Here is a 142,597-nt window from a genome sequence, read left to right as displayed (position 1 = left end):
TATGTAAAAAGGATAATTCATAATAACAAAGTTGCATTTTTCAAGAAATTCAAGGTTGGTAATTTAATATATTAATAGAATAAAGGAGAAAAGGCAAAAATCATCTCAATTGATGTTTCTAGGGAAGCATTTATTGCAAGTCAACACCACTCATGGAAAAAATCTGAGGCCAACTCAGAGGGAAAGGGATGGCTTCACTTGGTGACAGGCATCTGCAGCCCTAAGACAACACTATGGAAAACATGGAAACACAGGGAATGCTTTCCCTGTGGCCGGAAAAAGACAGGGTGCCAGCTCCCACCTCTCCCACCCAACAGGTCCTGCCCAGTCCTGTGGTAAGCAAAAGAGGTCAAATAAGATAAAACTGCCCAGCACAGAAGACTGGACTCTGACATCAGAAAATTATCCCAATGAATTGTTATTAGAATGAGTAACTGCATTTAGGGAGGTTATTTGGTACATGTCAATATGAAGGTTACAATTCTATGTCCTAGGAGAAAAGAGAACCGTTTTCCAAACAATGCGCCTCCAGCAGTGCACTTGCTCTGTGAAATCTGACTAACCCTGTGTACTCAGCCTCCACACAGAAAATCGCAAGCCTAAAAAAATGCAGGCTTTGGGAAAACACAAGCGCCTTTTTGGGCCTTCCTGAGGTTCTGAGGGGTGGCTCCTGGGGTTTCAGGATCTCTCCCAGAAAGGGATGAAGATCCCAGCAGGTGGGAAGGTGGCACGGATGGTGAAAGGGACCATGAGGAAGAGCCAGGAGAAACCAGGGCCGGGCCCCCAGCTCAAGCCCGCTGTGGACTGCAGCTGTGGTCATCTGACTTTACTGTTTCCTTAGGAAGGTCGCCTGGCCCCTGCAGGAACTCGAGATAGGCTGTGGGACCCAGAAGGAAGAGGGGAGGAATGTGGCTCCCAACCTAGCAGGGAAACACCAGCAGTGTGTCGAGGGCCGGTTTCTGCTTTTTCTCCAGTCCATGAGGCACATTGTAAGGTGCGGTTTCATCAGTCCCCACTCCCATTTCTAGATATGAAGACAAGAGCTAACAAAACACATGACGTGAGCCCTCATGCCCATCCCACTGTGCCTGAAGAGTCTTTGTGACACTGATGGGTCTGCAGGGACTAGGGCTCAGGTGCCCTTAACACAGACAACAGCTTTGTGGCCCCTCCTGCAAGCCTGTGTAAATGATAATAAAAAGGAGCGACTTTAAAATAGAGTGAGAGCTGCTATCCCAGAGGAACCACATTGAATGTCTTACACCTCAAACCTTGGAATGTTAAAAACAGGGCAAAAAAACCTTTGGACTGGGCCTATAGCAACACTGTATCCCAAAGATCTGTTTGAAAGATAACAAGAAAGCAGATATTATGACTAAGGGACTGAAGATTAAAAATATTGTTTAGAGTTTGTGATATACTATGTTATCTGCACCAATAGCAATGCCTGCCTTCTGCTGCTGTAATTATTTCCCTTCCCTTTCTCATAAATACCCCTTGCCTTTGTCTCCTAATCTGAACACTATTTGGGCCTCTGCTATTCTTATTGATCTCAATAAATGTGTGTTGCCTCTCACTTTGAAAGGCTTTTTATTTGTAGGTTAGCACTGGTGAGTGCCGATTCGCCCTCCCGGGCAGTCCCCAGCCTGTGGCATGGTGAGAGGCCCCGGGCTGCGTGAGAAACAGCCACGCCAGTGGTACCTCTTGCTGGGCCGCTGTAACAGGTTTTACTTTGTTTGTGGTGGTTTGGCCAGTGTAACTCAGGGCCTAAAGCTTGGCCTTCTGAGGACCCAGCCCCGGAGCTGTCACTGCTGAGGAGACGTTGGGGTGCTGCCCTCACCTTGAGCACTCCCTCCCTTGGGACCAGGATATGGTGACAGCTCTGGGGATCCAGGGCCCTGAGCAGGGTCATGTTCCTGAATCTCCACAGGTTCTCCTGCATGTCCTTCTGCCATCAACACTAAGGACAGCCTTCTTGCTAAAGCTTCACGGCTGCATGGGCTAAACAGGAGCTCTAGGGTAAGCTCATGTGGCTGAAGAGGACCCAGGACCTAGGACTGGGTAAGAGGAGCAATTCCTCCCATGAAGGTCCAGGAGAGCCAGGGGCATCACAGGCCTCTGCGGTATCTAGACTCCAGCTATGGAAAACTGCCTGCACCCCAGGGCCCCACAGCCACACCTGCCTGAAGTTCACTAGGAGATTGTGCACACACCCGCTCACACATATACACACTCACACACACACATATGCACACACTCATGCACACACACACGCACCCACACTCACACACATGCACATATGCACACACTCACACATTCACACACACACTCACACACATGCACACAAGAACTTAGCCTTCAAACATCTACACGTAGTTAGTTATCTTCCTCTAGTCAAATATCACGGGTCCTCACTGGAGTCATCATGAAGGAAAAGCCAAGTGGCTGAAATAATAGCAGATGCACAGCCCACTGTCGTGAGGATCACATTCCCTCACGTGCACACACAACTTAATCTTTGCTTTCTATTTTGTCAGAAGAGAGCCAGATGGGCAGCCATGAATCCCTAAGCCCTTTGGGCCCCCCAACGTGTTGGTGCAGCTGCACAGCTGTGCGCATCTGGTTACACGCCACCTTCTCCAGAGAGCCAGGGCTCCAGCCTCGGAGTCTGCGGCTCCCTCCAGGTGTGCGCTGGGGAAGAGGACCCTGCTTCAGCTCTTTCAAGCCAAGATTCCTTTTGGGTTGGGAGGCACTAACTGATTTGCATCTAAATCTTGTTTTTATGACTCAGATCAAGGCCAGAGGAGTGCTGGATCCTACCAAGTTGGTGGTGAGCTGGGCTCCAGGCAGCTCTGGCCCCAGGCCTCGCTGGAACAAGGGCTCCAGAGAATGACAAAAACCCCAACATCCACACTACACCCAGCAAAGATGGTGGGCTGTAAGAAACCCCTTCCTCTCAGCTTCCAGGTCTTTTAAAAGTAGGAACGGTCATTCTTGATGTCCCCATGTCCACTCCAGTGCCTGGCACACAGTAGGCACTTAATAAACTGATGGATGATCAGTCTGGAAGAGGAATGGAGGGGAGATTCGGAGCCTTGCCGAGCTCTCCCAGCCACAGCTAGCACAGTGTGTACCTGGCCCGGTGGGGGGACCCACTGCTCACACTCCTTTCCTCAGGAGTCGAGGGGCAGATGAGGGCTGGGCCTGACTCACCTGGGCAGGTGATGTCATTTGTTTCTGTACCCAGGCCAGGGGTGATGAGACCATGAGTGAGTCCATTTCCTCAAAGACACAGAGAAGCCTGTCACTCTGTGGGTTGGCTCAAGGAGGTTTCTAGGAGCAAAATGTAATCAACATGGAAAAGAAACACTGGTCTACATTGTATCAAAGGAATGCTTGTTGAGACACAAAGTCTGGGTTACAGTGATGTCAAAACCTCCTGTCAACTCAGTCCCCCATTGTTGAGCCCCATTTAGACAAAACATGTGGGTGAGTGACTCAATTTCAGCCCTAATTGACTTAATGTACTGGTGTCATGGAGACGCAGACAAGGAATAACTTCCTGACAGGGGCTTAAACATAAGAACAGATTTCCAAGAAAGACTGCATCATTCTCCTCTCTGGAGGCTCATGGGAGGGTGTTTGGGTCAATTCTGGGCAGAGGAAGACTTGGGAGGACGTCATGAGGGCCTTTGAAGTTGGATGACTTTGACCCTTTTGGGCCACCAGAGTCACTGGAAGAAAGGCCACAGTGCTCACATTTATACACACACTTTAAGTGATCTTTGTGTGCTTTCCAGAGCAGTGGTGAGTTGTAAAACAAGGCGTGCAGTCTCATAATGGAACCCGCTGTTCATTCTTAAATAGTTCTAAATGATGCACACTCAAAACTCTTCATTCATTTAGCACAGAGCTCACGAACTAACGCTCCTTTTCTTAACACTAACATTTAGTTAAGACTCATTTTGTTTTCAGTTTCCAAAGGCATTTAAGAGAGGCACATTTGTCAGTAGCAAAGCCCTGAGCTGAAGTTTACTAGAAAACGCCCAAAGTAGAGACGCTGGTTGCTTTTTAAAAAGTAAAGGTCAGTTAAAGCAAGAGTTTAAACACCATTTTGCTAACCTTTGGGACATGTCTTGGGGTTTAGCTTTGTCTGCTCACTTGGTGAAGCATTCTCTCTCGACTGCATTAGAAACAGTTCAGTTCTTCTCTGGGAAGCGCAGGCTGCACACAGGACCACGTCTCACTGTCGCAAGGAGAGGGCAGGGAGCAGGCGCACATCCTCGGTCCAGAGGATTTCGCAAGCCTTCCCGCAAGATTAAATGCTGGGCTGCTGGGAGGGTTTCAGATCTGAACTGGAAACATACTTGTTTTTTCTGCTTTGATGAGGTTCTGCTGTCTTGCAGGGCTTTGAAGTTTACTCATTGATATTAAATCGCGTTAATTATTTTTGAATTTATACTTTTGTGCATGACTTTAAGCCTTTGAGAAAAGGGCCTAACAAGCGCATAGACTCAAATAATTCAAAGGAACGGATCCCACAGTTACTTCTAATTGGCAGCAGAAAGTGGCCTCCAGTTTATTACAAACTTACATGCTCTGGTTTAGAGCTAATCTCAACTTCCCCTTGAAGTTGGAATTCAAAACCTCACTCGCGGCTTGACATGGTATTATCCGAGGAGAATGTTTGTTTCATAATTTGAAACAAGAACCTGGATCTTTTATGAGGCCCAATATTATTTCCATATGAGGAACAGAGCTGGAAAGAACATGTCTAGGATGGAGTGGCAAGTCCTGACCGTGCCCCTGCGGCCCAGCTGAGGGCTGTGACAACGCGCTGACTCTCCGCTTATGTGTCTCTTCAGCTGAGGCCCCACCAGGGGGATGTGCAGAGCACACCTCACCCTGGGTCCCTATGGGGTGCAATAATAAAGGCAAACCCCACGGATGGAGGGAGCTGCACTTTCCATCGCACTCTCTGTCACAGCAGATGCCTCCTGTGCTTATGCAGAACACCCAGCGCTCCTTCACTCAATCGTCTCTCTCTTCTCTCTTTCTTTGTTCCCTTTGCCAGAAATTCCTGGAGCACCTGCTATGGCAGAGGGGTCTTCCAGGCGCTGGGTTCAGCAGTGAGACCTGATCTCCCTGGGGCACTGCAAATACACAGATGTGACAGCAGAGGCCCATGTGTGCAGGGAAGGGAAGCTGGGGCTGCCACTTTATGTAGAACCCAAGGGAGTGTCCCACCAAGCAGACCTCAGGATGGGGACTGAGATACATGATCATAGTGGGAGCTGGTGCCAGGAAGCAGAAGTGGTCTGTATTGTCCCAACAATAGACTGCAGCAGAGCAGGGATGTTCTCCACTCACCTCTGCCCTGGGAGCACTTAACTCCCACACTGTGGGGCTGCTTTGCCCTAGGGCTTGGGATAAAGCCATCTGGCGATGGGTGGAAAGCTGTGAGTGTGTCCACATGCCCAGTGGCCAGTGAAAGCCAAGGCCCAGGAGACAGGGTTGGGCATGACAGTGCAGCCTTTGTGGGGACAGAGAGACTGGGCCTGTGGACATCTTGGGCTGAGAGCTCCATGTCTTTGGGGGCAGAACTGAGCTACTTGAGTCCTGTGTGCTGAAGGAGGCAGAGGTGAGGCAGGTGATGATCTGGGGTTACAGCAATTTGAGGACTCCAGCTCCTACTGGAGAGATGGGGAGGCATGGGGGTTTGGTTACGGGGTGACTATGCCTGACCTTTAGTCTTAAGGATGCCTTTGGTGATCCCTACCATGTAGGGCATAGGACTGAGACCAGCTAGGAGGCTGTGGCCAGCTCTTGGGGAGCTAGTGAGAGTGACTAGGTTCCAGGTGGGTTTGAAGGCAGAGCTGAGAACCTCTACTGATAGGTCAGACTGAGGTGAGGGAAAGGCCAGGAGGCTGCTGCTGGTTCCTGTGTGTGTGTGTGTGGTTTTTTCCTTTGGTCTTATTTTTTTTCTTTAGACAACAACAAACTTTGTAAAGGTATAGCTTTAATCTTTCTTTTTTCTTCTCATATCTCTTGTAGCTATCCCTGGGTTTGTTACTCTTTTTATTTTAAGGTTTACTCCAAAAATATTTTCATTGTGGGTTTTGTTGGCAAATTTTTTAAACCTTTTGAGAATATTTTTATTATGTCTTCAATATAGTCTGTTCTTTCAACTAGTATATTTTATACTTACTATATCTCTTTTTTGTTTTTTTCTAAATATTATTTCTTTTTCATATTGCTAATTTCTTCCTTTACAAATTTTTAAATGTAATTGTCTTACTTATTTTAAATAATTTGTCTGTCCTAATACTCCTGCTTTAAATGTTATAAACTTGGAGTTTTTTCTTTTGTGATTTTTAAATTTCTCAAGTGTTTTGTTGTCTTGACTCAGAGTTCACCTTCCCCTAGAAGTGAGTTAAATGGCCTCTGGAAGGAAACACCTCATCCAAAACCTTTACTTCGACGCATGGCATCCCAAATACGCTCACAATTTCCAGCCAAAGCAAGAGCCAAATGGCCAAATACCAAAAGAAAAAATACAGTACAAAAAAGAATTAAACGTGATTCAAAAGAAATAGAGGAGAGAGAAACAAGATGGCGGCGTAGGTAACAGCTGCACCCGCCGCCTCCCACAACCACATTAAAATCACAACTAAAATACAGAACCACCGTCACTCAGAGCCTCCTGACATCTGGCTGAACAGAAGCCCCACAACCAGGAAGCTGAAACAGCACCGAGACCGGGAGGAGGGGCGGAAACGCGGGCGGATCGGGGCTGAATCTGTAGACAAGGCAGCGGGCGCACACCTGGTTCCACCATTTAAACCTGGGAGGGAATCTCGGCGGCGGAGGTTTCCCGGAGGAGTGAGGAGTCCCAGCCCCATAGGAGGCCTCCAGCCCAGGGCTCCAGGGCAGGGAAGAGACGTCCCCACAACTCCGGGCTGTGAAACCAGCGGGGACTGTCCCTGAGGGTCGCGGAGGCTGCGGGAGCCCCAGCAGCTCCTCTAAAGGGCCCGGCACGGACTCACTCGGACGCTCCCTCTGAGCCCAGCACCGGGCAGCAGCCTGAAAGGACCTGGGACCCTCGGGGGGAACTAACCTGCCTGAAGTCCAGGCGAGAGGTGGAGGGGCGGCTTCCTCCCAGGCAGAAGAGCTGGCGGAGGCCACGGCTCCTTTGATGAGTCCTCCCCGCAAGGAGTCAGCAGGCAGGCGCCATGTTTGAGTCGCCAGCACCTGACTCACCTTTGGCCCCGCCCCGTGATTCCCGGAGGCCCCGCCCCTCCCCACCTGCAGCTCATCCAGGCTATTTCCAGGGGCTTTTCTATGCAAGTGGCCTCTCGAGCCTCAGGCTTAGGATTTTCCTAAAATCTCTCAAACAAGTAGCAGCATGCCCCATATGGCTTGATACGTGGCCCTAGGCCTGGCACTAGCGGCAGCCTGCACTGGCTCATAGCTTGGCCTCTCCTGGACACCTCCAAGCCCAGCACAAGTAGCAGCCAACTACGGTTTGCTGTGTAGCTCATGCTGGGTGGCCCTGGGCAAGGCACTGGCACAGGCTGACTTTGCACCTCCAAGGAGACAGTACACCTGGTGGTCAGACTCAACCATGCTGGATTACAACCCTCCCACATCCACAAGTGACACACTCAAGGAGCTCACTTGGTGAACACCAAAGCCCCACTGAAGTAAATCCTGATCCATAGGGGTGTCCCCAGCACAGCAGCTCTTTGGTTGTAGTTGCAGCTGGTCCTCACAGCTGATTGGCCTGGGGGTCAATTCCTCCCAGTGATGCCAACAGCAAGCAAGGCTCAATTACAACAGGACAGTGCACACAGCCCACATAGGGGAGCACCTAGAAGGCCCAGCTTAGGTGAATGGGAAGGCTGAGCCACTGAACCCTACAGGACACCTACTACACAAAGCCACTCTACAAATTCCAGGAAACATAGCAGCTCTACCCAATACATAGAAACAAACACCTGGAAGCAGCCAAAATGCGGAGGCAAAGAAACATGTCACAAAGCAAAGAACAGAAGAAATCTCTAGAAGAGGAACTAAATGAAATAGATCCAAGCAAACTAACAGATACAGAGTTCAGAATTTTGTTTATAAGGATGTTTAAGCAGATTATTAGGGTAATAACTGAGAAAATCAATAATATAATAAAGTACCAATTTGAAATGAAGGCTACATGAACTGAAATGAAGAATAATTTACAGAGAATCAAGAGTAGAGTAGAGGATGCTGAGAATCAAATCAGCAATTTGGAACATGAGGAAACAAAAACACCCAACTAGAAGAGCAAAAAGAAAAAAGAATCCAGAAATATGAAAATAGTATAAGGAGCCTCTGGGACAACTTCAAGAGGCCCAATATTTGTATTATTGGGGTACCAGAAGGACAAGAAAGAGAGCAAGAAATTGAAAACCTATTTGAAAAAATAATTACAGAAAACTTCCCCTACCTGGGGAAAGAAATAGACTTACAAGTCCAGGAAGCACAGAGAGTCCCAAACAAGAGGAACCCAAAGAGGCCCACAGTAAGATACATCATAATTAAAATGCCAAAGGTTAAAGACAAAGAGAGACTCTTAAAAGCAGCAAGAGAAAAGCTGTTAGATACCTACAAGGGAGCACCCGTATGACTGTCAGCTGATTTCTCAACAGAAGGGAGTGGCAAGAAATATTCAAAGTGATGAAAAACATGGAATTACAGCCAAGAGTGCTCTACCCAGCAAAGCAATCATTTAGAATTAAAGGTCAGACAAAGAGCTTCACAGATAAGAAAAAGCTAAAGGAGTTCATCACCACCAGACCAGCACTACAGGAAAAGTTGAAGGGTTTTCTTTAAGAAGAAGCTAATGAACAAAACAATCTGATGAACTAAATAGATCCAGAGACACTGACACATGCAACAGACGATCATATTTCAGAGGGAAGAGGGAATGGGGGTGGAGGGTGGGAAGAGATTAACCAAAGAAGTTATATGCATATATGCATAGCCCATGGACACAGTCAATAATGGGGTGAAGGCCTGGGGAGGGGGTGGGAGCGAGGTGGAGGGGGTCAATTGGGGGGGAAATGGGATACCTGTAATACTCTCAACAATAAAGACAAATAAATAAAACTTTAAAAAGAATTAAACGTGATCAAATATTGAACTTACCAAGTATGGGTTTTATTTTTATTTTTTATTTTTTAAATTTTGGGTTTTAAGTTAACTGTTGTTAATATATACAGAAATATGACAAAATTGACAATCTCACAAGAGAGCTAATTTTTTTTTTTAAGTCATATGAAAATACTAGAACTAAAAACTACATTAACTGAAATTAAGTACTTGAAAAGCGGATTTAGCAATGGGTTAGCAGCAGATTAAAGGTCCATAAAATGAAAGACAGGTCAATAGAGAATATTAAGAACAAAGCAATAAAAGCTAGAAAGATTTAAATAGAAAAGAAGAGCATAAAACATGCAGTGAAAAGGTATACTATCCATGGATTGGGGCCCCAGAAGGAGAGGGGAGAAAATGAGGAAGAAGAAATATTTGAAGAAATGCTGGTCAAGAAATTTCCAAAAGCAATGAAAGAAATCAAACTGTATGCATTTGTGAAGCTCTGCAAACATGAAGCAAAATGAGTACCAAAAACACCACATCTGGGCACATCACAGTCAAACTGTCAGAAATAAAATCAAAGAGGAAAATTGTAAAAGCAAACAGATCGACAGACAGCTGACTTCTCAACAAAAATGATGGAAGCTGGAAGACAATTGAATAATGTATTTTAAATCCTGGGCGAGAGGGGAATAACAGCTCAGCTAGATTTCTATATCCAGTTAAAATACTTTTTGAAAATAAACAGGAAGTTAAGATAAATTCAAATGAATGAAAACTGAGAGAGCTTACCAGCAGTGATTTCCACTGAAATAAATAATAAAGATTTCAGGCAGAAGGGGAATTATCCCCGCCCCCAAATCTTGTTGCTGCTTGTTTAAAAAAACAAAAACAAAAAACAAACAAACAAATGAGAAAATAGATAAACTTGTGGAAAACAATAGAAAAGGTCAATGTCTAGCAAAACCCAGGTGACTATTGACTGAATGCAACAGTAACAATAATTTCTTGTAGAATTTAAATATATGTAAAATTAGGGTACAGAATAATAGCATGAAGGCTGGGATAGGTAAATGGTCTAAAGGACTGTAATGAGCTTGCATTGTCCAGGAAGGCCAAAAGTGTTAACTCTAATATCAAGGACCCATGTGGGCTACATCGAACGAAAAAGCTTTGCACGGCAAAGGAAACCATCAACAAATGAAAAGACAACCCCCTAAATGGGAGAACATATTTGCCAATGATGCATCTGATAAGGGGTTAATATCCAAAATTTATTTTTTTAAAAACTTATAAAACTCAACACCAAAAAAACAAACAATCCAATTAAAAAATGGGCACAGGGCCTCAGTAGACCCTTCTCCAAAGACATACACATGGCCAATACAATAGTCATGTGAAAAGATGCTCAAAGTCTCTAGTCATCAAAGAAATGCAAATTAAAACCACAATGAGATATCACCTCACATCTATCAGAATGGCTTTCATCAATAAATCAACAAAAAACAAGTGTTGGCGAGGGTGTGGAGAAAAAGGAACCCTTGTGCACTGTTGGTGGGAATGCAAATTGGTGCAGCCACTGTGGAAAAAAGTATGGAGTTACCTCAAAAAATTAAAACTGGAACTGCCTTCTGACCCAGTGATTCCACTTCTGGAATATATCCAAAGAAACCCAAAACACTGATTTGAAAGAATATATACACCCCTAAAATCACTGCAGCATTTTTTACAATAGTCAAGATTTGGAAGCAGCCAAAGTGTTTATCAGTAGGTGAGTGGATAAAAGAGCTGTGGGACATTTACACAATGGAATACTACTTGGCCATAAAAAAGAAGGAAATCATATCTTTTGCGACAGCATGGATGGACCTGGAGAGTATTATGATAAGTGAAATAGGCCTGTTAGAGAAAGACAAGCACCGTATGATCTCATTTATATGTTGATCTATGAACAAAACAAACAAACAATAGAAACAGATGCATAGATACAGAGAACAGACTGACAGCTCTCAGAAGGTTGACAGGCTGAGTGAAAAAGGCGAAGGGGTTAAGCAAAGAAAAAAACTCATAGACACAGACACCAGTACAAGGATTACCAGAGGGAAAGGGGGTGGGGGAGGTAGAGGAGGGGAAAGGGGAATAAATGGTGATGGAAGGAGACTGGACTTGGGGTGGTGAACACAATACAATATACAGATGATGTATATAGAAGTGTACACCTGAAACCCATATAATTTTATTAACCAATGTCACCCCAATAAATTTAATAAAAATTTTTTTAAAGAAAAGGGTGCATGTGGGAAATCATTAAAAGAATAATAAAAATCTAATATGAGGGTAATAAAAAGACATTTGATTAGTCAGAAACTGGCAGAGAAGGTTGAAAAAGGAACAGAGAAGAAAGGACAAAGCAGACTGTCGTGTGGTAAAAAATAGACACAAATGTACCATCGGTTACACTAAAACAGTGTGATCAGTATTTCATCACATCATTAGATTATGTTAACACTCCAATTAAAAGGCAAAGATGGTCAGGCTGGATTACAAAAATAAACCAAAACCAACTTCATTCCTTCAGATGACACGTAAATCTAAGTACACAAACACATAAGGATGGGAGAGGCACACCAGGCAAAGAGACACAAATCAGTAGAAATACTGAAGATTTGAAAAAAAGAAAAGAAAAAGAAATACTGAAGATTTGAAAAGTATGATGAACAAATTTGACCTGGTTGACACGCACAGAACCCTGCATCTAACAGATGACTGCAGTATTCACTTTTTCTTCAAGTGCATAAGGATCATAAACTCAAAGTGATGATATCTTGTCCCAGTAAAAAGCCTCAACCAATTGTTAGGGGTTGAGAGCATAAGAGAATAGTCTATGGCCACAGTGAAATCAATAAGAACAAGATACATGATAAACTGAAAGCAACAGGTGAACAAACAAGCCCTGGCCGGTGTGCACAGTGGTTAGGGTGTCAGCCCTCGCACCAGAGGGTCATGGTCAAGGGCACATACCTGGGTTGCAAGTTCCGTCCCCAGTCCCAGTCAGGGCGGGTGCATGTGGGAGGCAACCAGTGGATGTATCTCTCTCACATTGATGTCTCTCTCTTTCTCTCTCTGTCCCCCTACCTTCCTCCCTCACACTCTCTCTAAAAACCAATGTTAAATAATAAAAAAGTATGCAGAACAATTCATGCCAATAATTTTGACAATTTAGATAAATTCTGAACAACACAACTTGACAAAACTGATACAAGAAAAATTTTAAAGTTTGAATAGTCCTGTTAAAAACATGGACACTAAAAATTATCAAATCACAGTCAAGAGAATATCAATGTAGCACAGCTAACTGAGGTACAATGCAGACATGCAAGAATGGTAAAACATTAAAAAATAAATCAATATATATCACACATAACCAAGTAAATGAAAAACAATCCTCTCAACGGAGGCAGGAAAAAAGCTCTAAGCCTAAAAACTCAACACCCATTCATTACAACTGTAAGAAATGAGAGAAAAGCAAGTACACCCCTTTATGTGAAGTCTCTACAAACATCCTGCAGGATGCTGAGATGCTGAGAGCTTTCACATGAAGGGCGGCGTATACCAAGTTTTACACTTTAGTTAAACATTTTACTAGAGGCTCCTCCCAGTGCAACAAAACACGTAAAAGAAACAGGAAGAAAAAAAAATGGAGGAAACAATACTATCTTTATTGATGAGAACACATAAAAAATATAAAGGAATCTGCAAACAAGTATTAATTGATACATGATTTCAGCAAGATCATGATTTCTAGTCCATGAGATCCACCCAGAGGTTGGCCTGGATCTGCTGCTGGTCACCCCTCACCCTCCTGACAACAACAGATTCAGCTAACAAGACCTGTGACCCAGATGGCCCAGGCCCCGCTGCGTGTGGCCCATTTATGGGGGCGTTTCGGGGGTGTACAGTGGACAGCTCCTCTTATTGCTCTGTGGCTGCTCCCAGGGACCCAATTTTCTTTCAGGTACTTTCTTTTGACCTTTTTTACTTTTCATGCATTTATCAAAAACTGCCAAGACACCTCTCACCTATGACAAGTATGACAAAAGCAGTTTTCAAACCACCTTCCACTCCCCCCACCCTCCGAAGGCCATTCACTGAGAAGTCACAGTTTCATGGTCTGCACATCAAATGTCTGCTTTGTTTTTGTGGGCACTGCCTTTTAAAACAGGAGCAAGTCAAAAACGTTCTGGTTTACTTGATATGTTTTCTTTTCCTCTTGACTTTGGTAGAAATCGTTTCTTATTACTGCAATCGATATTTAATAAACACCATGGTCAAAGGGAAATACCAGGCTGCTCACCGTGAGAGCTGAAGAGGCGTGAGGCAAACGGGGAGCTGGGCAGGAAAAGCATGCCAGAGCGTAGTCTGTAAAAACAGTGGAGCCGGGAATGTTGTAGAATAAAGGATCCAATTGTCCCTTATTTATTTCTCTTATACTGTCTTGGCTGGTGGGTCTTGTTAAATGCTCTCCTGGAAAACAATGCATTCTTCTTTCTGCCCGCACTGTGGACATCCCCATGGCTCATAAGGGGCCCTCTGTGGAGGCCGGTGCCCAGCCAGGGGAGGGGGCACTGGAGCTGCCATCCCTCGCCGGGTGAGGTGGACAGGCAGAGCAGCCTCTTGAGGACCCCAGCACCGTTGCTCATGGTCCTGCTCGGGGTGGAACAGAGGAAGTGGTGCTGGCCCTCTCCTACTGGCTCCAGGAGAGTGTGGCATTGGTGCAGGGAAGGCAAAGGCAGTGAGACAGAACAGAGTTGCTGTGACAAAGACACCACTGCAAATAAGTGGAGCAGAAAGGACTTTGCAATAACTGGTACCGGGTGGACTCAATATCTGCATGGGAGGGAGGAATGCGCCGTGACCCATACTTCACATCAAAAACAAAAATAAACTTAAAATGGATCATAGACCTTAATGGGAATGTGAAAAACATAAAACTTCTGAAAGTAAACAGGAAAATATGCTCATGACCCGGGGGGCAGATTTCTCAAACAGGACAGAGAAAGCACTAATCATAAAAGAAAATTGGGCTAAATGGGATTTTATTAAAATTAAGAACATCTGTTCATCTGAAAGCATCATTGGAGGGAGGAGTCCAGCCCGGTCTGGGGAGATGTTAGAACTGACAGGAGACGTCCGGAGCCTGGACCAAGGAGAGAGACAGCCAACTTAAAAGCAGTCAGAGGCCTGACCTGCCCATCCCAAGGGAGGACTTCCAAGTGACCATTAAGGGTGTGGGAAGGTGCTTGTCAATAATGCTAATGATGAGGGAAACACAAACTAAAACCACAATAAGCCAACTCCGCAGATGCTGTATAGCTGATGTGAGGAGGCTGGGGGCAGGGGGGATGCCAAGAACAGGGGCCAAGGACAGGGTAGGGGCTGAGGAGAGGACAGGGTCAAAGACATGATGTCGAGGATGGGGTGATCTGCTGGGCATATCTACCCAAGCTGGATGCATGCTGATCCCTGGGCCCATCCATATCCACCCCAGGTTGATACCCAGAGTAAGTGTGTGAGAGGCCAACAGGCCAGCACACATGACCTGGACGCTGCATCAACCACAGCACCAAGTGGAGATGCCCGCAGGTCGATGAGCCACAGGATGGAGAATGTCCCATCACAGGAGGCAGCCTGCCCGAGTCTTGAGGGTGGCAGGAGGCTGGCCAGCGGCCACTGCAGCTCTGCTCTGGAAGCTGAGGAAGAGTGGGCACTGGCCCAGGAGACAGAAATGGGGATGGTGGGATGTCTGAGGCAGGCACTGACCGGGGGGGCCTCCTGGGGTGCGGGCACCTCTGTCTGTCCTGATTTGGGGAGATGAATATTATATACACAGGGTGGAGCAAAAGTAGGTTTACAGTTATTTATATGGAAAAGAATACAATAATTAATAAATAATAATATAAGAACAAACTCACATTCTCACAACTGTAAACCTACTTTTGCCCCACCCTATGTGTGTGCATGTGTGTGTGTGTGTATTAGTCAAATCCTGCAGTTAGGAGCTGCATGCACTCCTGGATGTGGGCTACCTCAGTTTAAAGGATACACAAGTGCACAGTGTTTGCTGGTCTTGCTCCCTAGTGACTGCACATACATTCCTGGCAAACCACAGGTGTGTCTGGGTGTGTCCAGCGCCCCTGGGGTGAGGGGGAGGGTTCTGGCAGGCACCCCACCAGAGAGCCCTGACTCCGGTTTCTTCCCTCTGGTTAAAGTGATTGAGAAATAAAAACACAAAGTGAAAACTTTCTCAGGGAACATTTGATCAAGCGCCGGTTTTCAAATGTGATGACAGCAGTCGACCTGGGCTTCCAAGGCCACAGGTAACTGCCTGCTCTGCTGGGGCCACAGCCCAGGTGCCCCAGAGCCTCACCTGAGCCTGTGTGGGAAAGAGCGTTCTGCCAGGAAGAGGGCTCATCCCACACGCCGGCCCTGGAGGCAGCAGACGCTGACTCTCCCTGGCTGTCCCTCTCTGTCCCTGTCTCTTTGTGTCTCTGTTTATCTCTGTCTCTCCGTCTCTGTCCCCCTCTCAGGTCTGTCTCTCTGTCTCCCCCTGCCTCTCTCTGTCTCTCTGTCTCTATATCTCCCCCTCTCTGGGCCCCACCTGACCCCAACTGTCTCACCCACTCACATACCCTTTCTGGAGAAGCTGGCAGGAGAGAGTCAGCTGCAGGAGCTACAGTGACAGGTGTGGGCGAGAAAGGGCATGAGTTTCGGCAGGAGGGGAAAACCCATGATTTTCAGAATCTTCTCAGAGTACTGAGTGCAGAGGGAATGCGAGGCAGAACACCGGCCCTCAAACATGCAAGCAGGCCAAGTGTCCATTATTTGATGAACAAGCAAACACAATGTGGCCCCTCCGTGCAGCGGCATACTATGCAGCCGGAAAAAGTTCTGACACATGCGACATCATGCACGAACCTGGAGAACGTCATGCTGAGTGAAAGAGGCCAGATGCCGCATTCCATTTACCAGAAATGACCAAGAATAGGCAAATCCACAGACTAAGTACATCAGTGGTTTCCAAGGCCTGGAGGAGGGAGAGGGAGAGTGATGGGGTTTCTTTTGGGGGGTGATAAAAATTCCCTGTTACCTGGGGGGAGGGAGGGGCAAAAAGATAGAGGAAACAGCCAGTGCTAGGCCCTGAGACAAGCCTTTTCCACAAGGTTGGGAACCATGCAGCAGTCAGGGGCACAGGGAGAGTCCCCGTGAGGCAGGGGTCTGCAGGTGCAGGACAGAGGTGAATGATTCTGGAGGCCTGGGCAGGTATGGAGGTGGGATGTGCTGGGGCTGTCACATCACGGGAGGAAGGGAGGAAGGGATGAACTGGGCACAGGGAGGGGCAGGGAGGAGGGACCGCGGTCCTGGGGAGCAGCTGATGTGGAGGGAGGGGACACAGTTCCTCTAGTTGAAAACCCAGTGGGGAGCTCCCCAGGAAGGCCCTACAGGATGGCCTGGAGGAAAGGGTGCTGCAGGGTTTTTCTTCAGCAGCTCAACCGTATTTTGGACAAAACAGCCCAGTGAATAGTCTCCCTGGACATACCTCCTTCTCTCATAACTGAGGATAGCTGGCTGCCTTCTTGGGCAAATAGGAAATTTTGTGGAAACTACGTTAGAGCATAAACTCCTTCCAGCAGTAGATGCAAATACCCTGGGGCCTGTCCTACCCTGTGGTCCTGCAGTCAGGAGGAGATGCAGACCTCCCCGTGCCCACCACACATCACAGGTGGTCACAACTCTCTTCCTGTTAAATTTGGGTTCGCCATGTTCTGAAACTGTGGGGTCCCCTCTCTGTCCACCCAGGCCCATCTTACTCTGTGTCACCAAGATGAAGTGTCACCTCTCTTCCTTCTCCGTCTTTCATGGATTTCAGGTCTTTATCCAGAGATGCTGACCAGCAATTTCCAAATGATGCCACCGCTTGCCCTTCCCCCTTTACTCCACCAGGGAGGGCAGGGAACCCCTCAACAGACCCAGCTCCTGGAAACCTTCGCCAGCCAGTCCCTCCTGGCCTTTTTTCCCCTTCCAGATGTCCCCTTCACCTGCAACTACTGGGTTCAGCCCACGTGCCTTGCTCAGCCTCCACTCCCAGTGACAGTGGGCTGACCGGGCTGCACCATGTCCTGCAGAAGAGGGTGAACACAGTTAGTGCCATCCTCCTGGGACATCTTGGGGAGGTCGGAAATAAGTGTCTGGACACATTATAAAAAGAACCTTCCTTCCACTATGGCTGAATAAGATTCATTTCCAGTCTGGAGAGGAGGTTTGCAGTAAAGCATCCAGCAGCTCTTCCTGCAGGCTGGAGGACATGGGAACATAAAAGAGAAGCCCACCAGGCACCTGCTCGGCAGATGGGGCCCCGACTGCCCTGGGCTCCCCTGTGTCCTCCAAGCCAAAAGTAGCCATTCACAGCTCCTCCAAAGGGGAAATCACCCCAGGAAGACAAAAATGACGTCTAGTTGCTGGTCTTTTGCAAGCCGACTTCTTTACCCTGCCAACTTTGCAGAGAAGAAAGCTGCCTTTTCTCTGGAGGCTGGCGGGAGCTGTGGGGAACTGAAACATGAACCTCCCCCCCATAAATAAAGTCCCCTCAAAGCAAAGTGGGACCATGTGGTGTGTGGGGCCTGGTCCTCTGGCTCAGGCTTCCGGTGGTGACCCCTCCATTTACCTGCTGTCTCTAAGCAGTCATGCACCTCAGGGAAGGTTGGGGTAAAAGAACATAAGAATAATATATATTCCTCTCCTTTAACTTGTCTTGAGTCTGAGCCATTCCTATCTTCAGAGGCAGAGAGAGGCTCTGTTTCTCCTCTTCTTATGGAAAGAAGACGTAACACTTTCACAGCAAGCCTTTCCTGGAAAAGCGGCTGTCTTTATGCAGCTGATATATAAAACCACCTCGAAAGCAGAAGATCAGCTCCAGATCGGCCCCCAGCCAGCCCCTCTCCCCGTTCCACATTCATTGCCGGGAAGCAGCAGTAGGGGTCAGGGTTCCAGCCCCTGACAGTTAAGAGAAGCAGCCAGTTCCTTTTGGTACCAATCTCCAGACAGGAACAGTTGGCCTGAAACCCAACTGCTTGGATCAGACATGCTCCCTGTTTTCTAATACAACCCCTCTTGTATCGAGACATACTGATCAGTTTTCAACACAGACTTTGGACTATTATTTCTTCAAAGCAAAACAAATGATAAAACAATACCAACCCAAGATATTAAAGCTAGTCAGTCCCCATGGACAAGTCTCTAAAGAAAGCAAAACTAGATGCCCAGTCTCTGAGTGATCACTAACAGGGCTCCATAAACCAGAAGCATCCTAATCCTTAAAGTTCTCTCTCTCTAATTTCCACTTTTCTCAGACCTCCCTGGTGGAGCCTGCCGGCCTAGAACTGCAGGAGTTAGTCAGTTACCTTAGAACCAGAGGAGATTGTTTGAGGACTAGTTAATCAGTTAACCAGTCCTTGGAGTGAAGGCTGAAGAAGGATTCTTGCTCAGAATCAAGTCCATGTACGTTTCTCAGCACGAGTGCTTCCAGGTTGGAGGGATGCACTCTGCCATCTGTCTTTCCTTACACTTGTAATTTTTTAAAATTTTCCCCATCTATTAAAAAACATGTGTTTATTGTAAAAAAGGAAAGTTCGGAACTGAAACAAAGGTCTCCCATCCTCCTTCTAATAGAAGCCACTTCTGTTAGCAATTTAATGTGCATTGTGCAGACATTTCCCACGCGTCTACAGATAGGGCTGTTTTTGTACAAGTGGAATCATAGCAAAAATATGCTCTGAGAATGTCTCTGTTTTTCATTTAACAATAAGTCCTGGACATTGTCCCACTTGAGTCTGCTCAGAGCTTGCCATTTTTAAAGGCTGCGTAGTACTCCGTCACGCAGATGTAATCATTACACTCATGTTGCTGTTGGTGGATGTTTAGGGTGTTTCCAATTATTTCATCTTTTTGCAATCAGGGCTGCAATGGGGCGCGCGCGCACACACACACACACACACACACACAAGCTGTCTGTAGGAAAATTTCCCATGGCTGGGGCCCTGACCCAGAGACAAGCATAGGTTTCTCAGTGCGGAACTCCTAGCATGACTAAGTTACCACACCACATTCTCGTCTCAAATGTCCCACCCAGAACAAGTGTGCCCAGAGACAAGTGGTCACTGAGTCCAAAGGCCCCTTCCTCCTACTTCACAATTTCACCCAGGGTCAGCCCGAGATGTGAGTCCTTATGACAGATGCTAGCTCATGCCATGATCAACAAAACACCTCAAGGGGCTGTGCACAGTCATCGAGGGCCAGCTGTTATCTGTCTTCAATAGGACCAGGGCTGAGCTGAGGACACTGGGTTTCTGAGAGGCCCTGGATGCCCAGTCTCCGTGTGGTCACTAACAGGGCTCTGTGAAACAGAACTGAACTTATGTCACCACTCCAGTCGTCCCACATCAATCAACATTACAAACAAAATCAAACTCAGTCTAGCTTCATTCCTGAAGCGGCTCCCACGTCACACAGGCCGTGACCCAGGGGCTGTCAGCAGGCCTGAGGTGTTCTTCAAGCTGCCTGCAGGGTCAGGAGACCTTTTAAAAAAGGGACTCTCAGTTCTGTCAGGGGGACCCCAGGCATTGGGAAGGCAAAGTGCCAGGTCGATTCTGAAGGGCAGCTGGGCTGAGAAGGCCTCACTCCTGGGGGCTTCATGACAGGCTGGTCCCCCCACTGCCAGGACTATTCTGGCCTCAGAAGCTCCAAGTCCCCTGGAACCAACAGAGCCCCTTCCCCAGGGGAAAAGCTGGGAGCCTGGCAGCTCACGTGGACTTTGACCTGAGTGTCATTTTGGTTCCCCACTGTCAGCAGGAAGGAGGGACAATCACCCTGGCGTCTCTGTCAAGCTGTTTTGGCCACAGAGGAATGGCCCCACCAGCGCCAGCCCTATGGTCATATTTCAGTCTCTTTTCTCCTTTATTTGCAAATTCTAGGGAGGCGCTTGATCAGTGGTTCCCAGAAACTGGTCCCCAGGCCAGTGAGCTCCCATAATGAACTTTTCCTCTGTCTGTGGTAAAAACAAGAAAAACGGAGCCAGAGGACTTTTCTTTTGGTAAGGCTACAGGAGTTCATGGAGAAGGCGGCCTTCGTTCCAGAAGGTTCTTACCACTCTTTCCAGAAGGAAGGGCCGTGACCTGCCTGTGTGCCTCTCACATGGAGGGTGGGCTCCAAGGGATTCACTCTGCATACCAAGGGGGACCCAGCCCCTGCCTGGGACCTGAAAGGGGGAGGGTGCTTCTGAGGCCTGAAAGAGCTGAGCACAGCAGGAGGGGCCCTGCCTGATGGGGGCTGGGTTAGAAGAGGCCCCACCTTCTCCTGGGACGTGAGCTGAGAGGCTTGGACATCCCTGGCTGGAGACTTGAGCAGTGTCAGTCCCCTCTTGGACCACCTCCCTGTGCCCCCATCTCCCCAGGGAGAGCCTGAGCCAGCGCCCTCGCGCAGGTGTGAGTGACATGAAAGACGGGCGCTCTCAGGGGCCAGATAAGCTCCAGAGAAGCAGCGTCTGGCTTCTTTTGCCCTGCTTGCTGATGGTTATCTTGCTTTATCCTCAGTTCATCTTTTGGCTGAAGACCGTCATAATTACACCCACTATGAGGACGAAAAGGTAGGGGGGCCCACCCAGCGTCACACAACTAAACAAGGTGCTAGCACCAGGTCTTCACAGGGGCACCCAAGGGGCTGAGAAACATGAATGTGTGGGACCCTCACACGCCCATGACTCAGAGTTCTGGGAATCCAGCCAGGGGCCTCACTGGTAGCCAAGGGAGGGAAGACCTCAGGGAAGGTGAGGGCAGACTCCCACCCCCACCCTCACCTGATAGCCCAGGCCCTGCCCCCACCGGTCTGAGGAGGGAGCAGGTGCACATTGGCCTCAGGGCAGGCGTCCTGGCAGCATCAGGGAAGCCTGCCCTGGCTGGTGCTGTCCCAGGGCTGGCAGGCATTTCCCTACCTAATGTCATATTGATACAATATTTAAGGTGAAACTTGGGAAGGCTGGAATTCTTGCCCCAGCTTCCTGATCCCCAAAGGTACACTTTAGGAGGCAAGAGATCCTCTATGGCCCCCAGGAACCTAGGACCCCCAAAACCTTCAGGAGCAGGGCTGACCATGCCTCTAGAGCCCCTGGGCCACCCAGCAGTACTCCCCTACCTCCACCCCATGCTCAGGGCCACTAGACAATTGGGCTTTCTCACCAGAGCTGAGTCACTGGCCCCTGTCCCTTCCCTGGCCAGGCCTGCCTCCCCCATGGTCATCAGAGCAGCTGTTAACACCCGGACCAGCATAGGGTCCTTGTCTGCATCCCAGCCCAGCCCTTCTGTTCCTGCAGGAACAACTTGTGGGAGGAGCGCTGAGTGGGCACTGGGGAAGACGACTAAATTTGTGGCTATTTCCTAACAATCCTGTGCAAGCAAGAAGCAACCAGATAGAGGTGGCCATAGTCTCAAATCCATTTCATTCCCTTTGGGTTTATTTAACTTAGAGATGGGAGCCCTGGGGGCCATGCTAACCCCAGCCCATTTCTCCTGTTGCTGAGCTTGGAGGGACAAGGGGCTGAGGTTAGAGGGGGCTGATGGCCTGATCTGGGGCTGGTCCATGATGTGGACTCGCGCACATCTCCATCAAGTGTACACTTCTCAGGAAGCACCTTACATCTCAATAAACAGAAGACGGTTGTTGTGTGGGTGGGGGCTGCATTCCTAAGGCCACACACAGGGCTTTGAATAACCACCTGGGATCCGAAGGGCCCCAGGTTGTGCCCGACAAAACAGTGTTTTCAGTGTGTGGCCACGGTTTCAGATAGGACACCCCTGGTCCACAGTGCGGGCTTTGAGCTGGGCAGACCACAAAGCACAGCATCATCTGCTTCTCCTTAAAAGGGAGCAGATGGTGACAGTAACAACCACAGAAATAGGATGAGCCCCTGCTCTGGACACCATGTGTTCCAGTGACACACAGTGGGCCAGTGGCCCCTTTCAGGTGATACCCCCATATTTGACACATTTTGTCCCAATTTAATAAAGAACACAGATGTGCTTCATTTCCAAAGACTTCATGAATGCAAAGGTGTCCCGCTGGGCATTCATCTCCAATTGCCTGGCCCAGCGTTTACTCTGCCTACTGCGAGTACCAGGCCACAGGAGAAGCACTCAAGCCCCTGGGGCAGGGTCACCACAGTCATGTCCCTGTTTAGATTAAGAGGTCCTGGACCATCCCAACCTGAGGCTGCACCAGGGACACAGCACACGTGGCTCAGAGAGTGCAGCTGTGGGCACAGATGTGGGAGTCAGTCAATTCACCTCACAGGTATGTCCTTTAGGCTGAGGGTCGGGGTGGGGAGGACCGGGCTCTCTGGCCTCCAGGAAGCATCTCCTTCTCTTAGAGACAAGGTACCCCATCTTGCCCACCCCCCACCTATGGGCTTTTGGGAGCACTGATGTGATAATGAGAAAGCTTTGAAAACCCGCAAGGATGCTGATTAGTGACTGAAGATATGGCTGCAGCATAGCCCTTCTCTTTGAAAGTACTGAGAACTGATTTTTATCAACAGGTGAAACTATCCTGGAGGCTCCATGATGCAGAAGAGAGAATGCAGGGCACAGGCAAAGACTTTATCCTGCTCTGCCTTCCCAAGGGCTGCCCGGAGACCTGGAAGATGCAGGCACAGGGAATAGATGGCTGACCCACAGACATGCCTCGGTGAGGACATGCTGGTCAGTGTCATGAAAGGGGGGGAGGGTGGCCTGCAAACAGCGCTGGGCCAGAGACTTTGGGAAAGTGGACAGCACCTGTAGGGGTCATGTCGTCACGGCCCCACCACTGCAAACATGATGCCACTGAACTGGGAAGATGACAAGGAGAGTCACAGCTCTAAGATAGAGTTTTTATATTTTTATGGAGACAGGAGCCTCAGAAAGCCAAAGTGCCTGGGGCCTACGGGTCCCCCAGGGTCCTGCAGACCCCTGTTCTGGGCCAGAAAGCAGGACAGCTAGACGATGTCTTCCAAGGGGAGACCCTGCTCAATGGACAAGTGCACATGTCATTTTCCAAGCTGGCATTCCAGCCCCTCCTTCCTGAGCTCCCTAAAATCCAAGAGTCTAGAGCCCACAGTGAGGGCCCCACCCCCAAGCTCCTCTCACCTCCCCAGCCTACAGGGAGCTAGAGATGTAGGGCAGCCTGTTGTTGCTGCCCTGGAGGTTGGCAGGACACTTGGGATACCCTGAGACCCTATATGAATGAAGTTCATAGACCCACATGGGCTGAACAGAGGGATGTTTGCATCGTGGCAGAGCCGAATTCTTTATGCTTTGGCGAGGCACACAGTGAGAAGACGCTAAGTGGTCAGGTCTGGAGGCCTGAATTGAGAGGGAGGTCTGGAGGCCCCTTGTGCTCTTCGAGGCACCAAGATGCCCACTGTGAGCTCCTCTCAGTCAGAGCTAGGGAGCGGAGCGGAGCAGGGACTGGTGTCTCACTGAGCAGGTGGACGCACTGTGTGCCCAATGAGCAGGGACACAGCCACACCTATGCTCAGTGGAGAGGCCTGGTGTCCCGGTCAGGTGAGCCCTCCTGGGATCTCTGAAGTCTGAGCTCCACTCATTGCCCTCCAGATAAAGGCCTCCTCTGAAGGAAATATATGGAGGAATCTGTGATTTCCAGCATTGGGGCATGTGGGTAGGCTTTTCATAGACACTCCTGATCAGGGCACCCAGATGAGGAACAAAGACTGTGTTCTTTCCTAAAAGTAAGCATGAGGCTCCGGAGGAACCTGGGCACTGGTCAGATGGAGCAGCTTTGACCATGGGAACAAGGAACAGACCCCTTGGAGGCCTGAAGGCCTTTCCAAGGAGCAGATGGGGATCGCTGGCTGAGGTGATAACATCGCCAGACAGAGAGTGACCAGGGTGCAGGAGCAATAAACAAAGCAGGTGGGCTGGGCCCACCCTGTTAGTTGCCTTCAAGCCTTACTGGGAAGTGTCTACACCAGTCCAGCAACCCCTTCTGCCATCACCCCCCCGGGCACAGGCGTGGACATTGACCAGGAGAGCTACTTCTGCCCCATCTTCCTGCCCTGCACATAGGCCCTTCCACAGGACCCCCCCAGCAAGAGCTGGTGGGCCACCCTTGACTCTTCTCCAGCTTCTGAGTGTGAATGGGGCTTTCCTGGAGCTGCCATGATCAAGTCTATTCCTAATGAGGAGGTCCACAGTCATCTGTCTGTGAGACTCCAAAGTGTCCTGGGGGTGGGTCCCCTGCCCAGTGGCCCCAGGTTAGTACCACCTCCACTCACCTGTGGCTCTATTACACCTTTTAGGGGTTATTGAGTGAACTGGGTTTCTTGTAGTCAAGAAATTCCCAACACTCGGAAAGTTCCCAGAATGACTGGCTATGTCCTGCCTCCTGGCTACAGCCATGTGGCCAGAAAGTCAAAATTTAAGACTCAAAGAATTCAGAGGTATGCCACCTAAAGCAGGAACAACAAAAGATGAAACAGAGAAATTGAACTTCAAAATCTAAAACTGTGCTTCAAAGGACACCATCAGAAAGTGAAAAGACGACCCATGAAATGAGAAGAGATATTTGCAAATCATATATGTGATGAGGAACTTGTGCCCATAATATATAAACAAAGAACTTTACATGTCAACAAAGGTTTGAACAGACATTTCTCCAAGGAAGATATGCAAATGGCTAGTAAGCACCTGAAAAGATGCCTGACATCATTAGCCATTAGGGAAATGCAAATCAAACCAATGAGACATCATGTCCCACCCACCAGAATGGCCAAAATAAAAAAGTCAGATAGTAGCAAGTGCCTGACAGGATGTGGAGAATAGAGCCCTGCCACGTGGCTGGTGGGACTGTGAAGTAAGGCCACTGCTGTGGAAAACACTTGGACCCACAGAGATGTGGTTCCCTACATAGTTAAACAGGGAGCTAACATGTGACCCAGCAAGTCCCCTCCCAAGTCACACTAGAAAGAAATGGAATTGTGTCCATACAAGGCTTGTGCAGCTCTGTTCACAGGAGCCAAAAAATGGAAGTAACCCAAATGCCCATCAGCAGATGGATGGATAAGTAAAGCATGGTCTGCCCATACACTGGATTTTATGCCCATGAAAAGGAATGGCATTCTGCCACGTGCTACATTAGTAAGCTGGAGAGGCCCAGCTCCATGAAGGAGGAGGTTGGCCAGGCCTGGGGAGGTGAGCAATCACCATGGCAGTCTACCTCTAGGGTTTAGAGCTGGCACCAGGCCATGGTGAGGTCATGCATGGAAACTGGAGACATGGGAGTGACCACAGGGTTGTGGCACCTGTTGAGTTGAAACCATTGTGGGAGATATAGGTGCTTTGTGGGCAAGGGAGTTTCAGGAGAGGCAAGGGGAGAAGTTGAGCAGGCAACCTGGGGTCCAGGGAGGAGGTGAGAAAGGGTGATTTCTCTAAAGGAAAATACAGAAGAGAGCAAGGGTAGGGGTCCCACAGGGTGAGGGATGCAAGAGAAGGAACAGAGAGGGTGCTAAGGCAAGGGCTGCCAGGGCAGCTAGATGGGCTGGGGAGGAACGCAGAGGGAAGCAAAAGTGTGCTGGCAGCCCTGTTCCTCATGTAGAGGGGGTTGAGTGCAGGTGGCCAGGCCCAGAACTCTGAGAGGTGGCTAACACACTCTCCCATTGCCCAGGAAAGGCCCCTGCCCCAGTCAAAGTTAAGGGGGTCGGAGGGACACGGTGCACCCAGCCCACAGCCCAGTGCTGGTCCTTTCCTGTCTAGGATTACTGTGGGGGCAGAAAGAGGTTGGAGCTGGATCTCTGGAAAGAAGTCAGCTGGTCCTTACCAGCCAGGCCAAGGCTGGGAGTTGGTCCTGTGGAGAGAACCCCCCTCCTGGGCTCCCTCTCCAAGGTCCCTCCCCCATGGGTCTCCTATCTTCTGAATCTCCTACCCCCAAGCTTATTCCCCCACCCATCACACCATCAGCCACAAGGATGCAGGTTGTGTTTCCAAAGTCCTGGGGCAGTGGCCCAGGGTCCTCTCCTGCAAAAGGAGGGACTTTCAGTTCCTTTAGGGTGGGGGACCCCATGACTTAGCATGGTCTGGTCAGGAGCTTTCCCCCAAAAGACCAGCACAGAACCAAAGGGTCCACTGCAGCCCCTGACCACTCTCATAGGCGGTTCATCCAGCTCGTCGCTGACCGGTGCCTTTCCACCACGTCCGGGAACTGGCACATGCCCCAGGAGGGCCAGGCCCAGACCAGGCCGAGCAGGGCCTAGAGGTGGGTGGGGGTCGGGATACAGGGGGCGGTGCGCTGCGGGCGGTGGCCGAGGGGGGCGCTGCGGGGGCCGGCGTTAAAGCCCGAGCGCGGGAGCGCGCGCTCAGAGAGAGCCGGGCCGCTTCTGTCGCTCCTGTCGCTGCTGTCGCCACGCCCGCCCGTCCGCTCGCTCCAGCGTCCCGGCTGCACCGGACTCCGGAACCCCACTCCCCCCGACTTGGCGCAGAGGCCTGGCGCCCGGTCCATGCGGCCCCTCCACACGCCCAGCCCCGGCACCGGACCCCAGACCCGCACCTGAGCGCGCGCCCGGAGCGCGGGCGGCCGCCGGGGGCTGGGGCAAGATGGGGAAATTTCAGTCCAAGCACGGTGAGGCTCGGGCCCCGGGGCGGGCGGGCGGGCGGGCTGGCGGGGCGGGCGCCGGCCACTCACTGACCCTTCCCTCTCCCGCGCCCTCCCTCTGGCGCGCCGCAGCCGCCGCAGCCTTCAAGCGGAGAGAGAGCCCAGAAGGTGAGCGGGCCGGGTGGGGCGGCGACCGGGCCGGGACCCAGAGCCCAGAGCCCGACGTGCGTTCTGCCCTCGTGCCCTCGGGTGGGGGAGCCTTGCCGCGGGGTCTCCGGGAGCGCGTAGGCCCCCACCCCACCCCGCCCCGCCCCTGCCCCCGGCCCCGGCTCCCCAGCTGGAGCCCTGCGCCCCAGGCCGCACGGAAATGGGGTGGGCGCGCCGGGCGGCGGGGCATCTTTAAGGCACAGCGCCCGCGCGGCTCACCGCGCATCTCCTTCCCTCCTTGGTGCCCGCTTCCCGCGCTTCCTCTCGCCGGGCCGCAGGGGACAGCTTCGTGGTGTCTGCGTACGCGAGTGGCCGCAAAGGCACGGTGGAGGCAGAGCGGCGCGGCGGCGTGGAGCACCGCGCGCGGGACAAGCAGGTAGGCGTGGCGGGGTCGCCCCTGGGAGCCCGGGGACGCCAGTGCCAGAGTTGTGCCCCCTCGCCCGGACCCAGACGTAGAAGGCGCAGGCTGAGATGGCGGGGCGGGGAGTGATGCCAACTGGGATGAGAGAACCTGTGCCTCTCAGCCTCCACAGGCCAGGCCGGGTGGGGCTCCTGAGGGTGAGCCCTGAATTTCCCAAGCTGGAGGCTTGGTGAGGGAGAGAGCATGATTTGCTTTAGGATCAATTGTTTGCACAGCAAAGATGGCCAGAATTAGAGGCCTCCCATCTGCAGGGTGAGGGACCACTGGCTTACAGAGAGGTTCATGGGAAAGCCAGGCTCCAGATGGACTTGGGAAGGGGGGGTGTACCTAGACTGCAGGTGCTGCCAGGGCCATCCAGAGCAGAGACCTGCTAGATTGGGGGGGGGGGGGGGGCGCACCAGGGGAGCCTTGGGTAAACTAGACCTGCAAATGTTTGCCAAGCAGGAAAAAGTGGACATTGGATGGGCATTAGTGTGAACTGGATCTGTGTGGATGGCCACTCCAGATGGCTGAGACCCCTACTTGCCCACTGCGTGCCCCTCAACCCCCCTTTTCACTGTTCATGGAAAGTCATCTCTGTTTTTGGAATTACATTCTTCTGGCCATTTGATAAATGAAAAGTTCTGAGTGTATTTGTAAACACTGCACCTCACCCTGGGAAGGGCCCAGATTTGCCCTGAAATCAAACCCATACTGGAGTTAGAGTTCCTGCTTTCTGGGAATGAAGGTTTAATGCCATGCCTGTGAAGGTAGGAAATACATTTTAAGGTAATTTCTGGGTATGTTATAGTAACGTTGGATGGTAACATTAGGTGGACTTATGCTTCTTGGTACCGAGGGCTGAGGGCTGAGGACGGGTACCCAGGGAGCAGCCCAGGTCTGTCTTTCTCCCTCCGAGAGAGGTGAGGGTGTTGATAAAGGGATGGTACCTCTTAGCTTGGTTCTCCTGTGTGTGGCATGTAAATGGGGGCAGGCAGGAAGATGCGTGGGCATTAGCTTCATGGTCAAGGGTTTAGGCTGGGCCTGTTTCCACTGGCTGTACTGCCTGGGGGCTTTCTCCCTGGGGACATGGGCAGGCTGGACCTTGAAGTGTTCACTCAGTCCTTAGGACTCCCCGGGCACTTGCTCTCATTTGTTCAGAATGTGGTGGCACTAAAGAGGGTGGCTCCAGCAGCACCAGGCAGTGCTTCTCCTGGGCTGAGAGGCATGCTCTGGTGTCACTATGAGGTTGTCAGAGCTAGGGCTGGAGCAGTCTTTTAGGCTGATGGACTCCACACTCCTGGGACATTTTTTGAGAGAATGGTGTGGGAGTTGGCTTAAGTTGTTCTCTTTTCATTTTGCCCTCTGTTATGGTCTGAATATTTGTGTGTCCCCAAAATTCATATGTTGAAATCTAACCACCAAGGTGATGGTGTTAGAAGGTGAAGCAATAAGGAGGTGAATAGGTCCTGAGGGTGGAACCCTGATGGTGGGATTACTGCCCTTATGAGAGACTCCAGAGAGCTCCCTGTCCGTCTGCCATGTGAGGACACAGCAGGAAGGTGCTGCCTATGAATCAGAATAGGGCTCTCAGCAGACACTGAATCTGCCGGCTCCTTGATCTTGGACACCCAGCCTCCAGGACTGTGAGAAATAAATTTCTGCTGTTTATAAGCCACTCAGTCTGTGGTCTTTGTTGTAGAAGCCAGAATGGACTAAGGCACCCTCATTTCGTGAAAGAAAGGTCTTTTTAACACAAAGATGTAGAAAGAGCAAAATCTCAGAATAAAGGTTGGTCCTTTAGGTTAAATAGTTTTTAGCTTTAAGACAATAGCACTGCTTTTTTTTGTGTTTTCCTCATTTGGCCATGGGGGCTGTGAGCCCCTGGCCAAGCACTGGCCTGGAGTTTAGACCTCCTGGACCAGGCATACTTCACCCTGCCACAGATGCACAGGTATCCTCACCACCACTACGTCACTGCTCCCTTGCTTGCCAGGCACCACTGGGCATACACTGGGATGGCTCTGGCCCAGGCTCAGTGTGAACCATGCCTCACCACCCCTGCTCCTGGTTCTTCCCCTGGAAGTTGCTCAATCGGGGGATGTTTGGGTGTCAAGTCCTACAAATCTCCTGTTTCCACCCAGGGTCCTGTGCCCTTCTCTTTGTGTGGTGCCCAGAGCTCCATCCGTCATCTGTGCCTTCCCAGGTCGATGGCCCTGAGGAAGGCCAGCCTGGATCAGGCAATGCACCCGCTGAGTCTGACTGGGGTCAGCAAGGGGACATGCTCCTCCTTTCCCTGAAGTTCATTCACCCTGCGTGTTGCCCAAGAACTGTGGCAAATGACCATGTGGAAATAAAGTGCATCTAACTGTCACCTGCCCTCCCTGACCCCCAAAATAAAGGAAATGAAGTTGGTTTTGCCCGTTAATTGTCAATGAGTTATGTTGTGCACGTCTAAAAAATTTCTTATAAATAGTAGCATTTTCCAGGCAAGTGCACTCCCTGCTTCACAGTCTAGAATGGTGTTCCTTGTTGATTCTGAGAAATGCTGCAGTCTGGTTGTGGCAGGACCTTCATGGATTCATTGCTGAGTACCCCCTGAAGGGCCAGGGCTGTGCCAAGGCAATGTGGGATGTTGGCAAATACAGCGTAGAGGATCTAAGAAGTGGAGTAACTGAGGTCATACATGTGTTAAAATTATGAGAAGTGACAAGTGGTAGCACCAGCAGCACTTGGCAGTGCTATTTCTAAAGGTGGATTCAGCCATGGAGCAGCAGGGGTCATGGTTACAGGTGGGGCCAGCCATGGAGCAGCAGGGGTCACGGTGAGGCTCTGTAGAGACACAGTTTTCCCTATTCTGGAAACACAGCCTTCCCTGCACACAGTCACTCACAATCTGTCCGCCTTTCTGTAATTTCTCCAACACTCCCTGAGGCTGGCAGGCGAAAGCTCAGAAGATAAGAATCACTGCCAACAATTGAAATTTTGTTGTGGATAAAACACAGATTTCCATTTGTAAGCCTGAGAAAGGGATGTTTTGGCAACTTCGGAGGTGACATTTTAACTGAGACTTGAGACAGAAGTGCATGAGTGGAGGAGGCCACTGGGGCCTGGCTGAGGCCTTCTGCCTGGTAGGACTCTCAGCTGTCCTTGAAGGATGTAGATTCTCAGCCTCTAAGGCTTTGTGACAGACAGCTGGGCAGGACTCTGCCCATACTGCCTTGGGCAGCTCTTAGCTACAAGGATCTATACACCAGTTCCACACATATGCACACGACAGTTTTGTGTGCGCTGACATTTTCCATGTTCTCCTGATGGAGGCTGCCTTGCAGGGAGTCTAGATGGTGAGCCCTGAAACCCCACCAAGAGACTCACCCCTGGATAGGCCTCTGGCTTCCAGCAAACTCCATCTGCCCTCCATGTGGTCTTGTCCACAGGTGACCTTGCACTACTTTTGGAATCTGGGGGCTCAGCCCCATGGCATGGTTTGACGCCTTCCACCTGGTTAGAGTTCCCTGGAGCCAGTCACCAGGACCTTGGACCCCTCTTGTCTCTGCAGCAGGCTTTCGTCCCACTGTGGTGGGGCAGGGCTGCTCCTCCCACTCACCTGGCAGCCCAGGAGCCAGCTCTCACCTGCCTACCTACTCACTATACCACCAGAGTACATGGCAGCAGCAGGATTTACATATTTCAGTTAAGAGTTGTTGAGACGTTAACTCTGTGGCTTCTTGTCTGGGAAATTCCCTTGGCTTTGCATGAAGCCTGGACACCACCCCATCTGCAGTCAACAGAGAGCAATCAAAGTGTGTTCTAAGACGAGGTGTGGATGCCACAGCTCCTCCTCGGCTATCTGGCCACAGGCCTCGTAAAAGGAGAGGCATCCCCCTTGTGACTTTCAGTGAGACAGGTGGCAGGTCCTCTGGCCACAGTGCAACTCCTTGGGATGACCTTCATTCCTCTGTGACCTGTGCTTTGGGATACTAACCTCATGGAGTCCCAGCCTTTGTGGGGTGTCTGGACATCAGGGCTGGGAGCTCTTTCTTTCAACACCCACTGTGGGAACCTTGGACACAGACAGCTGTGTCTCTGCCCTCAGACATGGCCCTGCCGTGTGAGGCTGGCACAAATGGGCACAGAGGCCTGAAGGCTTACATGGATGTGGGGGCACTGACAACAGTCCTGGGGGTCTAGGCCTTGTGGAGCACCAGGGGCCTCTCCCTAAAGTCAGCTGTATCAGCCCCTTACCCCCACCCCTGTTCCTGAAATTGCAAATGGCCCTCCTGGACACCTCTCTACCTAAGGGTGAGCCAAGTGATCCCAACTAATTCACATCTGAGGAGCCACCTGGCCACTTTGTGGGAAACGCCTCCTGGAAAGGGGTGATAGGACCAACCTAAGGACCCTGTGAGGGAGCTTGCTGCTCTGAGTGTGTTTCTGGAGTGAGTAGCTGAAGTTCGCCTCCTCTCCTCACCTGCAGACAGGACTCTTGGAAGGGAAGGGGATCCGCATACTCACCTGTCTGTCCCCCGTGTCAGTGGGGATTGCAGGAGTTGCTGGGATCATCTGTGGGCATGCAGCCAACAGTATCAGACATTCAGGAGGGGCTGAGGGCTGTATGGACCGGCTGGATGCTGTGCACCTGCACCTGCCCCAACCAGGTGCCCATGGAGGAGCTGCTGTGGGGGGTAGCTCAGCCACCAAGGGGCAATGTGTGTGCCTGCCTCTCATTAGCTCAGGTGCAGGCACCCTCATGTTGTGTGTCAAGGAATCTGATGTCCACCAGGCAACGCTGAGCTGAGACCCTGGCCTTGTGGCTAAGCCAGAAGATCTGTGTTGGGCACAGTGGGGCCACAGGCTGGCTGCAGAGCCTCTCCCCCATGCCAGGACAGTGGTCAGTAGAGGCACTTCCCTTGAGATGCTTGTCTGGAGAGAAGCTCCCAGGAAGCTGTTGGAGACGCAGCATGTGCTGCTGGCCTGCCGAGGGACATGGCACATGTGGAGATGTGTTCTCATGGGGCAGCAGCTTCAAAGAATATTGACCCTCCATGTCCACAGGTACACTGGGGCCCCACACGCAGACAAGGTGCAGGCTGCTCCAGGGATACAGTTCTGAGCTGGGGGATTTCACAGACAGTGAAGGAGCCCACATACTGCAGGAGATCTCTTGACAACTTCCTCGGGCACTGACAGCCCCGGTGGCTGCTGAACGAGCTGAAATTTCAGCTGCGCAAAAGGAAAAGACAGACCGGAAGTCGCCCTGCCCTCATCAGGGAGGGGATTGGCTGCTGTGGGAAAACACCATGCTGCATCCAAGTCATGCCTGTCACTTCTCCTACATTTTTACTGTGGCTAAGTTGTTTGAGTAACTTTGAGGGTGTTGGTTGTTGAAGAGCTTACATCTTATTTTTTCTTTAAAAATTCATGCTATTTTGCAGTCTTCAGAAATCAGCGCTCAGCCCTGGTAGCCATCTGGCCAAACTGCCAACTTTCTTGATCTGTGAGAGCACAGATCAAGACGAAGGTGTAAACTCCTGAGTGTGGGTGGAGAGCTGCTGCTGGTGAGGGCCAACACGGTGCAGGGAAGCCACAGAGCCATGGGGCTGACCAGATGTCAGCTCCAGGCCCAGAATTCCTGTGTGAGCTGGACAGAGCCCTGGTGAGGAGTGAGCCTGGTCCTTCTGACTCTAACACTGCAGGATCTGAGGTGAGCTCAGAACGATGAACACAGGCCATCAGCAAGTGCTCTGTCCTGGGCACCGTGACCCCACCATGCACATAGGACACCTAGCCTCCTGAATGATCTTCCTGGGTACCGTGACCCCACCGTGCTTGCAAGGAACAGACTAATCTCTCATTTATTTGAGCAGCAAAGTGATCGATGAAATCTGTATTTTAGATTCATCTCTCTTTTAAGCAGTACCTGGTTCTCCGTCACCCACTGTCACCTTGTGGCCAGCACTTGTCCCAACCTGGCTGGACCAGGGCAGCACATCCCTAGCTGTGCCAGGCCAGACCTTCCCTGGGTGTGGGAATTGGACAGCATTGTCCTACCACTCCATCCTGTCTCTAAGTTGGGTCAGGGGTTTGGTCATTTTTTTTCCTCAGGCGGTAAGAGGTCAAGGCTCATGTCTCCTGTTCTCCAGCCCTCGTTGTATGGCCAGGGGGCACCCACCCCGCCAGCCCCAGCTGAGGCTGTCAAAGAAATTCTGCTCACAGATAACAACTGGGAACCCCGTGACATGGCCATTTAAAAATGTGGCAGGCTAGTCCCTCCCAAGGATTCCCTTACAGGATTGTTAGTGAGAGGTGGCCTGTGTGGTGACTCAGAGCCACCCAGACCTGGCTCCAGCCTGGTGCTACTGCTCACCTTTGTGTCTGTAGGTCACAGCTTGGCCTCCAGGGCTCATAGGCCATGTGCTTCTGTTTGGAGTCCTATGAGGAAAGATGAAGTGACAGGGTGAAGAGTCAGGAATAGGAGCTGGCTCTGGCATTGCTGGGTTGTGAGCATGTCCTGCTATACAGCAGGCCACATGTGGTCAGTAAATACCAATGTCAGGCTCCATTCCTGACCTTCTTGAGCTCTGACACCAAGTGCTCCTGAGCTGGAGGGCACGAGGCCATGCATTTGTACCAGGATCAGTGAGCTATACCCACAGGGTCATCTCCTTACGAAGGAGTATCATGCTGCGTGGGCAGGTGCACTGAGCAGGCATGGGGGACATGGGGTCATGTGGCCCTGCCTCTCCTCTCCCCAAGAAAGGAAGTCTGTGCTACCGTGTCCAGGCTAGCAGAGGCTTGGTTTATGGAAGCAGCAGTTCGGGCCTGAGCTGGGCACAGTTCATCTCCTGAACTGAGTTGTCCAATAGGTGGGATTTGAGGAAAGCCACTAGCTGAGCCACTGTGATGTCATCACCCTCAGCTGGTCCTGCAGGTGTGAAGTGGAGCCTCTCCTAGGTTGACACCTGCCTCAGAAAGTGTCTGGGTTTGGAAGGAAAGGCCTGTGTTGTCCCTGGAAGTTCTCAGGACAGCCTCTAAGACTGGGGGCAGCCTGTGGGCAGGCCCAGCTGGTTCCCAGCTGCTCTCTGTGGGGAATCACAGGCAAAGGGCCATTCAGGGGGCAGCCTGCTACACCCTTTGCCCCAGGTCCCTTTCCTGGGCCATGCCAGTCCCCATCACAGCTTCACTGGGTTGTCCTGGCCACCTGGCCTGCACCCACTATAGTTTCGTCCCCTTCACTTGTGAGGAGACCTTGGAGGTGGGACAGGTAAAACAACCCTTCATGCTGTTGGGTTAATGCTGAGCTTCCAGGAGAGCAGAGAGAAGTGTGCAGGCAAGGTCTGCTTTCTGCCTCACATGGGGACATCCTCCTAGTGCCTGGTGTCCTACCTAGCAAGATGCTCTTTTGATGATGCCACACATGTGGAGTGAGGAGCTGACACAACGTTAGAGCAGAAAACCCACCTGGTATGAGAAGAGAAGGTGCTCCCAGCCCTGCATAGGGAGAGGGTAGGAGGGTAGGCCTTGGCAGCTAACTGCGTATGGATTTCCTGGGGCAGCCACAACCAGCACCGCAAACGGGTGGCTTAGCAACAGGAATTTAGTCTCACTGACCTGGAGGCTGGAATTCTGAGGTTAAGGTGGTTTCTCCTGAGGTCTTTCTTCTGGGCCTGTAGACTGTCCCCTCCCCATGTCCTCACATGGTCATCTCTCTGTGCATCTTCATCTTTATGTGATGTTCCTTCTGCCAGAACACAGGTCATATTGGATTAGGCTCCACCCTAATGTTACAAAAAGTTTACACCCAGAGGCACCGGGGACAAGATTTCAACATATGAAGGGTGAGGGGCACAATTCAGTCCCTAACAGGCCACAAGGTTTCCTCAGCTCCCTTCCCCCACCCTGTCCTCCCTCCATGTCCACCCCTGTGCTCTCCTTGCTGCTTCTGCCGGTTGCTGGACTGTCCGTTTTGATGATCGGAAGGAAGCAATCAGTCCCAGCTGAAGGACCTGGGGGATGCAGCCCACTCTCAGCCTTGGCTACTGGGCACCTTTTCCTGTCATTTTATTTTCTAAACCATGTCTTTTCACTGTACGCCAACTCTGCATCCCTGTCTTCAGCATCCTCCGTGGCCCCCTCATATTTTTCTGAGCCCCCCAGGTACTTAGGGGTGGAGATGCTGCTTGTCTCTCCTGAGATGGTCTCTCCGCATTACTCATCCCAATGTCAGAGTGCTTTCTTGGCTTTGCTGTCCCCTCACCTGGGACCTGTCATTTGGGAGAGCAGGGCCAAAGGATCTCTGGTCTTCAAGTGATGGAGGCTCCTACAGCCTTGTCCTCCAACCTGTAACAGCCCAGAGCTCCTCAGGTCCCAGCCAGGTGGTCGGTCTCCTGCACCCTGGCTTTTTGGTCTCTGGGCATTACTGTTCCTCCATGAGCGACCCCTGCTGCCACCCGTAGGTCCCCCAGAAGGGTTCCAGGGGAGGTGGGTCTGGGGAGGGGAGCTGTGAGTTGCATTTTCTATTTCCTGTTTCTAGAGCCAATTCTTGTAACTCCTTTGGGTTGTTTTGTTTGGAAGAAGGAAGGGTGGATATTTTTCTGTGGTTCAACTATCCCTGTTTTAACTCATAAGAAAGTGTTTCCCTGTTCTCATCTGGAGAAGAAAATGCATTGAAACGCCCCTCCCTCTCCAAGCACTCATTTCCTTTCCCTGCGACATACGTGAAGAGCCTCTGCGAGGGCTGGGCTGGGGCTCCTCACACAGGCCACACCACTAAGCCCGCCCTGGTGGGGTTGGTCTGCCTGCTGGACATAGTTCATGGTGAGGCAGAGGCCGGCCTCACCCCTGCCCCACTGTCCTCTCAGGGATGGGCACACTCTCCTCTCTTCCTTTCCCATCCTCCCCCTCCCCCTCCCTTCCTCCTCCCCCTCCCCTTCCCCTTCACTCCTGGCACCTCCTCCCCCTCATCTCCTTCTCCAACTCCTGCTCCTCCTTCCCTGTCTCTCCTCTTTTCTTCCTGTCCAGAAGCCCAGCAGACCCTGGTAATCTGGGGCGTCCTGCTGGTCTGGAGGGATATCTGCTTCTCTGAGATCCTGCTCCTTGAGGAGGACAGGCATCCCCAGCCTGCGGGGTTACAGAGGTCCACATGTGTGTCCTAAACTCAAGGGGGCTGGCCCACGGCCATAGGATCCCTGGATCCTCAGGAGAAGTTGGGGGCAGCCATATCCCACCAGGATCTGAGTAATTCTTCTTAAAGGAAGCCGGCCATGTGGTCTTGTCACGTGGTCAGCAGAGACGTCTGATGGTAGATCATTCAGGAATTATTGGACTTTGATAGCTAATCAATATAAGCATGTGCTGGGAAGGCCTTAGGGTTAAGTTATTTTAAATAAAGATAAAGCAGCCTGAACCTACCCATGTTGGTATCATGGGGCTGCTGTGACCATTTCACAAACAGTGGCCTAAACCAACAGACATTGATTTTTCTCACGGTTCTAGAGGCCAGAAGTCCGAAACCAAGCTTTTGGCAAGGCTGTGCTCTCTGCAGGCTCTCGAGGAGGGTCCTTTCTTGTGTCTTCCAACTTCGGGGTGCTCCAGGTGCCCTTGGGCTTCTGACTGAATGGCTCTAGTCTCTGCTTCTGTTTTCATCCAGCCTCTCACCTATGTCTGTGTCCTCTCTTACAAGGACACTAGTCATTGGATCAGGGCTGACCCTAACTCCAGCATGACCTCATCTTAACTAATCATATCTGCAAATACTTTTAAATACAGTCACATTCTGAGATTCCAGGTGGACGTGGACTCTGCGGGTACTGTTCAGCCCAGTATATTACCCACAAAAACATAAAGTTAGAATGCTCACCATTTTCTACTTTGTTTGGCACAAAAGGGACTTAGCAACAAATGCTGTCCGCAAAGCTCTTCTGTCCAGATTGGTGTGGTCTTCACATTAATGTTTCAATCTTTAATCCTTATCTTGAGGTCACCCCTTCAGTGTCCACATTGAGGGGCAATTAATGCTGCTCCATTTTTAGCATTTGTTGATTTAATAATGTTCCCAAGTTTGAGCTCTATGCTCAGGAAAACTAGTTGCTAAACCATGAATGCCAACAAACCTCTGATGTAATGACGAGCTCTTTTTCAGCCACATGGAACTCGAGGGCTATGCTCCCAGATCACCATTTGGTACCCATCTGGGTCAGCTCTATGACTCTTGGGTAGCCCGGCCTGGAAGGGAGGGCGGCCGGCAGGGTGGGCCGGTCACAGCAGTCCAACTCAGCCCCACATCTGGACCTGCTGGAAGCAGGATTGTGGATGTGGTTGTCTCTACAATTGGAACAATTTTAATTAGCTTAGGGCCAATTTAAGCATATTGAATTATCTAGCTTGAGAAGAAACACTTCTGGAGTCCACTTTAGACTGAGGCAGCCCCCTTGACCAGGCAGATGGTGACACGTCACTCCATGCACAGTAGTGTCCCCAAATGTTAAGGAGACTTTCCGCTTTGCAATTTCCCTCTTCACAGTGCAGTTGAGGTAGGAGGAAGCTGCCTGCACCCTGTGGGAAGAAGGCAGGACACAATACAACTGGCCAGCTCCTCTGTCTCAGCAAAGTGGTCCTTCATCCTCTGTCTGTCACACCAGGTCCCATTCCTCAGGAAACCCGTCAACTTGGTCTCTCATAATAGGCTATTTCCACCACCTCCCCTTCCGCTGTGCCCCGTTTCCAACACCCTCCCCTCTAACCAAACCTCCGCTTCTCTTTTCCGCCTCTGTTAGCCAAGTGGGTGTTTGGAACATAAGGCCGGCCAATACTAGCACCTCCTTGGAGTGAAAGCCCAGTAGGCTGACAACCCTTACCCTATATCTTGCCCCTGAATCTCCTCAGAGAGTACTCATTCCACCCCGGCCTCCGTGCTGGTCCTGCCCCAGGGTCTTTGCACATGCTGCCCCTCTGCCAGAAGGCCCATCCCCCACAGCTTGGTTTGCTGCCTCCTGCCTTCAGGTGTCTGTTCACACATCCCTCTCCAGAGGCCTTTTATTGACCCCTGCCTGGCACCCCCCACTGCCTACCCTCTTTCTCTTCATAGTGCTGGGCTGATACCTGCAGATCAGGTGGTCAGCTGCTCCCTAGAGAGGCCTTTGCAGGCTCAGTTCTGCCTAATTCGTCCACCTGGATGCCAGGCAAAGCTTCCACAATGCCTGGCGCTTCGGGTCACTCTTTTAAATAAGAGGGACAGCCATTGTTTAATTTCCACATGAGGTGAGAGCGATCCCACCCACAAACTGGATGTCTCACCAACTGTAACAGTCACCCATTTGGGTAGAGTTCACCATGCAGTCCCGGAAACAAAACAACAAAATGCAGTGTTGGCTTGGGTCAGGGCTGCCTCTTGGGGGGGCTGCCAGCTTTGCTGGGCTGACCACTTCTCTGGACTGCCCATCTCTCTGGGCTGACCACCTCTCTGAGTTGGCTGCCTCTCCACTGAGAAGCCTGAGTGCAATGGACTCGGGGCCTTGCAGGGACACTGTCCGCCTCACCATGAACTACACCCACTGCCGGCCTGGGAGCTCCTCACCCGCTTTCATGTTGATGGATACGTGGCAGGGACACTGGTAGCCTTTTTCGTGCCAGAATGAAACAAATTGGGTCTGTTCGATCCTGTTCACTGTGCCAGCTGGAAGTTTGCTCACAGTGATGGCCAGGCCTCTGCAGCCACAGGAGAAGGACTTCCTTTTGTTCTGCAATGTCTCCCAAGGAATTGTAACAAGTTTTGAGCTCTGAAATCAGAGAAACAAAAACAACAACAAAACCCCAGCATATTTTAATATAAAAATTTAAACGAGATTATTTTAACACAACCCTGCAGTGTCTTGGTGGGTTTGATTTTGGAGTGTTGCTGTGGCGGAGCCCTCGGTGGGCCAGGGCTGAGTGGTTCATTATAGTGGGAGGCCCCTCCTGCCATCAGTGCTCGCTAGCATGAGGCTGCCAGCCATGGTCCTGGGAAGTCAGTCAGCAGTAGCAGGACCCTCCCTGGGCTGTGTCCTGCCAGTAACCCTGTGTGTCTCAGGTCTTAAGTGGACGACCCTCTGGAACGCAGCCTCTCACATAAGTTCAGGGGCAAGTGAGGCCCAGATACAGTTTGTCTTCTGAAATAAAAAAACAAACCTACCTTATCCTAGCATTCAAGAAGGACCTCCCTAGAGGTGGTGCACCAATCCTGGTGGCCTTTGGCAATCCTTCCCTCTTGCCCAGGGACCTGGATGGTCCAACTCTCCACGGTCAGTGCCCAGGCCTCTCTGCATTCCCCCGCATCCACCCCTTGAAGCTCCGTGCCTGGCGTACCTGAGGTGACACCCACAGGCCTTCACTCATTAACTCAGGAGTGTGATGGGTTCATAGCACTTGGCGCAATTACTGGTTACCCTCACAGTGGTCATTTCCCCTTTCACAGAGAGGAAACCAAGGCACAGCAGAGTTAGGCAGTTTGCCCAAAGGCACACTGCATGGAGTCATGCAGCTGGGACCCCTACCCAGGGAGACCCCCACGGCCTGTGCTCTGACCAGCAGGCTTCCTTGCCTGTTCCAGGCACCGTGCTGCTCACAGGCTATGGGGGAGCCAGACAGCGAGTGACCAGAGCAGGTGCCTCCTGGTGCCATTGGTGCCTGGAGAACTGAAGTAAGGGTGCACAAGAAGCCAAGTGGGGTGGAGGCTGCCACAGATATGGGGACATGAGCACAGTTGGCTGTGACATGGCATTGACGAAAGGTCTGACAGAAGTGGGAGTAGCCACCCTTGCATCTCTAGGCTCGGAGAGCGGGTAGGACAGGGAGGGGGAGGGAGGTGTCTGGGCTTTGCCACGTTTGCCACTGAGGCCACGTGTGCAGAGGACTTGAAAATAGGGAAGTGGAGAGAATAACCATGGCCTACACCCTGTTCCCACCTCCGAGGAGCAGCTACATTAAATGTCAACATGGTTGCCTCCCAGACTCTTCTGTAGCTCTGGGAGGCTGGACACTTTGTCTATGACAAGTGCCGCCTGCTGGGAGAAGGGCCAGGCGGCCCTTGGGCCCCACACCCACCAAGTCGGCATTCTCGGGGTTCCCAGATGCCATCTTCCCAGCTTTGTTAAAAGGGGCTGGAGCTGAGAAGGGGACATCTTGCCCGTTCACACTTTCCATTGATAAGCTTAAAGTGGTTTAGGTTTTCTTTCAAACAAAACTGTCTCTAACCCTTGGGAAATGCGTGCGTATGGCCGTTCCATGAGGTTTCCCCAGAGGCCTTTTTAAGCAGAGGTACATTTTAAGCAGAGGCCAGCTCTAGTTTCTTCAGGAGCTCAGGGAGTGTTTGGGGGATGAGTCAACCACATCTGCGGTCCTTGTGCGGAGGTGGTAACACTGTGGCTCCCCTAGTCCCTGAGGTGAGCAGAGGAAGGTTGCAGGAGCTGGCAGCTGCCCAGTAGAAAGGCTGTCGGCTGCAGTGGGATAACTGTCCTACTGCTTCCAGCCTGTGGTCAGGAGGACCCGCACCAGCCTGACTCAGGCTCAGGCCCCTCGGTTGGGGCTGTGCATTGCTGTACAGTGTACTGTTGGAGTGGCCAGGGAGCTCAGGGTGGTGCCAACCTCCTGGAAGCTGCCTGGAAGGTCCTGGGCCTGGAAGGTTCCGGGAGCCCCCTCCTTAGTTTCACTTCCTTTTGGCTTGTCATGGAGAGAACGTGGCCCAGATGAAGAAGGAATGTGCTCGTCCTCTGGATGCAAGGAAAGAGGGAACAAAGTTGCTGCTTTTAGGTTTTTAAGGGTCAGTAGGCAGGGGCAGTGGACATTGACCACATCAGTCATGGCTTGTCTGGGGGTCTCAGAACCCCAGCAAGGCAAGTATTGGGGCAATCTAAGAGCTGTGTGACCAGGCTGCTGCCCTGAGTGGCCAGACAATGGGTCCTTGGCTGGCCAGTCAGCTTCACACATCACTGTACCAGATCTGTCTTCATCTCAAGAACCCTGCACTGGACCTTCTTCCAGCTCTGTGGTGTTGGGAACAACCTGCAGAAGGGCTGCAGGGCTGGGTATCCCTCACTTGGGCTTGTGCCCTGCCCCCAGTTTCCCAAACCATGCAGCGCCTGGCTTCAGGACAAGATTGTCGCTTAACAAACGTGTGCAGGTTTCCTCTGAACCCTTTTTATCTTTCACATGTGGGGTCTCAACTAAATTCCTTTAAGGGTGGATTTTGGCTGGCGTTTGTAAAAGTAGCTTGGGTTTCGCCTCTGCTCCTTTAAGATTCCGTTGCTGTAGCTGCCAGATACCAGAGCTGAGGGAGGGGTGCGCCTCTGGCCTCAGCCTCCTTCCTTTGATCTCAGGAGCCTCCGCCAACAACAACAGAGCTGGGCTGAGGTTATTACATCGTCATCGTCCTGTGCAGGGTGTGTTTCCACATGACGCTACAGAGGTGCTTTCTAAAGAAGAAAACAGGCTCATTACTTCTCTCAGAGTAGCTCAGCCCGGGGGTCCTGGTGCTGTAATCAGATAATAGCCCTTCCAAGTTTCCAGTCTGTTCATCTCTGCAAAAGTCACTGACAATGTGCGGTAGGTAGTGCAGGCTGCCTTCTACAGACTTTAAGGGTATATTGTTCCTCTCCAGCTTTGTAATAATCATCCTTCGAAATAGGAAGCATGAGGCTTTAACACTAATGAAAGAAAAGGAATAGTCCGGCTGGTTTTCCCGTGGAAGGATCCAGGTTTGGGGAAGACTAATTCAGCATTCGAAACCCAGGGGCATGGACCTCGTCTGAATAGGGGTGGCAGAGGGTGCAAAGGGGTCAGGAGTTTGGAGATGTGGGTCTTGTTTTCATTGCGTGTGTTTGTGACCTGTAGCCAGCATGCTCAGAGGACAGCGGCATTTGGAAGATCGATCGCCCTTGATTGTCCTTCTGTGAAACTCTGAATCATTAGCTCTGAAGACAAAAACAGTAGCAGCACAACTGGGAGGAGAAAACAAGGTTTGCTGAGTGGCTGCAAAGTGATTCTATAACATTTGGTGTTGAACTGAAAACAAAATTCCAGGATGCTGAGGATGGAAATCCCTGAGGGTTGTGGCATATTTTATGGTCGCTTCTCAATTGAGGGTAAAAAAGGTGTATGTGTGTGTACATACGTATTGTGTATATATAGTGTGTGTTACACCCGTATGTACATATGTATTCACAGACTAGATACACACACATGTGTGTACGTTCACATACATTTAGCATCCGTGCTGAAACTTTTCATCCCCCACTCGGGGGTCTGCTCACCCTCAGCCACACCTGATTCAAGTGGAGAGTCTGGGAGGACATGGATTCTGGTCCTAGTGACAAGCCTGGGGTTTGGGGTCAGGGGCTCTTACGGCTTCCTTCCCAATCGTGTGAGTTAATGTAGGTAACATGAGTTACCTGTCGCCGGTGTCCTCAGTGGATGTGTCCCCATGGCGTGTGCTTTCAGTCATCCTTAGCACAGACTTGGCTGAAATTCTCCAGCAGGGTCCAAGTGTGGGGCTCTTGGGAACTCTCCAGGGTCAGGGTGCTTTTTGGGGTGGGTGAGTGCCAACAAATAAATCTCCATAGACCAGGGTGAGCGGGGTGTGTAATACATTTCATGTCTTATTAAAATGAGCAGAATTATGAGAAGCTGGGACAGGGATAAGAAGAGAGAGACCTCATACAGGACGTAAGTTACCACTGTCATGTGAAGAGACACATACACTTATTTTAGGAGACCCTTTGATCCCAAATGACTGGGTTTCTACATGTAAATTCCAAATTTGGTTATTACAAAGCCCGATTAAATACAGTAGTCCTAACACAGAAGTACTGACGGGCAAAAGCTAGAAACACCCCTCTTGGGTCTTGAAGCTCTGTTTTAATTTTGAAAGTAAGAAACTAAAACCATCTGCAGCTCGTTGGGAAGCCTGTTTGCACGGCCCCCTGCCCGTGAATGCTTGGTTTCATCGTCCCTAATCTTTCGCTTTAAAATCAGAGGTTCAGAATAACAGTTACAGCGGCCCCTTGAATGGGACCCTCCGTGGGCCTCAGCCGCACATGTGTCGGAATTATTAAGCCCATAAAACTACATTGTCACATCTGAAACTGTTTAGCCGTTGAAACCGAGACTTCCACTTCAAAGCTGCCGTGGTGTTTCCAGACAGACGCTGGCGGATCACCTTGAAGTCAAATTCCATCCACTGGCAACCAGCAGAAAGCGGCCTCCACCCCCTCACAGAGCGTTTCTTACAAACAGCCAACTCTGAAAGAAGCCCGATTCCCTCAGCCACTCGGGGGCAGATGTGTTCCCACACAGCCTTCAGTCTGGTGGCCTCTGGAAACCCGCCTTGAATTCCTGGCCCTGACGATGGGGCTCTTTTATTTAAACAGCCTTGGAAGCAGCTGCTCCCCCTCCCCCTTCCAGATAACCCCTGTGACCGAGAGTGTGGGCCCTGCAGGCCCATGATCCCAAACGTTCACCCAGCATTTAAGGCCCTCCTCTCCTGAGGCACCCACTGAGTCACTGAGGGGGCATCCAGTGACTGCTCTCTTAAGAACAGTTAGTTCTGGAAAAATGCCACCAACAGGCCTACTCAGTTTTCCTCCTCCCTGCCCCCATCTTTCTGTTTCTCCCCCCACACCTCTTTCTCACCTACTCGGACTCTGGTCTACACGGAGCCCCCTCCTGCCCCCCTCCTGCACCCCTCCTACACCTGGGAGGAGGAGACAGAACTTAGGAACTCACCCAGGACTCTGAGGAGCAGCCCTGTCCTCATACTCAGGAGGGCAGTATTTCCAGAAGCCCAGATGTGCTAGGGCTTTAGGTCGTGGTCCATCACAGCTGTGAACTCCACTGAGTGCGTCACCTGAGTTTGTTTTCATGGAAAAGAAGGGGCAGTTCTGAGAGCAGCAGTGGAACCGGAGCAGCTCCTGCGTGGGGGGTGAGGTGTGCGCAGGTGCCAGGTCCCCACTCTCCTGACAGTCACACTGGATTCTCATCACAAATATCCTGGACCCTTTCACAGAAAGGGGGCCTGCTCCTGGGCCTCAGCACACAGAGCTGTTTTCAGGACAGCATAAATATTTGTCCCTGAGGAACACCACATTCTCAGGAACACAAGCCAGACAGGCCTCTTGGAGTCTGCAGAGAATTTCCTTTGAGAAGCAAACGAGTTTCCGGCAGTATGTTCATCTCAACCCTCACTCGAAGCAGGAGCTGTGTCTCCTCTGCCCCCAGCCTGTCACAGCCAGTGGTGTCACCTTGTCCTCACAGCACAGGTCTCCCCGTCGGGGTGAAGGTCCTACAATGCAGTGTGTGGATGCTCCTGGCACACGGTGGGCACCTGGAGAGCCCCAGCCCCCTCCTCGGAATCCCTTCCTTGTTTCACCGAAAGGAAACCGAGGCCCAAGTGATTAGGCAACTGATTCAGGATTGCCGGCCAGTCGTAGCAGAATGGAGACTGGGTCCAGCTTTGGACAGTGGGAGCAGAGCACTGGCCCCAAATATCCTGTCCTCCTCCCTGGGACCTATGGCTGTGACCTGATGTGGAAAATTGGGGCCATGTGTTGCGGCTGCCCTAGAACACGATCACACTGTCCCCCAGGTCCTGCTATCCTCGACAGACCCTGCTTATTGAAGCGCAACACTCCAAGACCTCTGCTGTAACCTCCTTTAAAGAGGTTGAGCTAACACGGATCTTTCAAGGAAATCACGTGCAGGTTTTATCTGTTTGGAAAAGAGACACCTGCCCTTCCTGGAACAAAACAACTGAATTAACCCCAAGGGCTGCTAGTTGGAAATGAAGCAGTTCTTACAAGGTCCTCCTTTCATGATTCTGCCTGGATCCATCGCCACATGAAGAAGTAGTAACTCTGTCACACAGGTTTCCTCAAAGATCTTTCCCAGAGGCAGGAATGGGAAGCCTTTTTTTAATGCAAGTGTTGGAGTCTAAGGAAAACAGAGGCCCCTGAAAACTGGGAATGTGTTTGCTAAGATCCCAGATGCAACAAATTTTGAAGGAATAGGTGAACATTGAAATCTGAAAAGCAGAGGCTCAGGTGTGGTTATTTGCATCACAAAAGGTTTCTCCTCTCCTACGTCACCTTCACTGCCTTAAATAGGAGCCTGTCTCCTGTCCCTCCCTCAGCCAGGTGTGGGAGATCTCCCAGACCTGGGTGGGGGTGAGGACTCTGGCGTGGCCGCTGGGCTCCACCAAGTGCTGTCCCAAGGAAAATGTGGTCGGACCTTCTGGCTTTTCAAGGGAGGCCAGGAGTTGAGATTTTAGGTGAATCTCCCAACACCCTGCACTGGTAGACAGCTGTGGGGAACATCTCACAGTCTCACCTGAGCAGATGTGCAGTCCTGGGCCTTTCTCTGGGACCCGTCCAGGACAGGGCTGCTTGCTGGGAGGACAAGAAGCTTAGTCTTGTGCTGTGGCTTGTGGAGCAGAATTCCTCCAGAGTCTGAGCTCAGGACAGAGTTAGGCAGGAGATGTGGACGGTACCTTGGGACAGTTGACCCACAGGCCTGGGTCGGCTCTCCTGAGAGCCGCTGCAGGGTGAGAGGGGTAGGGATCAGACCATGGGAACCCCACAGCAAAGATCGCAGCCACCAAACGTTGTGCAAAAGAAGGACCTGGGTGCTTAAAAAGTATTAGGATGCATCGGGCAGAGATCCTGTGCCCAGTGGCAGCAGATGCTGGGAGAATGAATGGACAATGTACCAGGGCAGCTGGAGGTGGGAGCAGGAAGCAGGAGAGAATGCCTGAGTGGATCAGTAGGTCAGTAATGCTGGATGGGCGGAGTTGCCAGGAGCCCTGCTGGCTTGGTAAGGGAGCCCCAGGGATGGGGGGGGGGGGGGAGGTGGCAGGAACAGAGCTCTGTCAGCCAGGGGACTAAGGAGAATAATGTTGAGCACCCTCTACAGAAACCTGGCCAGGCAGAAGGTGGGGCCAGATGGGGATGAGAGGCGGAGTTGGGGACTTTTATAGGCCTGAGGCTGGGACTCCTTTGGGGGTGGCAAAGGGAGTGAGAGCAGAAATTGGTGCTTCAGGAGGGGGCTCTCCACCACAGGGTCCTCAGATCAGGGAAGGAGGGTGAGGCGCATCCCAGGAGGGCATAGGGCTGGGCCCACCTTGGGTAGGGCTCTGGGAGGTCGGCACTTGCTGGACTTTAGTAGATGGGGTGTCTGCTTGCCCCTCATCTCACTTGAGGGCCCCAATTATCTGCGATTCGGCCACCTAGGAGGTCACCCCAGCGGGGAGGGGTTGCACATCTGGCCAGCATCCCTGTGGTAGGTTTATCCGTTGCAATTAAAGCTTTTGGCCCTTCTGTTTAGCCAAAGCAGCACAGATTAAAGGGCCTTTTTATGTAACCAGGACGAATTTGACTGAAACCACCAGTCACAGGGACAAGAATTGTTACTTTTCTCCCAACTGCTGTTTTTTTCTTCCCCTTATTTGAGCCTCTGCATCTCAGAGGTAGTTGCTGATTTAGCTCGTAGATAAACACTGTGGATTCCAGCTTTGGGATATATGTGGATGAACATTTTTTCAAAAGGAACTTCAGGGCACTTTAGGGCACTAGTCACAGGCTGGCTGTTGTAGGGTTCCTGTTCTCATGGTTGGCTGTTGTATCCACCCTCCTTCCAGGCTCCAGCCAGCAGCATAGACAGTGACCTTAGAGCCTACAGCCCCAGCCTGGATGTCAACTGATCCTGACTACCCTTTAAAACATAATTTCTGTTTCTGTTGACCTTAGACCTTCAGCACCCTGTTTTTTCCCCACATCCAGGAAGTCTGGGTACTTGCCCCTGGTCCCCTCAAATGCCTGGGACCTCAGCTTCATGGCTTTAGTTTTGCAAAAATATGTAAACAAAAATCTGGTTTTTAGAAGTGATGATTGGGCTTTATCTTAATGTTAGTCTGGGTAGAGCTCGGCCCTGCCCACAGGTTAGGAAAGTGCTTGGGGCTCTCAAGGGCCCGTGCTGCTTGGTGCATTGAGTATGAAAGGGCGTTCATAGGACTCTGAGTGGGGCCTAAGCACTGCAGCAAAATCAAGATCTTCAAATGTCAGCAGGTTGTACAAAAAGGAAAAGAAATAGTATCTTTTAATAATTAGGTGTTATTTCTTGTTAAAACAAGCTCAAGCATATTCCCCAACTGGCATCCTAAAAACGAACTATGGAAGTAGCCTGGTTCTGAGGGTATGACATGGGGCAGGGGGCAGATGAGAAGAGAAGCCGACACTGGGCAGAGAGCAGGGGTCTTCCTCCTACTTGCCCATCCACAGCCCTTCCTGAGCACGGGCCATGTCCCCTCAACATTCCATCTTCCTCAAGGCACAGTCTCCGCAGCAATGGCTTCTGAACTGTCCTGGGCGCTCTGTGGTGGTGCCCATGCCCTGCTCGAACTCCGGGAAGGCTTCCCTTCATGTGCCCGGGGCCGCTGCCCACTCTGCCCATTCCAGAGCTCGCCTGCTTAGCCAGCTCATCTGAGGCCGAACACATCTTCCAAAACCCCCAAAGAACTGGTGCTCCATCCCTCAGGTCACCCCTGTTGTATTCCCAGGAGGTCCTGGGGAGACCCCAGGGCCTGCCAGGGTTCCATTCTCCATGCAGAGGGGATGTTCTCAGGCTCGTCCTCACCAAATTTGGGGAGCAAGTGCCCAGAATCGTGGATCTCCTCTGTCCCATGCACAGGGTATGTAGGGCATTTTATGTTCCTCCTCAATGCCTCCTGAGAAAAAATCAGTTTGTATTTTTGGGTGAAAGTGTTTAGGTTTGTGTTTTATTTTGTTTGCCATTGAGCCTCTCCAAAAGAATGAGCTGGAGACGCTGTGCTTTCTTAAACACTTCGCTTGCTCTGTGTTGGAGGAAGGCAGGTGTCCCTTTTCCTACAGCTGATGGCCATGGGCTGCCCCGGAGATCACTCGCAGGGCCTGGCAGGAGGGTCTGGCTGTTGGCACCAGGCCCCTTGGATGAGGAACCTGAGAGCACATGACAGGCATAGTGGCCATGTGGCCCGTGGCTGGTGTAGTGGCAAGTGGCTGGTGTAGGCATATGTCTCTCTGCCAGGTAGGGTCTTCTGGTTCAAGGTGTTTCTCTGATCACCCTGTTCATGTTTTCCTTCCTTGTGGGCTCTCTACAAGGACCATGGGAGCCTTTGTTCTGTAGAGTTTCTATTGGGAGTCTCCCATTTTTCTGTGACTGTTTCAGGGATTAGCTCTAGAAGCTGAGGAGCTTCTCTGAGCTTACCCCTCAGCCCCACCTGGCTTCCCTGGGGGAGGCACCTTCCCCCCAGCAGCTGGGAGCCCAGTCACCTGGGTTCTTGGGCAGCTATGGGGGCAGCGCTCTTCCAGTTCTTGCGTCTGGCAGCTGCATCTTGTCCTGGAGATGGTTCTAATGGAACCAGACGACACTGTAGGATGTGCGTGTTTTACTTTCTAAGAATCTGAGGCTTAGTGAGGTGTGCACAGGTTGGTGTCTCTGCAGCGACACCCCAGAAGGCTGATGTCTATGACCTGCCACACTGAGCCACGTGGTCACACACTCCCTGTTCTCTCTGCAGGAGCTTCTCAGTGGGGACCCCAAGGAGGGACCTTTCCGGGAAGACCAGTGTCCTCTAGAGGGTAAGTCCTGCTCCTCAAACCTCATAGACTCTACCCTGTATCCCAGGCGTATGGCTGAAACCTACCGTCAGGACACCTGGACAAGCTGAGGCCCTGATGACATAGACCCCCGCCCCATACTCCACACTTCTTAACTTCCGCACCAAACCCAGACCAACCCAGGGCAGCCTCCTCCCCGCCTTGATCTCTGAAGCCACTGCTGGCTGGGTGGGCAGAGCCAGGAGGACACACCTGGCTATGGCCATCCCAGGCGAGGGCTGAGGGCACACCTGACCATGGCTAACCGAGGTGAGGGCTGCCCTGCCCTCTGCACAGATCTCCTGATGCCTCCTTGTTCTGGGAGGATGGGCTCTCAGCTCAGGCACATCTGGAAAGGATCACAGGCTCCCTAGCTGCACCTTCCTGCATCCCCACTGCCCTGAGTCACCTACTTGGGCTGCTTCAAGGGGAAACAGCTCTTCCTCACTCCTTCTACCTCCAGTGGCACTCCCCCCGGAGAAGGCTGAGGGTCGAGAAGGTACTGGACAGCTCTTCAGTGCAGATGATGTTGAAAGAGCTGCAAACCGTGAGGGCCCACGAGGCCTGAGCAAGAAGCGCCTGAACATCGACGTAGGTCTTTGCTCCACCTCATGGTGCAAGAGGGTTCTGGGATAGGTGCACATCTGCCCTAAAGCAGGGTCCTGCCTGGACAGTTTACCTGAGGTTCAGCTGATTGGGGGAGCTTCAGCAAAGCCTGCATGTGCTTCCAGAGTCCACAAGCTTTGGGAAAGGGGGTGGGGGTGCACAAAGAAGGTGTCCCCATGAATCCAGCCCAAACTGGCCAATATGGCACCAAATAATCCAGGGACTTTCCCAGGTGTTGCTCCAGCACCACAGGAATGACACAAAGGTCCACTATTGGTCTTCCAGCCCACACAGGGCATGAGCTCAAGGGAGCAATAGAAGGACCCCTGTTTTCCAGAGAGATGAGGGAGACTCAGGGCCCCAGTCCAGGGTGATGGCCCCACCTGCCTCTGTCCCCACCTGCCTTGCAGGCACTCCAATGCGATGTCTCGGTGGAGGAGGACAACCGCCAGGAGTGGACCTTCACCCTCTATGGCTTCGACAACAGTGGGAAGGCCACCAGGGAGGTGATGCGCTTGTGTCTTCAGAAGATGGTCCATAGGGCAGGGGGCTGGCAGCAGACAGATGCCTCTGTTCCTGGTCTCTGTGATGGGGAGACAGGCTGAGCTCTCTAGGGTGGGAGGAGAGACTAGACCTTTCCCAGGCAGGGGAGGGGGTGATGGACCCAGGCAGCCACTGGAGCCTAGGGAGTCTCGTGGCCCCAGGCTGCCAGAGCTGTTTCCAGCAGAGCCCTTGCATGGCCTGTTTCTGGATCCCCCTGAGAGTCAGTGGGGCCAGCAGCCCCTGGACAAGGTGGTAAGGGTCCTGGGAATGCCCCCAGCGCTCACCTCCACTGGCCTGTGTGTCCAGGATGGGCAAAGTGCCCCTGGAAAGGAAGCAGACATGTAGGAAGACGGAAATAAGTGTCTTTGGGTTAAAGAGCAAACCTTTGGTAGTTATCTGCCTGCTGAGTCCTTTGAACGTATAGATTCAGTGTGAAATTTAAAAGGTCCAAGAGATGTGATTCCAGCACTAGCAGGGCTACTTACCCCTGCTGCTTGGTGCCACACAAGGCTAAATTTGGGGTGCAAAAGGCTGCTCAGTAAGTCATCCTGTCTGAGTTGGGGTCTGTATGTATGGGATGCAGAGTGGCTCAAGCAGGCAGGCAGCCTGGAGGCTGTTCCCCAGCCCAGTCTGCCTGTGGCAGTGACGTTGGTGCCATCCTTAGGACATGTCCAGCCTGATGCACACCATCTACGAGGTCGTCGACGCCTCAGTCAACCACTCCTCTGGTAGCAGTAAGACCCTCCGTGTGAAGCTGACTGTCAGCCCCGAGCCCTCCAGCAAAAGGAGGGAGGGTCTCCCCACCGGCCAGGGTGAGGGGCTGGGCCCCCCACTCAGATGCCCAGAAGACTCTGCTTTAAATGGAAGCCCACCTCTCCCTGCAGACACCCCTCCTGGCACCCCACACCCACTCTGCATTTCCCCATAGCCCTTACCTCCCACCCACCAGGCCATGGGGGTTACTGTTAATTGTGCCTATTGTTCAGTGCTCCTCCCTCCCCTCTGCCGGGGCAAAATCTCTGGTTTCCTTAACATGGAAAGCAGGGCCTGGCACCTGGCAGGGGCTCAGAAGTATTTGCTCAGTAAATGTATGAATGAGTGAATGAATGAACAAGTGAACAAACGAATGAGTGAATTCACTCTTTCAGACCGAGAACCCACTCGCTGCCGGACAGAGGGTGAGATCTCCGAGGACCCCAGGGTGGCCGACAGGAGGCTATCTGCTCACATCAGGTGAGGGGCTGGGATCTGGCTCTACCCTCCAGGTGTACCCTCCCCACACACACCCCTGCTTCCTTCAGGCCTCAGGGGCTGCCCCCTCAGGGCAGAATTCCAGGATGAGCACCTGGGTGTGGAGGAGCCCTGGGTACAGCCTCCGGTTGGGGTGAGGGTGCTGTCTTGTGGCCTGGCACTCTGGCTGGAGCTAAGTACACCCAGCATCTATCTGAGAGATGCGTGAGGCTTGAAGGGTATAGGTCAGCCTGGAGACCCTCAGTCTGGCACAGGTGGCTCTACTCACTGGCTATGGTGGTGACAGGGACAGTGGAGGTCTCAGAGCAGTGACCCACTCTCTGCCTTGGGGCCTGACTGGGCATCCTAGGTGGATCGGAAGATGGGAGTTCCTGCAAGTTCCCTAAGGCAATTTACAACAGTGATCCTGGGGTCTTGATGGGGTCCCGGGCCAGCTAGGGACCTTGCTGTCCTAGGATGGATGCCCATCCTTTCTGATGCTCTCTGGGCAGTGTGTGCTGTCAGAGCCCACTGCCCAGGACCATCCACTCCAGTGCCCTGTTCATCTCCGAGGAACATCTGCTCTGGCCTTATGTGAAGGCCAGGCTCCTTCTTCCCTGTGCCCCACGCAGGAGGCCCAATGCTGACCCCCACCCCTGCCCTGTGAGGGGGCTGTACTGCGTGGATGAGAACACTGAGCGGAGGAACCACTACCTGGACCTGGCCGGAATAGAGAACTACACATCTAAATTTGGACCTGGTAGGTACTAGAGACCAGTCCCCTGGGTAAGAGGCCCCAGGGTGTGGATGCCTCTCTTAGGAGCATGAGCCCTGGCCTAAGCATGAGTTCTAGGGATCCTGAAACCATGTGGCGGTACTGCGTCCAGGTGTGTGGGGGGTACCTGGTCCAAGGTGAGATGTTCAGGCCCTGCAGAGGGTCTCATGGTCTGTATCCCACGCATGCAGGGTCCCCGCCAGCACAGGCCAAGCAGGAACACCAGGGCAAGGCCTCGCACCCCCCGAGCAGGTCTCGCTCCCAGGAGTCAGATGCACACACTGTGTACAACCGCAGGTCCCAGGTGCTGGCTGACCACGTCCTGCTGGCCGGCGAGCCCACTGCCCGAGCCCTGGATGTGCAGCCCCGGCTGAAGGGGCAGGAAAAGCAGTTCCTCAAGTCTCCCAAGGGCTCTGGCAGGGCGCCCGGGGTGCCCAGTGGGGGCGTGCCCATTGGGGGCAAGCTCGGGAGGGTCTTCAGCTACCACCCGCCAGCTCCCTTGCCCCAGGCCCCCCAGGACGGCCACCACCTCCCACAGCCCCCGCCGCAGCCCCCGCCTCAGCCCTACGGCCACAAGCGGTACCGGCAGAAGGGCAGGGAGGGCCATTCACCACTCAAGGCCACGCTGGGCCAGCCTGCGGTAATGGAGCATGAGGTGGTGCGGGACCTGCCGCCCATGCTGGTGGGGGAGGGCTACTCAGTGCCCGTGGTCCAGCGCCACGAGCACCACCACCACCACGAACACCACCACCACCACCACTACCACCACCACCACCCGTCCTAGCGTGCACGTCCCGACCCAGCTGCCCCTGCCGGCCGGGAGCCTGGCTCCAGGTCTTCGGTGTGGGCAGCTGCAGTGGCACCAGGTGGACACTCGTGGAGAAGGCCCTTCGCTCTTCCTCCGCTCTCCTTTCCTCCGCACTCTTGATGGATGTCATGTTGAGATGCACACGTTTGATGCCACTGACTTTTCCCAGTTATGAAGTGATTCTGTGTAACCCATAAAAGCATATGTAAGCATAGAAAAGTACCATTGTATCTTTCATTTATGACCCCAAAATGAGCCTCGTGGCGTAGAAGGGACGCTACTCAGATGACTTTTGCATTTTTCTCATGGTGCCTCAAGCTTTGGGTGCCTTGGACTGAGATGTGCAGGTGGCGAGGCCTTGATGTTACGTAGCCGAGTGAACGTACAGCGTTGCAGCTCTCACGTAATTGTTCATTCTGAAGCCCAAGGTGGCATTCATTCTGAAGGTGGTGTTGGGGAGCGGCTGTTCCTCGGTGCGCTACGTGTGCAATGGTGAGTTCTGCTCCACACCGAGCGCGATCATAACAGAAGGGCAGCCATGGAGGCATGAGGTGTGCCTCAAACAGTGGTCGAAAAATTCGAGAGGTGATACAATTAGAGCAGAAAAGGGCACAGGTGGGGTGGGTCTGGCACCAGCATCTTAAATGGACACAGACATGGACAGCAGGGCCAGGGCAGGTGGTAGGTTCACCTGAAACACATACAGTTCGCAGGACAGGTGGCAGGACGCTTGTTCTCTGGGCTCACGTAAGCCATCATAGTGCTCGCTCACAGCTTCTGTGATGCCCACCTGTGGAAAACTATGATGATCCCTCTGGAAGGGTCAGGAAAAGGGGTAGTGATGGTGTCTGGGGGTCATGGGACCTTGGCTGGCAGCATCCCCCTGTGGCAGAACCCTGCTGCTCCTTCCATCCAACATGAGCAAGTGGACTTTCTGGCAACTTGAGGGTTTGTGCAGGCGATTTTGCATTCACCTTCTTGGAACTGTTTTTAAGAATCAGCAAACTGGTGATTGACTTGTAACTGAGTTTTCCATCCCCTGGCATAATAAAAATACGTGCATTTTGTAATAATGTCATTCCCTATTTTAAAATGACCTTTTTAAATAGATACATTCAGTCCATATGCACCAGCCTGTGGGGGCTCATGCTGCATGGAGAGCATGTCTGTCTCTGTTTATACAGAAGTTTGCAGAAGGAAAATTAATACTTAATTCCAGGTTTATGGGTAATGTATTTTCCCCACTTTACTGCTTTAAAAAACAAACAAAACCTAAGCTTCAAATTGGGTTTATGATAACAGAGCACTTCAGGCAACTGTCTGGGGCTGCGAGGACCAAGGTTTACATGGAGACCCTGGGCTCTGTGTGATGAGACCCTGGAGAGCCAATGTGTCATTTGCCACCGTTTCCTCCTCCCTTTTGCCATCACATCCCTGTTCCTGGCCATGGTAAAGCCCCTTAGGATTTCTGAGTAACATGTCTTTCCGTGAGCCGAGGCCATGTGTGTAGGGAGAACTGGGTGGTTCTCGGGGTCTTTCAAGGCCAGAGCACTCAAATCTCAGTTTTCCAGGCATTTCAGATCATCAGACCCCAGCTGGTGCCTGGCTGCCCCAGGGCAGAGCGCCCTCTCGTGGGGACACATCTACACTCCATTCACGGCATGAATCCTGCACAGTGACAGCCACACCGCTAGCATCAGGGTTTTACAGAAATGCCTGTCATAATGACCTGCGTGCGTTCCTCAGTGTGCAGAGCTCTTGCAACTGGTCCCACATTCAGAGACCTTATTTAGTTAATCCCAGCAGACCCCTGTGGCCCTGCTATAGCCCTCAGGCAGCTGCTCTGCTGACCAGCTGGCAGGGAAGTAGGGTGGGCCCGAACTCCAGCCTCTGACCCAGACCCTGGTTTAAGAACAATTCTAAGTGCAGTGAACGCCAGCAACCACACCGGAAGCTGAGCGTGTGCTGCTTGTGAGTCCATGCAGGAGAGATGCATGTCATTGTCCGGATGGAAATGACCACGCAAGTCCATCCTACCAGCTCCCTGCCCTTGGCAGTAGCGACCTCTGGCAGGCAAGGGTCACACACCTCACCTCCTCATGATTGTGGGTGCACTTTGTGATATCCACAGAAAAGAGATAAAAACAGCACCTGGCATGTGAGTAAAAGCTCGAGCAGATGTCCCCACTTATGAACCATTAATTTCTGGACCAACAACACAAAGACCATACTTCCAGGGACATCTCACAGATAACGGGGCCGGAATTCAGTGGGCGGTTTTCTCTGTTCGGCCCCCTTCTCCACAGCAGTCATGCTTATGAGGGCAGATGTGAGTGCTGTCTGGAGACCTCTTGGACCCGACTCCTACACCTTCATCTGCCTCTCAGGGGATGAAGACAAGCCAGAGCTGCCCTCTTGTCTCCTGAGCACTTGATAAGGTCCTGGTGAAACAGAGCTTTGGGGGAAGTTGTACTCAAGAGGCCCCAGCAATGCCAGAGACCAGAGTGGACAGGCTGTGCTGGCTGGGCCCCAGGGGCCTGCGTGTGGGAGCAGAGGGGTGGGTGGCAGGGAAGTAGGGTGGGCAGGAACTCCAGCCCCAGAGTGGGGCTGAGTGGAGCTCAGAGACCAACTGCACCCAGGATCCACAGCCCAGGCTCTGCCTATGGGAAACCAGCCCCCAGGGTGGAAGGAGCCCCCTTGGAGGATGACAGACATAGGTGGAGCACTGGGTTTGGCTAGGTGCTGGCAGCCTACCTGGCAAGGAGGAGCCTGCCTGCCATGGCCGAATGCAGTGGAAACCTCAGAAGGGGCGAGTGCTTCCTCCGGGCACTCACAGGCACTGTGAGCTGTGGCTGGCATACACCAGCAGTTCTCATATCTTAGCAGTTCGAGTTTGCTTTTCACACCATGTTGGGGCTCTAGTGTCTCGTGCATCTGCACCCCTTTCCAGGGCTGTCCAGTGGCAAAGGCACCACGCTGAGTGAGGCCCAGAGGGCTCTGTGCTGCACTGACCACAATGCCCAAACTTGTTCCACCACAGAACCCATTACCTGGATGCCCATGGGTACATGGCCGAGTAAGTACCCTGGGACGCTACCAAGTCTTCCCTCAAGTCTCTGCCAGCCCCATGGGGCCTGATCCTTCCACTCCCCTGTGACATCCTCACTCCTTCCCCCAAAACCCTGGCCCTGTGCTCCAGGTCATGGATATAAACACACAGCAGAGACTGAAGCACAGCTCATCACTCTAGGTCTCTCCTCAGCAGTCCTGTGTCCAAGGCCCCCAGGAGGCATGGGTAACAGCTTCACACCTGTTCACTGCATGGCATCTGGTGTTCTTACACATTCACACACGGTGTAAACTTCACCACGAACACTTCAGAATACCCTCACCCCAAAAGCAACCCCATGCCCACTCAGTCACTCTCCCCTCCCCCAGCCCATTAACACCAACCCCTTTGTCTGGATTCTACTATTCTGCAGTCTGTGTAAGTGGAATCATACGTGACCTGTGGCTGGCTTCTTTCACACAGCTCATCCGCGTGGCAGCACGTTAGAATGCCATTCCCTTTAACGACTGAATTATGTTCCAGTGAATATGTTTACATTTTGTTTAATCACTTATCCAAGGATGGGTATTTGGGCTGTTCCCACATTTTGGCTGGTGTGACTAGTGCTGCTACAAACATGTGCACAAGTTTATGTAGACACACTTGTCTGGACTATACACCCAGGAGTGGCATTGCTGGGTCACACAGTGACTATTTAACAATTTTAGGAGCTTCAACAGTTTCTACAGCACCCGCACCTTTACACATTCACACCACATTGCAGTTTTCCTGTCCCCTTGGTTCACCTCCATCCTGGTGGGTGTGACGTGGTCTCACTGTGAGCCTGTGTTAGAATAAGGGGTCCCTCTAATGACAGGTTTTATTTGCTGATTCTATCCTGATAGAAATTATACACTAAGTCATTTCAGCAAATTTCTCCAAGAGAAGGGAGGCATGGGGGCATTTTCTGCAATTGCCTAATTTTTATGCTGAATGAGACACATGAGATTCAACATAGATTTTATTCTTCTACTAACAAAAATCATACAAAGACGAGACTGTAAAAGGAACACAAAATCCACTTGAATGGGCTGCAATTACAGTTACACAAAGCTCAGTGTGGAGAGGCTGTGTGGTGCTCAGGGACTGGGCAGGCAGGTGGGACACAGACGCATGGGCCCTCACCACACATCTATGAGTGAGAGGTTTCGCTTAACTCAATGCTGAACCAGGACGGTCAAAGTCTGGACCCCACCCCACCCCCAACCCGGCTGCAGCTATTTGGCACACACTCTGACCAGTGGCCACTCTGATGGCGATGCTGGCCCTCTAGGCTGCCCTATGGCTCCTCAGAAACATCTGGAAATACACACTTAATCTTTGTCCCAACACGAAATCCGAGGCCCAGGCCAATTCCCTTGGGACCCCATGGAAGCCTGAGAAAGCCAAGGGCCTGGTCCTTTGGGCTTCTTTCATAGATACGACGTCTTTATGGACAATTAGCACTGAAACGTCCAGGTGTTTAAACAAATAAATAAGCCACACAGGAAGTGCGGCACAAATTACTGCAGCATCTACAGTGAGTGTGATCACGACCACAAGCAGAAAGACCACAAGGTAAAGTGCAAAACCTACGGATCACTAAAAGGTACCGTGTCAGTGCCCTAAACACAGCTGTCACTGTCCCCTCCATTCGGTGGAGTGGCACAGGCTTCAGCCAGACAACTCAGTGCATGTGCCCTGCCCAACCCAGGACTCCCACAGCTGTAGACCTACCGGTACCCCTCCCTGGAGCCTGAAGGGAGGACATGAGGTCACAGGAGCAAGTGCATGTCATGCTGAACTGTGTGGTTTGCCTGTGGTTCTGAAGGTGTGAACACTCGGCATTTACTATTTCCGTGTCCAGAAATGTGCGCACAAGGCTGGGCCCACCAGTGCTTATGAAGGGCTGGAGTTCCCAGCAGCACGCACCTGGGCTAAGGGCTCAACTGGGGTTCTTGCCCTGGGGAGCTTCCTGGAGCACAAACCCAGCTGGACAACCCACCTTGAGTTCACGAACAAGCACGTTCCCTTACCAGTCATCCCCAACAAGATGGGGACATGACCAAGGCCACCCAGCTAAGCCTGGGGATGAGGGCGTGGGTGGCTGGCTTCTCTGCCTTTACTTTTGGAAACAAACAAGGATATCCAAAGGAACAGACAGATCAGGGGCTGATGAAGAACCTGTACTGAGCCCTTAGCCACAGGCTGACGTTTCACCTTCATAAACGGACCCTAATGGCCCAAGGGTCAACTTCAGTCCAAATATGGCTTCTTGCGAATGTCCCGGATGCAGAACTGAAATGTGACTGCCACAAAAGACCAGGCAGGTGCAGTCAGGAGAATTAATTCTAGAATCCAGAGGTTGAGTGCATGGCCCTCATGAGAGGGACAGCTGTGTCCCAGGTACTCTGAGTCTCCCTCATGAGCATATGGAGCACAAAGGGCATCTCATCTCCCCTGACTCAAGGAAATCTTTTCAGTCACACAGTGGCTCTCAGTCTGGACAGGAGAGCCCGATGGTATTCTAGAAACTTCTGTAGAAAGCCACGCTGGCAGGTCAGGCCATGGTCTGTGCACACAGCACCGTCCCTGCGCCTGCCCAGTGCGCTTCCAGAGTGGCTGAGCATTAGGAATAGATGGTGATCACCTCCCGGCCACTGCCCCTGACCAGGAGGACCCTGTTTAGCCCCTCGGTCAAGACCTCAAGGAACTCCATATCTGGGGTGGAACGAGTTAAGGCCAAAGCTGATCCCATGGACATATAGCCTAAAGCATGAAGAGTGTCTTACTCAGGGCCCTGTGTCATTAGGACTGGGTTTGAGAAAGATGAGGGCTAAGTCAGGAAAAACCAGACCCTAAGTCCCTGTGTGGGGTGGGAAAGTGGCCCAGGACAGGGGAGGGGTCCCAGAAGTGCAGCCTGAAGTGCAGACGCCACCTAACAAGAAGCCTCCATCAGACACAGGTGGCCTGATTGGGAACCAAGAGGAGACCCCTGCCCTCACCGAGGGCTCCAGGTGCAGACCCACCAGGACGGATGTGCCTGACATATGTGTCCACTATCCACCAAGACACCCAAAGAGGCCGGAATACCCTGGTCACCAAGACATAAAGTCTTAACTTGCAGTCAGCGTGAGGCTTGAACCTGAGAGCCAAGCTGCTGACTTCCTACTCACCTCTGATCCTACTCCCCCGGGGGAGGGCAGGGGCTGAATCCCGGAGGCCTGTCCCCAGGCCACACCCCTAGGCAGCCTGGAGCCTGTGTGAGGACCTGCTCCTGCATCATGTGGCAGCCGACGCACATTTAGGGGCTGACAAACCACTTTGGGCAGGGTTGACCTATGACCTCTTGAGGTCAAAGCCTCCCACTTTGTGGCTGGCACACCCCGACCAACTGGGAGGGGCTGGGGAGCCCACATGGGAACATGGGGCACATGTTTAATGGGCAGCAAGGTGCCAAGAGGGGTCAGAGTCGAGCTTGGAAGAACCTGTGGACCCATTGCCTCAGGCTCGGTCCTTCCCAGAGATCGAGTCACAGGTGCCTGATAGGCCCCAGGGAAACACCAGGACATGAGCTGGCCAGGTGGGAGCTCAGAGCCCAGAGCCCATGTAACCTGCTCCCCACCCTAAGGGCTGCACAAGGCAAGGATACAGTTCTCATCCCCCTGCCGGTTTTTGGGGGGTCCTGGCATGTTCAGTAGGACCAGCTGGGCGTCCTGGGACTTGTTCAGGACGACACCGTTGAGCTTCACAGCCGTGTGCATTCTCCTGACATTGGACTGGTTCCTGCAAAAGGGAAATGGTCACTCTGCACCCCCCAGCCCACGATGCTGGGCACCAGGCCAGGTCTGAAGCCTGATCTGCCCCACTTCATTCTCATTGGAAAGGGTCGAGTGGAAACAGATCCAATTCAAATGGATTCACAGCCCTAAAGGCTCTATGGGAGGTGATTCCGTAGGAGAATCGTTTTGGGAATTAGGGGACAGGGGAGAGGGGATTTATTTAGCAACCAGAAGGCTTTGGCCTCCAAACACTTAAGACTGAGAATCACTAAAGCTGCGGAGCTTCTAGTTTACAAGCAACTGTCCACACAGGCGGAAGCAAATGCTTTGGGGGCGAGCTTGCTGTCTGAGCACAGAAAGGCAGTCGGACTGCAGTCCTTCTACAAGGTCACTACGTCCTGGACATGGGAGGGACGGGCAGACAGATACACAGAGGCCGCACACAAGGGGTCAGGAAAAGGCCTGCAGGACGAGTGCCCAGGCCGCACTCTTTGATCAACTCAACCCTTAAACCAAATAAATCTGATTATAACCACCAATTATTACCAGGAGGAAAACAGGGACACAGACCCTTTATTTTCTCCCTCCAATTCCATCTGATAAAATTAGAGATCAGGTCTGTCCGAGGCACAACCGGGATCTCTCATCACAACAACCATGAATTAGGTGCCTGGAGAGACCAAAATTACCAGTGTGCTTGGGGAGGGCAGCAATCCTAGAAATGCATGTGTGAGATATTAAAGGATCTCTTAGGGTTAAGAGTTTGAAAACACATATAATCTTAAAATCAAAGGTTTGGGTCTGGGAGGACCCGTGGCTCCATGACAAAGTGCCCCCGTTGGGGGGCAGAGACCCAAAGAGGGACAGGGTGTCCCCCATGGTCCAGAAGCTACTAGTCTGCTGTGAGTCCACAAAGCAGGAAATGTATCAGCAATACGCTGACTCTACCAGAGGGAGAAGAGCTTTCGAAACAGGTTTCTAAGGCTGGGAATTAAGGGTCCAGGGTGGGGGGTACAGGGATGAAGAACCAAAATGGAGATTCTGGTCCCTGTTGGTGACATGGCCAGGAAAAAGAGAAAACACAGAAAAAAAGACGGGCACAACACACCCCAGGCCACCCCAAAGTGCACGTGCCCTAGGGATACCACAGCAAGTCACCCACAAGTCAAGTATGGGCTGACCTCCCACCTTCCAGAAGCCTCTCCCAGCCTAACCATGAGGAGAGCCAGACAGGAGTGCAGCCCTAGAGGAACGTCCACCTGTATGCTTAGTTCTGTCCATAAAATAGCCTCTTCCTGGTTCACTTGCTTCTGTGTCCCCAAGCCTGCAGAGGTGCACTCTGGCTCAATGCAGAGGTTAGGGGTTCAGGTGCATGGAGCTCCTGTCCTGAGCCCAAGTGTGCCGCGTGGGCACAGGGATCTCAGCAGGCCATGGTTCAACAGTGCTTTAGGGAGAAACCCTATCCTGTGTCTACGTTTTGTGTGTTTTTTTAAATTTATAGACTTTATGGGGGGGGACAGATTTTAGATTTACAGAAAAACAGAGCAGAATGTAGTCCCATGTATACCCCCGAGCAGTCTCCCTGATACATCTACATGTTTGCTCCCTCAGTGACCAACAGTTATGTAATTAACTCAGGTTTAGGGGTCAAAAAAGGAAGTGTAGCCACCTAGTCCCAGAGTTCTGCTATAGACACTGCCTTGGGCTGCGCCACTGCAGGAGAAAACAGCCTAGAAGTTCCTGGGGCAGCCAGGGGAGGGGGGACACGATAGAGAAAGACGTATGGACAAATGGACCAACAGCAGCCTCAGGGGGCCCTCCCTCCCGCCTGGCCAGCCTGGCCCTGGAGCCCTGGAGCCCTGGCCATGGGACTAAGTCCTGGCCTGACCGTGCAGAAAACTCATCCACATCCCTTTTCACATAGATGGTAAAGGACAGCAGCTTCCCACAGGGTGAAAGGCGTCTGATTGGGGGACACAGGAAATCCTGTCCCCACAGAACTGAGGTTTTGTATTTGAACACCTTCCTGGATCCAGGGATGTGGGTGAATCAACTAACAGCTATCAAGACACAAGCTTCCACTCAGAGCCGGCTCAGGACCAACCGGCACAGGACCAACCGGCCCAGATCCCGGTTCTTCCTTGGTCTTTAGAGAACGAATCTCAGGGACGTGCCATGAGCCGCTCTGAACGGAGAGGAGCAATCAGACAGGAAATAACTGAAAGCTACAGCAGTGGCGAGCAAGCTCCGCCTGCACATGGACGGGCACACACAGACACGCACGCACACATGGGGACATGTGCACATGAGCCACGCACACACGGTTTACTAGAGGTGCATGGGCCAGGCATGCGAGGCAAGCAGGCTAACAGGTATCCTAAACCAAGTGAGTGACTTACAGGTTTCCCCATTCTCTACATGGAAGAGAAAACAGAGAACATGTTACTTTAGCAGTGATCACGATGCACACTTTCAGACAATTTTAGGTTCACCCCAGGCCGCCCTTTCCTGGCCTAACTTGGTCCTTCTCTGCAAGGGGTTCTCAACTCCAGGGGCCTCAGAAAGCCTCCAGGCCACTCCCAACAACCTGGGCTATAGGGACTAGCCCACTGCTGAAGACCCGAGGGAGATGCTGCTCTGCTCTCCTATCCTGGGACCCAGACCCTTTCCTGGGGCCGAGCCACACTGTGTCCTCCATGGGCACTTTTGCCAGCCCTGGTGGTTCTCGGCTCAACATCACAGGCAGGAGCCAAACCAGGTGGACAGGCCCCTGGCCCTGCATCATCAGCAGGGTCCAAGCTGGGAATTCCAATCCATCTAGAAACCCTAACTTCTAGCTGCTGTAAGACCCACCAAGAACACAGACAAGCCTGGCTTCACGGCTGACTCACTGCCCGGGCCCTGGCTATCCAGCCCTAAGAGGACGTGGTGGCCCTTGGGCTGATTCCCTACCCTTCCAGGTCTGCCAGCCTGCAGCTGTGTGCCTGCTGCCCTGTCACAGGCAGCAAAGGGAGCTGGGACCTGCCACCCAGGCTACCAGGTTGACACTCACGGTTTCAGGCTGAAGAGGTCTTTGAACCCGGACATGCTGGTATCTTTGTTCTTATACTTCTCAGCGATCAGCTTCTCCTTTGTCCAGGTCATCTGAACTTTGTCCGGTGTGGAAGGGGCTTGGGTCCTGGCGGTCACCACAGAATGGGATGCAGTGTTCCTGTCATGAATTAGCTGAGCCTGATGGAAGGGTAGGGGAAGCAATAGGACTCATCACAGCAGGACTCAAACCTCCCGAGGGGGAGGTGAGCACAGAAGGGAGAAGTCGCTGGCCCACAGAACCACAAAGGTTTCGTGACCAACCTAACCTAGGAACCCCCTGACGGTCTCCTAGTTGGGGCCCCAGTACTGCCCCCACTCCTACCAGTCCACCCTCCTCCTGAGCTTCCAGACCAAAGTCATCACTTCCTTCACCATTTCCACCTGCTCCAGCTCTGAAAGCCACTGAGAAAGAACCCAGGACTCCATATTGACACAAGAGGACACTGATGTCCAAAGTCTCTATTACACATGCTGCCTCCACCTCCTGACCCGCTCATCCACCTTTCACTCACTAATTAAGCTATCACCTCATTTATCCATTAATTCATTCCTTCACTCATCCATCCTTTCTTCCTTGCATTCATTCATTCATCCCTTTACTCATCATCTTTTCTATCATTTACTCATTCATCCCCTCACCCACCCATCCTTCCTTTCATTCATTCAATCATCTCCACTCATTCATTCATCCATCCATCAATCCATCCATTCGTCCACTCATTCATTCATCAACAGCAAGGCGGGTACCAGGGAGCCCTTGCTTTGGGGTGGGCAATAAGTGCCATGGAGTTTTGGGGTGGGTGGATGTGGAAGGAGGCAGCTATGGCATTACACAAAGCACCATGGGAAGCCTGTGTGCAAAGAAGGTGCTGACAAATGGCCAGAGGGAGATAGGAGAGGCCTGTGAGGATGAGGTGGGCTCAGGGCAGGGGCTAGCATCACTGAGAAACTGGAGGGGCCTGCGTGGCCAGAGTGAAGGTTACTCAGGCGACAACAGGGTCATGCGAGGTCAGGCATGGAGCCTGGGGGAGGGGTTAACAAGTTGGCTCTAAGTAGACTGTGTGTGGGATACCAGGGGTGACACAGCCTCTGAATCCAGCCTGGGCATAATCGACAGAGGCCAGTGAGGGTGTGAGACCTTGATCCACATGCGGAGAAGAGGTGGAGGTGGAATTCAGGCCACCCAACCATTCACAAAACCAAGGATGGAGATGAGTGGCTCAAAGCAACTGCAAAGAACCTGGTCCTGCACCATCACCCATGTGACTGGCCACCTCTACCAAGGGGTGTCTGGCATGCACACGCACCTCCCTCTCACGCTCCGTCTTGGATAGCTGCATCTGCTTCAGCATCTGGCTCCTCTGTTCCATGACCAGCGTCTTCTCATAGGTGAACGCGGAGATGTCATTCTCAACCTAGAACATCCCAGGGCACAGAAGTAAACTCAATGCCTGGCCAGGCGTGGCTCAGTGGTTGAGCATAGACCTAGGACCCAGGAAATTCTCCTTCGATTCCCGGCTAGGGCACATGCCCAGGTTGCGGGCTCAATCCCCAGTTGGGGGAGTGCGGGAGGCAGTCAATCAATGACTCTCATCATTGATGTTTCTATCTGTCCCTCTCCCTTCCTCTCTCTGAAATAAATAAAAATATGTATTTTAAAAAAAAGTAAACTCAACATATACAGAACATGACGTTTTCACCACGGATCACCTGCTTCAGGTTGAGCAGGTACTGAAACAATAGGAGGCTCTGCCCCTCCCTCTCTGCATCACCCTCTGCAGGATCACAGCCCCCAGCCCCAGGAGGGGTGAGCATGTGTGAGCACATGTAAGTGTGATCCTATGTGCAGGTGAGCATGTGCCTGTACATGTGTGAGTGTGTGAGCACATATGTGAATCAGCATGTGAGTGTGTGTAAGTATATCTGTGAGTGTGCACGAACATGTATGCTGGTGAACATGTGAGAGGAAGAGTGTGAGACTATGTAAGCGCATGAGTGTGTGAACAGCCTTCACAACTGAACATGCTTCATTCTCCACCCATACCCCTCCCCAGAACCCACATTCACTAACACGAGATGCCTGTGAGGAGGAAAACACCACACCAATAGCTAACCAAGCACACGCTATATGTCCAGGTGTCTGCACCTGGCAGTGGCCACCAGTGCATAGCCCAGGTGTGAAGGACACACTCACAAGTAACAGAAGTTGTTTCCTGTGCCCAGGAGAGCTAGCTGCCTACACAGGATAAATTGTAACTTGCCCACTGACCACAGAGCTTGGTCCTTTCCTGACACTGGCCTATCCTTCAGTGGGTGACACTGGGTCCTCCCTGTCCCTGGGGTGTACCACCCCTCAGCCCTCTTGGCCCTGAGATCTGCCCGTAGGACCTCCATGGAGCTCTGTGCCCCGCCCACAGGGCTTTGTGAGCTGGGTGTCATTCCCTTACACATTCTTGTGTGTCACTCTGTGGAGAAATTAATTTTTATGCATTATTTCTGTCAGTCCACTCTACTAAATTCTTACTGAGTACAATGTTTATTTTCTTGTTTTTCCCCCCAGGTATTTAAATCATATCCTCTACAAAATAAAAGGTACCCTCATTTCCGGTACTTAAGGCTGCAACATCAGCATCTAGGAGGCAAGATCCTGTGGACAGATGGCCAGCTGACCTGACTGCTGGGGCGTGTTGACCCTCGGCGCTCACAGCAAGCTGGTTTGGGCTTGCATGCCCTTTGAGTCCATTAATTAAATTTCCCTGATGCTCTTAATAAAATCTACTCATTTTAAAGAACAGTCTTGCCCAGCCAGGCGTGGCTCAGTGGTTGAGCAGTGACATAGGATCCAGGAGATCGGGGTCGATTCCCGGTCAGGGTACATGTCCGGGTTGCGGGCTGCAGCTGATCAATGACTCTCTCATCATTGATGTTTCTATCTCTCTCTCTCCCTTCCTCTCTCTGAAATCAATAAAGATATATTTTTAAAACAGAAAAGTCTTAGCAAAACCCCAAGCTCTTTCGTGCTGATACTTCACAGTTCACGCTCCTGACTTTGGTCTTTCTGAACCTTGCTCGCTGGTAACACCTCCTTCCTTGTTAGTGGCCCTGATTCCTTACTGTTAAATTTTAGCCTCTGACCACTGGCCTCCCCTATCCTCATTCATTTTCACACTCCCCCCAAATCCATGGCCCTCAGGTACCCCGTGGGCCCCCTGCTTCCTGAGGACCTTACAGCCCCAGGTACCCCGGGCCCTTGCTCTCTGTCAACAAGGCTCCCAATTCACATAACTCCACATGAGAACAGCATCTTGGACCATCTCTGTCCTGCGATGCCCTGGAGGGACAGGCTGACCTGAAGAAGATCCCAGGAGCAGCAGGAGGGGAAGGAGGGACCTAACTAACTGGACACCAGCCACGGCCTCCTCCTCCCACAGGAGTGCTCACCTTAACTATAAACCTCGCAGGACCCACCCCTCCGATGGGTGGGTAGCAGGGTGGTCCCAGGCAGGAGCAGGACTACTCTCATGTTCACAAAGGAAATGAAATTATGTTGTCCCTAAACCATAGATGCTTTCTACTTAAACCTAATTAGCAATCATGACTGAGACCAAGCAGGGCTGTAGATTTTAATGTTACTGTTAAATAAATGGGACCAACTACCCACTTGGAAAGCTGAATGAGACCAGTGACTTTGAAATACAATAGCCATAGTTACTCAAAATTATGACAGACACCATGCCTCAATACCCCCTCAAATGAGGGCCAGATCATTTGCAGCTTAATTCCATTTGGCTTCAGGTGATTTAAAAATGTGTGAGCTTGCTGATGGATGGTTACAGGAGAATGGGGGACAGCAGCAAAGGGACACAGGAACCACATAGAAGACATCCCAACAGCCAAAGCTGGTGAACATGAGCAAGAGAATGAACAGTGTAGTGAACAACCCAAAGTGCAGAGTAGTGTGAAATCTACACACAAATGCACCCAACACATGCAGAGGAGATCCTGGCAGCTTAGCCTCTCCTGCACGCTGACTTGGGGACGCACTTCCAGAGAGAGAGTCTGGACTTCACAAAGGGGGCACCTGTGACACACCTGGATCACAGGTCCTCACCACCTGTGATGGGTTAAATGTCGCATTCCCCTTAATGGGGGGCATTCTACAAAATACCTGAGTCCCTCTAAACTGCCACGGTCATAAAAAAAAAGGGGGGGGAGAAAAACTGTCATAGCCCAGAGGAGGGAGTGCAGCCTAGTGGGGTTCTGAAACAGAGGAGGACATTGGGGAATGACAGAAGATGCTGGCAGTCAGCAGCACAGAGGGCAGTAACGTACAGGGCCAGCCCTCAGCTGTGACCACCACGGTGAATGTGAAGTCAGCACCAGGGCCCGCGGGAACCCTGCTCCACCTCCACGTGCGCACAAATCCAGAACTACACCAAACTTTAACAAAACAGCACAGCCGGCAGTGCCGCCCACCCGAGCACACAGGGCCTCACCATCTCCACCACCTCCACCTCTGCGCTGATCCTGAGGTGGTACAGGAACGTCTGCAGGTCCTTCTTCATCTGGATGCTATTGTCATCCACCTGAGCCACTGTGAAGATGCGCATCCGGCACTTCCTCCACACCTGGGCGGGGCAGGGGGCGCACATCTGCACTCAGCTTCTGACACCATTGGCCCCACTGCCCCCCTCAGGGGACACAAGCCACCCAAAGCAGCCCAACTAATGTGACCCTTCCCCAGCATGATGTGTCCCCCACCCCACCACTGCATGGCCCATGACCTCCCACCTGTGACCCATGACCCTCCATCTGTGGCCCCTCCGCCCCTCCGTGTGACCCCTGACCCCACCTGTGACCCACCTCACGTGACTACGGTTCCCACCTTGTGCTGCCGCAGCAGGAAGGGCAGCAGCATGAGCAGGCCGCCATCGTGCACGATCCACCACACGTCGATGTTCCCGTCACTGAAGCGTTCCTGGTTTTGCGGAAACAGGTCCACATTTTTGGCCACCAGCAGGGCCTGCTGTGCTGCCGTGGTGTCACGGACGGTGTCTGTGGGGAGACAGCACATGGTCAAGAGGGCCTCAGGAGAACTGTGCACCCCATTGACTTGCTGGGCACCAGCCAGCACAGGAGGCGGCCACGGGGTTCCCATAAAGCCCCCACCCAGGGCAGGCTCCAAAGGCAGACCTTGCTCCATCAGCCACTTGGCAGCTGGCACAGGGGTGCAGGCGGCCAAGCTGGGTACCTCCCCAGGGATGGCCAAATTGGGGGGCATGGTTGGGAGACAGGGAGAGGGCAGCTCAAGGCTTTCAAATGGATGTTCACTTTTCAAATGTTTTCAAGTGAAACAAGCCTGGGGCGCCAACAGGCCTCCAGGGAGCAGCTATCGGGCTGGTGACCCTGACACCCGCAGCCCGTGGGAGACATTACCCACCGACAAAGTTCTTCCAGGAGAAAGGGTTGTCCTCCTCCTTCCAGGACTCAGGCCAGGCCATGAGCACTGTGTTGTGCTTCATGCCCCCAAGGCCAGCTGACTGGATCAGGTGGGACATGCCATCCCGCAGGTTGGAAGACACAACCAGCTGGCAGAAGCCTTTGGTCTTTTCGACACCCATCAGGGACCGGATGTTCTGGGGAGAGGACAAGAGTCAGTGCCACAGTGTCCATGGAGCAGACCAGGAGCAGCATGTGTCAGCACCACCCACCCACCACAAGGGGCCTGGGCAGCCTGGGCAGACCCCACACCGACATCACTGCCTCAGGGTAAGGCCACAGGCTCAGCGAGGGTGGTACCTGTGGTACTAAATTCAGGACCCAGCAGGTGCTCTGGGGTACCTGCGTCCGTGTGTGTGTGTGTGTGTGTGTGTGTGTGTGTGTGTGTGTGTGGAGACTGGGGCGATGGTCAGCGCTGTGCATACAACTTGAGGTGGTTCTTTCACGTGATCAACATCATCACAAAACTGCCAACTATTTCACTGGGACATTTAAGTCCTGGATTAAACAGCTGGTTTGTTGAAAACTTCACTAGAACGTGTCAAAACTAACAGCTCTTCTAAGAAAAACTGTGGTATCTCACAGGTTCAGGGATGAAATACCAGATGCATGCCATCTGCTCCACTGTGTGCAGTTTCTGCCCACTCCATCAGCAGGCATCTGACCAGGCAGCTTGATTTCAGAGGAGGCCCAACACACAGTAACCAACATGTTTTCCATTAAAGAAATGCTGCGTGTGGATGCTGGTCTTCTTCCCGGCCATGCTGAGCTGCCCAGAGGCCAGGCTCAGGGCTCCCTTTAGGCAGAGCCACAAACCATAGAGAATCCTGACACCAATGGGCCCGCCCACTGCATTCCAAATTCCTCAAATGTCTGCCTCCTAGAATGGGAATGTCTCTCCAAGGCCTGCCCCACACTGAATTTTGGAACACAGATCACTTGTTTTCTTAAATCTCACAGGTCTATGGACAGAGGAATTTAGCCCTAGGATGAGCTACACCCAGAGTCTCACCAATACCCAATTCAAATGATGGAGACAATGAGATTTGGGACCTCAGCTGCTGATAGCTAGAGGGATTCTGGACTGAGAATTGATGAGCTGAGACTGAGGAGGTAGTTGGGATAAGATGAATGTATTCTGCACATAAGACAGATGAGCATTTTGGGGGGCAGAGGACAAACTACAGTGGGCTGATGGTGGTCCCCCAAAAGATAAGTCTATATCTTAATTCTGATAATCTGTGAATGTAGCATTGTTTGAAAAACGGGTCTTTGTAGGTGTGATTAAGTTAAGAATCCTAAGATGAGGAGATCGTCCTAGATCATCCAGGTCGCATTGAATCCAGTGACAAGTGTCCTTATGAGACAGAAGAGGAAAGACACAGACATGGAGAAGTCATGTAAAGACGGGCAGAACTGTGAGGAATGCGGCCACAAGCCCAGGGACACCTGGAGCCTCCAGGGCTGAAGGAGGCAGGACGGGTCCTCCTCCCAGTCTTGGGAGGGAGTGCAATCCTGTAACACCTTGATTTTGGACTTCTGGCCCAAAGAGAGGGAGGATAAGCCTGTATTGTTGTCAGCCCCTCAGGTGTGGTCATGAGTTACAGCCACTGCAGGACACTCATACGAAGGGCTAGAGTCACTCCCCTCTGCCCTTGCCGAGACCTCAGAACCTCTGAGCAGGCAAACCCAGCAGGACAGGGACCTCAAACAAGGAAGGAAACTGGAGCTGGGTCATCATAAGGGCTCTGAAGAGACCTGTCCATCAGGAGGACTTTTCCAAGGTTTGAGCTAAATGGCCTTCAGCACCAGTTTTACAACCCTCCTGACTGTAACCTACACTGGCTCTCTTTAAGGTCTCAGAGCATCGCATATTGGGAGCATTTCATAAGCAGGTTTCAGTCCCGCATGTTTCAAACTGAAAGACCACTGCTTTCTTTGAGAAAAGCAATAGCGAAGCACACAACACTGCCTGGGGCATCGGAGATGGAAGACCTTCGTGCATCCCAGGCAGACATGGCTGCCCTCCCCACTGCTCTCCACTTCTTCACAGGCCACCCTGGTCCCACCTCCCCCTTCCAGACCCAGCCGGTGCCCACCTACCTCCTCGGCCTGCTGGGCCTCCGTGTGCTTATCCAAGTAGGTCCCCTCCAGCACAGAGCCCACGATGGTCAGGCCCTTGCCAGCCTTGAGCTGCGTGGTGAAGGACAGCAGGCGGGGGTGCTTCACACACTGCTCAGAGTCCAGGTTCAACATCACCAGCACCTGGGGCCTGTGTAGGGATAGCAGTTACCATGGCAACTCATCACCACACCCTCACAGGTGGACAGGTGAACAGGTGGGACAGGTGAAATAGGCAACCATGGGAAAGGTGAACAGGTGAGACAAGTGAATAGTCAAATGCATCCTGGGGCCCCAAGCCTAAGGCTGTCTGCTGAAAACCCCGGTGGGCACCTCCCATCCCTGCTCGTTAACACCTCCAGGTAAGAGCAGGATGGGGAGACCAAGGGCTTTCAGTACAGATTAAAATAGGGGGAACCTTCCCCCGACCCCCTCCCAGAAGTGAGAAGAGGGCACAGCCCAGCTGTTACATGCTGAAGTCCTCCATCCACAGGAGCCCCACTAGGAAAGCTCACCCACTTCCCACCCATCACACAGCCCAGGCCCAGCTTAGAGCCCAACATTGCCCTCCAGACGTCTGATCAGACACAAACTGATCACCCTCCCCTCCGGCTGACCCGCCATGGACTGAGGGAAGGTGCTCCATGGGCTCAAAGGGCAGGGGCGGTGTCTGAGGTAGGCTGCGGGTGCTCACCTCCAGTTCTTGGTGTGGGGGGTGCCATGTTCCACACGCAACAGGGCGTAGCGGGCGGCATTAAGCGACAGTCCCCTGATGCCATCCCCCCACTCCTTCTCAGCCCTGTGAAAGAAAGGACAGCAGTGAGGTCCCCACAGCACAGCACACTCAGGAAGCAGGGCAGCCACCCCAGTAAGCCGACTTAGGATCTCTCTGCACTTCTGTAATAGAGGACAGGGCTTCCAGGCCAGTCAAGAGCGGAGAGGGGCAAGACATGGGGAGGGAGCACCATGGCTGGAAGAGGTAGGAGGAGGTGACCCTGGCACCATGTATGGGACCTCAGAGTTTCGGCCAACTGGGGGAAATGAAGATGTGGTGGAGGGACTCTGACGGGCAGTGACCTGGGCAAAGCTGGCTCCAAAAGACGGCTTCACCAGCATGAGCAGTCACAGCCCCCAGACCCTCCTTCGAAATCACTCTGAGAGCTGGGGCAGAACTTCAGGCAGCCCACCCACCTGGCCAGAGAGGCTCCACCTCTCCCTGCCACCCCGCAGGGACCAGGGCGCTGGGGAAATGCCCCAGTGAGGAAACTACAGGCTCTGAGATGCAGTTAGCCTACTACTGTTGCCCACAGCTTTTTCTGACCATGTGGTTTCTGGAAATTTTGAAATCTGCCACTTATCAGTGTTGCCACTGGGTGGATTTTAGTTTCTAAAAAGCACACTAAAAAAGTATGGCTTTTATATATATAGGTAAATCTAATGCTGTGTCATACAAACACAGAATCAACTGAGAACAGTAGATGTGGCAGCTCTCCACCTGTTATGACAACAGCTGCAGCAGAGATCCTGCTCAGGTCCCTGTGCACCTGTCTCCGGGAGAGGGACCCCAGCCCTCCCAGTCCTAACCCACCCTACACAGGACTTGGCTATAAAACCCCAGGAAGGCCCCACTCCAGGAGCACGCCAGGTTGGCAGGGACCCGTGACCTTGGTGGCCGCATTGCCCACAGAACTCACCCTCGGTACTCAATGTACTTGTAGATACAGCCGGCGATAAGCATGGCAAACAGGGCATAGTACCAGGAGCAGATGAACATCAGTGCCAGGCATAGGCTCATGCCCAGGAAGGATAGCGTCCTGGGGGAGTGTGTGGTCATCTAGTGGCCGCAAGTGGGGGCCAGAGTCCATGCCCTGGCCCGCACCCGGACCCTCATACCTCACATGCCCCGTCCATCCCCATGCCCCAAACTAACATCTAAGCAGCTGCCTCAAAAACGTTACTGGTCCCTTAGTGAAAATCTTTCTTTCAGTTACTCCTAAAAAACAGCAGGGATGCCTGGCAACTGGCTCCTCCATCCTGAGTTGACTCCAACGGCTGAAATGGCCCCACTGACACCTGCAGAAGCCCTGGCTCTTCAACTATGCTGAACATCCACTCTACTCCCCAAGGCACTCAGCACCCCGCTGGGCACGAAACTCAGCACCTGACGCCCAGGGAACATGAGACCAAGCAGCCCCGGGTTCCATACTGAAAACAAGGGTTGCCGCACAGTGGGCATCCCAGGTGACAAACACAGGCACACTGCCCTCACCAGCCTGGCTGGGCTCTTCCACAAAGGACAACCAGGGCCCCTGCAGTCTTTGGGCCCCACAGCAGCTGGCCCTGCAGACGCACCATGTATCCCCTCCCAGTGGTAGCCTTACAGGTGGCAGCCTTACCAGTGGTAGTATCTGAAGCGTGGGCGCCAGTTAGGGGTGCGCAGTAGGGTCTGCACAGCGCAGGCCAGGTTCACAAACATGTAGCACATGAGGAAGAACCTGGGGAACCAAGAAGCAGCGTCAGAGGGGCCGAGCAGATTCCACAGTGGTCCCAACATCTGCTCCGTCCTGCGGGAGTCCCTGCCCACCACCTCCCGTGAGCCCCCTCACCCACATCAGTGTCCTTCCTATGGGAATCTCCTTGTCCTGACCCCATCACTGCCCTCCAGGTCTGCCTGCCCGCCTGTCATCCACATCACTGTCTCACCATAACCATCTGGGCCCCTTCCCAGTCTACTATTCCCTGAGCAGAAGGCCAGCCCTGAGAGCAGGGCCTCATGTCCCTGTAGTGGTCACAGTGGTGACCACATCCCCGTCCCTACATGCCGTCTGCACCCGCACTCACATGGAGAGGATGGGAGCCACACTGTCCAGGGAAGCGATGAGGATGCCAATCTCACAGATGAGAGCCGTGAGCAGCAGCGCCCACGTGGGCTCCCCGTTGGCCTTCCCATGGCCGAACACCTGCGGGGAGAATGGCACGTGGGCTGGGGACAGAGGCCAGCAGCAGCCGTAGGAACAAGGGCTGGAGCTGGTTGGTCCAACCCACAGGGTCTCAGAGATGCAATATACGCAGGAGTGGACTTTCATGACGCGTCCTGCACCCTGCCCAGGGGCCCGGGAAGAAAACCTGACACCCAGAACTCATAAAGCAGATGGAAGCCAAGTGCCATCAGGGTGCAGAGCAACATCCAGTGTGTTGGATGGGGGTCTCCTGGGGTCCTAAGCCCAGCCTTGAGGGGAGAGAATTTTGCAAGGACCTCATTGAACCTTCACCCACAGCGATGTGGGGGGGCAGAACCTTCCAGAAGGTCTGCCCCATGCTCAGGGACACCAGGCTTGGAAAACTCTTCCTGCCCACTCCCTGCTGCCCAGGGGTTCTGGGAAGGGAAACTCAGAGCATACTGCAGAAAGACACAGAATGAAACACAAAATGCAGACCCAGTGAAGCGGAGGGTCAAGGTGGGTTCCCCAACACTAGGGCCGCCCCTCACGCCACCTTTCCGACAGTCCAGGACGGTCCCCGTGCCGTCAGTGCACCCTCCACGACCTTGTCTCTCCTGAGCGAACAGAAAGAGCCGTGAAGGGTGAAGAAACCCGAGTCTGCTGGGATTGGTTTCAGGAAACTATGCTGGCACCACAGCGACAGTGTCACTCCTCAGACACTCAATAAATATGAAGGTCATGTCCCCAAAATTAACCTGGTGAAGTACTGACCCCAGCACCTTAGGACATGACTATGTTTGGAGTGGAGAGCTCTGAAGAGGTCACCAATGAGGTCACTGGGGTGGACCCTGATCCAATCTGACTGGGGTCATTATAAGAGAGTAAAACTGACACACACACAGAGATGGCCATGTGAGGACAAGGGGAGAAGAGGGCCATCTACACCCCAAGAAGAGGGTCGTCTACACCCCAAGAAGAGGTCTCAGGAGCAACCAGCCCTGAGACACCCTGACCTCAGATTTCCGGCTTCTAGCACTGGGAGAGAACCAGCTTGTTGTTTAAGCCACCCTGTGGCCTTTGTCATGGTGGTGCCAGGGCACTAACACATCAATGGCCTGAAGTTTATTCCAGAAAGCTTTAGCCCAACTAGAGGAAGAAGGGACCCCAGACACCATGACCCTCATCACCATCACAGTGGGACAGTCCTGGGGTGCAGAGTCCCCCAGGACAGATGCCAACTCCACAGGAGGTGAAGGCATCCACAGTCACTCATGTGAACTGCTCTGCCAGCCCAGGGTAGTGAGGGGCTGCCTCTATCTGCTGCACCAGTGCCCTCAGCCCAGTGACCATCTGGAGTGGGGGGTTGCCAGGCTAGAGATGGGGACAGGGGTGCCTCCCACCATCTTTAACCATAAAGATCATGCTCTGGGACAGAACCTCGGGGACCCTCCAGACATGTTCCTTCCCAAGGATCCTGCTCTCAGAAGGGAGCCACTGATGTAACCCCAGACCTGCGGGCAGCCACTGCTCACCTGGAGGAAGGGGATGATGCCATCTCGGGCGATGGCCTGCAGCAGACGTGGTGCCCCCGTCAGGCTCTGCAGGCCAGCACCGCAGGTGGAGAAGAAGGAGCCGATGACGATGACCCAGGGGGACGGCCAGGCCAGCATGCCGATGACAAGGTTCCCCTGCAGGGCCTCCCCGAACCTGTGGGAGGGGCAGGCGGGTGGGCTTTGAAAACATAAGCTGAAGAGTAAACATTTTCCCAGCTTCTGAGTGGGCATAATGGCACCTCCACTCCGAGTAAACACATGGGTCTCGCTCCCAAGGGTCCTCTCAGGAGCAGGGAAGCCATAACCCAGCCCAGGGTCCATGAGGCCACTGTCACTTGTGCAAAAGTGACAGACAGCGGGTATGGCCTCACTGTCGGGGACCTGCAGGAGCCCTCACACCCCGAGGGGCTGATGGACACACACCCACCAGAAAGCAGGGGTAGCGGGCTACAGCCTGGGGGGCCAGCCGCTCCTCCACTGAGTGGTGGGGCCAGGGGGGTTCCCCGCGGCCTCTCCCGGGATCCCCTGCAACCCCAACTGTCGGGTCTGAGATTGCTCTATGGTCTCCCAGCTCCAGGCTGGAACAGGAGAATAGATGCATGAGATCAAATAGACCCTCAACCAAGGGGCTGTGGGGGCTTATTGCTCCACACACCAAGTGTAAAATCCTGAGTGATCTCAATTTCAAAGCTAAAGTCATCCAAGAAAACCGACTCTGTCCCCAGAAATTTCTATAGGTTGCACATAAAAACCAACATACTTATCTCGTAAGATCACGCCTTCGATGCAGGCCCCGAAGAGCACGATGCAGGAGAGGTCTGCAGCTTGTATCAAGGAAACAGTGGACACCATGTGCTGGCAGCAGGGCCCTGGTTGCGGATGGGCCTGGAGCCACCCTGTGCCCACCCACTCTGGGTGTACTGCCATGTCCCAGTGGCCCTCAGGCACCTTCCTCTCTGCTGAGTCCTGGCTCCACAGAGCAGGGCCTCAGGCCAGGGAGGACATGCCAGCCAGGCCTGCAGTGTGACGACCACAGGAGACACTTGGTTGCTTACAAAGGACAAACTTCAGTGAGAGAGAAGGATAAGGCCAGTGACACAGCATGGTAAAACTGACTAGAGCATATATGTGTGATTACATGATACACATGTGGTTGTGTGTTACTAATGTGTGATATGATGCTTGTGGTAACATGGTTACTGTATGTAGTTTACACACAATATCACAACCAACTATGGAGGTGGTGCCCAGGTGTCGTGTTTTATTTTCTTGCATCAGATCAGTACCTTTCTAAGGTCCCTCTCTAAGGGACAGATGTTGTGATCAGAACTTGCCTAAACCAGAGACACTCACCCAAAGCTGCTGATGGCACAGTAGTGAGCCACGCAAGGTGTCGGAGGCAGGAGCCCTCAGGCCCTGAGGGGCTGATGGACAGCCCCTGTGCCTATGCCTCCTACACCTTGACCCCTTTAAGGATACAAATAAAAGATGTGGTCACAATGGCCAGGATGGTTCCTGTGGGGATTGACTTCTGGGCATCCCTGAGGTCCCCAGACCGGTTCGAACCCGCCATGATGCCTGTGGGAAGAGAGAGGCAGAGCTGACCCGTTACCAAACAAACCTAGAAAACTCCATCCCCACTGGCCAAGGCCCATCTGAGGCTGAGTTAGGATGAACAGTCCAGGACCTCAGCTGTGCCATGCTGGAAAGATGTGAGCTGAAGACCACATCTGTGTGGGACCAATGTCCCCAGCCCAGGTCTCAAAGAGCACAGCCTAGATGTCACAGTGCAGCTGTGAGATGGCTACTGCAGGGCACATGGGAAAAGGCTCCAAATGTCTCCCACATGCTCCACAGGGTCAGCTGACCCTACCATGAACTAAATCACAGTCAAGATCAGAGCAAGGCTCAACCCCGTTGATACCAAACCAGAGTCAGCCGCCAGGTGCAACCGGCTGCGATCTCATTTTCCTTCCAGATTTGGATTAATCCACATGGCTGGGGATTGAACACTCCCTGGACAATGATGCTAAATGCTGACTTCCTCACGGTGCCAGGTCTGAATCAAGCACTGTAAGAACATGACCCTAAAGTAACTCGAGGGCTCCCCACATTAACTCTGCACTGGGTTCAATCCTCCTTCTCCAGCACATGGCTGTGTCATTGCCCACACCCTGGAGACTCAAGTAAAATGATTCCAACTGGGCTCAAAGAAACGCCCAACTGTTGGCAGGTTTGTTCAGCGCCCCATGAGCATGTTCTAGGTGTGACTTGATATGCCAACATGCTCAGAAAGATGGCAGTACTGGTGGCTGGGTGGGTGGGAGTGCTGGCACAGGGCCCACAGACAGGGTGCAACCAGGACTGGGAACACCTGCACCCACAGAGGATGTTTCCACACTCTCCACCCACCAGATCTGCTCTTATCCCAGAACATGTTCCACAATGACAGGTGTCGGGTATGGTATAGGACGATGACCCCCTAGGGGGCAAGATCCACAGCCCACCATTCACCAAAGTAAGTCCATGACCCCACCTTTGAGGGGAGACTAAAAAGAAGCACTTGCCAACACCTCCCCCACTCCCGCCTCTAAATCCATGGCTTTAGTAAGAGCTGAGGTGAAGTACAGAAATGCACTGAGCGGCGCCTTACAGGCCAGCCTTCCACAGTGCAGACAGGCTTGTGCGGGGCAGGGGTGGGGGAAAGACTTTCATACACTAAGGGCCGTATCTGCGTGGGACAAGAGGTCAGCTGACTCTCTTGTAAGGACAAGGGTGGCTGCAGTGCCTGACCACTAACAGCTCTCTGTGCTCTCTCCTAGGCGCCACCTAATGTGCACTGGATGTTCTCAGCAAGGCCGCACCACAGTCACAGACTTACTTCTAATAACATGGGCCTCTCAGGAGAGCGTGGAACAAAGCTGCCTTAAACCACACGACTTCCTGTGCTCCCCACTCAGAACAGACGGGGAGCAGATTGCGCTCATTACTTGAGCCAAACAGGAAAGAAAGGAGGGCGGGGGAGGGGGACAGGGTTGGCTACAGTAGAGCTGAGGGAGGAGGAGATGGCTCGGGCCCACCAGCCTGGAACGCCTGAGGCCTCACCAGTCACGGAGGGAAAGTAGATGCCGACCAGCATGGTGAAATAGGTCATGATGTCGGTGAGCACGTAGGGCAGCCTGCTGCTTCTGCTCTCCTCCGGCACAGGCACCGAGGGTGTACCCTTCTTCTCCACAAACACCCCTTTGTCTGTGTACACACTCCAGAGGTTATCTGTGGGGAAAAGAGGACGGGTAACAGGACTCTAGGGGCTTCTGTCAGGATTCCCGCCATCGGGAGGCCCAGCAGATGCACCAGGCACACTCCAATTTCACACAATGGCAAGGACATCAAGCTCAGAAACTGTTCACCTTAATCACTGAATGAAAGATTTCGGGCCTAAAGTCAAATTTGCAGAGAAGACTTCACTCAAACAAGTGTGTCCCTGACACGGTGCCTTGGGGCTCTGAGGAAAGTTCTCCAAGTGGAGAGAGTCAGTCAGCAACCCCTGCACATAGGTCACCTCACTGATGGAGGACCCCTAAGGGGCAGCAATGGCCCCATCCCACACACACAACTGAAGTGACACCTTAGGCCCACCTCCTACCTGTGCAAATGCACCCCTGGGCAGATCCAGCCTGGCCAGACTACAGCCTGTAGGCCCCCTCTCCATACAGAACCCCCTTCCCTCCCAAACCCTCTAGAGGGTCCCTGCTGCAGAGCCCATCCCCCAAGGGCTCCCTCCCCTGACATGGATCCCCTCATCCCATAGACATCCCCCAATCCCTGCAGATCATCTCTATGCCTCACTCCTACTTTCCACCTATCCCTGCTCCCTCAAAACAGGGTACCCTGTCTCCACCTCTACCTCCCTGAGTGAACTGTAAACAGCTGCCCCCTCCAAGGGAGTTGCTCTGCCAGAACCCAGAAGTAAGTGCTGGGCTCACTAGCCAGGGGCCTATGAGCATTAGGATCCCATACTGAGGGATGTGTGGACATGTGCAGCCCTGACCCATCTCTGCCCACCCATCTCAACTCAGTACAGCCCCCGCATTCCCCCAACACCCACTGTCATCACAGCCTTGGAGGGAACACATGATATCGATCTACCACGGGATGGACAGCTAGGGACCCAGTGATCACGGCCTCAGAATTATTCTACTTTCTTTTCCATAAAAGGTCAGGCCTCTCTCCTGGTGTGGTGGGGTGGCCAGCACAATCTCTCATCACAGAAGAACTCAGAGACAGGAAAAACCAGTCCCCACCGGTTAATTACTTTCCTCATTAACAGAGCTACTAAGAAGTCCTGAAGAAAAAGATGAACTTGGAGTCCCCGAACTGCTGGCCCCCACGACACAGCTGCATCTAAAGCCCCGGGGAGAAGCAGGCCGAGCAGGGCCCTGGCAGATCAGCATCGAGGAAGGGGTGGCACACCATGGACTGGGCAGCAGGATGGGATCCCCGGGACTGGGATTTGGACAACTCAGTCCTGCCAAGATCCACTGGGCACTCACCCAGGAAGACGCCGCTGGCCACACCTGGGATTCCCTGAATCTCCGTGAGGTTGTTCTGGGCAAAGTACTCATCGCAGGTGGCGCTGGGCATGGAGTTGTTGCAGAAGAGGCCCCAGAGTGAGGTGGTCACTGTGCCGTTGGTGGTGGTATAGACTTTGGCACAGGTGTCAAAGTTGCGTCTTGATAACGTGCGGTTCCCTAGCAGACAGACCCTGGAGCGGGAGTGGGGGTGTGAGAGGACATGGGGAATATGAGAAATTACTTTACCACTTTCTTCAGTGATGGTGGAAGTTTGCAGGGGTCTCCTGGAAGTAGCTCTGACACTCTCCATTTAGCATGATGGGAACATTTGCATGAGCTGCTGGAAATCAGTGTCTAAGCAGGAGATCAATTCTCATGCGGAGAGGGGCTAAGGGACGGTCTGTTCTGCCACCCTGTTCTGGAGTGTCTGTCATAGGAATAAACAAGACTATTCCCACCCGGGGGGCTCCCTCCACATAGAGACAGCAAAGCATAGGATCCAGGAGGGGACTGGGTGCCAGCTGCCTCAGTCCACCCCACCCAGGCCAATGGGCAACCTGATGCTTGAATGCCAGCCATACCACCAGCTCACTTACTCTCTCTGTGACCTAGGGCCACTTCATTGTGACTAAGTGTACCCATTCAAAAGGGGGACAATGTAGGAATCCCCTTGAGGGTTTTTGTGAGGACTAGGGGAGTAGGCCACACCTGGGAGGAGCTCAATGCTGCCTGACTATCCTCAGGGCCACCAGCCAACCTATACATCCTTAGACCTTCACCAAACCTCCTGTCCTGTCCTTGCAGGTGGCTAGCTACAAAAGTAGCCTGACTGCTCATCCCCGATGCCAGTGAGAAAAGGTAAGACTGACAGACACACGGCATCGCCACCCCAGGCTCCACTGTTATGGCCACAGATGAAACCTGAATTACAAACCAGGAAACACTGTATCCTTACAGATCTGACCCAAGCAGAAGGACAGACAAGGGACCCCTAACTGAAGACTGGGACTCACGGGATGTCCGGAGGGTCGAAGGCGGTCTTGATGACGCCGGCGTAGATAGCAAGGATGGACAGCACCACGCAGGCCAGGAACACCAGCGCCAGCTTGTTGACGTACTTGACGCCCACGAAGACCACCATGGCCATGAGGATCAGTGTGCAGGTCCCATACACTCGCATGTTGTGCAGCAAGGCCACAGCCTCGCCATCTGGTGAATCGGCGTGGATGATGGACGCACCAGGGGAGATGTAGGTCTGTGGGGACAAAGCAGGTCAAGAAGGGCAGCCTAAGGCCCTGGCCAGGTGGCTCAGTGGGTTGGAGCATTGTCCAGTGCACCAAAAGGTTGCAGGTTTGATCCCTGCTTGGGGAGTGTACGGGGGCAACCAACTGATGTTTCTGCCCAGCTGGGCGTGGCTCAGCGGTTGAGCATCGACCTAGGATTCAGGAGATCGAGGTTTGACTCCCAGTAGGGGGCGTGCAGGAGGCAGCCAGTCAATGACTCTCATCATTGTGTTTCTATCTCTCTCTCCCTCTTCCTTCCTCTTTCTGAAATCAATAAAGACATATTAGAAAAAAAAGAAAAAAAAAGGGCAGTCTATCCACCCTGCCTGGAAAATAACCATATGGGGAGAGGGACAGGGCCAGGCACCACCTTCTGAAGGGGTCCTTCACTGGGGTGGGGGGGGGGGGGCGCTAGTGCTGGGCTTCCTCCTACCCCGAGAGCCCCTACACCACCAAAATGCATCTACAGGGGACCTTCGGGTATACAAAACATAGGCATCAAATGGTGAGGGATGGGGCACGATTCTGAGACAAAGCTTAGGACCCTTCACAGTGAGTGTTAGACACAAGGATCCCCCACTTCCCTAATTTAAAAGGAGAGCAATGTTTTTCTAATAGGGATGTAATTCCAGCTTGGAGATCAGTGCCAGCCCAGCACAGTCCTCCCAGAACCACACTGGGCTGGCAACGAGTGCAGACACACTGATGGGTACTGTGTGCATCCTGTTGGAATGATGAACCAAGGGACTGAGGAACTGGCCACTTAGCTCTAAGGAGTGGGTGGGACTGGGTATGGATACCTGACAAATAAGGGCTTAAAGAGCATGTCACCCCATGGCCCACCATCAGGAAACCTGGTTTTTCTGGCAGCCATACCCTCAGCACTGGAGCAAGGAAGAAAGTCAGGACAAAAGTGTGGGGAGCCCCAAAGATCTCAACCTCTGAGGGGTCTGGCCAACCAGGAAGGCATATCTACCTTAAAATACATTGAAAGGCTGAGCATTAAGTACTTCAGTTTCAAGTTTTGGGGGAACCTAGAATGTTTGCCAGAGGGCAAGGAACAGCTGAGAAGAAAAGACCTGACAGAAAGCTCTGCCCTTGGGGTCAGTGCCCAGGCAAAGGGAACCAGCCCAAACAAAGCACTTACCAGAAAAATCTCAATGGTCCCCAAAATATACATGGCCCCTGCGAAGGTCGTGCCCAGATAGAAGCAGAGGCCCACGGCCCCTCCAAACTCCGGCCCCAGGGCCCGAGATATCATGTAGTATGACCCGCCAGCTGCAAAAAACACCAAACAGGAAACAGGGTTAAGGACCCACCATGTACTGTGAACATGGACTTCACAGAACAGACGGCAGTTGTGACTAAACAGGGTCATGATGAAAAACAGCCACAAGCAGAGGATAGAGCCCATAAGTCTATACATTTTGATGTAAGTGCAACACTTCCATTCTCTTAACTTCTGCCCCAAAAGGCCTGAGAACCCAGGGCTGCTTAAGCATCTTTTTTGTATCACCCCCAGAGTGCAGCTGACACCCAGGTCCCACAAGTCTGTCCCTGGCCATTCTGTCGGACAGCCAAGTCCATGCTCAGACACCAACCTAGAGACCGCTGCATGACTCTGGGAAGCCTGAAGAATTTCTCAGGTGTGCCTTTTTTCTGAAAAGCAAACCTAAAAGCCAATCTGCCACTAGAATCATCTCTCCAAATGAGCGTATCACAGCTCCTCCTGGAGTGGGTGTAGACTGAAGGCAGACTGGTCCCCATGTCTGGGCCAGTAGACCCACAGGGGGCCTCATGCTCCATGGCTAGTGGGAGGACAGCCAGCAGGAGGATGGCCAGCAGAAGAATAGCCTCTACACCAATGCTGCTCTTGGAGTTATGGGAAGTTCTGGGGGAGGGGCAGCTATTCAAGGACTTGGGGTGCAAATCATGCTAGACCTCACTTATATACACACAGGCTGCACAAGCTGCAGGGGAACAAGGTGGCGTCATTTCAGGTCCTTGAATCCAGGTGGCAAATAAACTAGGGGCATTTTTGCCTGCACCTTGGCTAATGAAGAGACAACACAGCCTAAGGTACAAACTGGGCACAGCACTGGCCCACTTGCCTACCCGCCTTCCCTTCTCTGCTGAGCTCACGGCCCTGCAGGCACTGCCCTCCCAGGACCAGGGATGGAAGCTGCAAAATGAGGGGAAACAAACAGCCATGATTTCAGGGCTCAAATGCCACAGTGAGCCCTGCAGGAAACAGAACAGAGCTCCCCCATCCCCATCACCCAGGCAGCCCCTTCCATGTTTTTACCCCTCAGTCACACAGCATTAGAGGCAATAAATGAAGCCTGTGGTGCTTTAGTTTTGTCCATTTAAAAACAGAATGATGGTTTGTGGGAAATTAAACTTCAGAATCAAAGGGACACATCTGGTCATAAAATGCTAGCCTCTTGTCCAGACAGCAAAAGCAAAAGTTTGACAAGAAAAAATCTTGGGGGTGTTGATATGGGTGCCTGCTCCGAGGAGAATCCCAATTGTACAGCATCCTCTGAGCTCTTGGAAAGGCACTGGGGGACAAGCCACAAAATGGGCCCCTATCCTGGTATTAGCAAAGCCCCACAGTGCCCTTGGGGGAAACATGGGAAGAGGCCCCAGGAAACCAGGGGCACTAGCCCACGAGAATCCTTGTGCAGGTGGGAGCCAAAAGCATCACTGCCCAAAGGCGGGGGTCACTGCAGACAGAGCTTCTGGAAGGCCTGGCCAGGCTAAGGAAGTGCCTCTCCCACCCACCTGACCCCTCCAGATGTGGAGATCTCAGTGCTCAGACATGAATGATCAGCAGCAACCTCCAGGCGGGTAAGGGCATGTCCAACTGGGCTTTTGGGGACTGGGCCCTACTTCCTGCCTCACCTGCAGCCACCTTGGGTGAAGGGCTAACGTTAAGGTCATTGTCAAAATGAAAGTGGAGCATGCCAGCAGGAGAAGCTGAATCCACAGCAGGGTTCAGTTCAGTTACTACCCACAAAAGGAAGGCTTCGTTTCAGACCACCCACCGTCCAGCACCCCCTTACCTGGGACCACGCCATTGGTGGCAATCGCACTCATTGAGATAGCAGTTAGCATTGTCTGCAAAAAGACAGGTGACCCTTTTAGAAGAGCATTTCTGAGGGCAACCCCAGAGATGAGAGCACAGCAGCAGGTCTGGGGCAGAGCCCAGCAGGCCCAGCTGCCTGCTTCCCAGCTCCTGATCACAAAAGGGCTGCTGAGTAACCAGCAGGAGAAGCTTCAGACATTCAGGACTGCAGCCCCGAACCCCATGTTCTCTCCCACTTAACTCCCAAAACTGAGCTCCTACAGGTTGCCCAGAAAACACTTGACTCGGGACCCCATCCAGCACTGAAGGGCCAGCTTCTACCTGGGCTCTCATCCTCTATAAGTATAAGGGGGACTCTGCCTTGGATATAAGGTTCCCATCTGCTCAGGAAGCAGCCACATCCATTGGTTGGGGAGTAACTATTTTACAACCTAAGGACCAGAAAGAACAGCCTGGAAAGCGAAGGCGCCTGTGACCGTCACGACCTGGTTCTTGCTGGGCCATGTGCTACCTGAACAAGCCCTCCCCCCATTACCCTGCTTTTTATCCTTTTTGGTTTGTGTCTGGCACTACTCCAGGTACTTCCAAACTCTTAAACATAAGAAATATGCTGTGACCAGGGGAGAATGCCGCGGTGACGACACTACAGCTCCAGGAAGCCTAGGGCAGCAGGGAAAGTGGCCTGAGAGGAGCCCGGAGGACGCCCACTCATCTGCATTGTTTGAATTCTTTAGACAGCCGTCTCCAGGTGACACAGCTTAATCACCCTCCTAACAATAAAGGAAGTAGGAAAAATAAGGGCCGGGAGGAGGCAGTGAGGAGCATCCAGAGGGTAAACGAGATGCAACTGAATGGTGGAAAGAGATTACGTGTCGCTAACAGACAGGAACACAGGTGCAGAGGCCAAGTGCTGCGTCTTGTGTGCCAGGGTCTGGGGCTCAACAAGTCACTAACACATGTCCCTTCCTATAAAAAGGGTCCTGAAAATGTCTAGATGAATCCAACTGGAAGGGGCTCTGGTTGAAGTGCAGGACCCCTTTGAGTGGTGACAGTGCCCGGTGAAAACCCTCAGTCACTGGGTTGCCCTCTGTACTTCTGCAGATGCAACTGAAGAAGACTCCCTGGGGCTGATAGACAGCCTGGTCACAGGCCCCAGGCCACACCCATTTTCCCCATGATCACACTGGCACCAGTGAGGAGGCTGCCCTGGGATAGAATCCACATAGTCAACCTCAGATCGAAGGGCCTGGGCTCTGGAGAGTCCAAAGTTGTTCACACGGTCAGGTCTCTGGACTCCAGCTACCACTGCCCCAAAGGCAGAAACGCCACACTTGGCAACAGGCTGGGTCACTCACGCAGGTGCAGCACATGAATACGATAAGGAAGGACTCCAGGACGCCGGCCACGCCCACAATCCAGGTCAGCCGCAGGAAGAGGATCACACCGAGAATGTTCTGCAGGCAGGGCAGGTAGACTCCGATGAAGGTGCCCATGCCTGGGCTCTAAGAGAGAGAACAGCGGTTCCAGGGAGGCCATGCCCGCACCCAGGAGGGGCCAATCTCTGCCCCTTTCCCCAGGGATCCCTCCTCTAGGAGCCCTGGCTATCCTCTCAGGCCCCAGGGAGAGGTCCCAGGAACAGGAGGGCAAGGAAAGGAACAGTCAAGGGTGGAGAGCTTCAACTGCCTGGACCTGGAAAAGTGGTTGAGGGAGGACCACACCTCAGAAGGAACAGAGGCTCCAGGAGATTCCAGAGTAGGACACTGGCTGCCCAGGAGCAGGGTGGCCTTCTGGGACAGACCAGACCATATCATCGCCAGCAAGCAGAGAGGGGAGCAGCCAGGCTGGGCCTCCCTCCTCTGTGAGGGGTACAGCAGGAAGGTGGAAAATTTGGGAAAAGATGAGAGCATAAGGCTCTAGGCTCTGGGCAACGCAACTGCAGGTCTGGGTTCTAGACCCTCAGGAGACCACAATCTGAGAAGTAAGGGCCACGGAGGATGAGACAGTAATGTTCCCTAAAACCACGGATGGTGCAATGATACCAACTCCAGGCAGAAATCAGCAATGTCTCAACCCACATGGAAGAAGTGATCATGGGGCACCGTCAAGAGTTCAGAGAACTGGCTGCCTGGGCGCACAGCATACTCCTTTCCCCAAGTCCACAACTGCAAGTACAGAAACATGGCAGGGGTGCCACTGGATGTGGGGTAACTGCGGGGTGCTGCTGGATGTGGGGTAACTGCAGGACGGGGCAGTGCTGGGAGGGTCTACTGTGGTCCTGGAAAGACTATGGGATGAGCAGCCCAGAGGACAGGGTGGCAACATGGCCAGGAGCCACCACAGTGGTACCAGCCCTCCCTGTGTCCTGGGATGATAGCCAGTGTGACGACACAGTCAGGCAGCACACTTGGGATTTCAGGACATCTGGCGGGAAAGACAAGATGCTGTTTAAGATGCTGTTTCATGGGGAAAGGAAGCTTTCCTGTGAATGACAAGGCTGACCAGAAACAAGGACCTCGTGTGGCAGCTCAGAGAGATGCTACAGCCCTTAAGTTCAGGGAGACATAGCCCAGCCCCAGGAATGTGGCTGGAGGGCAAATACCCAAAGAAGAACGGGCTGAACCCCTATTAAAGGAAGTAGCTGGGCTTCTCAGGTGAAAATGGAGCTGTCAACAGACAGGAACACCTGCCACTGAGTGTAGACAAGGCCACAGAGCTCCCACAGATTCTAGAACCCCGGCGAGAATGACCTAAGAGAGCAGCCTGGTGAGTGGGGAGCCAGGGTCAGAAAGCCCACATAGACCCAGAGCCTGAGTCCTGGACTCAGGGCAGCTCCTTTAATGCCTGGCCCAGAGCTGCAGCTCCTGGCCAGGGCACTCCTACCAAGCCCGCCCACCCATGGGATAACTGTGCTTTTTGTGTAAAGTATTATGGGTCTTACAGACAGGGTGGGCCTATTTCAATGGTATAAAATTGAGAATGGAAACGCAATGACAGCAATGCTGGACAAACTGCTGGCTTCTATTTTATAATCTTAGTGAACATATGAAGAGATCAATAAACCACCACAGGAGGCTCAGAGTAGCTGGGACTTCAGGTCTCATGTGGGCCCCGCCTGCCTGGAGCCAGTTCTGTGCCCAGCAGCTGACATGGTCCTGAGTCACCCTGGAAGGGCACAGTGGCCTGCAGTTCTCTCATAAAAGGCAGCTTTGAAGGATCACCCAATCTTAGGCCCTGGAGGCGCCAGGCCTTGGAGACGGAGCCTGGGGGGAACAAACGACCCATCTCTGGGAATGAGCTCCTATGTCAGGTTGGTCAGAGAGACAATAAGGGACAGCCTCACCTCCCTTCCCAGGGGACCTACACTCAGTCCTAAGTGGGGTGACTAAATTCATCCCAACTGAAATCTGTTCACACAGCTACACAGTCCCGCTGAGGATCACAGGGTAACTATCCCTCCTGTGACTGAAACCCAATCCTGTTCTAGGTCCCAATCTGGCAGTGGGTCCACACCACGTGCCTTGCAAAGATTCACCAGGCTGACCACTAAGGCTACATCTCAATAAAAACTTCAATGAGGGGTCTGGGCTGCATTTCTGTCTGTGCTGCGAGAACATCTGTGACCCGCTGGGCTGTGCCATGTGGCCTGAAAGGAGCTGCAACAGCAGGTGGAGGCCCAGGTGGTGCCACTAGCTGAGGCTGAGGGTCAGTTCCGGGAAGCATTCGGACCCAGGCCCCTGCGGGAAAGCATCTGTTTCCTGGAGCAGGCTGATGGCTCCCTGGAACACAAGCTCCAGTAGACAGAGGGACAGCTGTGTACTGTGTGCATGAACAGCTGGACTCCCGCAGTGGAGCCAAAGCAAGAGCCCGTGAAACCACAGGCAGTGCCCCGAGCACTCGTCCGAAGCTGTAACCTCCCACATGGCATCACCTGGGGTTGGTATCCCTTGTGCCTTGCCTTGCAGGGGAAGGGTGGTGGCTCCATGAACAGCCAGGGTAGCAGCAGGCTCCTGAGGAGCCAGGAAAATCATGGCAAGGAGACCAGGAAAGGTGCAGTCAGGCACACCACTGCTGCAGAAGCCACTGCCCTCTGCCTAGGAAGGTAAACAGGGCTGGACATGGAGGCCACATCTCATGTCCCATGTCCCCCGTCTCTACCACTTTCATCCTGAACAAGCAGCTCTTCTGGAACACAAGGAGCCAATGCCCTCAAGTGTCAGGAAATGAGTGTTAATCCTACTGGGTTTACAGTCAGAGGGAGGAGAGAAGGAAGAGGGTTTTGGCTTGGAGCCCAAAGGGCCAAGGTCAGGCCAGGCATAAGCACAAGAGACTCACCTAGAGGGAGAGTGAGCAAGGCTGTGTGGTGGCAGAGCTCCTGGCACCTTGGCCCCAGCACCAGCCCAATGGGCAGGGTGGACACGGTGGGGTGGGGAAGAGATGGGCAGAAAGGCAGCCATTGGGATCCCTCCCATTTTGTCCCAGCTCAGCACTTTGGGGTCACTCAGTTGTCCTATCCAGCTGGCAGAACACTGAAAAAAATGCCAGACCCCCTTGGGGCTCAGGCCCCACAGAGCCTTTTGTCCCATCTGATAGGCAACTGCCCCGATTCACAAGCCCCTCCCTTCAGAACACAGCACCCTTTGTGTGGTGTTCTCAGAGTGGGGGGGGGGGGAATCACCATTCAAAATAGAGAAGAGTCAATTTTCACCCTTTAGCGATTTCCGTCTGCAGAAAAGGTGAACAGAAAAGAACTATTGGAAAGACTTGGGAAATGCCCATTTTTGTCAAAGTTTCAGAGACAGGCAGGGAGAGGGCCCATCAGGACCTCTGGAAGCTGCAGCCTGCACTGGAGGGACGCCTCTGGTGGTTAAATTTTTTTTTTTTAATTTTTAGTTTGTATCTTTGAAGTAATATGCACTTACTGCAAGAGAATTTAAAAAGTAAAGGGAAGTAAAAAGAGACTAATAATCATCCATCATTGTCCCATAGAAAGACCTTTAACTGCGGCATCCTCTGCACCCATATGAACATCGCCCTAAGTCATGAAAACTGTGTTTGGCTGCTCTGTCCCAGAGCTGCACACAAACCACCAGCCCCCTCGGGGGCATCTGCGTGGTTTCGAAGTTTGGCTCTTACAAATTCTCCCAAAGAACCTGTTTCTACACGAATCTTCAAGGCGGCAACTGTGCTTATTTTTTAGGATAGATTCCTAGAAATACGTCCCTAAGAAACCAAATTCCTAGGAAAATGATAAGAGACTTACTGCACTATCATTGAAAAACAAAGGAAAGGAGAGGAGGCCCTGAGGGGCCCTGGGAGGTCTGGGGGTGCAGGCGGAAGGGGTACCTTGACCTCGCGCCTCCGGCTGTCCTCATCTTCCTCGTGCTCCACCACGCCTTGGCTCAGGTTGGTGTAGTTGGCCAGCTTGTTGAGGAGTGAGGACACCATGGGGTTGCTGTCCATTTCCTCCTGTTTGGGACCAAGATATGGAAAAGTAACCCAGACACTAAACTGAAGCACTCCCAAACAGACCCGGTCAACTGCCCAGCAGAGCTCCTGCAGTGTGGACACTCCAGAGAATCTGTTTCGAGGGCCACCTGGAGCCCAGCTCTGACCCTAGCCCTGAAGCCCACAAATCTACAATGGACCAGCCAGCCCGTCACAGCAGGTCTGAAGTGAGGGGTCAGGGGCTAGAGGTCAGGTTCCAGGACATGCTGAACAGGGCCACCCACCCAGCGAAGGGGAACAGGGTTCCCAAGATGGCCCAGGATTCAACCTCTCCAAGCCCCGTCACAGGGAAGGAACATGGTGTAAGGGTTGCAGACAGGGACAGCCACCAGCTCCCTCCTCACACAGTGTCCAGTCAGGTAGCCCAGCCTCTCAGTCCACTCTTAGACTAGAGTCTCAAGACCACAACCTCTTCACTTGTCCAAATTATAGCTACTATACTGCGCCATGCTTTTTGCAGGAGAAAGTGTAACTTACCTCAAAGAGCGCCATGTTCTTTCCTTCAAAGAAACTCTCTCTCTCCATGTCGCCATTGTTAATGATGGGGCTGTTCTCTCTTGACTGTCCATCTCCTGTTGGGAAACAGCCTGGGTCAGTTTTAGGAGCTAAAAGGAGGTGGAGGCAACAGGGAACCAGGGAACAGCAGGCCAGGGGAGGGGATGGGGAACCCACAGCTGAGCCAAGCGCAGGGCACTGTGGACAGAGTGGACACTGATGAGGGCATGGGATTCCGAGAGCCACATGTGGCCAGTCCTCCTTCGCTGGGAACACAGATATGCAGGTGGCCCACCCAACACCACACTCTGCTCAAGTCTTCGAACCAGCGAGGCCCAAGAGGGTCCCAGCCCCCTGCTCTGGCTGCCGAGCAGTGAGAAGCCAGGACAGAACAGTGACTGCTGCACCTAGAATGCTCCCAGGCCAGGTGTCCTGTGTCTTCCTCCTCAGCACAGGTCCTAAGGGACCCAGGACAGGATCAGGCTATCTATCATCCACCATGGAGGTGGGACAGGCCAGAGCCTGGGTGACCCTCCACCAATACAACATGATAAGCCATGGAGACATTCAGCAGCCACAGAATGTCCTCAGCAAACAAAGAGGGGAGCAAGGGTCCCATCCCTGTCCACCCAAAACCCAGGCGGGAAAGGTAGTCCTAGAGAATTGGACCCGTGTGTTCTCCCCTCCCGCATTGGTGTCCACGTGGGGAAGAAACACCACCCTGAGCAGCCAGGCTAGATATGGGCACAGGTGGGGCTTCTGCAGTGTCCTGCCAACCAAGGCAAGCAGGACCCCCTGACCCAGGCTGCACTTCCTCAGCTGCCAAGTTGAGCACTGCTCCCAGATATCCAGTGAAACATGAACTGGATGCCTCAGGGGCTCAGACACGGTTATAGGACCCCCTGCAGAATGGCTTTCCGTCGCATTACCCATACAAGTCTAACAATGAGGGGACAGTGCATGTGCCCAGCAGGAGGTGTGCCTCGGGAGCTTAAGGCCACAGGCACTGGGCCAGAATGCCTCGATCCAGTCTGCCAAGAGGACAAAGCAGTCAGCAACCTGGGAACACAGGCTGGCGGGAAAGTGTCCTGGCGCAAGATAAGCCCAGAGCATCTGTAGAGGGAGCAGTGCTGACACGGAGGTGCCCCCTTACCCCCGCACAGGGGTGGCCTCCTTGCCTTGAAGCCAAAAACACAACTCAGCAGCAGGAAACACTGCTTGTTGCTTCAGAAGAAAAAGAGAAAAGAGCTAGGACACAGAAAACCTCACCTACAGTGAGGGGCAAACAGGCTGAATCACGACACTGAAGAAGCCAAGGTCATGGCCACATCGCCTGTGCCCTGCCCATGGGTGCAGTGCCACCCTGGATCCCCCCACCTCCCACCAAGGCCGGAACCCCCCCACCAAGAGCCTGGAAACAGCAGAGCTCCCAGGTTCATGGCCAGCCAGCAAGGGAGGGACAGCAACAGCCCCTCACCTACTTCCCCAAGGACAACAGGCGGCTTGAGAAGAACCCAACACACGAAACCTGTCAACCTCAGAGGAAAGAGTCCAGAGCAAAGCAGTGACATTCTGGCCTCACTCCACTGTACACCCCAGGCAAGAGGACGAGCGGTGGAAGGCAGACGCCTGTCCTGGGGTGCAGCAGCCAGAAAGGGAGGGGACCCACAGCAGGCACAGGCTTCTGGCAGGCGCCACATCTGCATCCCTCCCTACAATTAACCAGATACTTTCAGACCAAACATATAGCTCTTTTTATAAGGATAAACCTGCTCAACAACCAAATGGCCCATTAGTGAGAATTTGGTTTTAAATATGGTTCACTAGGTTATATGACTATGCGCTTATTTCAAAACATATGGGGCTAAATTTGCCATGAGCGATGCCCATGGTATGTTACATGAAAAGTGGGTAACACAGCATCATGTACAATAGGGTTGCAGCCTCTGAAAGGGCAGCTTGAAGTCAAGTGGGGCCCACTGTGGGGGCTGAGATACAGACAATAACTTAAGTGTTGTTTTGACTTTTTAAAGCTCCCTATTGGGGACGGGAGTGCTCAGGTAAAAATAACTCCAAGTACAGCCTTCTGTTCAGAAACTTCAAGTCCCAATCCCGACCTTTCAGGTCCTGCAGGCCCTATGCTTCACCCAAACTCCTGGGGACAAATATCTGAAATGTAACTCCACCGACCACTAGTCTGTAACTTCTAGTAACATGAAAATGCTCACGTAGACAAGGGCCACATGGAGACAGCTGGTTAGTTTGGTTAGTTGTTTTGACAGCATTCCGAATGCTGATGGGTCACAGCGGCCTCACCTACAGTCCCCCAGCTGTTTGGAGCAGATCCCGCCATGGGTGTAACAGACCCAAACATAAGATACGGTCTGCAGATAGTCATCTCAGACCCCCGCCTCCATGGCTATTCTGTCAGGACAGCCTGACCCAGGTCCCCAGGTCACTGCAGCCAGGTCAAAGAGGAGCCCACAGCCTGAATTCAAAGTGTGAATCCGCTCCCAGACCCAGAAATGTGGGGCCTGAACATACGCTCTGAATTCAAAATGGAGAGAAAGCCCACAGTGGTGTCGCTCTGATAGCAATCCCTAAGTGATACAAAGCCCATCCCCTCTAGCACCTCCAGTACCTTCAACCAGGGATGCTGATGTCACCTGAGAAGCCACTGGCAGGGAAACTCACAGTGATCAAGGAGCCCCAGGGATCACCAGCCCCTCCTGTGCCTCCCAATCTGTATCCTACCCAAGTCCCCCAACACTGTGCCGACCTATGAGTCACTGCCACCAGTGAGTCGCTACCAGCACACTTTTCTGGGTATACCGACTTTACTTTCTAGTGATAATGATCGATGGCTGATACAGAGCACAGTTCCCGACAGTGTTTCTGGAGTAAAGACAAGATGCAAAGGGCTCTGTCTAGACCAGCCTCTGTCTAGAGGACCTTTGGGCCAGGCCCTGATGTGGTGGCCCAGCACCAGAGTGGCTGACTGCCCTGGAAGAGAAGGAGGGAGGGGATGCACCCAATTTTAGGTTCTCTCTCTGATGAGCCAGGCTAGCCCCACAACCTTGGACAAAGTCAGGCTCCTGGGTCTCGTGTTTCTTGTCACCGGGCAAAGGCAGCCGATACGGGAAGGGCCTTGCTTGCTGCACAGCTCAGGCCAGCAACTCCCCAAGTGTCCCCGGGCATCCATGAGGTCCACTCTCAGATCACTGCCAGCCACAACCCCATGCTGTGTGTTGGGAAAGCACAGGCTGGTAGTCCTGACTCTTGGGATTTGTCTGCAAGTAAACGCCGTCCATCTGACCCCTCTGCCAGCCATACAGGCAGAATCATGCACACCCTGCAACTCCAAGTACTTCACCTGAGGGCCCTGATGTCTCTCCTAGGCATCTGACGCTCACTGGGAGCAGGTGGCTCGCAGACATGCCATCAGAAAGGTGTAAACACACCCCACCTGTTCACTGTGATAAGGAACACCTAAGACAAGACATCCTGACAGAGGACTCAAAGGAAATGGAAACAGGTAAGAAGTATCCCCAGAGCTCCCCGAAGGACGAGAGGATATCAGGAATGACTTATTCAGCTAAGTGGCGTTTAGTGACTTGTTCACATTGTAGATGAGCCTGACAACAGAAATGGAAACCTGGTGGCATGAAGGACAAGTGAGCCGCCAGGGAACACAGGGAGCCAGGGCACCACAGGCCACTGGCCAGAGACAAGCTGCAGACCCCAGTACCTGGTTTCCCCTTTTGCGGGTTACCAAAGTGAAACATGCAATGAGGGCAAAAAATGGAGAACCACGCAAAGTAAACAAAAGGAGTAGCAGGTGCCCTCAGCATTTGGGTGAATCTCTCCAATCTGGAGACTGCCCCCCTTACGACCAGCCGAGCTTCCTCTTGTTATCTGAGTCATAAAACATGATTTTAGTCATTAGTCCTTTAAAGAGAATACATTTCCCTTCATTTCTGAAAAGTGTCCACTTAGTCAACCCTCAAGGATGCTTCCAAAAGCACTCATGTGCCCAGCAGACCAGACAACCTATCAGAAGATGAGAAGCGGCTCTGCATGGTGAACACCAAGCTGGAGTGACCCCAACCCAGCAGGCCAGGAGACTGGGACAGGGCCGGCGTTCAGAGGCACCTGACAGAGTTCTCGGACACATGGCCTCCACTCCCTGCTGCCACCCTGGGCGCAGGGCAGCAGCCCCTCCCAGTAGGAAGTGCCTGAGTGACTCTACCTCTCAACTCTGCAGTCAAGACACTCCCGTAAAAATCAAATGCTTCAATCTGAGGGACTCACCTACATCTCCATAATATGGAAACATGATTAAAACAGCACCTGGACAGTTCTTATTGTTCCCCTGGCTATTAGTACCTCTGAATACACTCAAATTTTGTTTGATATGTTTTAAGGAGGGTCAGGTTACAATTAAAGTTTGAAAAAGGAAACTGGGTCCTAAAGAACCCCAGGCCCTTATCCTTTCCCACACAGGGAGCTCAGAGGGCAGAGCAGACTTCAAACCCTCTTCCACTCCCCAGACACAGCCCTGATAGGCTCGCCAAAGCTCTGGAGGGCAGCGGTCCTCCTTTGGCCAAGACCCTGAGTTTTGGGGAGGCCACTCACCTGGGTTCACGCCCCCTTCATCATTCTGCTCATTCATGATGACAAGAACTGAGGACAAGCCTGAGCAGAGGAAACCGTGGGGCACAGGTGATGGAGGGGTAGGCCAGCCTCTCTAGGCCCCCCAGCATCCTCCTGGGCGGGCCCCTGGGTAGTACCCCACCAGGCACGAAGCCCCCAGGCTCCAGATGTCCTTGATGCACAGTGGTGGCCTCTGATGGGCAGGAATGAAGTTGAGGCTGTGTGATGAGGGAGGGCCCCACAGCAGGATCAGGTGTCCTAGGCCTAACTGGACTAGGGCAGGACCCACACCTGGTGTCCCCAGACAGGAGCACTATTAGCAGACAACCCGACCACGATTAATTTGCTCTAATGGAAGAGCCAGTGTCTGTCAGTCAGATGTTTTTAATCACAGTTATGACCCAGAGGTCATGGGATTAACCCCAAGTCATCCCCCAATAACACTTCCTCTTCCTGCCCAAAAGTAAACCCACTTCTGACTCACCTCCACATCTGAGGACTGAAAATGCGCACTGGCCTCACAATTACAAAAATAATTTTAAAATCTGTTGATTTTTACCATCTAGATGAAACTACCTGTTGTTTACTACATAGTAAAACAACACACTAAGGTAGAAGGTCACAGTTCAGGCGAGCCGGTGACTCCTCTCTCCAAAGCCGAGATACAAGGACATGTATGTCACTCGGCACAGAGAGCAGATAGGATTCCAATTCCTTACGGTAACAAGTGGTGGGGGTTACGGACACAGGACCCATCCTAGGAAAACTCCCCAAAACCACCCTCCATGGCTTGGTACTGGTTCCTCTTGTCATTGAGAAAACAGACGAGTTAGGTTTTAAAACAGACCCTTCAGCCAGTCAAACCTGCAGCAGAACCAGTGAGCATGAGTTTCACTGTGATCCTCCCACCAACCTGACTAGGAAACACTACCAGCTGGGCTGGGGTAGCACTGGGGGTGGCTGGGTGGCTCCCATTTGTTGGAGCTACCCCCAGGGGACAGGTGAGCTATGGATATCACACAGGAAAGAACTGAGGTGCCAATAACTCTTGAAGAACAGAAGAGAATTTTCCTGAAAACAGAGTGAAATGGAGAGACTTTATGGAAGGAAACATCATGAAAACACGTAATGGGTCCATCAAGTCATCCCTGAGTGGCAGCAGAGGGAGGGGTGACTCTATGTGCTGTGCTGGGCGTGGTGCCCGTGACAGTGGCCCTGAAGCAACTGGTACAGGCAGCAGATGCCGAGGAGACCTCCATCAGAGTTTAAACCCACAAAGACACCGGGGAGTGTCACACGGCCACAAGCCATTAGCATCTGCTTCACAATGACCTGGACTTCTGCCCTTTGGTTAGCTCTGAACTCTTGATGTGCTCAGGTCAGACCTTTGACTTTCTGTGACACAGCAGCACTTCCTAGAATTAGTCTTTTTATAGCCTCTAAAATGCATATTTAATGGTCCCACAGCAGAGGGCAACAGCGGCCCAGCTCCCTAACTGTTTCAAGGCCACCAGCCTTAGGAGCATTCGGGGGTCCTGAGCCAAGGACACCAACACCAATCATCTATTAAAAGTAGAAATGTTGAACACTCAGCCCACCACCAACTCCACAGCAGGGTGGCTGTCTCAAATATGGGGTGACCTAGGCAGCAAGACAACGACAACTGGCTATAACGCGGGATAAAACGAAATCATACAGCCATTGTGCCACTCATTTTTAAAAGGCTGGGGTATGGACTTAATGACTCGTTTATAATTAGTCAAGTACAGAAAGCAGAAAAGAGCGAGGTTACTGCAGAAACCTGGCAAGCACCCCTCAGCTAGTGATCAAGGCTCCCTTAGCCCCATGAGCCATGGTGAGGTGGGCACCCTTGATATGACAAGATGGGAAGGACACACTCCCTTTGAGGGCTTCCTCCCAAAACCCACAACTCCAGTCTAGTCATGAGGACATGAGCCACACCCCAGCTGAGCGCATCCTCCAGCTCACTGCCCACCTCCTCAGAGCCATGCGCCACGGAAAATGAATAGTTTGAGAACCTGTTGCAGCCAACAGGACACTGAGCAGCACAATGGCTGAGTGCAGGATGGGGTCTGGAGACAGAAAGACGTCGGGGATGAGGTGAGATGCTGAGAGTCTGGAGGACAGTGGGCAGTGGCACACAGGACCGGCCCTCACCTGTGACCACCACAGCGAGTGCAGAGTGGACAGCAGGGCCCATGGGAACCCTTCCACCTCCACACACCCCATAAATCCAGAACTATGCCAAATATAAAGTTCATTAAGTAAAATAATACTTCTCAGCTTGGTAGGAACACGAAGAGAAAATTTAAGAATCAAAGGCTGGAAAACACACAGACAGGTGTAGCTCGTGAATGTCAGGGCATGAGAGAGACCATCATTTGTAACCAGTATATTAAGGGATTGGGGAAGAACCCGAGAGACACCCTGAAACCACCGGGTGAAAGGCGGGGGGGGGTCCCCATATATTGATTACAAAAGCAAGAGAAGCAGTACTAGGGTCATCTGAAGTCATATAGAGTGGGAGGTTGACCCCAATACTTTGGTGTTACAGGACATAGCACCGCATTCTTGCCTCAAAGCGTTTCTCTTGAAAATAGCCCCAAGGAAACAGGCATATATAAGTTTTGTGGCATTCTACAAGATATCTGGCCCAGATATCTTTGAGTGAGTCGATGTCAGGAAAGACAGCAAGGTGGGGAACATTCTAGACCATAAGCCAGCAAACTTTCTCTGTAAGGGGTCACACTGTCCCCTTACAACCACTCACTGCCACTGAAGACAATGTGTGAACAAACGCAGGGCCATGTTTCAATAAAATTTTACTGACAAAAACAGATAGCTCGCTGGGCCATTAAGTTGCAGAGTCCAGCAGCCAGCTCTCAACACACAGCTCGTGTGACTCACCAGCCAGCAGGTTTACTCCAGCCCAGTGTAAGGTCTCCAGCTTTGGTACCTGGCCCTGACTGTGCCGCACCTTTCAGCAGGTAGAAGAGCCCACTCCCTGAAGAAGCCCCCTCCTCATGCCCCCAAGAAGTCCAAAGAAGCCAGCACTTCATGGGTTACTCTTCGACATGGCATAACTAAGCCTCAGTGACCACACACACCTGCTGTTCTCCTCAAGGTTTTGACAAAATTCCAGTTACATGACTGCTCACAGCACCTTTTAAACACAGCACACAAGATTATCTATCTCCAGAGGTATGGCTCTGGACAGATGGCCATTGATCAGCAAGCCTGGCCTAGGCCTAAGACCCAGAGCCACAGCCCACCAAGACCACAGACAAGCTCTCCCAGGAACAGATGGGACAGTTGGCACCTACTGGTGGAGAACCCAGGGGTTCAGGAAGCAACTGCAGCAGGATGGAGTAGGACAGGCCCGGGGCACACAGCCCTGACCAGCACCATCCTCCTCCCGCAGAGGCAGTGGCAGGTTTGCCCCAAATGAAGCCATTCATCTTGTGTCTTCACCTTGTCATTTCATTCCAAAAACATTTCAACACTCAGCAAAGTTACTGACGTTCTGTGAAGCCCCACACCCCTCACCAGTGCTGGCCACACCCCAAGCACAAACCCTTCCCATCCAGCTGAGGCCTGGGGCATTGCAAAACACAGGGCAGCCACCAACACCCTGTGAAACTGACCCCATAGGACATAGAACACCCACTGGCCCAGAAAGTTTTCCCATGCCCCTACAGGCAATCTCTGGTCTCTTTTTTCCTGCCCTTGATCAGTTTTTCCTACATCGATTTTGATGCCCATGTTTCTGGCTCCCTAAAATACAAACAGAATCCCAACATCAGTAAATGGTGACCAGGGACAGTGTTAGCCTGGTAAAGAGCAACTTCCTTCCCCAGGCCAAGCCTGAACTCAGTCACTCTGGAGACTGCACAGAAGCTGTGGGGAACTCGAGCTTTGTGACCCTGAGAGAAGAGTATATGTCCTTGTCATTATTGAGCAAACACAGTTGAGTCCTCTGCAGGGTCAGAGGGGGCAGCCATCATCCCAGAGAAGCAGGCAGGACAGTGGAACTCAGCCAAGGCTATCCAAGCTCAGGGGCAAAGAGGAGGCCAGCAGACCCACCTTCCTGCTCTGTCCTAGGAGCCTGGACCCAGGTGGTCTGTTGTAGACACTGGGTCAGGGCCCGAGTCCTGCCAAGGGCAGCATTCCCAAGCGGGCCCCAAGTGCACTGTGCCTTCTCCACTCTCTGGTTACAGCCTCCACCAGCCCCCCCAGCTCCACGCACAATCTCCCCTCCCCGAGTGAGCCAGCACATTCCTCCCCCACGCCTTCCTCCTCCAGCTCAAATGTGGGATTTCACCACAGTCTCTCCCAGAACGGCTCTCCAGGGAGGAGCAGAGTGACCTTTGAGGCTCAGAGCCAGACATGTTCCCAAGGGTCAGCTGGCCAGGCTGGACTAACTTCGGCAGCCATCACCCCTTCCTGCCACTAAGCACAGGCAGTATGCCCATCACTGGACACTGTGAGGGCGACAAAGGGTCCTGCACCAAGGTGCTGGTGATGGGGGAACATGTGGTCTGCCCATGGAGCTGCAAGGCACTCCAGCAGAGTGGAGTTCCCCTCTGGTGACTTCAGTGTATCCAACTGGCCAGACCCCAGAGCACACCACAGCCACTACCCCAGTGGCCAGGTCCTCTTTGAAGTGGGCCAGGTCCTCTTTGAAGTGGTTAAGTGCTAGCATGAAGTGATTTTAGGTTCCACAATCCTAACAGTTAAATAATGATCCCTGGCCCTTGTCCTTTGCCCTCCAAGCTTTGCAGCCAGGATGAGTGCTGGGACCTGAAATCCAGCAGCCTGGCAATCAAGGCCAGCAGGGCGCCATGGGGCTCTGCATTCAAGCCAAGAAAACATGAAAGCTTGAGACTGAGTTCCCATGTTTTTAACAGCAAGTTTCTGGCTGAAACAGAAACACCTTCTGTATTGAAAACAGAGGAAACACTGAGAGGACAAGAACCACTCACAATCCACCAGCCATGACCACCACTGCGTCCTGAGGCATTTTCCCTCCAGCATCGTCTTCTGGAAGGAATGACGAGCCTTCACCTTCCCTTTTCCCAGTGGGGCTTCCAGGAAAGTAAAAGGGTCCTTTGAGAACATACCTCACATGAGAATGGCATCCATGTGCAGCCTCAGGTTAAAGCCTACCTGGGCACAGATGTGTTCCTCTGGCTCCCCCACCAACCAGACACATCCGATGGGGCTCCTGCCACTGTCTCCTACAGCATCCTGTGGGTTGGCAGGAGGTTCTCATGGGAAACACTGAGGAGATCTGGGGGATTCTGAGGGAAGAAGTCAGAGGGCTCCAGGCGCTGGAGGGAAGCACCACCTTAGAACCAGGCCCAAGGCCCCTGATCCCGCCTCAACTTACTCATCACTCCATTCAGGGCCCTGTCCCCACTGTCTGAACCAGACCCCACCTCTGGCATGTTTTTAAATCTGACACTCGGATCAACAAACGACAGGTGCTGGCGAGGGTGTGGAGAAAGGGGAGCCCTGGTACACTGCTGGTGGGAATGCAGACTGGTGCAACCACTGTGGAAAACAGTATGGAGGTTCCTCAAAAAATTAGAAATGGAGCTGCCTTTTGACCCAGTGATTCCACTCCTAGGAATGTATCCTAAGAATCCTGAAACATTAATCAGAAAGAAGATATGTACCCCGATGTTCATAGCAGCACAGTTTACAATAGCTAAGATCTGGAAACAGCCCAAGTGCCCATCAGTAGATGAGTAGATAAAAAAGCTGTGGGACATTTACACCATGGAATACTACACAGCTGTAAAGAAGAAGAATCTCGTACCCTTTGGGACAGTATGGATGGACCTGGAGAATATTATGCTAAGTGAAATAAGCCAGGCAGCGAAAGACAAACATCACATGATCTCACTTATATGTGGAATCTAAAGAACTTAATAAACTGATGAACAGAACAGATTCAATGACATGGAAGCATCTATGAGACTGATGAATGTCAGAGGGATGGAGAAGGATGGGTGGGTGGAGGGGGAGAGAGTAACTAAAGAATTTATATGCATATATGCACAACCCAAGGACATGGACAATGGTGGGGACAGGGACTGGGGAGGGGGATGGGACCGGGTGGAACGGGTCATTGGGGAGAAAAAGGGACATCTGTAATATTTTAAACAAAAATAAAATTTTAAAAAAAAATCTGAAACTCGGTCTAGAAAGCAGACAGTACCAAGTACTCAGCTACCAAGAGGCACTGACACAGAGAAATGGCAAACCAGGAGCAGCCATAAAGTCCAGGTAAAGTATCAGACACAAACATGCGTGCACCCACAAACACACAGACACACATGCAGAACACAGCCACAGACACACAAGTACCTGCAAACACATAAACATACACACAAATGGCATGCACGCACAAACACACATGCACACATGGAACACACACAACACACTCACATTAACATACTTGTACAGGAACACACACTTGCGCATGCACAGATATATACATGCATACATGTTCACACATACATGCTCACACACGTGCACATACACACAAGCACAAGGGCATCACTGGGGACCACAACCGAGAGCTTCTCAAGAGAAGAATGTGTTCCCAGACTTTCTCTAAAGGACGCACCCCCCTCATGGGAAATCACAGGCCCCTGGGAACCCCACTCCCCAACACCCACTCAGTCACATGGCTGCTCACTGCTCCTGGACCAACCTCTCCCACCTCAGGGCCTGAACTAGCAGTTGACAATCTGAGGGGGGGTGAGCAAGAACCCCCACCAGCCCCCTGGGGCGGCTCCCATTACCAGCTCGGCTCCTGTCTGGCTGTGGTCAAGACCCTTGGTGGGAGGGAAGAGGAAACCTAAGAACAACCTGGCGCTTCTCGCCTCTGATTTCGGCTCAACTCGATCCCTCCCCAGTGACCATCCTCTGAGCCTCCAAGAACCCAGGCCCAACCCACAGGCGCCGTGAACAGATGAAGCCCGGGAGATGAGAGGTCACTGCCACCTCTGGGACAGGCTGGCTCCTGGAGAGGGAAACTGAGGCACAAAGAGAACTCAGGGATGGCCTTGAGTCCCCTAGGGCCACACATCACCCTGAGGTGCACGTGCCCGCTCGAGCAGAGGGCAACAAAGATGTGGACACATGGTACACCACCCCCCATCTCGCAGACGGCGCCAGGCCACAGCCACTGTGCTGGCCAAGGGCATGGCCTGCATGTGAACACCCAGACAGGCTCAGTGTCAGGGCTGCATCACACAGCCGAATCGAAAGCAGTTCTGGTGCTCAGCAGTGAACACAGGCCCCAGGCGCCACTGGCTCTCCTCCCAAGAGCCAGAGACCCCAGGCCTGTGAGTCATGCAGGATCAGGCAAGTGGAGACTGTGCTCGAGAATGACCCAGACGCAGGAAACTAAACTGCCGCCTGGAACACAGCTCCCACCCCCATCCACACAAAACACAAACGCACTTCCACTCCTCCCCCAACTGTTTTCTCAGAAAGAAACCGCCCAAGGAAAGAAAGAGGAAGCGAGCCAGGAACCCCAAGGAGGCACCAGGGCCTTGCTCAGGGCCCTGCCTGAGGCGTGGGCCGTGGGGCCCACACAGACCCCACCCCCACCCCAGGCCAGACCCCAACACCAATAGTTCTTGGCCTTCCTGGTCAGGGACCCAGGGACATAGCCCCATTACCCCCCAGCCCCGTAGCCCCCCACCATCTACAGAGACTACCTGGAGGGAGCTTGTTCACCAGGGCTCCTGGCAGGAAGTTCAAGGACCCACATGGCACCAGGAGCCATGAACGGGGGCACCGGATCACCTCATGCTTGGCCGGTCTGCTGAAGCTCAGGGGTTATTGTCACAGAGCAGCTCTCTCTGCTCTAAAAAGTGAGTTCCCCTCTTTTTCACAAAAGAAAGGTATTAACCCTTTGTACTCTGCTAACTCTGCTGAACAGTACTGCCCCAGCATCCCCCAGAAGGGGACCGGGGTTCCCTGGGGCCAGTCCCCAGCAGCTGCCTGCCAGGGTCTGGATGGCCCTTTCATCCCTCGATTCCTGGTGCCGTCCATGCCACTATTACTGGGCCTCAGCCCCTCGGGGCCCATCAGGAGGGTAGGCACACCCACAGAGGTGGGTCTTCCCTCTTGAGGCCCCTGGTTGACCTCACATGCCCAGAGCTGCTTGCAGACATCTGCACATACTCCCCAGTACAGCTGTCTCTACAAAACGACTCTATGGGACACCCCCACAAACACGCTGAAATGGAAAGCACCCGGCTGTGTGAACGGTAGTTAAAACCTAACACTGAACATCACACTTTACCCTCCAGAGTCACATCTGCTAAGAGTGACGCTTATAAAATTCATACCCACAGAGGTGATGACAGGAGACCAGGGTGGCTGGCAACACAAAGCGATCAGCCAGACACCAGCATACGCAGCCCCAAACCTGACCGCTGTCTCATCTGCTGTGCCCCAGCTGTAACAGGGCAAAACTCTATTTCTTTAACATGACCCTTTCTCCTTTCTGTCCTTCCTCCAAGAACTTCCCTAATCATTAAGCCCTCAGGACAACAGATTCTGGTCAGCATCAAACTGTCTTAAGAACAAAGTCTCAGGTCTGCTGATCATGGAATTTCCCTCAAGCTAAAAACAGACCGGCTGTGTTTCAGCCCCAGCCTCAGCCCCAAGAAAGCATGAAAGTGGATTGACCGTATGGACCACACCTCATGAAAATAGAGTGAACGGTGCCATTGTTGACATCAGGATCTGACACAATGATCAACTACCCCCTACCCTGGCCCCAGCCAATCAGTCTAGTCTAAGACCCTAATTCCCTTAGTCACTATGATTAATGATTTTTCCCCTATATAACCCACCCCCTAGAAGCCATCGAGGAGCCGGTTCTTTGAGCTCTAGCTTACCTGTGACTCCAGGTTTGGGACCACTTCTTCAAAATAAACCTTTATTTTCTTGGCTGCAAACTCCTGTTTGTACATTACTGGGCTTTGATGTGAACAGGCAAATGACCCCTTCAGTCTGGTAATAGCTGTGCGGCTGCAAAAAGCCATCTACAGTGGCCCCTCCAGCACAGCGGCCCTGGAAGGTGTTCTGTTCCAAGGTCACCCATCCCTTAATGCAGGACCCCAGGCCTGGGGTCATCTGGTCAAGTCCCAGGATCATGGCCACAGGTCTACTGGTCAAAGGTCCTGACAGAGGCTCCCTACCATGGCTGAGTCCTCCAGTGGGCAGGGAGGCAAGGACAGCCCACCACTCACCTGCTAGGTCCAACCTGGACAGATACCTCTGGCCCACTCTGACTGCCCCAGCATGGTATCTGTGAGCCTGCGCTGCAGAACATGACCACGAGCCAAACATCTCCCAAGCTCCTATGTGGCCTTGGCCCTGACCATCTCCGAGACCACAAGGTACCTCACCCTTGCAGCACCCTGTTTCCAAGAGTCCCATGAGAACTTCATCCAAAACCTCAGTGGTACAGAATAAACCTGCCACACCCCTCTAAGTAGAAGACATTCGAGGTCAATTATTTGAAGGAAACATCCTTGAAATTCAGTTGAGCCTGGGCCACCAAGGAAGAGATGGATGATGCCACATGGCTCCTGGTCCCCTCCTGGGTCCCAGGGCAAGGGTGAGAAAAGAGGTTCCCACTCTCCAACAACACACAGACACCAACAATACACAGGCCCCATCAAGGTGCTAGGAACAACAGGAAATTCCACAGGCTCACCCAACCCCACAGAACTGCCTGGCACAGAGAGGTGGGTTGCATGCACAGCACCACTCATCCAAGCCCTGCTGGACTGCACAGCCCTCTCCTTCCCAGCTAATAGTGATGAGAGCCCTGCCAAGCACAGGGGCCCACTCTGCCAAGGGCCCCCAGAGCCCATACACCAGGCACTCCTCCAGCCGCCCCTCCAGTCCCTGCACCTCAGCAATGTAGCCTCACCAGCTCTAGGCTGGCCCTTGTGGAATTCCTCTGGGCCAGTCCACCATCCCTGGCTTCAGACCTGGACTCAGCGCCCAGGCGCCTCTATCCAGAGCCAGGGTCACCCACAGGCCAAAGCATTTCACTAAAGCTGGGGGCTATATATAGGGGCTGCATTTCTGGAGAGCTGCATTTCAGGGGACTCCATCCTGGGGGCTGCATTTTGGGGAGCTGGCTGCTCATCTGTCACCAAACAGTCTGACTCCAGCTGGTCAGTTGGGCCAAAACGCGATATGGGGACAGCCACAGATCCAAGTGCCCCATGTCACCAGACAGAAAGCCTGTCTGCAGGGTCAGCTGCTCCCTGCTCACAGCCCTAGCCCACCTCATGAACAGTGACAGGTGGGCAGTGGGTTCACCTGGATGGAGCTATTCCAGTCTTCGTGACTCCTGGCAGGCACCCTCTGGACAGTGACAGAGCCAAGGCATCAGAAGCAGAACAGGCCCCAAAGCTTGTGGTTTCCACGTGGACAGGGCCAGGGTTCAAGTCTAAAGGTCCACCTTGCCTCCTCACCACTCTCCCTGCCAGTGCCACTGTCCACAGCCCCCAGCCCCCAAGGCCTGCACAAGTGTCCCTTCCTGAGAGGCTACCCTGACACCCAGAGCCTCATGGTGCTCCATTTTCCCCACTGCACCACAAATCATGTGCTAGATCCTACAGCTGCCACCCCTCAGGAGGAGTACTGAGACCCTTCGGTTCACTGATACACCAAGGACCACAATGGATCAGCTGTGGTGGATACTCCACAGCCTTCACAGGAGAGACAGCAGCTACCGTAACCAGTGCCCAGTGGTCCCAGAGCTACCTGGTCTTTTGGGGCTGCCATTGGAGGCATCCCTCAAGCCTAATCCCATGGCAGCCACCCCCCTGAGCAGCAGCAGCCACCACTACTGGTGCCCACAGCTCAGATACCCACTCAAGAGCAAAGAGATCAGATCTGGGGAACTTTTCCGAAGAAAAAGACCACAGAACTGGACCTAAGAGGCAATGGGCTCCTACACTGTTCAAAGGTCATACAAGCTGGAAACACATTTCTTTTTTTCTTTTTTTTATATATCTTTATTGAATTCAGAAAGAGGCAAGGAGAGGGAGAGACATAGAAACATCAATGATGAGAGAGTCATTGATCAGCTGCTTCCTGCACGCCCCCGACTGGAGATCGAGCAGCAATCTGGGCATGTGCCCTGACCGGGAATCGAACCTCGATCGCCCAGGATCCTAGGTCGATGCTCAACTGCTGAGCCACGCCCAGCCGGGCTAGAAACACATTTTTTGACCAGGGTGCAGATGTGTCACCACTGCCTGCACAGCCTAAGATGGGGATGGCACCCCAGCCATGTGACTGGACCCAGTCCCCTACGGGGTTACAGGAAAGAACAGATGCCCTCACACTACGTGACCAAATGCCAGTGATCAAGCCCCTCTCTATTCACCGTGTGCAGTTATGCACACACATGCCCACATGTACACGTGCACACATACATGAGTGCCCACATGCCTGCACACTGACACGTACACACATGTGCAAATACAGGCAGTATGCCCACAACACACATGCCCACAGAGACATGAACACACGGGCTTGGCAGGAGGCCTTAACCACATCTTCACTTGATTTATAAGAAAAGGGCCTATCACCTAAAGATGGTCTGGAACCCCCATGAGTGCACAGAGGACTCACGAACACAGGCCATGTTCCCAGCACTTGGAGCCATGCTCCATTTGGTGAATGTCCAACGACTTTTTGTTCCTTTGCCTTTACAAATGGAATTTGGTACAAAATATATGTTTGGTAACCTCTACTGCCTACCTAATATGAAATCCCCCTAAAGAACATCTATGAGCCAAGCTGCCTACAGCGAGTCCCAAGGACAAAGGCCAAACATAGGGTCTGCCTGGTTGGGACAACCGTGCCACCTGTCCTTCCTGTGTCAGTGTGATGCATCCCTTCCTTCCTGAAACCCAGTGACGGATGGATGTTGCTCCATGTCCTTGCCCAGCAGGACAAAACCTGAAAGCTTTGTCCTGTCCTGATTATCAACTGCACTGCTCCCTGAACCCCCACATACCAACCCCCAGAGTTGTGCTCTCACCATCCCAGTGGCAGCAGCCCCACGCTTGGCAGAAAGCTCGCTCAAAACCTGGGGTCATCACCTCAGCGGCCACATGATCCCTGAACTGGCCTAGCTGATGGCCTCACAGAATGCTACCAGCTACCAGCTGCCCACTCTCAATGGCCAGTCTGCCATGGGCCACGACAGGACAAAAGTGACACTCCCCAGGACTGCTTGGATCAGCGCATCAGGGTGTTCAGGTCCCCTTCACAGAGGGTGGGAAGAGAGACCCCTGGGTGAGCTACAGGACCTGAGCAGCAGGGAGTGAAATCACAGAAAGGAGCCCAAAAAGAACAGCAACCCAAGGAAGAGGAAGTGGAATCAGAGCCACGGGAAATGCCACATGAGGAACAATCTCAGCTAGAGGAAGGAGACAAGGGGGTTGCAGGCCCCATGCACCCTCCAAGGGAAGACTCCCACCCCATTAGCCATGGAAGCTGGGGGTGGAACTTCCATTGGGGGCTGGGGCCTGTGGCCATGCCTCACTAGGGGCCTGCATGCCTGTCTACTCTGTGGTCCCACACAGGGTACCCATGGCCTAGGACTCACCTCTACCTGGAGTGGGTAAGCACCAAGAGAAGGGGTCAGGCTCCCTGAAGTCAGTTAAAAACCCACCATAACAGCCCTGGTTTGTGCGGCTCAGTTGGTTGGAGCATCATTCCATACACTGAAGGGTTACGGTTCAATTCCCGGTCAGGGCACATGCCCAGGTTGTAGATTCAATCCCCAGTCAGAAGGCAAAGGATCGATGTTGTTTTCTCACACTGATGTTTCTCTTTTTCCTCCCCCTCTCCCTCTCTTTCTAAAATCAATTTTTAAAAAAAAAAATCATAATAAGAAGTCAGAAAAAAGCATCCTCCTCCTCACCACCTCCCCTGTGTAAGGTATTTCTACCGAGAAACAAAGTATTGAGGACACGGGGATACATAAAAACCTGTCCTTTCCACTTCCAGACCAGTCTCCCATCACAATAAAATGCAGAATAAATGTCCCATCACGCAGGGGACCAGGGTGTGGTACCCATCCTCAGGGAGAGAACCAGCCTCCAGAAAAAAGAACCCCCATCATATCAGAACACCAGTAGGGAGGGGCTGAGGGCTCCTCTGGGAAAGCAATGGCTGCTGGTGGCCAGAAGAGCTCATTCTTGACGCTCAGAACCAGAACCATGGGGCAGTGGTGAGAGAAAAGCTGAGCTTACAGACTCTGCATTCATGATCTACCTGGTCTCAAGCCCCTGTGCCAGAAAGCAGCCAGGGAGCAGCTGTGACTAGCCCCACACTCAGCAGAGCAAAGCTGGGCAGCTGCCTCACCCTGAGGGAAGGGACACCTGAGAGAGGGGACAGGGCCCTAATGACCGATAATGCAACAGCCCATGAAGACATGTCTTCCAGCAGGCTCCTAATGGTGTCCCCAGGAAGGCCTGGCCCTTCCTGCCAGGGTAGTGACCACTCAGGACCTGTGGCCTCCACTGACCTCACCCTCTTTCCTTAAGTGCCTGGAGCTGGGAGCCTCCTCCCAAGGCTGCAATGGGGAAGAGGGGGGACGGAACAGACAGGGGGAGCCCCAGCTGTGGCTGCTAGACTGGGTCCTCTCACTCCCCCAATTTCTAGAGGAGACCTGAGAGCAGAGATGAAGCTGCTTACTGAGGGGGAACTCATCCATCAGCTACAGGAATCCAGGCCTGGGGCCTGGAGCAGGGATGGGAAGGAACAGGCCTGGGGGAGCCCCCACAAGAGAAAGTGAAAGTGTTACAGACCTGGGACTCCAGAACAAAGAGGGCCAGAGGGACCCTCAGCCTGAGCACAGCTGGGGGGCCTCCCTCAGCCCCACCAGGGCTCTGCTGTCCCTCCTGCTGATGACCCAGAGTGGGCGCACACAACTAGGACCTCAGCAGGGTCAATGTGACCGGCGGCCCTTAATCCAGCTGCGTGGGAGCAAAGGCCTGAGGAAGCAGGAAGGCACTCCTGAGAGCGAACCACCCCCTGTGGCTCCAGCACCCCACCCTGGCCGAGGGTTCTCACTCGAGGCCCCTCCCCCGTTCCCATAGTTACCCCGGGGCGTCTCCCACCTCCCACACCTCCCCACTGCCCCACCCAGAGTGTGAGAAAGTGCTTCCCGGACCCCAGGGGGGCAGGAGGGCAGGGGGGCGGGGAGGCAGGGGGGCAGGGGGGCGGGGAGAGGGGGGGTAGGCGCGGCCAGGAACGTGGTCCCAAGATGGGGCTAGCAGGGAGGAGCAGCACAGGGGGGCCCACAGCCCTAGGAGAGCGGGGAACCGCAGATATCCTTCGCCTTGGTCCCCGCGACTAAACTTGGTGGGGGGCTCTGCAGGCTGGAGGGGGGTGAGGGAACCTCATGAGGAAGCGGAGTGAGAGCTACGGAGTGACCTTGGGAAAGGGGAGGCAAGGGGGGAAAAGCAGCCCCACACTCTTTCCTCCAGTCCCCCTCCCGCCCCTGACCGTCCCAGCCCAGCGCAGCCGGGCTCCGCCTTTGTCCGGCGGACAGGTGCGGCCGCGCTCACCCGGGCTAGAGCAGTCGGGCTCGTGGCCCTCGGGGGCGCCTGGCGCCTCGGTCAGCTCGGCCGCCTCTTCCTGGTCGCCTTCTGCCCGCGCCTCCACGGGCACCACGGTGAAGTTGGTGGGCATGGTACTCCGGGCACTGCGCGCTCAAGGCCACAACGCGCGCTCCAGCCGCTCTCCGCTCCGCCCGCTCCCGCCGACGCGCCGCGGGACTTGGGCGCAGGGGCGGGGTCCGCGCGGCCCGCCCCCGACCCGCCCCCCGGCCCTGTCCTCGCCCCGCCCCGGCCAGCCACGTGACCACACCTGCAGTACCCCAAGCCCCAAAAAAGTTTGCATTGGGCGGGGCCAGGCGCCTTTCGCGGACATCTCTCCTCCAGCCTGTGTCAAGTCTGCCCGTGCCCCTCGCTCGCCTAGTGTCACTCTCCCCGCAAAGGGTGACTCTCCGCTCTTGCACTGCCTCCCCCCCGGCCCCGCGCCCGCCGCAGAGCAGGCCCCACCACCCCGCCAAGTAGTTCCCCGACACAGTATGGCTCCGCGAAATAGAAGTGCCCCCCCCACCCCCAACCAGGCTGAGCTGGAATTTGGTCTCCCCTCCCCCTCCTTGCCTGCCTGGAGCTAACCCAGCGCATTGGAAGGGGTTTCCTGCAGAAACGTGCTATGGTTGGGGCAGGGCGGGGACTGCTCCAGGGGATTGGTCCACAAGGGACTTCATCTGGTATACAGAAGTTACTAAAGCTTTGCGACAGGACCCCAGACCCATCCCTGCCTGCTCAGGGGAGCCCGCCGTTCTCCCACCCTACTGGTCGGGTCTGGGGAAGCCACAGGGAAGGGAGGCTTGCATCCTAGTGCAGGGAAGGCCAGGCCAGGACGACAGAGCCCTGATGGCATTGTATCTTACAGCCTATGCTAACTTTCTTAACCGATGAGGACACTGAAACGGGTCAACACCCGATATCCATCAAAGTGAAAGAAGCTAGTCCGAAAAGTTAAGGCATCTAGGTGCAATGAGTCACCCCAAACAGTTTTACACCCATAATAAAGAAATACAGGTGGTATGGGCAAAGGTGGTCACAACATATTGAAACAGAATAATCAGAATGGTCTGATTGTGTTTGAAAAGTGTGGGTGTTTCTGCAGGCCCAAAGGCAGTGGAGACCAGTTTCTCTCCGAGTGGAGGTGCTGCTTTTCCCCGACATTGTATTACCATAACAACCAAACAACATAAAACCAAATTCAGAAAAGCCATTTCCAAAGAAAGACAAAGGAGAGAAGAAGGTGGGGTGGCTTGAGTTCCCACCTTCTGTCCCAGGCTCCTGGCAGAAGCTGGAGGCCTGATGTCTTAGGTGCAACCCTGGTAGGCCCAAGACCACTCTTGACAAGAATTCCACCTGTGCTTAGCCTGGAAGGGCCCAGCCCACCCAGGTGTATGCGCTGGGGGCCTGGCAGGCCCCCCAGCCCCATGAATGAACCAATCCCCCAGACAAAGAGAAGATACCCACCAGCTGTTGCTCCCTCTACCGGAAAAGCAGGGGAGGGGAGGGGCAGAAGTGGGGGAAGGGAAAGGTGAGAGGAGGGAGGCACATTACCTAAAGCTAAAGTTATATTTTTTAGAACAAAAAGTGTGGTGAGCCTTTCCTGGTAGAGTGGGGATGTAAGGACCACAGGGACAAAAGCCCAGAGGGGAGAGGACGTGTCCAGAGCCTTTGGCTGCCCTGTGAGACCAGGACTCTCCTGGCCATCAGGGTGAGAAGAATTCTCTGGAAGAGGACTCTCCAGGTGTAGAGTGGTCTTCCAAGAACCCAGGTCTGTCCCACCTGCAGTGGCTCAGAAAGGGGCTATTGCAGTCAGGGACAGCAGATGTCCCCTGCCCTGCCCCAGGAGACAAAGGGGGTTCCAAGTGGGGGCTTTTCCACTCTAGGCTCCACCCCTGTGACCGAGCTTTTGTGCCCCTCCTCCTCAGAAGCCCTGGGTTGGCCCTGGGGATATCTCTCTCTCAGGGAGGAAGAGCAGGGTGGGGCAAGCTGCTTGCCCTGAGGACCTAACTGGTTCTGGGGTTCAGCAAAACAATGTCCTGGATCCTGAAACACGTCATTGTCACCTGAGAACACACGAACAAAAAGCATGGGGACTTGCCAGACGAAAGGAACTAAAAAGACCCACAGGACAGGGAGGGGAGGGGCAGCTAGGAAGGGCAGTGTGGAGCTGCCAGTGTGTGAGTTGCCCACATACTGTTAGACTTTTCTATCAATTTGAAATTTTTCAAATAAAATTATTTCATAAGTCTAGGTGAAAGCTCCTCGTTTCAAAGTGACAGAGGGCTATATTGAAAACAGTAGTGGTAACAACCTTCAATGCCCCTAGTGAATTATCCTGCTGCCAACTGGCCTTTCTCTGCTCCTCTGTCCCCAGCTCAGGACATCCTAGGTGCCTGATGGCTGGATGTCTCAAGCTGCCCACACTGCCCTTCACCTCCAGGATTGGGGTGCAGGAAGGTGCAGGGGGCAGTCCCTTAAAAATGGGAAGTGGGATCTCCACCACCAGAGCTCTTGGAGACCTTGCTGGGCCTTTTTTTTTTTTCCAATACTCACCCAAGGATATGCTTTTATTGATTTGAGAGAGAGAGAAAGGGAAAGAGAGGGGGAGAGAGAGAGAGAAAGAAACATCAATGTGAGAGAGAAACATGGATAAGTTGCCTCCCATAAGCACCCCCTGGGTATGTGCCCTGATCAGAAATCGAACCCACAACTTTTTGGTGTCCGGGATGGCACTCCAACCAATTGAACCACCTGGCCAGGGCACTGGGGCTTTATTTTGTATTTGAGAAAAGTAAGGAGTGTTAAAAGAACAAAGAAGTTGGGACCTGAGCTCTCCAGGGGGTTTTAGGTCCTTTAATGGGCAGAGTTCCAGCTTTAGGTCACACTCCTCCCATGGCCCCCAGGGGCTGGCTGTGGATCTCCATCCTCTCATTTTTTGAGGCTTGGAAACTTTAGTAGCACATGCACAGATTTCCTTCCCTTGGGTTGTTACTCCTCTGACGCCGTGGAAATCCTGCACACACGTGGTGACTTCACTGAGAGCACTTACGACGAATTACGTGACAAACTGAAGGCTTAAACGGGGGCTGGTGCAGAGATGGCAGCCAGCCATCTTGAGCACATCGTAAAGTGTGAACCAGCCCAAACACCATTTTGCCCTCCAGCCCTTATACTGGTTCCACAGGTAACATTTTCAAGTAAATCTTGGGCAAATGTTTGCTGTTGGCTCCAGGTAAAGGCTGTGCCAGATTCCAGGCTTTAGAGTTGGAGAGTGAGCCTAAGAGTGACGCAGGGTCCCTGGAGCTGGCACAGTCCCTACTGAAATACGGGCAGCCTTGACAAGATTAGGAAGGGAGAGCAGACCAGACCCAGCCAAATTCTCAAATTCTCAGCAGCAGCAACACATCCTGAAACAACTGCAGTAACCCTCCCAGATATGTTCAAGGACAGTCACTCTGGGCCCAGATAGCAGGCCCTGAGAAACTCAAGCATGAGGCCAAATCCAGCTATTCTTGGGCATGAAAGGTCTCCGGGGTCATCCACCAGGAAGTCGCGCTGAGTCCATGAGGAAGGAAAACCCTGGCCCAGGGTCTGACCAGAAAGGGTTTGGTCAAGTCCATCCCTGTGGTCTTGAAAAATGGGGAAAACCCAAGAACTGCCCTCATAATAAACTGAGCTAAACCCTGAGGACATTGCAGTTTGGGGGGGATTTCTTCCAAGGAGGAAAGGTGGCAGGAGCAGCCTTTGGCCTGGCTGACTGGAAAAGCAGAGTTGGTGGGTTTGGCTCAACCCTTTGGGGCCCTTTGGATCCGCAGGGCAGAGAGAGGGAGACCCAGCACCTGTGCCTACAGACAGAGAGCCCCACCTTCCTGGTGGCCCACAGCCTCAGGGGATCACAAGCAGCGACTGTTTGTTGTTGTTGTTTTGATCTTTTTAAATTTTTATTTTTAAAGAGAGGGAAGTGGGGGGAGAGAGAGAGAAAGAGAGAGAGAGAGAGAAACATTGATCAGTTGCCTCCCGCACATGCCCCAACCAGGGACTAAACCCACAACCTGGGTATGTGCCCTGCTGGGGAATCAAGCCTGCCACTTTTTGGTGTAGGGAATGATGCTCCAACCAACTGAGCCACACCAACCAGGGCCCCATTGTTTTAATTTAAAAGAAAATAAAACATTGCCTGAGCATCTGTCAGTGATAAGCACACCAGACCTTCTCCTCTGCTGAAATGTTCTGAGGGAGAGAAGAGGGTGTGGCAGCATTTTCTAATTGGTCCTGAAAGGAGGGTCTGCCTCATTTCTGTGAAAGCAAAGCCTGATCTGTGAAAATTCAGTCTATGAAATACAGATTGTTCTTCCTGACACAAGACAATACATGTAGTAGGTTAAAGGCATTTTGGGGAAGCTCTAAGAATATGTTCTCTAATCAGCACCTCATTTTATGTTTCACCAGTGGAGATGAGAGACACACCACCGCAATACCACTGGCAGCATTTTCAAAGCCAGCAACTGGGAACCTGGGGACAGAAGCCAGACCTATGAGTGCTCCTGCCTTCTCCCCAAACCCCCTCCTGGGGGTCACAGCCAGAGCACAGACATCCAGGGCCCTTGCCTATCAGCCAGCACTGGCCACAGATGGGGGACCCTGCTGTCTCCCTCCACCCTCACTGTACCCCCAGATCCCCAAAGGGCCGTCAGCTCCAAGGAAAGGCTGGGAGGAAGGACACATCTCTGCCCTAGCCACAGTATAACCCTCTGTCCATTCCTATCCAGGTATTGGTACCACACTGTCATCTCACCCATGGCAAGTGCCCAGGGCCAGGTGCGCCTGTGACCTGGCCTCAGCCCCTCCTGAAGATGCACGGTCCCAGGGCAGGTGGTAAGCACCAGCAGTAACTGCCAGGGCAACAGGGCTTTGTGGCACCAATCTGGCCCATCCTGCCATCCCTCTGCCATCTCTGTACCAGGTCTCCTCCCCTAGACTCTCACCCACACACCATAGGCCAGGATCGAGATGGCATGCGCAGGGCAGGCCCCACCCTTTTCCAGAAGGCTGTGTTTCAGGGTGCAGGCCAGGAACACACCCCATTCTTCTGGGCTTTCCCCAGAGTTCCAGGGAATGGGCCAGCCCCAGGCTGTCCTTTGCCAGTAATGGGAACAGGAGCATTCAGCTTTAGGCTCTGGTACTTCTGACCTCCCTTCAGACCCAACTGCTCCCCTTTGCTGCTCCATCTCCCTCCAAAATCCAGTCCACACCAGCCTAACACATATTCACCTTACTCCCAGCCATTTAGTCCCTCTGGGGCCATCAAATGTGACCCTCTCTTACTCTATTGCAAGTTGCTGATGTTAACTAGGACCTTTTTGCTGCTGGGGTGCTGGCCAGGTCTCCTGTTTCACCCCTCAGAGTGTCATGGATCCCTCCTGGGGCTGAAGTGAGTCTGGCCCACCTGACAGGCTCACAGGACACCAGGGAGGCTACCCCCCTGGGCTGGGCCTAGACAAGAGGCAAAGCCATCAGAGAGGCCTCAGCCTTGCGGGAGCACAGCCTGTAACAAACAGCTGCCAAACACAGATTCACACTACAAATGGCGGCTGCGGAATTCCTTTGTGACCTCTAAGGCATTCTTCATGAAAGAGAAATTGACAAAGTGTCATCCTTAAGGTCAGATACTTCTGTTCCTAAAAAGACAGCATTAAGAGGAAAAGCCAGCCCCAGTGTGCCCAGATAGTTGCCATCGATGCACCTGACCCAGGCATGTACCTGGGTCCTATAAACAGCCTACAGAGGAAAGGTCAATACCTAGAAAAAAGGGTGAGGGGGGGAAGAGATGTTCCACAGAAGAGGAGGAGCCAGCAGCCATGTATGAGGGACATATATGCCTACAACCAAGAGCAACATGGAAAATAGGAAGCAATGGCCCTCTGCACCCTGGGGCATCCCCTACACACATGGGTTATAAAATATGCAGTCACCTTGGACATTGTTTGGCAGTAATCTGGGAAACTACACACACACCTCTTTTATGACCCAGCAGTTCCACTCCCAACAGAAACATACAGGCCCAGAAGACACACACAAAGATGGTCACAGACAGGAGCAAGGATGGTCACAGCAGCACCTTCATGTCAGCTGGGCTGGGAAGAGCCCACATGCCAATCAACATTGCTGAGCAGACAGACAGGTGTATGTGTCCAGTGAAATTGCACATGGTGGTGAGAGGGACAAGCCATGGCCACATACACCACACTCCATCTCACAGTCCTGTGGTGGGAGTCTGTGTGAGTCTGTCTACTTCAAGCTCAAGGGCAGGCAGATGGCAGGATGGTGGCTCCTTGGTGGTGGGAGGGCAAATCTGGGGCACCGCGGGCCCTGCTTTGACCTGGATGGGGGCTGCACGGCACAGAACTCACCAGGTGTAGACTTGGGTGCTCCACTGTTGGTCAGCCACTCCTCACAGAGTAAAGAGGGGGCTAGGAGCCTCTGAGATGTGGGTGAGTGCAGACTGACCGCACAACATGCTATGAAACAGAAGCAGCACCTGAGCCTAACCCTCCACATGTGTGCACCTCCGCTGGTCCCTGAATTCCTTCCCAGTTCCCCAATCTCTCATTTTCCTACAGCGGGAGACCTGGGCCTGTTTCTGTCACATCCTTCTGTCAATAAGGAGAGAACAAGCCAACAAATATTTGTTAAATCTCAAAGCCTTGTAGGCAGAAAAAGAACTCCACCAGGCCTGCAGTCCCCAACAAAGGCACCTGGGCAGAGGTCTGGAGTGTGCACGTGGAATTCCATTATCAGTCCCCAGACAATGGTCTGTTCAACCTAGGGTGTTTGGCCCTGTGGGGGGCCTGTGCTGGGGCTACAGAGGAGCCAGAGCACTTCTATGTGTCCTCTTCAGTAGCTCACAGCCTTGCTGGGCAGCTTGGAGCCGATGTCCCAGGCCCTGTGCACTGATCTCCCCATCTAGGCCCCAAGCCCTCTCAGGAGAGCCATCAGTAACAGACACCATGGCAGGCACTACTCTGAGCCTTTACGTGTGGAACCTCAACTGTCTTAGCACAATAGTGATGCCCATCTGTGGGCCCAGACAGGCTAAATAGCTTGCCAGACATCTCGCAGCCAGTGAGTGGTGGTGCTGGGACTAGGAAAGGAGCTCCCAGAGCTAGGTGTCCCCAGTCTCTTGTGTGGTAAGTGGAGGGGCCAGGATGGAGCTGTGCCTTTCCTGGAAGGTCAGCCCACTGCCTGTCCAAACCTCCCTCAGGACCGGTGAGGTGAGCCCTGGATAAATGTCCACAGGCCATCCTTGGGAGTTGGTGTAGGCTCTCCTAGGAAAGAGCAGCTGTGTGCACACTCAGCTAGGAAGGGACTCTAGTCCTGTCATCCTGTGGCCAGCGGTGGTGGTGGAAAGTTCCCGCCAAGAGTCAGAATCTCAACCCATGTGGTCAGTGGGGATGAAAGAACCTCTGTGGGGAAGAAAGGGGGAGGGTCTGGGCCATCCAGTGCCATGCCATCACCATGTGTGGGATATGGCCCTGGGGTCACACTGCTGTGGCTCTTGGTGCCATGTGACCCCCCTACCTTCCTCAACACCAACCTCAGGAATTTGTCAAAACTGTTTACTAGTTTTGACTTTTCTTTCCCTATTAAAAGAAACTTAATTTTGTTTGTAGTAAAGCATACATGACATAAAATCAGCCATATAACCACATTTCAGTGTGCAGCTGGTGCAGGAAGTACACTCGTGTGTATTTCAGTAATTAAACAAGGAGGCCGCCTGATGCAGACAAAACGGAACCTCAGCCAGAGTCAGAATCCGGGGCCCGAGGAAACGGAGCCTGGTCAGAGGCACCCGCGAGGCCTTCCCAAAGGATCCAACGCTTCAGCTGAGGCCAGCCAACCAGTTCCCTGCTTCGTCTCCACATCTTTTTTATAAAGTCCGCTCCTTGCTCCTGTGGGGGAGCACTCCCAACCACTTCCACCCCATTGGAATGGGTATTTGCTCAGATAGACTCTTAAAAACTTGAATGTGCCTTTCAGCATGTTGTTGAACAGCCATCACCACCTTCACCTCCAGAACGCGTTTCATCCTGCAAAACTGGAACCCTATCCCCATTAAACACTAGCTTCCCATCCCCTGTCTCTATAATTGTGACTCCTGTAGGGACCTCATGTAAGTGGAATCATACAGTGTTTGTCCTTTGTGACTAGCTTATGTCACTGAGTATAATGTCCTCAAGGTTCATGTGTCTTGTAGCATGTGTCAGAATATCCTTCCATTTTAAGGCTGAATAATATTCCACTGTATGGAGAGATCACATTTTGTTTAAGTCATTTGTCAGAGTTGGGTTGCTTCCACCTTTCAGTCATTGTGAATAATTTTTGTATTACTAAATGATTTTCCCCTGTATAGAGCAATGTGGAACAAGTTGTTACCATTTTTGTAAAGAATCGCACACACATGCACACACACAGGCACACCCCTCTGTGTGACAGAGGGACATCTCAGCAGGGACTGGGGATGGGCAGCAGGAAAGGAGATGGAGTTTCCACTGCATATTCCTCTGTACCTTTTACATTTTGTAGCCTGTGCCAGCATTGCTAAGACAAAAATACTTTACAATCATTTAAATTAGGCAGCTGCTGAGCCCAGAGATAAGCAGGTCACACTCTGGCGCCCAGAGTGGTGATTTCTATCCTATTATTACCCACGGCCCAGATAAGGTGACCAACGGCCTGGCCCAAGGTCACATCAAGGGGCTCAACAAACCAGTGAAAACAGAGGCCCAGGGAGAGGACGTGCCCATGATGGGCTTGGGGCCGAGCTTGGCTCTGGGCTGAACCCCCATGCCAGTATCTGAGGCACACGTGTGTCTGTTGGCCAAGGACCTGGAGTCGTGTGGGGGCCCAGGGTCACAGACTCAGCTGTAGTCAATTGTGCCAAACATTTTCCAAACTGGCTGAGCCATCACCCCAAGTTTTAAACTTGAGATTCTGCTTGGTTAACTGAACCAAAAGCCACCCCTTTTTCTTGACTTACTTTCTTCTATTCTGTTTAAGAGGAGAGAGAAGGGAAAGTCTGATGAACAGTTTCTGAGTTAGATAACTACTTCTTGGTTTAATTACCTCATTCAAACCTTAAATATTTGGCTTGATTCACATGAGAGCAGACAGACAAATGTACTATTAAGATTTATTGCTACCCACAGAGAACTACTTTTTGTAAATACTGCAAGTCAATGATTTCTATTTTCTCAGGGTAATGATTTAAAAACACATTTTCAAAATATGCTTTGATTGCCATGGAAGGCTACCAAGGTTACACGGAGCCTCACAACTCTGTCGACATAGGAAACATTCAAACCTGTAGAGAATTTTTATAAGAGTATATTCGAGCCGAACTGATGACATGTGCCAGAGAGCAAGATCTCAGATGCTCCAGTTGCAGCTTGTTTTACAAATCTGAAAATAAGGAGGGAATGTAAGGAAGATCACGTGGAGGTGGGAGCGAGCAAGGCCAGGATTGGGTTACAGGAGAGTCAGCAGGACTATGTGCTCTCTTGAGGGTGGTTATTTCAAAGGTGTGTTAAACTAGATGCACAGAAACAATGGACAGGGCTTGCTTAGGGCAAAGACAAACCTTTCATGTTCTGCTCTCTCTTTTTTCTGAGCACTCGGAGCCTTTCCTCCCTCTTTTGTCTCTCAAGGCTCACCTCTCATTCTCTCTCCCCAAGATGCCCCAAAGGGCCCTTCTTTTGCCTCTGTGACTCATTTCCTCAGCCCATTTCTTCTACGGCTCACTTCTCCTACCTCTGAAACTTTTAAATAAACTGTCTCTTATAAAACAAACAAACAAATAAACCTTTTACTAAAAAGTTATATGCCTGGGGTGTGATTGCCCATCATGACCTGCCCAGTTAGGAATTTAAGATCAGATCACCCTGTGAGGCTACTTTCCAATAGAACTGCCTTATTCATCCACAACTCAAAACCCATTAAACAGCCAGATCCTTCACAGATGAAGGTCACAGGCCAAAAACATGTAATACAAAGGTGCACAGAGAAAAGGAAACAAAAACAGGGCCAACTGACTGAGACTGTCAGATTGCTACACTCTGCTTTTGAGGAGATAAGGGACGCCCATTAAAAACCCCAAACAGAAAGGTTTGCACCTTGAGCTTGGGCCCCCACGAACGCCTGTGGGGGGCAGTCTCGGGAAATACAGCGGAGGATCTCTTCAAAGCACACAGGGAAACGGCTGCCAGCCGGGTTTCCACACCAGCAAATCAGTCATTACAAATGAAGGCAGAATAAAGACGTTTTCAGACAAAACCTGAGAGAATTCTTTCCAGACTGAGGCAAATGGCCTCTAATAGAGGCACAGAAATGCAGAATAACTGCGGGGTAAAGAATGCAGTTAACGGGCAAGAGCATTGACTGGACAGGGCAGCAGTGGAGATACGTGTGGACCTTAAATGTACAGAGCGTCACATACGTGTGCAGAATGAAACATGCAGCAACGGTGGCCCAGGAGGTGGGGTGAGGTCGTGGATTCCCACGCTGCGTGGGACACGGTCCCTGTGCTTCTTTATGCAGACCCCATCGAGCCAGGGCAACATGACAATAGAGTAGCATGTGTAACTAACGAGCTAATGGAGAGAGAACACAAAATAATAAAAAGGCATGTTTAATACCAAAGAAGGTAAGAAGAGAAGATCCACGCTCACGACTGGGTGGCCACCCTGGCAGATTAGCGGATCCCACTCCTGTGCTGATGGCACAAACCCAAACAGCAGCACCTAATGGAACTAGAAGAAACAGGCACTGCTATACCAAAAGTTAGAAACGTTAAGACGCCTCTCTCAGTAACTGATAGAACAAATGGGAAAAAAAATCAACAAAGATAAAGAAAATTTGAACCACAAGTGTAACAAGATTGACGTTAACTGACAGGTACTCGGACCTGCATCCAACAATTGCACAACTCATGTTCTCTCCAAATGCACACAAAACATTTAGCAAAACAGACCGCATTCTGGACCATAGAGCAAATCTCAATCACTTTGAAAGACTAGAATAATAGTAGGATCTCTGACCGCAAAGGAGTAAAGCAGAAAATTAACCACAGAGAGATAACTGGAAAATCCCCACCACATTCCAAGAAACCAGTGAGCTAAAGAAGAAACTACAATTGAAAGCAGTTAATATTTTGAACTAACTGATAATAAAAATACAGCTTATCAACACTTGTAAAGTAAAGCTAAAACTGGGCAGAAGAAAAATTTGTCACCACAGGAGATCCTGCAAAAATTACAAAGATAGTGTAGTGGGTTGAACTATGGCCCCCCAAAAGATAATGCTGAAGTCCTGGCCTCCAGTAGCTGTGAGTATAGCCTTATTTGGAATAGGGTCATTACAGATGTGACTGACTTAAGATGAGGTCACACTGGAGTAGGGGGGTAGGAGGCCCTGATCCAATATGATTTGTGCCTTTAAAAGGAGAGATATGAAGACACCAAAGGAGAGATGGGGGAGGGGAAGTCATGTGACAACAGAGGCAAAGGTTGGAGTGACGTGGCCACGAGCTAGGGGATTCCTGGAGCCCCCAAAAGCCAGAAGAGGCAGGAATGATCCTCCCCTGGAGCCTCTGAAGGGAGCATGGTCCTGTGAAACCTTCTGGCCTCAGAACCCGGAAAAAATACTTTCCTGTTGTTTTAAGCTATCAGACTGTGCGACTTTGTTACAATAGCCCTAAGAAATTATACAGGTAGTAAGAAGATACTGTGAATAACTTTGTGATAATAATTTTGAAATTGTAGATGAAGTAGACAAATTCTCTGGGAAACGCAGCCTACCAAAATTTACGCTAGAAATAGAAGCTCTGAATAGCGTCATAGCTCATGTAGAAATTAAAGCCATAATTTGAAACCCTCACATACACACACACACACACACACACACTCAGGCCCAGATGGCTTTACTAGTAAATTTCTCCAAACATTTAAGGAAGATATAATACCAATTATACTAAACTCTTTCAGAGAGTTAAAAAAAAAAAAAGGAATATTGCCTAACTCATTTAATCAAATTAGCCTTGGTCACCAAGGTACTGAAAGATACAGCCATGATGAGATATCCTACATGCCATGAAAATGTCTAAAATGCTACTGATTGCCTGGCCGGCATGGCTCAGCGGTTGAGCGTCGACCTATGATCCAGGAGATCTTGGTCTGATTCCCAGTCAATGCACATGCCCAGGTTTCGGGCTCTATCCCCAGTGGGGGCCGTGCAGGAGGCAGCTGATCAATGACTCCCTCATCATTGATGTTTCTATCTCTCGCTCTCCCTTCCTCTCTCTGAAATCAATAAAGACATATTTTTAAAAATGCTACTGAATGCTCTATTTTTCACTTGGTGGGGGGGGTTAACAAGAGAAAAATTCTGAAATGTCCTAAATTAAATCACAGCAGCTTGAAGGTGGGAAGAAGAGACAGGGAGTTGGTCAGTTAACAGAGCAAAAACAGAAGAAGACTTCACATTTCTGACTCTGTTGAAACTTTGAATTGATCTCCAGGTAGCTATTTCAGCTCTTATCTAGAGAGTTAGAGGACCACCAGACACCACCGCATCCTGCTTACATGTGAACTTTCTGAGCTGTGGCCCACAACCGGTGTAGAATCAGCAAACGCTGCTTTCTTATGGATTCTTCACCTGTCCCAAACCAGCCCCGCTTTACCTTCTTCCTCCCCGTATGTAGCCAGTATAAATTCTTTCAAAGCAACTGACATTCTTCCCCAAACTTATTATAATCAAAGGGCCCCCGTCAGCCCCAGGACAGCGGACCTGTTTGCCTTCTCCATCCAGCCCTTCCTCTAGTGGTTCAGGCTGATGGCCCAGGACCTGGTCCTTTTCTGGGTGGCACGTGGCTCGGTAAACCCCTTCTTTCAGAAAAGCTTCCAGTCGTGAAGGTTTCTGTTTAACGGGGCTAGTTACATGCAAGCAGCAAATGCAGAATTTGTGTGCATCTGGCTATGTCACAGGTTGGTGCCTGTTTATGTAGAAAATGGACATGTCCATCAGGAAAGACCAGAGTGGACAGAGTGGTTGGAGGGTCGCAACATCAGCTTCCAGCTGCAACTCCAGTCACCACAGAACCAAGCGTGGTTCAAGAGCTGCCTGTGCCACCTATTCTCGACCAGGCAGGAAGTCAGCATTAACTCAGTCCACTGAAACCGGGCCTCTTGTCCCCTGGCTCCCATCAATCCCTGCAGGGCTGCAGTGGAGCGTGTGTGTGTGTGTGTGTGTGTGTGTGTGTGTGTGAACATGAGTGTGTCTATGTGAGTGTGTGTGTGTGTTAGTCTGTGTTGGTGCATGAGTGTGAGCATGTCTGTGAGTGTGCCCTTTTGCTTGTGCCCGTATGTGTGCTGTGAATGTGGGTTAGTTTGTGGGTGTGTGCTCACATGGGCACACTGTGTTCCTTAAGTGGCCTGGGGCAGCCCACAGGCTATGCATGCCTGGGCAGTGGCCCTGAGGCATCCTGCTCATGCAGACACCAATCTGGACCCACTCGCACAGAGGCCAGACCACCTCCCTCCATCAACCCACAGGGGTTGGCCCTTCAGTCACCCTGGGCTCCACCTCCTCACCTTAACCCACTGCTCTTTCTGGGTTTATTCTCTCTCCAAATTGCCCACTTGCACCCTGCTGCCCTCTACAGGGAGAAGGAGGGGCCCCTTGAGATCCCAGGTCTGATGGCCTCACCCAACCCTTCCTCAACTGCCCACACCCCTGCCGACCCTTGGTCAAGTTCTCACCCAAGGCTCTATCCTTTCTTAGGTATGGCCATGTGTCCTGAACATCAAGGGCACCTCCCCAAGGGGCCACCTGCAAGGGGCCACAGGTATGACCAGGCCACTCCTGCTGGCCCCTCTGCCCATTCCAGGGGAATGGGGCACAGGGTAGACGTGTGCAGCTGGGGCCTCTCACTGCTGCAGGGAAAGCTGTGCCTCTTGCCTCTGAAATGGGAGATACCCTGAGCCCAGCTGGGACACTCCTGAGAGTGCCCGGGTGGCACCAGGCAGGTCTGGAAGTGTTTGGAAAGTAAACACACACACCCCGGGCAAATACAGCTGCAGCCAGGCTCTGAGGGCACACACTACACCACCTGACAGGCAGGGTGGGGGCCCACTCTGGAGGCCCCATGCTTTCCTGAAAGATAGGAAACTGAACCTCATTGCTCAGGCCCAGGGTCAGGGGACTCTAACATGTACAGAAAAATGTCACCCCAGACAGAGACACTGGGGGCCCTGACCCAGGGAGACGTGAGGTCACTGAATGGGACCAAAGGGTGAGTGTTGGCCATTGATCACCAATGAGCATCTGGAATGTTCCCTGCATCCTGGGGAGCAGCACCTGCCTTTGGGGAGAGAGGTACTGGAGGAGGCATGTGAAGTGCGAAGGGACTGTGGAAATGCAGGTGCCGAGTACAAGAAAGCAGGACGGTGGCGGCTAAATGTATCAGGGATGTTTCTGGGGGGTCAAGGGTGAGGAAAGTGAGAAAATAAAATGGAGTCATTATAATCAAGCTGGTAAATTACTAAAATCACATAGGTGTGAGGAAATAATTCTTGTTTTAACCATCCTGGCTGGGAACTTAAACTTCCCAGTCCTAGGTCAACGCCCAGATATACACCAAACCTCCAAACAACCCTCTGATTATCCACAGAGGAGTTAAGGAAAGAATTGTTGTTGTTAACCCTCACTCGAGGATATTTTTTCCATTGCTTTGCTTTTCAGAGAGAGAGGAAGAGAGGGAGGGAGGGGGAGAGAGAGAGAGAAAGATCAATGCGATGCCCAGCTGGTGTGGCTCAGTGGTTGAACACTGACTTGTGATCCAGGAGATCCCAGTTTGATTCCCAGTCAGGGCACATGCCCAGGTTGTGGGCTCTGTCCCCAATGGGGGGAGTGCAGGAGGCAGCCGATCAATGACTCTCTCATCATTGATTTTTTTTCTCTCTCTCCCCCCTCCCTTCCTCTCTCTGAAATCAATTTTTTAAAAATAAATAAAAGAAATAGTAACAATAAAAGAAACATCGATGTGAGACACATGGATTGGTTGCCTGCCCTGACTGGGGACCGAGAACCAGGAATCGAACTCGCAACCCTTCAGTGCGCAGGCCAACGCTCCAACCACTGAGCCACACAGGCCAGGGTGGAAAGAATGTTTACATGTCCAGATCCCGTGCCATCCATCATCCAGACCACCGGTCATCATCTCAGACCAATCCAGAGACTAAGAATGTAGGACTGATTCTTCTCAAAAGTGTACTTTCTATGATAAGGACCCCGTTTTTCCTTCTTTTTCAGAACACTCTGCCTATTGCCTAGTTGTGCTTCCAATATGTAACTCCTAAGACCCTTGAATAAATCTTTATCATTTATTCCTAGCTAAGCTCCTGGTTCATTTATGCTCTGTTGGTTGACAAGGGTGATCAAGGGATGGAAAGGAGCAGCAGGAGGAACAGGCCCACTGAGGTCTGTGAGGTGTGCAGGAAGAGTGGAGACAGGGCCACCAGGGCTCCAGCTCACTGGTAAAACACGTTGGTACAGACAAGGAAAGCGCCCACAAAAATCTGCTCATGGGGCCGCCCATGACCCAGGCTCTCCAGAGGCTCCGGGGCCTGGAGGGTGCAAAGGGAATGAATGGGAGGTTAGTGTTTCATGGGGACACAGTTCCAGCTGGGGAAGATGAAAACTTCTAGAATGAACAGTGGTGATGGCTGTGCACATTGTGTATGTACTTAACGCTACTAAACTGTACACTTAAAAATGGGTAAGATGGTAAATTTTATGTTTTGTATATTTCACAATCGAAAAATAAATTTAAAAGGCCTGAGCAGTTCCAAGCAAGGTCAGAGGACTGCTGGTTTGTGCTGCGACTCTTGTTCCTAAACTGTGAAAGCCCAAGGGGGTGACACCCACCATCTTTCCTCCCCGAAGGGTAGGGTCTCACGGAGCACCCTCCCAGGCATGGGCTGGTAAGAGGGCCCCCAGGAGTGTCCTTGGGGGCCATACGGGGTCAGCCGGAAAGCCCAGGTTCAGGAGGCTGGAGGAACTTCCAGGTCTTTCCCTGGTATGAGGTGCAGAACCGGGTTCCCCACTCCCTGCCCTGCAGTCCTCTGGGTTGCGTGCTGAGGCCCAGACCAAGAGAAGGCACAGCGTCCCCAGGGTACCCAGGGGTGGGGAGAGTGTGGCCTGCAGGTGCAGGGACAGCATGCAACCAGCCTTCAGGAGGGGCCAGGCTAGAGCCTCCACAGCCACCCCATGAATGAACATGAGAACACCCAAGAGTCACCAATAGTAGGCATGGTCTTGGGAGGAAAATTACAGCCCTCACTGTGGGTATAACTGACATGATTAAACAGGAAGAAAATAAAAGATTTCAGATGGGGTTACATTCACAAACACACGGAGCTGCTTCCAAGGAGCAGCATTATTCCTCTGCCCCAAAACCTGGTGATTCAAAAGGAAAGCGCCTCACTGTCGTCAGAGGTTGAAAATCCGATCCCGGGCCCTGAGCCTGAGGGCCTGGGGTCAGACCACAAGGGAGGGACATTCATGCCAGGGCAGCCCAGGGCGCAGGTCTCAATTTTCCCCTAAAAAAGAAAGTTAGAAAACCCAAGGCCCTGGCAGGTGTGTTTCAGATGGTTGGAGGGTCATCCCATATACGGAAAGGTTGCGGCCCGATCCCTGGTCGGGTAGCATGCAGGAGGCAACAGATTGATGTTTCACCCTCACATGCATGTTTCTTTCTCTCCCCCCCTTCCTCTCCCTCTAAAATCAATAAAAGCATGTCCTCCAGTGAGGATTAAAAAACAAACAAACAAAAAAACCCAAGAAACTTCTGATGTTATCTCCATGATTATATTTCTGGGTGCGGTTCAGAAAAAATGCTGAAAATCACCTAAAAATTGTGCTTGTTTGGTTATAGGAGGCTTAGCTGAGGTAGCGATGGTCCTGCTACCCTGCTCCTCCATAAAGGTGGCCAACTTTGGCGGCTCCAGAACCCTCCAGAATCTTCCAGAAGCCACAGCATTTGCTTTGGCCAGGTGCAGAGTAGGTCCCCCAGTGAGGATGGCTGCAAGGAGGTGCCCTTATGCAGAGTGTCCTGAACAGGGCACACCTCATCTGAGCAGCCTTTGAGGCATCAGGGGCAACCTCATACGGGCAGGCCCTGAGCCCCAATATATGGAAGAGACCCCTCTACATATGGGTAGAGTAGCGGGAGGACAGCATTTGCCCTCCCTGGGCCTGAAGTGAGGGAGAGAGAGGTTCTATCTCCCAGGAGCAGACATGGAGGGATGGGGGGCAGGGGGCTGCAGACCTGCCCAGCCTCCTGCTTGGTGTCCGTCCCCCTTATTGGGCTGGTGGGGGAAAGGGAGGAAGCTTCCATCTTTCCCCCTGACACCCTAGATGGGTGCAAGGAGAGACCACAGCCCAGCCTTCCAGGAAAACCGAGAGAGAAGTGGAGGAGGAGGGCCACTGGGTAACAGGAGGGGAAAGGAGGTGACGAGGCCCAACAGGCAGAAGGGGAGGCAGAGCAAAAAAAGACCTAGGCACCCTCACAAGAGAACAGGCTGGAAGGAAAGCTTGGGCACTGGACGCAGGTTTGACTTTCAAACCCACTCAGGTCCCACTGCACAGCCTTCCTCACGGTCCTTCCCTGCCCCCTACTGGTCATCCTATTAATCAGCGGTCAGTTGGAGGCCAGAAGCCCTGAGCCCTGCCCTCTAGCGGGGGTGAGGGGAATCCCAGGACCCTGATGCTTCCCCCACAGAGCTCTGCAGTACCCAACCTTGTCATACCATGCCCCCCACAGAGCTCCACAGTGCCCCACATTGTCACACCATGCCCCCCACAGAGACAATTCACAACTTTTTGCTGGTCAGTTGGAGGTCACTATCTCCCCTGGGGTTTCCACCCCACTGAGCTCACTCTGCCTGTACTGGAAGGGTTGTCCACCCCCATCACTGGTGGTGCCACATGGGATCCATGAGGTTCCCCCTGTAAACTTAAAACTGAATAACCTGAAATAATCTGCTCCCCATCGTCTGTGCCCTGAGCTACTGTGTAAACAGCAGACAACCGCCAGACCATAGACAGCACACAGCCCTGCCCCACGACCTCTGCAGCCAGCAGCCCAAATAGCCCAACCACAGCCTCAGCAGTGATGGGTCCAGATGGTCAGAACTTGGTCAGTGACTGCCCCACTTCCACTCAGGACCAGCCACAGAAAGCAAACCACTCACACAGGATGCCCCCTTCTAATTCCTGCCTTCTGTTTCCCCATGCTCATGGCCCCCATCAGGGTACTTTTGTCCACTTTTCTCTGCTGTGACACTCTCCCACTCATCTACCTGCCCAGGAGTCTCTGCCAAACACAGTGATGGGCTGACCCCACCACAGCCAGCTATGCCCATTCACACTGGCAGGTTTCTCTTCACATCCACAGCCCTATCCAGAAATCAGCACTGCCCCAGGGCCTTTGCACTGCTGCACATGCAGGCAGCTCAGGGCATCTCCTCCTGGGAGTAGTCTTTTTGTGAAGGTCCTTCCTACTCACTCCAGCATGTCATTGGAACCCACAGTCAGGACTGATGGGGAGGCAGAAGCTCACATTGAGATCTGAACTGTGCTGGCACGTAGGCGACCCACACATTTCTGAGATGATGGAACAGATTCTGCCAGGACGGTTTCTCATTCCCATTGTCACTTGTACAAAGGGTTTAGGTTCAGAGTGTCACCCAGTGTGACGATTCCTCTACAACCAGCCCCACTGGTCCAATGGGAAAGTAAAAGTGCCCGCCACCAGGAGCACCAACACTCAGCTCAAAGAATAACGCCGTGGAACCAAACAGAACCCTCTGTCTTCAAATACAAGTGCAGGAGAACAAACACTGCCCTCCCAGAAAAGGCTACAGCCACTTGTACACCAGTTCCATTGACCAGCCGCTGGCCCGCTGGCCCGCTGGCACCCTCCCTGCCTACCTCTGTGGCTCCACGCCCTGACCTCACTGTCAGGGCAGTCGCCATTCACCCCCTGCTGGGTTTTAAAGTCACAACCTGGCTTCCAAGTAAAGTCTGTTACCAAACATGAGCAAAGTTCAAAGGGCTCAGGGGACAAAGTGCAGGTGGGGCCCAGGGCCCAGCTGGGCCTCCCATTCTGGACTCCAAGAGACACCTTGGCTTTTGTGAGGATCACTGACACACCCACCCACACTTACCCACCCACGCACCCACCCACCCATGCACACACGCACTCATGTGCAGTTCCCAGACCCTGTGCTTTGTCAGCAATTCTGAGGATGCCAGGCCTTGGCTCTGTGCAGGACACCTAGAAGTGGTCTGCATAAGAGGGGTCTCTGGCTGAGGGGAGCAGGTGGTATCGCTGCTTCTTAGGCCCTGGAGGGTGGCACTGCTCCACCCCTTCCCGCTCTTCCTTAGGGCGGGGGGAAGAGGGAGGCAGCTGTCAGGTGACTCAGTCGCTGGTGGGGCTGCACTTTGGAGCCAGGTTGGTTCTGGGTGCTGTTTTCTGGCTCAGGTCCCAGCCTCCTTCGATCACCCCTCAGTCCTACTGTCTCCACCATCCACAGACTCCAGGACACAGGAGTCACCTCCCTGCTAGGGTCCAGTCTCCTCCTGGGACTGCCCCAGGAGGCCCTGGGCTCCTGGCTGCAGAGTATGTGCGCCAGGATGGGCTGAGTCTGAGCTGGGGGCTGCTCCCCCAGGAACCCTCTCTGTCCCTGCAGACACAGATAGTGGTGCTGCCTTATGAGGTCAATCTGGGAACCCAGAGCAGTAGTACAAGGGAGAGCCCCTGGATGGCAGTCACCATGCCATGTGACAGGGAGGCTGACGGATGAGGTTGGAACAGGAGTTATGTCCATTCTCCTTCTGCACTCCCTCCAACCCTCAGAGTCCCCAGCACTCCAGAAACACCTCTCAGACAAACCCACTCATCCTCTGCAGGCACCTCAGAGAGCCTGTAATAATTCTTACAGCTGCTGTACTCAGAGCCACAAATAGTGGCTTAACACAGAAATGGTTGCTCTCACAGCTCTGAGGCCAAGAGTATGAGATCAAGGTGTCCCAGGGCCAAGTTCCTTTTGGAGGCTCCTGGGGAGGGTCCTGCCCGCATCTTCCAGCTCCTGGGGCTCCAGGCATCCCTGGGCCTGTGGTGTGGTGCTCCAATCTCTGCTTCCATCTTCAGGTGGCCTTTCCCTATGTGTCTGTTCCCATTTGTGTCTCTTACAAGGACATTTGTCACTGGATTCAGGGCCATCCGGATAATCCAGGATGATCTCTTCATCTTCAGATCCTTAAATTAATCACATTTGCGAAGAGCCTTTTTCCAAATAAGCCCCATTCACAGGACCCAGGGGTTAGGGCGTGGGCATAATTTTTGGGGGCAACCATTTAGCCCACTATAAACCTCTAAACTAAAACAGGATTCAGGTCCAAACTTGGAAGTACATGAGCCCCAGAGAGGGGTCCTGGTGAGTGATTCCGCACAGCACCCCTGCAACTTTCTGTGCACCACTTCAAATAGTTGGACAGGCAGGTGGAGATCACCTGTGTCCTGTCCCCAATAGATCCTGACTGTAGAACTGGTCCTGACTAGAAGGGATGCCAGAGGTGTCCACTCAGCCACCTTGAGGGGCCTCAGGACAGCAGCAGATCCACTCTGGGAGCCCCCTATGGCCCCTCAAGCTGGGCTCCACCTTCACCCTCATGGATCTGCTGGCCAGGTCCCCACTCACAACCTCACAGCCCAAGGGTGAGAGGAAAGGGAAGGCTACCCTGGACTCTGTGAAGCCTGGCAAGGATTCCTTCAGAGGGTAGCTGGGCTGGTGATAGCACCTTCCCTGGACACCATGGACCTACACATGCCAGAGCAGGTGCTGAGGGCAGCGCACAAGCGGGCGGGTAGCGGGGGAAGGCAGCACTGTGGGGGCTCAGCTTCTCGTGAGGCCCAGGCCCCCCAACCAAGAGGGCATAGCTTGGCCAAGACTCAGGACAGTGAGGTAAGATTTGGCTCTCTCTGAGAGAGGTAGTCCCTGTGGAGGATGGGGTGACACTGGAGTAATGGGGCTTGGGGAACCCCAATACCTCTCAGCAGGAGTCCACTCAACCATCCTTTCCACAGTGGACAGAGTGGCCTGGCTTATTCCCTTGAGCAGCCATCCTCCACTTCTGTGACCCCGTCCCCTTCCACCATCAGGCCTGCTTCTCTTGTGTTCCACCTTCCCTTTGCTCAGGATCTGGGTGCCACCCACTCTGTGCCATGTAGTCCAGGGGGACAGAAGTGCTAGGGTCTCCAGGCAACGAGAAGCAAGAAGGAGCCCAGGCCTCGAGGGAGGGCTCAGGTGGCCAGGAGGGGAGCACGGATCGTCATGGAGGTGTCTGCCAGGAAGGAAGCCTCAGTCCAGGTGAGGTAGTCAACTGAGCACCTGGCTGGAGAAGGCACAGGGCTCTGTTGTGACAGCTTAGAGTGACCTCATGGAGGACCACCATGGGGAGACTGTTCACAGGTAGCCAACTGGGGACCCAGGACAGAGCAGAGCTGTGGGGCATGGCCACCAAGGAGGCTGAGCTGAGACAGGCCCACCTGAGAGTGACAGGGGTGCCCGCAGGCTGTAACAGTTGAACAGTTTATCTCAGCCAGCTCTCGCATAATAGGTACTACAGATGGGAAGGTTTAAACAACAGAAATTTATTGTCTCAGTGCTGGAGGTTGGAAGTTTGACCAGATTTTGGGTCAAGCATTTTTCGGAATGTTTTTGTGAAGGTGTTTTTTGGATGAGATTAACATTTAAATTGGTGGAATTGAAGAAAGCAGATTGCCCTCCCTAATGTGGGTGGGCCTCATGCAATCAGTTGAAGGCTGACCTCACAGAGTGGAAGTAATCTTGCCAGCATATGGCTGTAGACTAAACTGCCACTCTTCCCCAGGTCCCCAGGCCCTCTGGCTGCACTGTGGAGTTTGGACTTACCACTCTGGCATGGCTTTGAGAGAACTTTTCAGAGTGCTGGAAGGCACACCAGCCCATCCATCCCCCAGTGGGGGTGGCATCAGGTATAAGGCTGCTACAGGAAGGGCTCTGGCTCCCCCATGGCCAGTGAGGGGTGGGGGGCCAGTTCTGCCCAGCTCTTGATGATATCATGGAGGCAGTCTCCACCGGGTGGCACACCTTGTCTCTCACTCACTGGGCTGTCACAGACACAAATGAGGTAATGATTTGGCATTGCTTTGCAAACTGTCCAAAGTGAGGACAAAGTGGGATGGCACCTCTACTAAGGCAGGAGAAACCTTGTACGCATGCACACACACATATGTGCACACACCTATACACTCCCTTCCCATGGCCAGGACACAGAATGTCCACCAAGGGAACCATCATGATTGTCTTGCCTTGCATGCAGTCCACAGGCCCCTCCTTGGGCACAAAGCTAGAACCTCAATCCCTCCAAGGCCAACTCTGAACAGCCCCAGGCAAAAAACCAACATTTGCTGCCTCCTGAGGGAGGAAGCAGCCAGCTTCCTATTCCTGGGGCCATGCCGCTGATGCTAAGAAAAGGGCAAACACCAGCAGATAGGACAAAGAAGGACCAAGAAGGCTGGTGAGGCTGCCCTGGAGCACCCAGCCAGCCCCTCCTAATAACAGGAGAGCTTGCCCCCACTCCAGGGTCCCTGGGAAAGGACATTAGAGGCCAGGGTGATGCAGGGGCTGCAGGTCCAGCAGCCAGGACATGCATCTGTGCAGCCTGCTGTGGCCCACCCTGGGCACCAAGAGAGCCAGTGCATTTCCTGGAAAGTGGGTCCTGAGTGGGCAGTAGGACTCAGGGCGTGAAGGGACACAGCTGCCATGACCACCTCTCCCCTCATGACCGGCTGGATGGCTGAGGCTGCTGCTCGATCTTTGTGCAGGGAGAAACAGGTCCTTGGGGGAAGCAGTGTAAGGAGGGGCTGTACCAGGCCTGCAGCCCCCTTCCCAGAATCTGCATGCAGGAAGCCAGTCAGCGGCCCCCTCTTCTGTTCTGGGACCAGCCCAGAAGGAGTCACGCAGGGTTCTTTAAAACAGGAAGGTTCCTGGACAAAAATATCTCCTGTAAGAGGCCTGAACTCGCACCTTGCAGAGAGCAATTTAGATTAAAAAGGGCCCACTCCTGGGAGAGCCCCAAATGGTGAGAATTGATTTAATCAAACTGGTCTCCTCCCGGAAAACCAGAGACCAGGGGTTCTCTGGTAGGAACAGGCAGGGAGGGGAGGGATTTAGTTCCTCTTTGGCCCTTATTATCTGTTTGCTTTTTTTTCTTGTATTGTGATAAAATATATGTAACATAAAACTCAGCATTTTAACCATTTTAAGTGTACAGTTAAGTGGCATTAAGCACATTCGCATTGTTGTACAACCATCATGTTCATCATCTCCAGGATTTTTTCATCTTCCCAAACTAAACTTCTGTCACCATTAAACACTAATTCCTCAACCCCCTCCCCCAGCCCCTGGCACCCACCCTTCGACTTTCTATGAATCTGACTCTTCTGGGGACCTTGTATGGGTGGAATCATTCAATATTTATGCTTTTGTGACTTGCTTATTTCACTCAGCATAATATCCTCAGGGCTCATGCATGTTGCAGCATGTGTCAGAATGTGTCCTTTTTAAGTCTGAATAATATTCCACTGTTTGGATGGACCACATTTTCTGTTGACAGACATTCGGGTAGCCTCCACTTTTTTGGCTATTGTGAATAGTGCTGCTATAAACATGGGTGTACAAATATCTCTTCATGATCTTGCTTTCAATTCCTTTGGGTAAACACCTAGGAATGGAACTGCTGAGTCATATGGCAACTCTATGTTTAATTTTTTAGGAACCTCCTGACTGTTTTCCACAGCAGCTGGACCATTTTACATTCCCACCAGCAGTGCACAAGTGTTCTAATTTCTCCACATCCTTGCCAACATTTGTTATTTTCTATTTTTTATGATAGCCATTCAAATGGGGATAAAGTGCTATCTCATTGTGGTTTTGGTTGCATTTCCCTCATGATCAGTGATGTTGAGCATCTTTCTATGTGCTTATTGTCCATCTGTATGTCTTCTTTGGAGAAATGTCTATTTAAGAACTACCATATGACCCAGCAATCCCTCTTCTGGGTATCTACCCCAAAAATTTGAAAACATTTACTCATAAAGAAATATGTACCCCCCATGTTCACTGCAGCATTATTCATGGTGGCCAAGACATGGAAATGACCTAAGTGTCCTTTGACCGATGACTGGATAAAGACTATGTGGTACATGTATACAGTGGAATCCCACCCGGTCCTAAGAAAGGATGAAATACTGCCATTTGTGACAACATGGATGGGCCTTGAGAGCATCGTGCTAAGCAAAATAAGTCAGATGGAAAAGGACAGGTGATTTCACTCATGTGGAATATAAAACAGCAACAAGTAAACAAACAGACCAACTCAGACACAACAGTACGGAGGCTATCTGGGGAAAGGTGGGGGGGGGGAGAATGGAGAGGGTAGAGGAGGTCAAATATACGGTGATGAGGGGAGACTAGGCTTTGGGCAGTGAACACACAATGGAACACACAGATGACATGTTATAGAATTGTACACTAGAGACTTCTTACATAACCTTATTAACCAATGTCACCACAATAAATTTAATTTTAAAAAAAGTCTATTCAAGTCCTTGCCCATTTCATAATTGGTTTGGTTTGTTATTGTTGAATAGTTATAAGAGCTCTTTATATATTCTGGATACTAATCCCTTATCAGATATGACTTGCAAAATTTCCTCCTGTTCTGTGGGTTGTCTTTTCATAGTGTTCTGTGGTGCATGTTTCCATTTTTTAAGGCCTGTGCTTGTAGTTACCTTTTTACTGCCCCCCAACCTCCAATATTCATACAGTAGTCAACATCCACGGACACAGATCCAGAACTCAAGCCTGAGGCCATGGGGATAGAGGCCTGGGTGGAGGCTGTGAGGGCAGGGCAGCCAGGGCCCCAGGCAGGCACCACCCGCAGGGCAGCAGGAGGGCTGTTCCAGGTGTCTCCCCTGGGGTCCTGCGCCTGCACACGGCATCCCAGTGGGTTAAGGATGTTTGTGTGGCCGCACAAACACAGATGTCCCCGTGTTTGTTTCCTGTATGAAATGACCACTGCAGGGATTGGCAGGGAGAACAGGGACCTTGGGAGTCCCTGTGTGTGGGGAGCTCTGCAGAGAGGCCAAGGGGCCAATCCCACTGTGTAGACCCCAATTCACACTCTTCAAGACTAAGCTGTGATTCTCTTGTTGGATGTTAAAGTCTTTATTTAAAGAAAATTTTGATGCATAAAGGAAGTTGGTGCCTCAAAATTCATGATATCCACCACATGGAAAAAGAGGCCAAACTGAACATTAAGAAGCAAAGAAGAGAAACAGTGGCTATGGCTTCAAGTGTTTTCTTTTTCCCTTTGGTTATTTTGTTCTTTCTTAGAGGCCATGGAAGGGAGGGAGAGTGAGAGAGAAACACTGAAGTGAGAGAGACATCGATTGGTTGCCTCCCAGTGGTACGTGAGGCAACCGGGAATCAATCCTGCGACCCTTCAGTACACAGGCCAACGCTCTCACCACTGAGCCAAACTGGCCAAGGCTCAAGTGTTTTCTTTTTAAGCCAAGTAGAAATCACCAAGGAGAGAATTCTTCAGGATTAGAGTGACCAACCCCTCAGGTGTTCTGGACAGAACCACTGAGCCAAACTGGCCAAGGCTCAAGTGTTTTCTTTTTAAGCCAAGTAGAAATCACCAAGGAGAGAATTCTTCAGGATTAGAGTGACCAACCCCTCAGGTGTTCTGGACAGAAGCACGGCTCCCTGAGACCTGGAGGTGGCTAGCAGATTAACATGCGCTGAGCTCCATAAAATATTTAAGGGAGAGGAAACAGAGTCTGCCCAGCGCACTGGGGAAGGGTGGGGGTGCCGACACCAGAGACGCCCGCCAACCCTGGGTGTCAGTCAGCCAAGAGGGAACCACAGCAGCCTGGGTCCTGACAGAAAACACCACATTTAGCCAGAAAAATGGGGCTTTTCCCTGAAACTTTCTTCAAGCAGAAACCTGTGACCAATACCATTAGTGACTGCGATGAAGGTTGCACAAAGTCATATAAAAAGCACAGATTCACCGTCTAGGAGGAGGTAGAGGGTGGGCTGTCGGGGGGTCCATGGACAGGCTGAGGGCCTGTCACACAAGTGACCTGGGGAGCCAGCTTGCCCTCTGGCCCCTCAATCCACCCCATCTGCGTGTCTGCTCCACACCCTCCCGCCTCTCCTGAGCAGCTGTGGTGCTGAGGGCCGGTGCCTGACAGACCAGGTCCCTTGGCTGCTCCTCCTGCTACCCAGAAGGACAAGCTGTCCAATCCTCCATCCTCATGTTCCCTTGGCCAATGTCGATGGCCTCCTGCTGTTCCCATCAGCCCAGGGGGATGCTCCCCTCCCAGACAGCCCCTGTGGAAGTGATAGGCTGCTCCACTGTCCTCCTCACATCCAGAACCTTCCACTCAGAGTCAGCTTCAGATGCAGCCCACCCCAGGCCAGGGAAACTCAAAGGTGGCCTAGGGGAGTCTGGCCCCTGGGGAGCCAAGCTGCTCTCCAAGGTGTGGCCCTGGGGGTGGGGAGCAGATGGAAGAAGGAAGGGGTGGGTGAGCATGTGTTCTTTGGACTGCCTCCTCCCACGTGGCCCAGAGCTGGTTTTGACCCTCCCCGAATGTCACAGTCCTCAAGGCGCCCCCTACACAGACTCTCCTTCCAGGCTGGACCCTCTCCCCTTCCTCTGCCCTCAGGCTGAGGGGGGAACATGTCCATCTCATGTCTTGATTCTGGCTCTGTGACCACCTCTGACTATCCCACCAAAGGAACTGCACTGGGGCTCCCACCAGCATCCCTCTACTGGGAACGAAAGGAGAGCTATGGTTCAGCCTCACTAACCTGAAACCTCCCAGATCACGTGTGACATTTCCCATGGCAGCACAGCCAGACCTTTCCTGTGAGTGGGACAGAAGGCTCCATGGGCCCCTTATACACCAGGTGTCCCGTCCTGCAGCAATGTGGGGGAGGGTGGGAGGGCAGGTAGTCACACCTGCAGCAGCATCTCTTACCTCCTGTAGGTAAAGATGAGCAGGCCACTCCTGTCCCAACACAAGATGATGCCACCCTTAATGAACTAACTGAACAAGGCTCAGTGGTACACTGTCATGACCAGCGTGTGCTGTGGGCTCAAAAGGGAGCTCTCAGGAAATGCTGGCTAAGCCAGAGACACAGGGATGGGACTCAGAGCTGGGCTTATGTCCTGTCCTAGGGAAGGGAGACCCCACAGTGGCCTCGAGGGGAGCTGGTTTGAGAGCAAAGTTGAATGGATTAGACTCTGCAATCCCCACTCCAGGCTGGACACTGAAGGAGGCACCAGAGAGACTCTGATAAGGCATTAGGAATCTGTCAGTCAAGAGGCTGAGGTCCCCAAGGATTAGAAATTCTCCCCCATCACTCCCTCACACACACACCTGCTTGGAAGTAGAAGGGCCCACCATGCTCCACTTCCTGGCTTGGACTTAGGAGTGCCAATAAAGCCAGGTTACATTGTTTAAATGGAGCACCAAATAATAGGGATTTTGTTCTTATATAGTGGGCACAACACAAAATCATTTCATTGACTGCTGGCTAGAACTCCTGCACCATAGAGCCCAAAGTCTGTGGGTAAAAACTAGCCAGCCAAGCAGTGGAACAGGAAGTGGCCACAGGCTAAGCAGTTTTCACACCTGAGGACTGAGGTGGAGGAATGTCTGGGGTATCCCATATCTGCCTGGGTGATGGTGGGGAGGGAGAGAGGGAGGCCTGCCCCCTGGACAGCAGCCCACAAGAAGAGATGAAGGTGGGTGTGGGGGAATTCTAGGGTCAGGCGGGATCCCCTGGCCCCCAACAGTCCCATCTCTTGAGTGCCACATCAAGGACTCTGGTGTAATGCCCTTCTTCCATGTCAATGTGAAGATGAAAATCTCAACAGCCTGATGGGGAGCAGAAGGAAAGTCAAGACCTGAGCAAGTCTCCTGGCACCAAACCCTTTTCCCAGGGGCACAGGCCAGCACACTAGGTGCCAATGGCCAGGAAGGCAGAGGGGCCCAAAAGGGGGATGTGGCGAGAGGAAGACCTGGAGGGTTAGCTGACTCAGGGCCATGCCCCTGCCTGGGGAGCTGGAAGCTGAGCCCTACTGGCTGGGAGAATAGCCCCATGATGGGGTGGTGCCCACTGGGAGTTCATCTTCCAGCCCAGAGGTGAGGCCAAGGCCACGGAGGCCCCAGTTCCTGTGGGGAGAACATGGCGGTCGAGCAAGTCAAGGTTGGGGTCAGTGCAGAACCTGGACCACTACCCTCCAGATCCTCCAGGGAGGGAGTATGGACCCAGCTCCACAGCCCAGAAGGAACGGCCCATCTCACTGCTGCTGATTACAGCCAGGGAGTGTTACCCTGCTGGGATCTCAGACATGGTTCCTTTTCCTACCCACACTCTCCCTGAAATTCCCGCTGAGTCCTTCATCAAAGCCATTTCCCTCAGAACAGGCTGGACCCCTGAGAAATAATTAGCTGCTCTGACTTATTCTAATCAGTGACCTGCGGAATTACTTGCTCACAGAGGAAAACAAAAGGACCATGTTACTGGGTGAGCAGGAGCAGGGGAAACCGCAGCCCCCGGCTAGAGAGCGCTCTCCACGTGGGCCATAGCCGGTTTGAGGGTACGACGGAGAGGGTCCCCCGTTCTGGGGTTGATAGCACAGGTGCACAGCAGATGCTGCACACACCCCTGTAGAGCCCAGGGAATGGCTCCCAGGGTTAGAGGATGAGAGGAAGGGAGTAGGGTCTGAGGACCAGCCACCACCAAGGTGACAAGTATCCTGTCCACATATCCACGCCTGACCTAGAACTCAGAGCAGAATTGGATGAACACACACATCTCACGTCTGTGCCAATGGTGCTGTCCTAGAGAGCAGGGGTCTGCAACACATACACACACATGCATATGGGCACGCATACTGCATGCACACTGGCACCATGAAAAGCCCGCTGCTCACATGGGGAGGTACCACTCAGATGTCACCATGATGCTAATGGAACTTCCCAGTAACTCAACGGAAGGTCTTGTGGAACAAGCATCCAAAACCTCTGCTTCTCTCAGCCCTAATGCTTAGAGCTACCCTCCCTCATCGTGTGCACACACATGACACTCACATGCACTGAGTTTCCCCTGGGGGGGGGGCAGACAGGAGGCTCTTCTACCTGAAGAGCCGCCTCCCCCCAGCTGAGCTGCAGGGACTATTGGGGATGGGAGAAGCTGCAGGTAGCTGGGACCAACGACAGCCCTGAAATGGCCAAGGTCCTGTAGGCAAGTGGGAGCCCCAGGACAGTCTGTCCCAGGAGCGGATGGGGGTGAGGCTAAGCCCCTGGGCAGGCCTTCCTTCCCAGGAGGGTAAAGCCCCCACAAATAGAAAGAGGCTGCAGTGGAGGGGCAGGGCTCTAGCAGCCTTTCAAAGTTAGTCAAATCCTGCTTCTGCTCCCTGCTGGCTGGAAACTAGGCTTTGCCCTGTCCTCCAACGTCCCCACCCTCCCCACCCAGGGCTGTGGGCACCCACCTGTGTGAGCAGTGAGTGGCCAAGAGGGACATTGTCTGTACATCCCCCCACACAGGGACAAGACAGGGGTCATCAATGTGGCTGCCAACACTCCTCAAGTCATTGAGAGCAGAGTTCTCAAAACTGAAGGCACACGAAGGTAGACGTTAGACTACTAAAGTGATTAAAGACGGGTGGGGTCACTGGGGGAAGGGACATAAACCAAGCGACTGACTAGAGGGCCGAACACGCTGTAAAAGCACAGCCCTGAAGGGAGGCCTCACTGACCTCGGCCGCGACTCCCAGGCGGGAGGAGCCCAGCGCCGCATTTCCTGGGTGGTCTGCAAGCCCCACCCCCACGCATATCCGGAAAGTGGCCGAAGGCACGCTCGGCGCTGCAGGAGCCAGGAGGTCAGAGGGCTGGGAAGCTGTCGCCCGCCAACTCCCAAGGACATGCCCTAGCATCTGCTTCCAGGTCCCGAGAGAGGGCAGACCGCCAGCGGGACCTGGCTGCTGTCAAAGTCCCGGAGGAGAGCGCTGTGGACGCCCCTCAGCGGCTCAGCCCAGCGCTGACCACGCGGCGACACGCGGCCGGCCCCAAGGCCGGCGCCTCGGCGGCTCCTCCACCCGGGCCACTGGCCACCATCCCGCGATGCTCCGGACGCCCGCGCGCCCCCGAGGGGGCGGCCCCGTCGGGCCGCACCTACCGTAGCGGCTCGGCTCACGTCCGTAGTGCAGAATGGGCAGCGCGTCCACTCGCGGCGGCTCCGGGGAAGCCGCGGGGCTGGGATTCCCCGCTCCGCCCGCCGCGGGGGTCACCACGAAACGCTGGGACATGGTGGCCTCCGGTTCCCAGGCTCCGCGAAGGCTGCGGGACGCGAGCCCGGCCTGTACCGGGAAGGCAGGTGGGGGCGGGGCAGAGAGGAGTGGGGGCGGGGCGGGGAAGGGGTGGGGCTGAGTTGGGGAAGGGGCGGGGCTGCGGTGGGGAAGGGGCGCGGCCAGCCTGGAGGAGGCAGTCGGATGGACTCCGCGTGGTCAGGGTCCCGGGAGCAGCCAGGAGCGCCCCCGGGGGAGTGGGCACCCGGGAGGAGGCGTCTGGCGGCCAGGACAGACTTGTTCGCTGACCGGTGCCGAGATCCCTTGCTCACCGTGAGACACAAAAGTCTTGATCTTGAACCCAGTCCTGTCCCTTCCGAGCAATACAGCCTCGGGGGTCGCGTTGCAAGACGTTGGAGACCCTATCCTGTCCCAGGCTTCAAGGGTCAGCAAGCCAGGGCCTGGTCCAGGAGAAGGACAGGCCATGGGACGCTGGCGGTCTCTGGTCACTCCCAGCTGGGGACGGGCCTGGGACCACTGACCACGCCCACTGAGGGCAGGTACTAATAATGATCCCGGAGTGAGGAAGCGGTGAGGGCACAGTCCCTGGAGGCTGGGAGAGGGATGCCCGGGAGAGTGGAGGGCAGGAAGGGGGAGGTGCCACTGGGAGTGCGGAGGGGTGGGAACCAATGGACAAGGAAACCTGGGTGAGAATCAGCCACTCTGTTTATGGGCTCCTACAGCACATGCGCCACCACAGCTTACTATTACCACACCCTTGTTACCACTTTACATTTATTCACATAGCACTTTACAATATGCAACGTGGTTTGCACATTTACTCATTCAACAAATATTTATTAACGCCTAGCAATACCAGGCCCTGTGGGTGACATAAGAAGGCAGAAATCCCTGCCTCTTTGAAGCATATATTCTAGAGTGAAGGCAGAGATAAGAGCTCTGATTAAGAAGCAAACAAGAAGGGGTTTGGGAGGGGTGAAATTGTGAATGGGGTGTCCACGAGGGCCCCAGGAGAAGATGACATCTGAGCAATGACTTAAAGGAGGTCAGTGGTCAGCTGTGTATGGCTTCAATTCACTCACCTCATGATCTATAATGGCTGCTCCTGGTCCAGCCATCATATTTGTATTCCAGTAGTGGAGAGAAAAAACAGGGGAAGGGCAATTAGCTCTCTTTCCAAGAGCCCAACCCAGAAGTCACACACAGCATCTTTGCTTGACCCATCAGCCAGAATTTAGCCATATGACCACACCTGCCTATGAAGAAAGGCTGGGAAATGTGCCCACTAATGTTCCGGGGCTGTTAATGAGGAAGAATGAGAGGTGAGGTGTTAGGGGCACAATGAATACAGGAGAAAAGACCCAGGGTTCTGGAGGATGAGGGCTCCATTCTTGCACTCACCCTCTCATTATGTCCCCACACCTCCATTCATCGGAGGAGGGAAGGACCAGGGTCCAAGTTCTCACGCCTGCAGGAACACCTGGCCACACCCATCGTCTTCCTGCACAACCTTTTGGGTTCTTCTGGGTGCTCAGGAGCCCCTCTTTCCCCCTTCACAGATCTTGGTCTGTGACAAATGGGGATGACAGCCCTCCCCCTCAGCCATTTATTCTTCAGTATTTTCTATCTTTGCCCAAGATGAACATTTGAATCACTTTGAAAAATTTCTCCCCAAATACCTTTATGTTTTCATTGGAATGGCATCCAATCTATAAATCATTTTGCTAAGAATTGACATCTTTATGGTGTTGAACCCTTCTTCCAGGTCCTGAATGTCTTTTTCATTAAGTTAATTCACATTTTTTGTTACTACTGTAATGGATCTTGCAACTATGCTGAAATGTAAGAACAAAAACAAAACAAAACATTACTGGCTTTTGGGTATTTCTTTTGTAACCTGCCACCTCACAGAATTCTAAATTCTATTACTCAATTGCCTTTTCAAGTTCAACTTCGTAGTTTTTGCAAGGGAATCATTTTACCTAGAAAGAATGATAGCTTTGTCTTTCTTCGTTGTTTTTACCTCTTCTGTTTTCTTTTCCCCCTTTTGTTCTTGTTTTGGAGATTTCTAGAAATTCCAGGGCAATATGAAATACCATGTTTGGTAGAGCTCCTTGTATGGTCTGAACAGGAGTGGGACCAGTCTTGGTGTCTTCCCATGAAGCATCGTGCTGGTCAAGGGCTGGGATGAGTGCTCCTGCTCTACTGCCCTCCCTCACTGGCCCTGGTCGCCATCATTAGCTATCAGAATCCAGCAAACACCCTTAAGACCCAGAGGCAGCTGTGGAAAGACTTGACCTGGGAGGTCTAGAATGGAACTGCCAAGGGCAATTCCCACACTTGGCTCTCTTCATCAAGCCTTCTCTTCCCTCTGTTTCAGGCCTGTCAGAGGACAGCCTGTAAGTCCAGCTTTCCCTTCAAAATGTCCAAACCTACCTGGTCCAGCCACACCCTTGATGAAACAGGTTCTCTGTCCACCTCATCCCTCAGCTCATGGACATTCTAGAAATCTGAAGATGTCAGAGCTTCACAGAAAACCCTGGCCACTCAATCTCAGCCTAGATGAATGGCCCCATGTAGGTGGTGGTTGTAGCACCTAACCTGGGAGGTCCGTGGGGAATGCCTCTG

General features: G+C 52.7%; 2 protein-coding genes across 3 annotated transcripts; one reads left to right on the top strand and one right to left on the bottom strand.

Moving 5' to 3' along the window:
• The first annotated feature begins 26,810 nt into the window (after positions 1-26,810).
• NKD2 (NKD inhibitor of Wnt signaling pathway 2) lies at positions 26,811-54,121 on the top strand. Its single transcript, XM_087815361.1, has 10 exons — positions 26,811-26,850; positions 26,956-26,991; positions 27,309-27,406; positions 49,008-49,068; positions 49,550-49,677; positions 50,103-50,198; positions 50,900-51,047; positions 51,384-51,468; positions 52,098-52,225; positions 52,432-54,121. Exons 1-10 carry the CDS (start codon positions 26,826-26,828, stop codon positions 53,022-53,024), a joined length of 1,398 nt encoding a protein of 465 aa, XP_087671487.1. The 5' UTR covers positions 26,811-26,825; the 3' UTR covers positions 53,025-54,121.
• Positions 54,122-57,100: 2,979 nt separating this feature from the next.
• On the bottom strand, positions 57,101-139,969 carry SLC12A7 (solute carrier family 12 member 7). Of its 2 annotated transcripts, none has more exons than XM_087815360.1 (24): positions 139,840-139,969; positions 90,054-90,148; positions 89,415-89,537; positions 85,427-85,573; positions 84,049-84,103; positions 82,131-82,261; positions 80,714-80,955; positions 79,680-79,891; positions 78,232-78,399; positions 76,606-76,704; positions 75,887-75,944; positions 75,106-75,280; positions 73,473-73,591; positions 73,028-73,126; positions 72,326-72,445; positions 71,326-71,430; positions 70,614-70,782; positions 68,452-68,647; positions 67,897-68,066; positions 67,508-67,639; positions 64,319-64,426; positions 62,971-63,149; positions 59,789-59,922; positions 57,101-58,857 (listed from the first exon to the last, which is right to left on the bottom strand). In XM_087815360.1, the coding sequence occupies exons 1-24, from the start codon at positions 139,967-139,969 to the stop codon at positions 58,766-58,768; spliced, it is 3,258 nt and encodes a 1,085-aa protein (XP_087671486.1). In that variant the 3' UTR covers positions 57,101-58,765. The 2 variants fall into 2 exon arrangements, with proteins under 2 accessions (XP_087671486.1, XP_016067693.2); XM_016212207.2 differs by lacking the exon at positions 139,840-139,969 and adding an exon at positions 109,388-109,530.
• Positions 139,970-142,597: the final 2,628 nt, after the last annotated feature.

Source organism: Miniopterus natalensis, chromosome 3, assembly GCF_054644295.1.
Source record: "Miniopterus natalensis isolate mMinNat1 chromosome 3, mMinNat1.hap1, whole genome shotgun sequence".
NCBI classification, from domain to species: domain Eukaryota; kingdom Metazoa; phylum Chordata; class Mammalia; order Chiroptera; family Miniopteridae; genus Miniopterus; species Miniopterus natalensis.
This window is presented reverse-complemented; position numbering and strand designations above follow the sequence as displayed.

Bases quoted from the DNA above. Each gene is read 5' to 3' on its own strand.
- NKD2 (XM_087815361.1), top strand. From the start codon at position 26,826: ATGGGGAAATTTCAGTCCAAGCACG. The intron at 27,407-49,007 runs GTAGGCGTGGCG...TTCTCTCTGCAG, and splicing joins ACCGCGCGCGGGACAAGCAG to GAGCTTCTCAGTGGGGACCC. The intron at 49,678-50,102 runs GTAGGTCTTTGC...CCTGCCTTGCAG, and splicing joins AGAAGCGCCTGAACATCGAC to GCACTCCAATGCGATGTCTC.
- SLC12A7 (XM_087815360.1), bottom strand. From the start codon at position 139,969: ATGTCCCAGCGTTTCGTGGTGACCCCCGCGGCGGGCGGAGCGGGGAAT. The intron at 76,705-78,231 runs GTGAGGCCTCAG...CTCTTCCCACAG, and splicing joins CTACTTTCCCTCCGTGACTG to GCATCATGGCGGGTTCGAAC. The intron at 63,150-64,318 runs GTGCGTGTGCAT...CCCTTCCATCAG, and splicing joins AGACGGAGCGTGAGAGGGAG to GCTCAGCTAATTCATGACAG.